The sequence below is a fragment of the Xenopus laevis genome, chromosome 1S, assembly GCF_017654675.1.
Source record: "Xenopus laevis strain J_2021 chromosome 1S, Xenopus_laevis_v10.1, whole genome shotgun sequence".
NCBI classification, from domain to species: domain Eukaryota; kingdom Metazoa; phylum Chordata; class Amphibia; order Anura; family Pipidae; genus Xenopus; species Xenopus laevis.
Window position 1 is genome coordinate 106,373,706 of NC_054372.1, and position 144,179 is coordinate 106,517,884.

Below are 144,179 nucleotides of genomic sequence, written 5' to 3' on the forward strand. Positions count from 1 at the left end.
AAAGTCAATAAGATTCTATCATTCAAAAACCTGAAAACCCTAAACATCTTATATTTTAAGCTGACAATAACACAGAGTTTCAAGCTTCATTGACCTCCAAGTAGTTTAAATTGATATCTGATTGCTTTTGTGCCCTCTTACCAGACAGGCAATAAATCAGATGCATGATTCAGCCTTCATTAAATCTGGCAGGGTGACCAAGAAATCTGTTAAACATTTAAACAGTGTGCAGAAAATATTACACCTTTAATGTTCCAAACTACTGGTAGAAAGTGATTTGCCATCATGAACAATATGTAGTAAAAACAGTTAGCATAAATGGACTGATTAAAGAGCATGTTTCTTTCAAATTTTTACTATGCTGCAGATTCAATGTTTGTAAACAACTTTTCAGTCACATTTTTACATTAATTTTTCCTTTTTATTCTACTTCTCTCCAAGATGTGGAATTAGATGTGGTTGCCACCTTTCAGCTCACACCTTCACTTTTGTATTCTATCATTCAAACTATTGCATCATCATGTTTGCTCTTTAAAGTGATGAAAAAAGTATAATAGTTGTTGCCCACCATGACCTGACCTCTGGAATAGTTGCCTTGATTCCATGGGCTCTTGGTCAGTTGAATGCAATGTCTGAAGTGTCAGCTAAATATTTGCAAATACTTTGGGGCAGATTTATCAAGGGTCGAATTGAAAATATTGAATTTTGAGTTTATTTTAGTGTAATTCGACTAGGGAATAGTCCAAATTTGATTCGAGTATTAAAAAAAATGTAAATTTTCAAAATTTTCTTGCACTGTCCCTCCAAGAATTTGAATTTTTGAAAAAACTGTTATCGAATTTGATCGAATTTGATTTAAATTCGATATGAGTTTGCGGGTCGATCCTATTCAACCGAATTTAAAAAAATTAGATTTTCTTTTTGTAATAGATTTTGATTGCTTGTTTTTTTCCGAGTTTATGGGAGTTTTTCGAAACTCCCATAAACTCGAAATTTGACCCTTGCAAAACCTGTCCATAGAGTCTGGTCAGTTGCTGCCAATAATCTTGGGGTGTCTTCCCTGACAACCTGACCTGATGACTATTGTGAACCACAGACCTGTTTATTGAAAATATATTGTCCAGGCCTTGCACAGAACCTTACTTTATCTGAAGATCACTTTATCTAGATGAGTTGCAGAAGATTTTGTAAGTCCATGTCAGGTTTTTCAGAAACAATGGTATTGATGTGGTTGCAAACCCAAAATTAGGAAAACTGAAGTGGCCACAATCTAATTAACAAATTAATTTGGATCATGTGCTGGGCAGGTAATTCAAATGGCTGTCAAAATCTGCCACCCGGTCCCCAGTGTTGATGCCTCCAGCAGGTGGCATCGTCCCCACGTTTTTGTTAAGCCCGATCCTTTGTGGCCTACACACAATCTGGGCATGAATATTCTAAATGGTGATACTTGACTGTTTGCAATTATTATGTAAGACCTCAGTGAGACATGGTCAAAAGCTCCACAGTAACATGTTTACCTCCAATGCAGAAATGTAATCATAATTGTTGTTTGTTAATTTGGAGAAGAAAGACATATTTACCCATACTGGATTCAGAAGAATGAATTCTTGTCAAAAATATATTGGTTTCTATGGTAAACATATTTTTGTGGCTTTAACCCAATTCATAAAATACAGTAAATGTGTTGCAGATTTGTTTCATCGTGATATCTAATAAAATGCAGGCAGTAAGAAGCTACAAAGAGGAAGCTTTGGGGTGAAATGTTTGTAACAATCGACAATGTAACAAAAGGACCGCATATTGATAGCAGACAAACATATACTGTATACCCATTTGAGATTTGTTATTGTGTTTTCTTTCAAAAAAATGTATGGTTTCCTGGGGTAATCCTACTGTTGACACATTAACATGTTCGGGAGATATCGGAGATATTGGATTCTCCATATCTTTGCAATATGTGTCAATATTATGTAAAATATTCTTGGGAAGCCTATCTTTAGGCAGAATTCAAATTACACTGAAATTACAGCATATTTAAAAAGTTTAGGTTGTCCGTTAAAAAAAAAATTGTTTTCCTTTGTAAACTAAATGGGCTACCCAGAAAATGCAGCTAAAGTGGAAAAGCACTAAATATTCAACAATTGTATTGGCAGTACATGTGCCAAAGATTTCAAATTCTTCTAGCAGTGAAAGGGTTAAATTGTGGTAAAAATTAAACGTCTGAAACATTGCCATGTCATGCTTGTAAAATATAATATTGTTTTTAACATTTTCTATATCTATACAAAGTAGGAAAACAAAAGAGACAAGGGCTTTTTTTTTGTCTACAGTCTAACCTGGTTGTTTTCTGGTCTGTGAAAACTATTAATTGAGTATTAAGGATCGGATGGAAAGAATATAGAACTTCCGAAATAAAGCTTTTAGAATTTATTGTCAACTTAAAGTATTCTTTTTCAGTTTTAGATTCTACTTGGCAGAAAACATTTTTCTTTTTTTTGGACTGCTTTTCTTAATAATAAAACACAAAAGTGTATAATAAATGTCAGAATCTATTACCTGGTTGTTCCGCCAGATTTTTTGTGGTAATTGCAAGATGTAAACTTTAAAATAATTAAATAAAGTAGATTGCTAAAACAGATTTACAAGCACGATGCGCAAACTATATGATAATTATGCAGCTGAATTGCGTTAAACTTTTCACCCCTGACTTTCATAATATGACACAGAAATTAGTGTATTGCAATAATTGTGCTACCATAGCTATTCTTCTGTTATGTTAAACACAATTGGGGCATCAACTAAATCTTATAAATGCAAAAATATGAAAATGAAAAAAGCGACATAAAAAATGAAAAGTGACTTTAAAAAAAAAACGTTTAGCTAAATCAAGGTCACGCTCATTAGCATTAGAATATTAGTGAACCAGTGCTTTATAACATAACTAGCTTGGCGTGTGTTAGTACACACCTAAAAGTAACCTATGGCATTTGATGGTGATAGGTAAGCCATAGATGCATCACCTGGCCATAAGAAAGTATCCAACAGCTTTAAATCAACTGTAATAGGCTATACATTTGAGATAAAGGGTTACATGATTACATGTTTGAAGTGTTGCAAGCAATATGTAGGCTGCACAAGCAGGAGATTGAAAGAAAGGATAACAAAACATTTGAGTCAAATTAAAAATTCACGAGCAGCTGAGGGGAGCAATGTTACTAGACATTTTGCAAAGTGTAATGGTGGGGACACCTCCTTTTTTTCAGTTCAAGGGATAGAAAGAGTGCCTCCTGGCAAGGAGGGAAGTATTCTGGATTTTTCATTTACAAACTTGCCTGCCTTTGGGGTTAAATTGTGAGTTTGACGTTACCTAAATGCTATGTAGTCCAGTCCCGGTCGGGTCATTTATATCTATGTTTATGTTAATATCTATGCTGTTCAGTTTTGTGACAGATGAGACATTTAGAATGGAAATAGGAATTATATGGGTGAAAGACTGATTTTATAAAGATTAGAATGGGGTGAGATTTTAACATTTTTTATTGTACTGCACAATATTGTACTGACTGTACTAATTGTATTATTGACTAATTTATTACAAGTTGTACAGGTAAAGGATCCCGAAAACCGAAAACTCGATATCCAGAAAGCTCTGAATTACGGAATGGCTGTCTCCCATAGACTCCATGTTATCCAAATAATCCAAATTTTTAAAAATGATTTCCTTTTTCTCTGAAAGAATAAAACAGTAGCTTGTACTTGATCCCAACTAAGATATAATTAATCCTTATTGGAAGCAAAACCAGCCTATTGGGTTTATTTAATGTTTACATGAATTTCTAGAAGACCTAAGGCATGAAGACCCAAATTACAGAAAGATCCCTTATCCGGAAAACCCCAGGTCCTGAGCATTCTGGATAACAGGTCCCATACCTGTACATAAAATATTACAATGGGTCGTTTTCCACATGTTACTATAGACGTGTTACAGTAGTTATTAATGTCTGTACATGTTATAGGGAGTAATACTAGTTCACTGGAAAAAAGTATGACCAAAATAAAAAGGATTAACCTCTGATTGGTAATGGTATCTACTACTAAACTATGTTGCTGTTTAACCAAAAAGTACCATCTTTACTTATTACTTACTTATTACTTATATATTACTACTACTAGCTTACTAACACAGGCACACCTAATAATTATTCTGGGTGTTTTTTATCCCATGTTAAAATGAATAAACCATATAGTTATGTGTAACTGTAAGGAATCAGAAACACTAAGTAATGTAACGTTACATGACTGAGATTGAGTCATAGTTGTGTTATAGATTCCAAACAACTTCCGAACTATCTGAGTAGTAGTTAAATGAAAAATAAACTCCAAATATGGAGTTGAACAATTTTTTTTACTATAAAATAAATTATAGCACAACGGTGCCCAACAATTTAAAATGCTGCTGAAGGAGGAGGAGGGTTTCCCTCAAATTTTGAACAAGGTCCTTGATCTCCTGCAGCTCCCTCATTATGTGATGCAGCAGGTTGTCCTCTGTTTGGGTTGCTGCATCTGCTACCTGTGGTATCTGGCGACCCTCTTTGGGAGAAGGAGGCAGAGGTGCTGGAAGGCCTGCAGGTTCTGCTGCCCCTTCCTTTGCAAATTCTTCTGCTGCCTCATCCTCTGCCACTTCTGCTGCACCATCTGCAGCCGGATCATCTTGGAATCATTCAGCTGAAAATATAAGAAATTCAGTTTGAGTAATACAGTACTTGCATTTGTACAGTAAAAATTATGCCGGACGAGGTGTGTCATGTAACTACAAGAAAACCTTCATCTATAAGGATGGCAGGTATGGGGTGGGCAATCTCCATTTAACAGCTCATTTACTTGTTCTTAGGGATGGGCGAATTTGACCCGTTTCGCCGAAATGTTGCCGAAGTCCATTAAAGTCTATGGGAGTCAAAAAAATTTTTTGACGCACAACACCATACAAGTCTACAGGCGCCATTTTTTCAGCGAAACAAGGCAAAAAAATTTGCCCATCCCTACTTGTTCTCTGCAATATATGACAGTCAACTGTTCCTTACGTTAAAGTATTCACTTAAATACACTTTTGCTCTGTTGAAATACATCTGTTTAAATAAATCTACCTTCTACTTCAGCCCGAAGTTGTTGAACCAAACCTGGGTGCCACATCTTCAGGTCACTACTGATGCGCTGGACCTCATGCAAGCCTCAGATGCACATTGAAGTGCCACCTCAGCCTATGACACATTATGATCCTTTCAGGGACTGAATGCGGGGGTCCAAAGAGGGATATTGTCATACCACTCCCGGTGCAGATACCGGATGAAAACGTGAATCTGCTGCTCACTCAGTATGCCAGGACCTGCCATCTTGCCACATGCACTCATATAAGTGTAAGGGAAGGGCATTGGTTATTTATACTGATGACGCACAATTCTGACGCACGTACAACATGACGTGTGAGTTCCGAATTTGACGCGCACGTGTCCAGTTTGACACGCGAATGCCTACTTTGACGCGGATGTGCCTAATTTGACACAGAAGCTCCCAGTTTGACAGGCAAGCTCCTAATTTGGCATGCAGTCGCTTAATTTGACAAATCTGCTATTGAACTGATTGGCCCTAAAATCTATTATACTTTTTTTTTGGTTGCACCTTTCACATGCAAACCTTCATGACAAGTATAACCCAACACAAGTATCACACCTTGCCTACAGCCTACAGCCCACATCTACAGCAATACAGTGGATGCATTGTAACTAACCCCATGGCAATATTTGTTGCAGTAATCATGTTTATGGGTTTTATGGGTTATTTTCTATATCAGTAGCCATTATCAATGACAAATTGATACATTCTAATGTAACAGTTGCTGTTGTAATTATCAGTAAGGCTGTAGAAGATGCAGAATAAAATTATGTTGTGTTTTTTTAAAGAAATCACCCACTATCTACAGTTTACTATATGTTATGTTTACTTTTTGAGTGGGATCTACTATATCATTTGACTAATCTATAGCAAAGGTTTCCATGAGATAACATGTCATTGTTTGTGTCTCTATGACGATGATCAGCTTGGGCTATTTGGTGACAATGGCAATGATGTTATTCTTTTGCAAGGCATTCGTCTCCATTAAACACATCTGTTGTCATAGTAATTACATCCATATTGAAAGTTGTTATTGTAAATCTTTATTGCAGTATTGTTCAAGGTCATTATAACAACATGTTACTAATGGCCATATTTTTCATTGGAATGGTACAGGCTTTACATTTTGTGCTTCTAATCAAAATGCATGCACTCCTAATTATACATTTTCATCAGCACTCCACTTTCTTAATAAAATTAGTTCAAAGGATGATCAGCTCAACATTTCCTGCTAGTGCTGTATATCTACAGTACATATAACTGATATTTTTCCATATCACACTTACACTAAAATGATTATTTTTTATAAGGCAGCTACAATAATTAATATTCACTTTAAGAAGCCAAAGAGATAAATATTATGCTTACAAAGACAAAATTGGCAGAGAGTTTATTTTGAAACTGGCAGTGTCCTTTTTTGTCTAATGCCTTTATGCTTTTAGCTATTGAATCTAAATGTATTTGTTTTCCAATAAGTTATGCTTATTAGGTGTGAGGGTAAAATAAAGTGCCTGTCCATTAAAATCAAGCATAAAAGACTAAAAACTGCTAACAATACAACCTGCAAAACATCTTTATTATGTGGATCACAAAATGTTTCAGGATATCTCCCTTTATCAAATGAACAACAAACAAAATGGTGCTTGGCCTTAAATACCCACAAACCCCTTTAAGCTCATCCCAGTGTGTGTTTGGTATACAAGCACATGTATACTTTATCGCATGTGAAAAAAACAGAGCTATAAATGTCCATAAATAGTCCATACGCAATCCCCTTCAAGCTCCTGCCTTCAGTGTGTGCTGGGTATACAAGCATATATAACCTGAAACTGCAATAACCAAATTGAACTACTTACTTTTCTCCTGTAACACATATACCTGTATTCTAACAGCAGGAGATCCTTCTTTACTGTTTTCTATGGTACAGTACTTAAGGGGTTAAATAATTCCCACTCTTCTCTTACAAAAAAGTGTGTCATATATATATATATATATATATATATTAAAGGGTAAGGCATTTTTTAGTAGCAGTATGCACAAAATGTCTCTGTCTTAAATATATTGATAATGGGTTGAGTGCAGAGGACCTCTTGTAGTTGACTATATGTATTTTGTGGTCACACCCTCATTGCACCCCCGCCTAATGATTTTAAAAAATAGTGGTGAGCACAACTTTTCCTTGTTTGTTATAGTTATACAGGAGCAGTGACCAGCTCCATGTTGTAGCTCCCACCCCTCCCAGCTATAGTCAGGTGATCCCACTGGTGTCTAATAAAAGGGCAGCCAAGTATGGAGGTTTACTTTGAAAGCAGCTAGTAAGTTGCAGGTAAAACTTAGTCCCTTTGTAAAATGTATAATGAAGCAATAGAATTCTTAATGAATCAGATGAAAATTAAGCGTAGGACTGGCCAGATATGGGATGACTTTGACGTAGTTGGCCAGCTTAAATATATTGCAATATATGGACAAACAATCCCTGTTTTGTTTAAAGGAGAAGGAAAGCTACAGAGGCATTTTATTGCCAATAGATTAGCTGCAATAGTGCAAGCTGGAATGCTATATTTATTCTGTAGAATGTTTTACCATATCTGAGAAAAACGCTCTAGAAACTTACTGTTTGTTTAGGATAGGAGCTGCAGTATTGACATGGTGTGACATCACTTCCTGCCTGAGTCTCTCCTTGCTCTAGGCTCAGATTACAGTAGAGAAGGGAGGGGGGTAGGAAGAGGAGCAAACTGAGCATGCTCTTGCCCAGGGCAATGAGGTTTAAGCTGAAGGCAGGAAGTCTGATACAGAAGTCCATGTGTACACAATAGAAGGAAAGAAATGCAGTGTTTCTTTTCACAGGGGACTCAGAGCAGCATTACTTTGGGGGTTTACTGGTAAATTTAGATGGACCTTTCTGATAAGGCTAACTTAGTTTTAACCTTTCCTTCTCCTTTAAAGGGTAAGGCATTTTTTAGTAGCAGTATGCACAAAATGTCTCTGTCTTAAATATATTGATAATGGGTTGAGTGCAGAGGACCTCTTGTAGTTGACTATATATATATATATATATATATATATATATATATATATATATATATATATATATATATATATATATATATATATATATATATATATATATATATATATATATATATATATGTGTGTGTGTTGAAGTGTTCATGTGGACTAGCATATATAGGGCAAACAACTAAGGCAGTAGAGATCCACATTGGAGAACATTGTGCGTAACATTTTGACCCTAACAAACCCAATGAGTCCCTATTAGCAAAACACTTCCATGAGGTGAAACATATTATTTCCCAACTAAAATACATTTCAACAACATCCCAGAGAAGAGACCAAGTCCAGATACTATTATAAACAGAGAATAAATGGATTAGAATGCTTGACACAACGGGGCATACTGTATTTATCAAAAAATTAGGTTAGAGATCACCGGAGTATGCTAGAGTGAAATTCTGCCACTCTGAATTAATTTCTATGGCATTTTGGAAGGCATATTTATGAAAGGGTGAGATTTTACTTTCACCCATATAAAATAGAAGAATTTCATGGCAGACTCTGGTGATCTCTAACTGAATTTTAAGGGGTTATTTATCAAAATTCCAAATTTTCTCACTCTGACCAAATCTGCACGGATCCCTCCCCCCATTGATCAATAAAATTTCATGAAAAAAAAATAAAATTAAAGCATACACATTTTTTGGATTTGTAACTGAAAACCGCCTCAGATTTGACACCCAAAACCTGAGACTTTTTTGGATTATCACTCGAAAACCACAAAATCTTCGCATTATTTAACGAAACTCAGCGCAGACCAGGATATCTCCCAGTTGTAATGGGACATCTGCCATTGACTTCTACATGAACTAGGCAGGTCTGAGTTGGAGTACTTTTTTTATTTGGACTATTAACACCTTAAGGGTTTAATAAATCAAGAAAAATGAAAAAAAATTTTTTTTCCCCTTTAAAAGTCCGACCAGAAAAAAATTAGACTTTAGTACATAACCCCCTAAATGTTTTCTGCAATATGCCAACAGCCCTATGTAAAGAGGGACCTCCTGCTGATAGAATAGAGGTATATGTGTTACAGGAGAAAAGTAAGTAGTTCACAGCTTGAGTTTTGTAATATTTTCCTCTGAAAGGCATTTTATTGCGTTTCACGTTCAGTGTGGATAGACCATTAGCATTTTCCAATACATTTTGAAGGAATATGTTAATTTAAACTGACGGACTAATTATGGATACTGGGGTAGAGACTTTGGCTTGGCTTACTGTGTATGGACTATTTATGGACATTTATATGTTTTTTTGCATATGCGATAAACTATATACAGTATGTGCTTGTATACCAAACATACACTGAAGGGAGGAGCTTGAAGGGGGTTGAGGTTATTTAAGGCCATTTTGTTTGTTGTTCACTTGATAAAGGGAGGTATGCTAAAACATGTTGTGATCCACACAATAAAGGCAATTTTGCAGGTTGATGACTGCATATTTTCAGCAGTTTTTCATCTTTAATACTTGAATATGAAAGCATACTGATGGGAAGTGCAAGGAAAATTGTGACAAACAAGACCTGTCCATTAAAACGATCAAACGTTACAGATAACATGCTTAATGCAATATACTTTCTTTTTTCAAAATGTTTTATGTTTAAATGTAATGCTGAAAGATTTGGGGGATTGATTGATGATTATGATGTGAGTCATAAGGTAAGTTTGCAAAATTTGGATTAAAATAGTTAATAATTAAAAGGGGATGATCATAACAATCCATGATTCAAAAGTAACCTACTGCATATTGTTGAAATCAATTGTTCAATATCTGCAACATGAGGATAGCCATATAATGCTTTTCCCTACAATATACAATACAAGCAAGTCCCAAATATCTGCAACATGAGTGTAGCCATAGAATGCTTTTAATAGAGGTACACAATACAAGCAAATATGTTTTGGGTTCTCCCACAATTCCCTTCTAAGCAATTCTGTAATAAGACTCCAGTGCTTCAAGTGGAGAAAGAGTAATAATGATACATATAGATCCATATTTTAAATCTTTTCACACAACTGCTTAAACAGAGAGTATTGTTAGTCGACATTCTTCTTTCCCAAAAGGCCTTTCCCTGGTGTCCAGTGACTTTGTGACTCAGACTAAATCAGAGGGATCATTTCCCCCCTTTGTTCATGAATGTTATCACATGCTATCTGTATACTCTACACTACTTATGTTGGAACTGAAATTTGGCACAGAAGGTGTGTGAAAAGAGTTAACAATACTGAACTACCTTATTTCACTCTTTCAATTTGTAATTACATGAACAGATACTGTAATTCAAATACCATTTAAACATATGCCTTGTTTTTACTTTGTATTCCTAGAATATTACTAATTTCTTTTTTAACCAGAGGTACAAACTGCTATTTAATAACAAATACATTAATGAGTAAACAAGTAAAAACAAAACAATTATAGAAACTGTTCAAGTACTGTAAGTTAAAACATTTCCAACTACCTGAAAAACAATTCATACATTGTTAAATACATGACATTTACAAATGAATATAACTACAGATTTTAATTAGAGGCGAGTAATTGCCATATTATAGTTCTTGACTTGTTCTTGTTGCAATGTGAGTTTTGTCAATAGCTTGTGATTATATTTTGCCTTTTAAACAACAATACATTGGATTTTTTTCAGAAAGAATTTACTAAAACTCTTCAACAAAATAAATATTATCTGAGCAAAATCATGACTATTTTATGTATACATTTATAGCCTGCAAACTAAATCACTACAAACTCTATTAATATAACTTATGAAACATGATCAAGAAAAGCCTGTTTATTAGGAAGAACCAAAACACATACAAATACATACAATATATTATCTATAAAAGAGAATATAGAAAAGAAAAAGAATTGACCCATTGCTTTGCACCTTCCCATCCCTCTTAGTCCAAAAACACAGTCATATGTCTACCCCACAACAAGTGTTAAAACATAACTTTTAATAAATATCATTAAGAAAGAGAAAGAAGTCCAGATTAACACCATTAAAATACGTTAGGTACAAGGAGGCAGAATGCCACAGGATAGTGGGTTTAAAACAAATCTCTGCGGCAATATATATGCCAAACGATCCCACAAAATAATATGGTGGCGTGTTGTTGTGTACTGGTATCATCCTTATATACATAGACAATGGTAATCCACCATGCATAGCATCTTATACATTTAATTTGATATCACCGCAGCATATATTGTCTAAAATATTAATATTGTTAAGCATACAGTGCCACACAAAAGGTTACTGGTTAAATTAGGGAAAGTTGGCCTGGAACATAGTATTTGTACCTGGATAGAGAACTGGCTAAAAGATAGACTACAAAGAGTGGTGGTGAATGGAACATTTTCTAATTGGACCAGTGTTGTTAGTGGAGTACCGCAGGGCTCTGTACTAGGTCCCTTGCTTTTCAACTTGTTTGTTAATGACCTGGAGTGGGCATTGAAAGTACTGTTTCTATTTTTGCAGATGATACTAAATTGTGCAGAACTATAGGTTCCATGCAGGATGCTGCCACTTTGCAGAGTGATTTGTCTAAACTGGAAAACTGGGCAGCAAACTGGAAAATGAGGTTCAATGTTGATAAATGCAAGGTTATGCACTTTGGCAAAAATAATATAAATGCAAGTTATACACTAAATGGCAGTGTGTTGGGAGTTTCCTTAAATGAGAAGGATCTAGGGGTCTTTGTAGATAACACGTTGTCTTATTCTGGGCAGTGTCATTCTGTGGCTACTAAAGCAAATAAAGTTCTGTCTTGCATAAAAAAAGGGCATTAACTCAAGGGATGAAAACATAATTATGCCTCTTTATAGGTCCCTGGTAAGGCCTCATCTGGAGTATGCAGTGCAGTTTTGGACTCCAGTCCTTAAGAGGGATATAAATGAGCTGGAGAGAGCGCAGAGACGTGCAACTAAATTGGTTAGAGGGATGGAAGACTTAAATTATGAGGGTAGACTGTCATGGTTGGGGTTGTTTTCTCTGGAAAAGAGGCGCTTGCGAGGGCACATGATTACACTTTACAAGTACATTAGAGGACATTATAGACAAATAGCAGGGGACCTTTTTACCCATAAAGTGGATCACCGTACCAGAGGTCACCCCTTTAGACTAGAAGAAAAGAACTTTCATTTGAAGCAACGTAGGGGGTTCTTCACAGTCAGGACAGTGAGGTTGTGGAATGCACTGCCGGGTGATGTTGTGATGGCTGATTCAGTTAATGCCTTTAAGAATGGCTTGGATGATTTTTTGGACAGACATAATATCAAAGGCTATTGTGATACTAAACTCTATAGTTAGTATAGGTATGGGTATATAGAATTTAATTAAAAGTAGGGAGGGGTGTATGTATGGATGCTGGGTTTTCATTTGGAGGGGTTGAACTTGATGGACTTTGTCTTTTTCAACCCAAGTTAAGGTGGCCATACACGGATAGATCCGCTCGTTTGGCGATGTCGCCAAATGAGCGGATCTCCCTCCGATATGCCCACCTTGAGGTGGGCAATATCGGGCTGATCCGATCGTGGGCCCTAGGACCCAACGATCGGATCCTTCACGTTCGCAAACGGGCGGTCGGATCGCGGGACCGCATCAACGAACAGATGCGGCCGCGATCCGACGGGATTTTTAACCCCATCCGATCGAGATCTGGCCGACTGTCGGCCAGATCACGATCGGGGAAGCCCGTCGGGGGCCCCCATACACGGGCCAATAAGCTGCCGACTCGGTCTGTCGGCAGCTTTTATCGGCCCGTGTATGGCCACCTTTAACTATGTAACTATGTAGCAGACTGCTGCGTTTAGACTGAAAGAGGCACTATCTAGGTGCGACTCTTAGATTTATTGTGGCAGTAGCAAAAGTAGGCTCCGTTTCCCAAAGTAGGCTCCATTCCAAACCAACCCCTTCACCCACAGTATAAACCCTCCCAGGTACTGAAAGAGGTAATAAGTGAGTGCAGCTCTAAGTTTGCTGCGGTGATGAACTTATGATTCCATTTACCCACTGTTGCCAAGCCAACCCCTTCTCCCGCAGTGAACACCATCCCAGTCGTGAAATAGGAGCAAAAAATGTACTCGATGGTAAAAACATTAAGGGGCCCATTTACTTAGCTCGAGTGAAGGAATAGAATAAAAAATACTTTGAATTTCAAATGATTTTTTTGGCTACTTCGACCATCGAATTGGCTACTTCGACCTTCGACTACGACTTCGACTTTGAATCGACCGATTCAAACTAAAAATTGTTTGACTATTCCACCATTTAAAAAGTCGAAGTACTGTCTCTTTAAAAAAAACTTCTGTTAACGTGGAGCGCTCACCTTACTGATACACACTTCTTGTAGTGTCAGGTGCTGGACTGGAGGACCCACTCCTGTCACTGGGTCATAACAATATGTAAAAAGGAACCAGCCACACACTGTGTTTAAGTTGCAAAAGTGCACCAAAAATTTATTAAGCCCACATCATACAATTAGGCAACGTTTCGGGCCCACCTGGCCCTTTCTCAAGCCGAGAGAGAGGGCCTTTCTCAAGCTTGAGAAAGGGCCAGGTGGGCTGGTTCCTTTTTACATATTTTTAAAAAAAACTTCGACCCCCTACTTCGCCACCTAAAACCTACCGAAGTGCAATGTTAGCCTATGGGGAAGGTCCCCATAGGCTTTCTAATGTTATTTAGGTCGAAGAAAAATCGTTCGATTGGTGGATTAAAATCCATTGAATCGAACGATTCAAAGGATTTAATCGTTCCATCGAACTATTTGCAACTTCAACTTCGATGGTTGAATATCGAGGGTTTTAACCCTCGCTATTGGACCCTTGGGTGGGGCCGGAGGCAAATGGAGCAGAATCCCTCTACCCTAAATATTGTATTAAAGTGGCCACATTCATGCATCCTGCATCGTATTTAGAGCGGAGCCCCTCTACCTTAAATATTGTAATAGAGTGGCCACATTTGTGCATCATGTTTCAGGGCAAAAGGATTATAGACACAAAGTTGCGGATTATTTGAAACAATTGCATAAAGTAATGTACTAATGAGGCTTCATACAGTGAAAATCATGTTGTGGCCAGGATTATATTGTTTAGATCTTCATTGTAGTTATTATTATGTTTCCTCATTAACATTCTGTCATTATTATTATGCTTACATGTTAACATCACTGGAATATACCACGTTCTCATCATGATTGCTTTTATCTATAAAAGCAATTACATTTTCTAGAGGTTGCAAAAATAATCAGTATACCTTCCTATGAATAATATGTTATGTGGTATTGGTAAATGCTATAAAAAAAACTAAAATGAAAAGAAAAGCTCACTTATAGTGTATAAAACTGTATAGTAAACAATTTATTTATTAAAATTAGAAACTACCTCATTGAGTGTGGCTTGTATCTAATTTTAGTAAAGAAATTATTTATTATACAGTTTAAAACTTTCTATTTCTTCTACAAATTTCCAAAAATTTGTGGTTTATCTATATTTCTTAAAATCTCAAAAACTGAGATTTGTTAAGTCACAACAACTTCTTGAGAAAACGTCCAACAATTATATGAACGAGGTTACATATCTTAACTAGATCATTTTGAAAAACTGTAAAGGTTTTAGAGTTATACATATTTTTTAGGGCATCATTCAGCACTTTTTTTTTTGGATAAGACATTTGTGATTTAAAAAAAAAAGTGAGTTTAGGGGACCCATTTACTTAGCTCGAGTGAAGGAATAGAAGAAAAAAACTTTGAATTTCGAATGTTTTTTTTGGCTACTTCGACCATCGAATTGGTTACTTCGATCTTCGATTACGACTTCAACTTCGAATCGAACGATTCGAACTAAAAATCGTTCGACTATTCGACCATTCGATAGTCGAAGTACTGTCTCTTTAAAAAAACTTTGACCCAATACTTTGCCACCTAAAACCTACCGGGGTGCCATGTTAGCCTATGGAGAAGGTCCCCATAGGCTTTCTAACAATTTTTAGGTCAAAGAAAAATCGTTCGATCGATTGATTAAAATCCTTCAAATCGAACGATTTTTTGTTTGATCGTTTGATCAAACTAATTGCGGTAAATCCTTCGACTTCGATATTCAAAGTCGAAGGATTTACATTCGGCAGTTGAATATTGAGGGTTAATTAACCCTTGATATTCAACCCTATGTAAATCTGCCCCTAGTAGTGGTTTCAAAACCCTCTAAAAAACACTAAAATGAGAATGTTGATAAATGAGCCTGCAAGCGTGTGCTCTTCTTTTCATTTTATGTTTAATGGACTTCACCCTGTCTTCTAGACACTAAGTTGTATTAACAACTGGTGGTATTTAATTAACGGTTTTCATGGTAATAATTCATTGTATTATTGTGAGTTAATGGTGACACATTACTCTTAGCGGTTTATGTACTGTTGGTAAGAGCTATGATAGACTAATCATAGTTCCATAGTTCATAGCTCAAACATTTTGCATAATCCCTTCACAAAAGGCTCTCATGGAAGACCCTGACTGTAGTCATGTAAAGAATTATCTCCCCCAAATATATATAAATGTAAAGCTTTAACATGCATATAACAGTTGTAATTAATATGAGTAATAGCTATAGAAAAAAGAAAAGGAAACAAGCAGAATAACATATTCCATAAGTCATTTTATAAACTCCCTTTCCAGCAAATTACATTACAATAATTAAGTAGAATATAATGATGCAGTAATAAATGATCAAGAAAGGGGCACATTAATTAGTCTATAAAAAAACCTGCCGACAAAAATCAAGATAACATATAATTTAAAGCAAACTTATGTCTCTTCCTGTAATATGACTATGAGCACATTTTATTCTTTCCATCAATTATTTGTAATATTTGCTTTAAATAGATAAATGACTGTATTTATCATTATTAATCATAATTAAAGTGCTTTAATGTTTAAAAGTATGATGAAGTGCATGGTAATAGTATTGCTTTATCTTTTTGACACATATAGGAAATATCAGAGGATGATATATTCACAAATTCCATTATTAAAGTAATTTAAAAACATCCATTTAGAATACTTGCCAGCTATACATGTACAGAAAAATTTAGTTTTTAAAACAGAAAAAGCAAAAAATTGTACAATGCGGACTGTATTTGCAGACAGTAACTCATTAATCGTGTTAGTTTCCCCATTTGCTCAGAAGTTTTGCAATACCTACTATTTGGATCAAGGTGATCATCTTCTTCTGCTGGGTTGGATGGTCTTTTTTAAGCCATGTGTACATCAAATGCACGATGAGTCACATGCATGATGACATTTTCAAGGTAGAAATGAGCAAATTAGTAGTAATGCATTAGTCTATATGTCATAATTAAGGATGCATGAATATTTTCTCCCTGGTATAGATCTGTACTACTTTTAAAGATTTGCTTTCTTGCAACATCCCTGCAGCAAGATTGACTAACCCTGCTTGCCATACCTGTGTATATAGACTCGTCTGACATTCCTAAATCAAATCAGCACATCTAACACATTCATTTTGTTGCCATCTGCCAAATATAATTCGGAGAGCATTAAGCCTTAGCTAAACCTGATCCACCATCTAGACCAGTCAACAAAAAACAACTTAACATAATGTAATTTTACTTTCTCATTGACTCCAATGAATTTTGGTGAAATTTGATGGATTTTTCTGCAGTAACACAAATTGTTTCCTAAGCAAATAAGACACTTTTGCTCATGACTAGTTAAGGATCAAATTTATAATAAAAAAGGGACAGAAGAAAACTCTGTTAATAAACAGGTATGGGAGTATGTAGTGCAACTATATCAAAACAAAATAGATGACAACCCTCTTAAGAAAATGCATGTGCTTACAGCTGATAAATAAAGTGAGCAGTGCTCTGTGGTATGCCAGTGCTATCAGTGGTGACAGTCCTCTGCTTTCAGTTTTGTATATTTTGTTTCCCTTTTTCTTCTTTCACCTTATTAAAACTCATTTTTTTCTAGTTGATGTTTAAGTGAAAAAACCTGGTTAAAGGAACAGCTGCCATTGACATTTACATGAATTTGACAGGTTTTAAATATTTTAAATATTATTAAGTATTTTTGGATTCAGACTTTTAGCAACTTTGGGGCATATTACATTTTGAAAAATTTGAGGTTTTTCACTAAAACAACTCAACTTTTTTCCCTTTTTCTTCTTTTACCTTATTAAAACCATTTTTTTCTAGTTATGATGTTTTTTACCAGCTAAGAAAATTCATATCCCTACAGACCACATATACTTTGGTAGATCTATGCATATTTAACATCAAACTGTTCAGCAGATGGAATTAACAAAATGTAAGTAGCAAAATGACTCTGCTTTAAAGTGGGTGAAATAACAAATTGTTGGGGTGAGGTTTATTATAATAACTTATTACTGTGGCAGTGGCTTATTTCTGGAACATAGTATCCCTCCACTTTTGTTCCCTAATTATAAAAATTGCCAGTACCTTAGCATCAGACATTTAACATATGTTTAAATATTTTTATATGTATTTTATATTAATTTATAAATATATTATATCAGTTTACATATTATATGATTCTATATAATATGTATATAAACTTTTTTTTTTAATATTATATATTTTTGTGGTAAGAAAGCCTTCGAACCATAATAGGATAAGTTATTGGAATATATTTGAAATCCCAACACTATCCATACAGTAAGTGTCAGCATGGCTTAATGTGCAATAAATCTGTCAAATGCAATTGCCTTCTGTGAAAAGATAGGCGGAAAATAAACCCTGGGGTTGTAGGGGATGTAATTTAGCTTTAGAATTGTAAGTAATGTTTGCTGATGATTCTAAGCAAACAAATAGTATCAAGCAGGATGCTGAAATATGTGATTTAAATTTATAAATGCAATGCAGCAATAAAGGGCTAGTTAACCTTCAAAATGTTTTAGTATGTTATAGAATGAACAATTCTTAGCACCTTTTCAACTGGTCTTCAGTTTTTATATTTAATAATTGTATTAGTTATCTTTCTAGTCAGAGCTCTCCTGTTCATATTGCAATGTCTCACTCACTATCAAGCTTGATAAAGGGCAGAGAATTGGCCTGAAACGTTGCTCTGTAACAGGTCGTGAGCCATATGTTCCAATAAAGGCTTTTATATTGGAGTATCGTAATCTAGATGGGAAGTGGACCATAATACATGTGTATCTGCGACCACTGATTTGATACGTTGGTGAGTGCTGACTGAACTACAAATTAAGAGGAAAGGAAACATTTTCTGTTAAAGCCTCTATAGAATATGCACCTCTTGGTGTTAATAAAGTATGTACTGAAGTAAGAACTTTATGTTTCCACCATTCAAACTGGGATCAGGAGATACCTGGAGCGAATTTAGGTTTCCCCAATATAGGGGCTGCTGGTCTATAGTGATGGGCGAATCTGTGGCGTTTCGCCAAATAATTCGCAAATTTCCAGGGAAATTCTCGAAATGGTGAAAAATTTGCGAAATGGTCCCGGCATTTAGTTTTGGACGCCGGCGTCCGTTTTTGACACCGGCGTCTGTTTTTTTTTATGCCGGTGCACATTAGCTGGCACAAATGCGCCGCCATCCAAAAAAACTAATTTTTGGGCTGGTTTCACGAATTTATTCGCCGGCGGCGAATCGTGGGAATTTGCACCTGGCGAATATATTCGCCCATCACTACTGGTTCATGAGCCTATGAGCCATGAGCAGATGGTACCTAGATGCCAAATGTGTAGGGAATTTGTTAGACAATCACTGCCATTTATGTTCCTCATTGCTTTAGTAACGGCAGTTGTGCTAATTGTGCAGCCCTGTAATAATTCTAGCAATTGGAAACACCCAACCCTCCCTGTAAAGTAGAATAGTATAAGACAGAACTTGGGGGATACCTTTATTCCATACAAACCATATCATACAAGCCTTGACTTAGTTAGCTATTTTATTACTGTAAGGAAGGTTAGTTGCAACATGTGCCGAAAGTGCCTGTTTATAACAGTAATTGTCTAAAGCCACATTAGAATCACCGCATACCACTTGACGTCCTTGTCCTTTATCTGCTAAAACAGCTGATAACCCTTCAACAAATGGATGTTGGTTAACATTGAGAGCATAATACAAAAGTACAGACAGTTTGATTCCCTCAATTAGAACTGTAACTAATACAAATCTCCCCTCTGCATCGGAATACATATTAAGAACTTGCAATGGTAGATCTGCTCTAAAGCAGATATCTACCCCTTTGGTTTTATACTCTATGGCTAGATATAGAGTCACATATGTGACAATATTGTATTAACGTAATGGTTTGAAACTATTTTTCTGTAGGTAATAGCTATAGGCTCACATGTATATCAGTGTTTACCATTCTGAGGATATCTATATTTTGTGATCTCGATGGATGGGCACATTTTTTCGCCTTTTTTTTGCAACGGAAATGACATCCATAGACTTGTATGGCACCGTGCGTCAAAAAAAAAAAAAAAAAACGTGTGTCAAAAAAATGTTGCCCGTCCCTAGTGATCTCTCTTATGGGTCTACCCTCAAAAAGAACAACACTGTATAGCAAATAATTATTTTTTTGCCAATGAACTTTTTAAATGAAACTACACAGTTGGTCAGTTTAAAATTGGCTTTGTAATTTCAAAAACCGAGAATGCAATTAATCATAATTGTTTCAGTACTGAAGCAAATATGTTTTATACATTTTACAAAGTATATTACATTACTATGGATATTTTCTTATTACAATAAAGTGTATTGACATGAAAAGGAGTTAGAAATCAGTGACCAGATAATTAACTAAATATAACTTGACTCTGTTGTTGTCTACATTTTCTGAATATCTAAAACAAAATTGTTAAAAAACAGAAGCTCTGAAGCACTAAATAAAATTGTAGGGGATAATTGATTTCAAAAATGTTATTAAACATCCATAGTAAACTTTCCACATCTTGGATCTTAGTAGGAGGAACCCTTTTGTTCTGTAATGTTTTCCAGAAAAAAAAATGTTTGCAGAAAATTGAAGGGTTAATGTATACAGTACTTGCATACATTCAACTTAAACACAACATTAGGGCCAATAATTACATAATCATTCATCAATATCCTTCATTTATATATCACTGACAAGTAACACAGTACTCTACAATAGTCTTATAATAAGCTTTAATATAATAAAGAAACAAGGTGCTATAAAGCTCTGTACTTACCCACTGTGGATTTAGTGCAAGATGTAGAGAGCAGGTGGCACTAAAATAACCTGCTAGACCAGGCCAGAAAGTATCTTAGGCACTATAATTTGGGATAGCCATGTGGAGCAGAGTTTGCAGCTTTACAGCTTATTAAATAAATTCTAAAAACAAGTGTGGTGTAACCGAGCTCTAAGGAATATAATATTCTTTATTTTCTAGTATTGGTGTCAGAGGCATTGATAACCTACCTCTATAGGATTCGGCTTAATCATGTAAAAAGTGCTAATATTTGGCTGAATCTCAAACTAGATCCTGGAATCAGTGCATACATAATATTTACTTCTTTAATTTAAAGTGCAATTTAAAGATGAGCAGCTTGGTCTTTATGGAGCATTTGATGGTTTAGAGGAAGTCTAATTGTGTCTGTATGTTACCCTCCCATTTAGACTGTAAGCCCTACGGGGTAGGGTCCTCTAGCCTTTTGTTTCCTTGACACTGAGCACTTAATCTGCATTGTAATTATATTTTATATTTTTGTGAATTGTATTCTAATAATGCACTTATTGTTACTTTTTATTCCAATGACCCCTTGTTTGTTACTACTAATTTATTGTTTTGTTGTACAGTGCTTTGCCCTCAAGGAGCGCTTTACAAATAAAAATATACATACATACATATACATACATCCAAGTCTACTGATGACATTGACAGGGAGTTTGGCTGTTTTAAGAACTCATTATGGTACATTGTTCTAACAGTCAAGAAAGTGTCAATAACTTTAGGAACGATTAAATCCTTCGAATCGAAGGATTCGAAGGATTTTAATCCAACGATCGAAGGAATATCCTTCGATCAAAAAAACGCAGGCAAGCCTATGGGGACCTTCCCCATAGGCTAACATTGAGTTCGGTAGCTTTTAGCTGCTGAACTAGGGGGTCGAAGTTTTTCTTAAAGAGACAGTACTTCGATTATCGAATGGTCGAATAGTCGAACGATTTTTAGTTCGAATCGTTCGATTCGTAGTCGAAGTCGTAGTCGAAGGTCGAAGTAGCCCATTCGATGGTCGAAGTAGCCAAAAAAACACTTAGAAATTCGAAGTTTTTTTACTTCGAATCCTTCACTCGAGCTTTGTAAATGTGCCCCTAAATCTGCTCCAAATATGAGATAATTTCTTTAAATCCAAGAACATGGGTCAGATTAATTGGCACACAGTATGCACACAGCCAGGTAACTGCACAACAATCCCTTTTCGTAAAGAACAAAATTGGCACCTCAGATAGCATTCTTACATTACTATCACAAACTCTTTATGAATCAGCGCCAACCTTCCAGTTTAGGGACCACACAAAATGCATAAAAAATAACTTACCAGTAAATATTCTTATAGCAGTCTATTTCAGCATCCAGTCAGTTAAGCAAAAGGATTACTTGTCTGGACGTAGTAGACAGTAGGGTAGCAGCATTTAACATATTTGTTGCTGTCTCATTGTATTTAATTCACCATATACCTGTATTAACCATCTATGCTGTTACTTGATTTTTGGACACAGTGATAAAAATAATTTTTTATATAAAACATTACAAGCCTGATGATCATTTTCATACTCCTAGACACACAAGTGTGTTAGCACTTGTATTAGAAGTTGACTTATCCTGCTCAGTCTGTAAGCAGTAGCTAGCTATTTCGACATAAAGTTTGAATAATTGAATTGTAATTATATCCATAGCATTAACTATGATACAGACCCAAAATGATCTATGCAAATAATGCAGAATTGAATATATAAAAATATCTAGAAGGAAGAGATGCTAAAACTTGCTCCACTTTACTAGCAGGAAGTCTCTCAGGCAGACACACCCACTTCTGCTTGATCACTAAGGGGCAGATTTACATAGGGTCGAATATCGAGGGTTAATTAACCCCCGATATTCGAATGCTGAATGTAAATCCTTCGACTTCGAATATCGCAGTCGAACGATTTACTGCAAATAGTGCGATCGAACGAAAAAACATGTCGTGTGGATGCACAATAAACACTAATTAGCAGGTATTCTGCTTTTTACCTCTTGATTCATATACCTTTCAATTGAATTTAACCCAGTGGTTGCCAGTGATGGAGCACCAGTGTGAATCAAGGCTACTAGGGATGTAGCGAACGTCGGAAAAAAAGTTCGCGAACATATTCGCGAACTTGCGTCAAAAATGCGAACGGTTCGCGAACGTCGCAAACCCCATAGACTTCAATGGGAAGGCGAATTTTAAAAGCTAGAAAAGACATTTCTGGCCAGAAAAATGATTTTAAAGTTGTTTAAAGGGTGCAACGACCTGGACAGTGGCATGCCAGAGGGGGATCAAGGGCAAAAATGTATCGGAAAAATATATTGTTGACACAGCGCTGCGTTTTGTGCTGTAAAGGGCAGAAATCACACTACATTTCTAAACCTGTGTAATAAAATGCTTTAAAACGTCCGGCGTCTACATGTAAAGGTTACAGCCTGTTCACACGCAAAGACGAAACGCGGCGCTTACTGCAACGCAAAAAAACGCAAAGAGCTTTAATGAATGATACCGTCAAGTGAGCAAATGATAGTTGTTAATTACTAGTTGAGCTTGTCACCTCCAGGATGTTCGTCCTGTTGGTGGCAATATTTCTGTAGTGGTGTGTTTAGCAGTCACCGTGCTTGTGCGCACGTGCACGGTCAGGCAGAGGTAATTCAATGTACAGTGAAGTGAACCAAAAAACACTGATTCTGCAGTGTGGGTCCAGTTTTGGTCTACTTTATTGATCACCTGCGGTGACCATAAAAGATGCGATTTTGCCACTGTTGCAGAACCCTGAAAAATTAGGCATGTGTACTTTCCTGAAAAATTATGTTTTTTTTTGTCGCAGCCACTGAACCAGAAGGCCAGAAACAATATGCCATATAAATGCTGAAAATATTCTTTTTTTTTTGTCGCAGCCACTGCAGCACAGAGGCCAGGAAAAATATGCCATATAAATGCAAACAATATTAATTTTTTTTGTCGCAGCCACTGCAGCACAGAGGCCAGAAAAAATATGCCATATAAATGCAAACAATATAAATTTTTTTTGGTCGCAGCCACTGCAGCACAGAGGCCAGAAAAAATATGCCATATAAATGCTGAAAATATTAATTTATTTTTGTCGCAGCCACTGCAGCACAGAGGCCAGGAAAAATATGCCATATAAATGCTGAAAATATTCATTTATTTTTGTCGCAGCCACTGAAGCACAGAGGCCAGAAACAATATGCCATATAAATGCTGAAAATATTCATTTTTTTTTGTCGCAGCCACTGAAGCACAGAGGCCAGAAAAACTCAGGATTTACCTGGATTCAAATTAAACCAGTAGGGTTTGCACCCTAGTTTGTAACGGTGGTGGAGGGAGGAGGACGCTAAAGGACAGCTGTGTGTGGAGTCATGAGGCGTGCAGAGAAGGACAGCTGCATGGGGAGTCAGAAACTCAGAACAAGTCTTCCGGCGTGCAGTAACCCTCCGAGATCCACCCCTCATTCATTTTAAGAAAGGTCAGGTAATCCACACTTTTGTGACCTAGGCGAGTTCTCTTCTCAGTTACAATCCCTCCTGCTGCACTGAAGGTCCTTTCTGAGAGGACACTTGAGGCGGGGCAAGACAAGAGGTTCATGGCAAATTGTGACAGCTCTGGCCACAGATCAAGCCTGCGCACCCAGTAGTCCAGGGGTTCATCGCTCCTCAGAGTGTCGATATCTGCAGTTAATGCCAGGTAGTCCGCTACCTGCCGGTTGAGGCGTTCTTTGAGGGTGGATCCAGAAGGGTTCTGGCGCTGCCTTGGACAAAAAACATTTGCATGTCTGACGTTACAGAGTGGCCAAAGTGCTTTGTCCTTGCAGGTGCGCTCGTGGCAGGATTACTGGCACCTCTGCCCCTGGAATGTTGATGAGTTCCTGAAGTGACATCACCCTTAAAAGCATTGTACAACATGTTTTGCAGGCTGGTTTGTAAATGCAGCATCCTTTCAGACTTGTGGTATGTTGGTAACATTTCTGCCACTTTATGCTTGTACCGAGGGTCTAGTAGAGTCGCGACCCAGTACAGGTCCTTCTCCTTAAGCCTCTTGATACGGGGGTCCTTCAACAGGCATGACAGCATGAAAGACCCCATTCTCACAAGGTTGGATGCAGAGGTATCCATCTCCGCTTCCTCGTTATCAAGGACTGCATCATCCACGGTCTCCTCCCCCCAGCCACGTACAAGACCAGGGGTCCCCAAAAGGTCACCACTAGCCCCCTGTGAAGCCTGCTCCTGTTGGTCCTCCTCCTCCACAAAGCCACCTTCCTCCTCTGACTCCACTTCTGACACCTCTCCCTGCGTTGCAGCAGGTGCCTGGGTTCGTTCTGGTGATTCCGACCAGAAATCGTGCGCTTCCTGCTCCTCGTCACGCTGGTCTACAGCCTCATCTGTCACTCGTCGCACGGCACGCTCCAGGAAGAAAGCAAAGGGTATTAGGTCGCTGATGGTGCCTTCGGTGCGACTGACCATGTTTGTAACCTCTTCAAAAGGGCGCATGAGCCTGCAGGCATCGCGCATAAGCACCCAGTAACGGGGGAAAAAAATCCCCAGCTCTGCAGATCCAGTCCTACCAACCAGTTCAAACAGGTATTCGTTGACGGCTCTTTGTTGTTGCAGCAGACGTTCCAACATGAGGAGCGTTGAATTCCAGCGAGTCTGGCTGTCGCAAATCAAACGCCTGACTGGCATGTTGTACCGCTGCTGAATGTCAGCAAGGCGTGCCATGGCTGTGTAGGAACGTCTGAAATGGGCGGACACCTTCCTGGACTGCCTGAGAACGTCCTGGAATCCTGGGTACTTTGAGACAAAACGTTGGACTATTAAATTCAGAACATGTGCCATGCAGGGCACATGTGTTAAATTGCCCAGTCTCAGTGCTGCCAACAGATTGCTTCCATTGTCACACACCACTTTTCCGATCTTCAGTTGGTGTGGGGTCAGCCACCGATCGGCCTGTGACTGCAGAGATGACAGGAGTACAGATCCGGTATGGTTTCTGCTTTCCAGGCACGTCATCCCCAAGACAGCATGACAACGGCGAACCTGGCACGTCGAATAGCCTAGAGGAGCTGGGGGTGCACAGGTGTGGAGGAGGACCCAGCAGCAGAGGAGGAAGAAGAGGAAGAAGACGAGGTAGAGAGCGAAGGAGGAGTAGAGGTGGTGGCAGAACCGCGTGCAATCCGTGGCGGTGACACCAACTCCACTGTCGTTGTTGAGCCACACATTCCCTGCTTCCCAGCCATTACCAAGTTCACCCAGTGGGCAGTGTAGGTGACATACCTGCCCTGACCATGCTTGGAGTACCATGCGTCAGTAGTCATATGGACCTTTGGCCCAACACTAAGTGACAGAGATGCGGTGACTTGGCTCTGCACATGGTGGTACAGGTGTGGCATTCCCTTTTTTGAAAAAAAATTGCGGCTGGGTACCTTCCACTGCGGTGTCCCAATTGCTACAAATTTGCGGAAGGCCTCAGAGTCCACCAGCTGGTATGGTAAAAGCTGGCGGGCTAAGAGTGCAGACAAGCCAGCTGTCAGACGCCGGGCAAGGGGGTGACTCGCAGACATTGGCTTCTTACGCTCAAACATGGCCCTCACAGAAACTTGGCTGGGGGCAGATGACTGGGAATGGGAACTGGTGGTCAAGGTGGAAGGCGGAGTGGAGGGTGGTTCAGACGGGTCAAGGACAGCAGAGGTAGAGCAGTAAGATGCTGGACCAGAAGGAGGGTGGCTTTTAGTTTGCCTGTTGCCTTTGAGGTGTTGCTCCCAAAGTGCTTTGTGCTTGCCGTTCATGTGCCTTCGCATAGAAGTTGTACCTATGTGGCTGTTGGGCTTCCCAAGACTCAGTTTCTGACTGCACTCATTGCAAATTACAACGCTTTTGTCAGAGGCACACACATTAAAAAATCCCACACTGCTGACCTTTTTGAAGCTGGCAATCTGGCGGTAACAGTAGAAGTTGGCGGCGTTGGCGGCAATGGCGGGTGCGTTGGCCCGGCTGACCACAGGTGCCGATACATGTTGTTGCCCTACTGTTCCCTGCGAGCTGTCCTCCCTGCTTCTTCCAAGTCTTATTCTCCTCCTGCCTCTCTGACTCTCCGTCTCTCCATCTGAACTATCCTCCTCTTGCTCTCTTCTACTGGGCACCCACAAAACATCAATCTCCTCATCATCATTCTCCTCAGATGCATCAATTTCTTCTGACAGCTCACAGAAGGAAGCAGCAGCGGGGACCTCCTCATCACTCATTATGTCCATCTCTGTTGTGTTCTCTGCCAGAATTAAATCTGGTGTAACGTCCTCATCTCCTTCATCTTCTTCTGCCAATAATGGTTGCGCATCACTCAGTTCAAGAAACTCATGTGAAAATAACTCCTCTGACTCCAGTGAAGAAGGGGCGCCGGTGGTGGAGGAAGTGTTACGTGGGGTGGCCATAGCAGTGGAGGATGAGGATGTTGTGGTAAAGTTAGAAACGGTAGAGGATGGGGTGTGCTGTGTAAGCCAGTCAACTACCTCTTCAGCATTTTGGGAGTTCAGGGTCATTGCCTTTTTAAAACTGGGCAATTTCCTAGGGCCACAGGATAGCATAGCAGCACGGCCCCTAGTGCCTCTGCGTGGCGGCCTGCCTTTGCCTGGCATTATTTTTAAAACAAAAACAACAACAACAACTCAGGTGCTGTTTCTGGAGACGGTATTATTATTGATATTTAGACAGAATGTGAACAAGCTCACACAGCTAAGTGGCAGTGGTTTGAAGAACACACGGGCAAATAATGCCTGCAAGGTCAACGTATACACTACAGCAGTGGTGGATACGGAATATATTATTGCTGCTTGAAAAACGTCACTCAGGTGCTGTTTCTGGAGACGGTATTATTATTGATATTTAGACAGAATTTGAACAAGCTCACACAGCTAAGTGGCAGTGGTTTGAAGAACACACTGGGCAAATAATGCCTGCAAGGTCAACGTATACACTATAGCAGTGGTGGATACGGAATATATTATTGCTGCTTGAAAAACGTCACTCAGGTGGTGTTTCTGGAGACGGTATTATTATTGATATTTAGACAGAATGTGAACAAGCTCACACAGCTAAGTGGCAGTGGTTTGAAGAACACACTGGGCAAATAATGCCTGCAAGGTCAACGTATACACTACAGCAGTGGTGGATACGGAATATATTATTGCTGCTTGAAAAACGTCACTCAGGTGGTGTTTCTGGAGACGGTATTATTATTGATATTTAGACAGAATGTGAACAAGCTCACACAGCTAAGTGGCAGTGGTTTGAAGAACACACTGGGCAAATAATGCCTGCAAGGTCAACGTATACACTACAGCAGTGGTGGTTACGGAATATATTATTGCTGCTTGAAAAACGTCACTCAGGTGGTGTTTCTGGAGACGGTATTATTATTGATATTTAGACAGAATGTGAACAAGCTCACACAGCTAAGTGGCAGTGGTTTGAAGAACACACTGGGCAAATAATGCCTGCAAGGTCAACGTATACACTACAGCAGTGGTGGATACGGAATATATTATTGCTGCTTGAAAAACGTCACTCAGGTGGTGTTTCTGGAGACGGTATTATTATTGATATTTAGACAGAATGTGAACAAGCTCACACAGCTAAGTGGCAGGGGTTTGAAGAACACACTGGGCAAATAATGCCTGCAAGGTCAACGTATACACTACAGCAGTGGTGGATACGGAATATATTATTGCTGCTTGAAAAACGTCACTCAGGTGGTGTTTCTGGAGACGGTATTATTATTGATATTTAGACAGAATGTGAACAAGCTCACACAGCTAAGTGGCAGTGGTTTGAAGAACACACTGGGCAAATAATGCCTGCAAGGTCAACGTATACACTACAGCAGTGGTGGATACGGAATATATTATTGCTGCTTGAAAAACGTCACTCAGGTGGTGTTTCTGGAGACGGTATTATTATTGATATTTAGACAGAATGTGAACAAGCTCACACAGCTAAGTGGCAGTGGTTTGAAGAACACACTGGGCAAATAATGCCTGCAAGGTCAACGTATACACTACAGCAGTGGTGGATACGGAATATATTATTGCTGCTTGAAAAACGTCACTCAGGTGGTGTTTCTGGAGACGGTATTATTATTGATATTTAGACAGAATGTGAACAAGCTTACACAGCTAGATGGCAGTTGTTTGAAAATGAAGAACACACTGGGCAAATAATGCCTACAAGTGCACTACTATTGGTGCACTACTATGAAGAACAGCAAACAGCACTGTACACGTTAAAGAACAGTAAGATAAGTAAAATAAAAAAAAATTATATGTATATTAAAAAAAAAAAAATTCTCGGGTTGGTGCTGCTGAACTACTAGGAGCAGCACAGTAGCACACCAGTCCCACTCCCCAACACTGCTAGACTAATAGAACTGGGCTCTTATAGTAGCAACTAGCAAAGTAAAAAAAACAAAAAAGAAAATAAAAGCAGTCCTTACAAGGACTATTGGGTTATTACAGCAGTCAGCAGATGAGATCAGAAGAGATCAGTGCCCACAGCAGGCAGCTACAGTACATACAGAGCACTGCAGTAGAAGGTAGATTACTAACCAGCAAAGCTACCTAACCTAAAATGTCCCTCAAATCCCTGCAGACTTCTGTCCCTCCAATACAGAGCAGTATCAAGTAGATTACTAGCCAGCAAACTTACTATCAACTGTCCCTCAAATCAGTGAAATCACTAACAGCTCTCTCCCTACACTAGCTCTTCCAAGCACACACAGGCAGAATGAAAAAACGCTGCAGGGCTTCAGTTTATATATGGAAGGGGAGTGGTCCAGGGGGTGTGGGGGTGGTCCAGGAGGGAGAGCTTCCTGATTGGCTGCCATGTATCTGCTGGTCTAGGGTGAGAGGGCAAAAAAAAGCGCCAGGTAAGGCGAACCCAAAATGGTGAACGTCGCGCGACGTTCGCGAACATTCGGCGAGCGCGAACAGTCGATGTTCGCGCGAACAAGTTCGCCAGCGAACAGTCCGCGACATCCCTAAAGGCTACTCAATAATGCTCGGCTTTTGTGTGTGCCCTTCTAAATGTGAGCTATATATATACTAACTTCAGCCAAACGAAATGCAGGTGCACACCTGGTCCCTCTTTCAACGTTCACGGTGCATGGATCATAGGAGGACGGCACCCCCAACACAAGGTACGTAATAAATTAATCCAGCACACACGAAATTTGCTCAAGGGTTATTACCCGTGTTTAATGTCAAGCCAAACAGGTTACAAAACCTGTAACCTGTTTGGCTTGACATTAAACACGGGTAATAACCCTTGAGCAAATTTCGTGTGCTGGATTAATTTATTACGTACTATATATATACTATACATGCTACTCATCTGCACATGCACTTTTTGGGGTAATTAGCATTTGGTAGGCAGGTTAGCGTAGAATTTGAAGCTTAGGGACAGGGACACCACGGTTTCAGACAAAACACAGGTTTATTAGGCATTCCCAACAAAAAGGCAACAGAAAAATACAGGTCAGCAACTTCAACGCAAAGCATTCAGGGTACAATTCAGCAACTTCAAAACGAAATATTCGGGTTTTCACCATCCAGGGAAATTCTCACCATCTGGAACTTCAGAGCATCCTGCATTCTCGCTCAGCCCTGCTGGCTTCCCCTCCTAGGACTCAGGCTTACTAGCCTCTGCCAGTCCCTTCTCCTCTTCAGGGATTAAGGCTCACCAGCCTCTGCAACACTCTTGCTGGCAGCAAGACCCCTTCTGCCAGACACTGTCTCTCCCAGCAGCAACACACTTCCCTCCTGTCTGGAGATCCCCAAGATGTTTAAACACAGCCATTTAACATGCCTAGGTAGCTCCTCACAGCCTCATTGCACCCCGCCTAATGGTTTTAAAATTAGTGGTGAGCATAACTTTCCCTTGTTTGCTATAGTTATACAGGAGCAGTGACCAGCTCCATGTTGTAGTTCCACCCCTCCCAGCTATAGTCGGTGATCCCACTTTTGTCTAATAAAAGGGCAGCCAAGTTTGGGAGTTTTACTTTGAAAGCAGCTAGTAAGTTGCAAGTAAAACTTAGTCCCTTTGTAAAATGTATAATGAAGCAATAGAATTCTTAATGAATCAGATGAAAATTGAGCATAGGACTGGCCAGATATGGGATGACTTTGACGTAGTTGGCCAGCTTAAATATATTGCAATATATGGACAAACAATCCCTGTTTTGTTTAAAGGGTAAGGCATTTTTCTTAAATATATTGATAATGGGTTGAGTGCAGAGGACTCTTGTATTTGTCTATATGTATTTTGTGGTCACAGCCTCATTGCACCCCCACCTAATGGTTTTAAAAATTAGTGGTGAGCACAACTTTCCCTTGTTTGCTATAGGTAGCTCCTCTCTCAGCTGCCACTTAATTACTCGGCTGAGAGGGAATATTAATCCTACATGTGCTGTAACTAAATATATATATATAAATTAAAATCTATTATGTCTATTTATTGAGATAATATTGCCCCTTCACAAAGCACTTGTGCCTAGAAAACTCTGTAATACAGGAATGACATTTTTCTGAAAGCTCTATTAGCAAACAATTCTTATTTATTTTACAAATGACTTTTGTCTCTATAACTGTACCTGATACAGTACATGATGGTAACTAAGCTGCATAAATCAGTAGCATAATAATCCTGTTATTTTTTTAAATGTTACAATGTCCTTTAGTAGTCTTAAGGAATGTTGCTCCAAATTATAAAAATACCTCTTATTTGGAAAACCCTGGTCCCAAGTATGCTATACTATAGGACCCATATGTGAACTAAGCACAACATAATAAGAACATGTAATAGTACATCAATAAAATAATTTTTTTCTTGAAAACACTTTCTTACAAAAAGTCAAATTTTAAGATTTGTTTTAATTGCCACTTAGGAAGCAGTTAAAAATAAAATATGCATATTATTTATGAATAAAAAATGCAAATAATTATTTAATCTCTTTGTAAACATTCAGAATTAGTTGGAAGCTTAACAAAATGCCTACAAGATTTTGATTAATGATGAGCAGAACTAGAACTAGCTTTTAGTTAAAAATATCTTGTTTATTTGTAGGGATGTCGCGGACTGTTCGCCCGCGAACTAATTCGCGCGAACATCGACTGTTCGCGTCCGCCGAATGTTCGCGAACGTCGCGCGACGTTCGCCAATTTGGGTTTGCCTTAGCTGGCACTTATTTTTGACCTCTCACCCCAGACCAGCAGATACATGGCAGCCAATCAGGAAGCTCTCCCTCCTGGACCACCCCCACACCCCCTGGACCACTCCCCTTCCATACATAAACTGAAGCCCTGCAGCGTTTTTTCATTCTGCCTGTGTGTGCTTGGAAGAGCTAGTGTAGGGAGAGAGCTGTTAGTGATTTGAGGGACAGTTGATAGTAACTTTGCTGGCTAGTAATCTACTTGATACTGCTCTGTATTGTAGGGACAGAACTCTGCAGGGATTTGAGGGACATTTTAGGTTAGGTAGCTTTGCTGGCTAGTAATCTACCTTCTACTGCAGTGCTCTGTATGTAGCTGCTGTGGGCACTGCTGCTGATCTCTCATCTGCTGACTGCTGCCTGTAACCCAATAGTCCTTGTAAGGACTGCTTTTATTTTCTTTTTTGTTTTTTTACTTTGCTACTATAAGAGCCCAGTGCTATTAGTCTAGTTGTGTTGGGGAGTGGGACTGGTGTGCTGCTCCTAGTAGTTCAGCACCAACCAGAGTAATTTTTTTTTTTTAATATACATATTTTTTTATTTTACTTATCTTACTGTTCTTTAACGTGTCCAGTGCTGTTTGTTGTTCTTCATAGTAGTGCACCAATAGTAGTGCACTTGCAGGCATTATTTGCCCAGTGTGTTCTTCAAACAACTGCCACCTAGCTGTGTGAGCTTGTTCACATTCTGTCTAAATATCAATAATAATACCGTCTCCAGAAACACCACCTGAGTGACGTTTTTCAAGCAGCAATAATATATTCCGTATCCACTACTGTATACGTTGCCCTTGCAGGCATTGTTTGCCCAGTCTTTAACCAAGTGCCACCTAGCTGTGTGAGCTTTTTCACATTCCGTGTCCAGAAACATCACCTGAGTGACGTAGTGTGATTTCTGCCCTTTACAGCACAAAACGCAGCGCTGTGTCAACAATGTATTTTTCAGAAACATTTTTGCCCTTGATCCCCCTCTGGCATGCCACTGTCCAGGTCGTTGCACCCTTTAAACAACTTTAAAATCATTTTTCTGGCCAGAAATGTCTTTTCTAGCTTTTAAAATTCGCCTTCCCATTGAAGTCTATGGGGTTCGCGACGTTCGCGAACCGTTCGCATTTTTGACGCAAGTTCGCGAATATGTTCACGAACATTTTTTCCGACGTTCGCTACATCCCTATTTATTTGCATATCTAACTAATGCACCTTTGGGCATATTTTGACGGGTTAATGAGTTTCCTTTTTGTACCTATCTATAATATTTTTCAAAATGTTAAAGAGAATAAGTGTAATTTGTTAATAATAATTTGAATATATTTAAATTTAATTTCATGAAATGCTTTCTGTGGTGAGTATGAAACAGAAACTGTTCTGCAGTGTAGATTTTCTTTAATAGCTTGAGAGGACAATATATTGTGTGCTGTATTATTCTTGTCACATAGTCTTAGTTGATAAATGATTACATGCATATTTAATTGTACCCATTGTTTTCAACTCTATCTAGTTTAAAGGAGAACTGATTTCATTCTGGTTGCTCACACTTTGGTGCAGATTTATCAAGGGTCGAAATTCGAAGTAATGGGAGTTTTTTTGAACTCCCATAACTTCGAAATTCGAATAAAATGTGAATTTTTTATTTTAAATTGTTTATTTATAATTTTCCAGAGTACAGAAAAAGAAAAACAGGGACAGAGTCTAGGTAAAAGTAAGTTACATGGCATATTTTAACATGCAACCTTCAGGAGCTTATTATTGGTTAGCTAGCATATTATTACCTTAATATTTTATATCGTTTTTTGCACTTTTACCATAAGGTAAGTCCAACCCATTACACAATATATTTGGGAAAAGAGGAACAAACAAAAAAATAAATAAAAATAAATTAATTAAAAAAACAAAAAAATAAAAAAAACAAAGAAAGTGGATAGGGATACCTATCTGTACATACGTATGTATACCCCTACATATATACGAGTATACAAGTATACAAGAGGACCATGGACTGAGATATTTAGGACTACTATTACCTTTGGGTACACTGCCATATGGATTTCATATTACAATTCTAGGTAATTAATTCTTGATATTCTCTAGTTTCTACAAAAAGAAGCCAGTGAGTCCATTTGCGTATAAACTGTACTTGATGAGTTTTTTCCATTTTGTTATTTTTAAATTTTTCAAACTGATAAATTTCCTGAACTTTTCCTAGCCATTCTTTTATCGTTGGTACTATATGCGATTTCCAGTACTTCGGTATAAGAGACTTGGCCACATTTATTAAAGTAGATATCAAAGATTTTTTGTATTTAGCTGTGGACAATTTATTTTTATGCTGGAGGAAAAAAGCAGCTGAATCTTCTATATTTATATCCGTAAATTTATTTAGTAGTAGTTGTATTTCGAGCCAATAAGGACGTATCTTAATGCAGTCCCAAAGGATATGACTTAGGTTATCTTTCGGCTGATTGCATCTCCAGCAATTATCTGTTATATCCCCCTTCATTCTTACCAGAACCGTAGGGACCTTGTACCAATATGAGAGTATCTTGTAGTTATTTTCCTGTAATTTACAGCAGGGGTGATCTTAAAAGTGCGCTCATTTATTTGGGTTCCACTCTATTTCCGTAAATGTTTCTCCTAGTTCATGTTCCCATTTTTGACGAAATTTGCTTGTGGGGTAGTCTCCGGATTCCAAAATTATTTTGTATAATATTGATATTTCTCGTGTTGGTCTGTTTCGACCCATAAACAGTAATTTGAACGCTGTATCAGGTGGGCCCTTTTTATCCATAACACTGGACTTACACAGAAAATCTTGCACCTGCATCAAACGTATTCTATCCAATCCAGTCCTTGGCTCTGTCATTAATATACTTTGTGGTGTATTAAGTTTTCTACCAGTCATCAATTGGTATGCAAATAAGGAGTTCTTATTGGTCCAATTCCAAAAATTTTTAGGGCTTTGGCCCGGTATAAAATCCGGGTTATAAAAAATAGGGAGAAATCTTGATTTTTGGCTCAATAGATGCTTCTTATATTTTGTGGCGTCCCAGATTTTAATTATCCCAGACATCACCAGGCCTATTTCAACTTCCCGTGGATGGTTGTGTTTTGTCTGAAACAAATACAAGAACCGAGGGAGGATATCCATTTTTATTATGTTGATCCTAGTGATGGGCGAATTTATTCGCCAGGCACGAATTCACGGCAAATTTGCACGATTTGCCGCCAGCGAATAAATTTGCGAAATGCCCGCAAAAATTTGCATCAAAAATTCGCCGGCGTCAAAATTTTTTTCCGAAAAAACGGACGTCAAAAATGGACGCTGGCATCAAAAACGACCGCCGACGTCAAAAACAAGACGCTGGCGCCGTTTCGTGAATCTTTCGCTGTTTCACGAATTTCGTGTGAAATTCGCGAATTTTTCAGCGAAGCAAAACGGCACAAATTCACCCATCACTAGTTGATCCTTCTGAAGAGAATCCCTGTTTATCCCAATTTTTCAGTTCCTTCTGCACTTCCTTCAAGAAAGGGTTTCAATTATTTGTTAAGCAGTCACCAATTTTAGCCGACACTTTGATCCCCAGATATGTAAAAGATTTGTTCTCTATAGCAAAAGCAAATGAGTTTCTAATTTGTGTCATCTGTCTCCCTAATAATGAAATATTAAGTATACTGGATTTTTGATAGTTAATATTCAGATTACTAATTTGATGAAAGACTTCTAATTCTTTCATTAGATTAATACGTGTAGAGATGGGGTTTGTTATGAAGAAAAGCATATCATCAGTGTATGCTGCCACTTTATGTTTGTGATACTTGACCGGTGAGACCGGTGATATTACTGTTATTTCTCACTTTTTGAAGAATCGGTTCCAAGGTTATTCTAAACAAGAGTGGCGAGAGTGGGCAGCCCTGTCTTGTACCATTTCTGATGTTAAAAGAATCTGAGAGTGTCCCATTAATCCGAAGCCGTGCTTGTGGATCAATAAACAGATTTTTAATGTATTGAATGTAATTAGGGCCCAATCCACAATAAGCTATAGAAAATGAGATTCCAGTCTACTCTATCAAATGCGTTCTCGGCATCAGTAGTTAATAGTGCCAAAGGTACTCTATTCAGCATGTATCACTTGTGATATAATTGGTTTAAGACGGTTTGCCAATACTTTCGCAAACAGTTTTGTATCCACATTTAGTAGTGAAATTGGTCTGTATCCCTTCACATCCAAGGGGTCTTTTCCTTTTTTGTGTATAAGGGCAATATGTGCCATAGTCGCTTCTTTTGGTAGGTTTTCGCCACTTAACAAGCTGTTCAGCACTTTTACATAATATGGAAGCAGATTTGGAGCAAACTTTTTATAATAAAAGCCCGTAAATCCATCCGGTCCTGGGGCTTTATTAATTGAGATATTTTTCAATGCTAACCCAATTTCTTGGATGGTAATATGGGTTTCTAGAATATCCGTGTATTCTTCCAAGACTTCCGGTTTTACTAAGTTAGAGAAATACTGCTTCAAGGCCTTTAATTGTTCCTCTTCTGATGAGGTATTTCTCTTCAGGTTGTATAATGCCTGATAGTACTCTCTAAATGCCGCAGCTATTGTTTTGGTGCTTGATAGTGTGTTCCCTTTATTATCTCTTATTTTAGCGATGACATTTCTCCTTTTCTTACGCCTAAGAGAGGCTGCCAACAAGCGTCCGCACTTATTGCAGTGTTCATAATACATTTGTTGCTGATACCAAATCGCTTTTTCTGTATATACATTTAATAGGTCTTTGATAATATTCTGGATTAATGAAATTTGTTGTAGGATTGTGTTTGTTAAAGAAGATTTATGCGCCTTCTCAAGATCTATTAGCTCAGCGTATAACTTGTCATTCCATTGCTTTCTTTCCTTTTTCTTCTGCGTTGCAATTTTTATAATGTCTCCCCTCACCACACACTTGTGCACTTCCCACACAATTAGATCGTTGGAACCCCTATCTATATTTTCACTAAAGTAGAGGTCTATGGCATGCTGGATCTTAATCTCGATTTCTGGATCTTCTAATAAAGACTCGTTCAGCTTCCACTGCCATGATCTACTTTGTATGCTTGATATATCCACTGAGCATAAATTGGGAGTGTGGTCTGACCATGTTATGGGACCAATGTGCGCTTTCTTAACCATTGGTATTTAGTCTTGTGAAATCAAAAAATAATCAATACGTGAGTATAGATGGTGTACCATTGAGTAATAAGAGTAATCTCTTGAATTTAGATTGAGCGAACACCACACATCTGTCATTCTATGAGTATGCAACAATTTTTTAGCCGCCACCAAATATGAATATGGAATGCTAGTTTTCTGTAGAGAGCAATCGATTATCGGTTCCAATGCCAGGTTTAAGTCTCCTCCTATAATTAAAATTCCCTCTGCGAAGCCTTCCAAGATATGTAGTATAGATTTTAGCGTACGCAGTTGACCAGAATTCGGTAAATACACGGAGGAGAATGTATACATCTTATTACCGATTGACTTGACCTTGACTGCTGCGCAATAACCCAGTTTTTCTGAGATATGATCTCTATAAGTCCACTGTATTGTATCAGAAATCAGGATTGCTGCTAACCTTCTTTTCTTGTGGTTTGCTGACGTATACTGTGTTATACTCCCTAAAATTTAATGTAGGCATTGAGTTGATTTCAAAATGAGTTTCCTGGAGGAAGGCAATTCTAATTGTATCATTTTTCATTTCCAATTTTAAGTTATTGCATTTTACATATGTGTTCATCCCTCTCACATTTAGAGATAATAAGTTTACTAATTTATCCATCATAGTATCGTAATAGGCATGAATTGCATATTTAGTGTATGGTTCATTTCCCTCTCAGTCCGTCCATGGTCCTCTCGTATTTCCCCTAATACCCCATATACAAACATTCTCTTAATTGCTGTTTGATCCTGAAAATACATTAAAAAAAAGAAAGAAAGAAAAAGGAGAAAAAAGAGAAATACAAAGTAAGGAACGATCTCTTGTTAAGATGCTAAATCACAACTTCCCTTAATATTTCTGAGATAGTTCCTGTGTACCTCCGCCACTATTCAGCCTACCACGTTTCAGGCCGAAATCCCTTCAAAACCCAGGAGGGAAGGAAGGAGAGAGTGTTAAATAGTTATGCGTTTGATGGTCTTGGTCTTGGTCTTGGGGGGATACACCACCACTATGTTAATGTATTGCTAATAGGACGAGATTGAGTCCCATCTCTATACTTTCCTATACCCTTGCCAGACAACACAAAGAGGGAGGAAGAGAAAAAAAAAAGAAGGGAAGGGAAGGGGGGAGGGTTTAAGTACCCGAAATAAAAAAAATAAAAATAAATAAAAATATATATATCAGATAAACTTCCACTAAGTCTTATTATTGTTCAGCGAAGTGCATATGATCTATACATTTTTATAAAAGTGCAATATATGTGCATATGTATAGGGAAGAGGAAGAGCAATAAAAAAAAAAAAAAAAAACCAGAAGGGGGGGGGGGAACCAGGGGAAGAAAGGGGGGGTAAGACGAGAACAGCAGCAGTGGGAGAGGGAAGCATTGAAAATATAACTTTATATACTTTTTTCATCTTCCCTTCCCCCACTCTGACATCGCCTCTCACACCCACCCCAACTGGTTTAATTCCTAAGTGGACAAATCTAACCTATGATAGTCAGTGTATAACAGCATGTAATGAATCCAGGCTATGAAATTATAATGTGGCACACAGCATATTATGATAAACTTTATAAGTAATATACAACCAATATGTCTAGTGCTCTTATAAATAATCTACTTGAAATAATATACGTGAAAACATAAAAAAAATGTGAAATTTATCAAAAAATAGAAGTTTTTTTTTTTGGGTGAATAGGTCCGTCTTCGATCGGATTAGAATCATACGAATCGAAGTAACAGCGCATTCGATTCTAAGTTTTTCCAAAAAAAACCTTTGATTTTTCGAAGTCCACCAATTGACTCCAAATAGATTCTAGGAGGTCCACTATAGACTAAAACAGCAATTCGGCAGGTTTGAGATGGGGAATGAAGCAGGCACTGAAAGTGGGAAGGAGGGTGGCGTCCGGAAGGTCATCAAAAGCGGTGGAGCCAGAAGTTAAGTTAAAACAAATGAACTTTAATGAAATCCTTAAAATCGACAGTACAAGCAGGCAGGGTGAGTGTAGCTTAAATGGGGATGGGGATGGGGAATGGTCGAAGTCAAATTTTTAAAGAGACACTACATGATAAATTTCGATATTCGAATTTTCTAATTTTTTTAAAATTCCAACCAAATTTGGACACAAAAACATTTTAATTAGAATTTTCACTTTGACCATTGGTAAATCTGCCCCTAAGTATGGGCAGATGGAGGTCCAGAGCAGCTTTAACGCTGCATGCTCAATGTAAGTTATTACTTCAGATGGAAGATTAGGTGCCATGAGATTGCATCCTCCTACCCACTAAACTACTCTGCAGGTAGGGAAAATAGAGCTGCATAGGGGGATATGTTGGTGCAGTTTAGGGAGGGAGAGGGTTCTCCAGGGCTACTACATTTTATACTTGGGTATTGTTCTCTTTTAATAAACAAGTGGAGAGCAGGGGTGGAACTACGGGGGGTGCGGTGGGTACAAATCCTTAGGGAGGCCGACGATCCAATCCATCATAAAAATTGCTACTGGAAGGGGGGGTGGGGGGACCCAGATGCACACCTTGTGCTGGGGCCCAGGAACTACTAGTTATGTTACTGATGGAGAGGGTGTTCATAGCTATGGTTGCAGTATATTTATATTACTTTTCCACCCAATTAACGGCCATATTCAATTCAATGAGAAAAAGGTTAATCATGTGAAAACTCTATTTGAGATGCAATGCAATTTAAAAAAAAATGATCTCACTTAACTCTACTGAAATCTATTGAACTAAATTTAGAAGAAAGTTTTTTCTCTTCTAATTGAATCCTGTTCATACATTTTCACACGAGGAACCATGAGATAACTTTTTCTCACTTAATTGAATCTGGCCCAATGTCTTAATTCAGGCTTAGTATTAATAGATAACATATATAATTTTCAACATGTGTGGTGCTACTGTTCATACTGGAAGCACTCCCTTGAGTACTTGAGATAAAGCTCCTGCACACAATCTTTAATAACTAAGGAATAGCAAACTTTTTCAGCTGCCACAATCTCATTGCGAAAGACACAGGTGAAGATTACCAAGAATCGGTTGTATAATTCTGCCACAAATTTAGTTTTAATGAAATGAATTGGATTTTTTGTGTGGGGAAAAAAAAACGTGAGCACCATTATTAGAATTTCTCCATGCTTTTTGTTTCAATTAATAACCCTGAGCTTTTTTGCATGGGAAAAAACACAGAAAAGCACATTATTCAAATTTCTCCATCCATTTTCTTTTGACAGGAAAACACTATTCTGCTGTAAATGATGTTAAAAAAACTATTGACATTTTACCTTGACTCCAATGTATTTATAGAATTTTCAGCAACACATTTTTCAGCAAAAGTTAAACACCCAGTTTGCACATCACTTTTAATAACAACAAGCACTCACTTCTTACTTTAATCTTTTCTACTGAGCTATTGTGTCATGTCAGATCCAATTTATATATATATGCAGACATGGAGGAACGGTCACTTAACAAAAAATTCAGCCTGCCTGAGTGCTGGTAAACTTATCCATAAAATTAATGAGAGTACCACACTTAACAGGATCATTACAAAAGAAATCACAGCCTGTTAGCTCCTTTTGTTTGCAACTAAAGCTGGCCATAGACTCAAAGATCCGCTCGTTTGGCGACATCTCCAAACGAGCGGATCTTTCCCCGATATGCCACTAATGGCATGGCTTCATTGGGGGTAATTCGAACGTTCGCCCGTATGGCCGTATGATCGAATTATGATACGCCAAGAGGCTCCGACGGGTCGGTTGGTTAAAAATCAAACCTTCCCGATCGATATCGTGGCTAGATATCGATCGGGAAGACCTGTCGGAAGCCCCCATACACGGGCAGATAAGCTGTCAAATTGGTCCAAACGACTGATATCGGCAGCTTTATCTGCCCGTGTATGGCCTTTAGGATGCTGCAAGTTGTGCCCACTCTTCCTTGCATATCATTTCTGATTCAGATATCTTCCTGGGCTGTCTTTTATTTTCTACCCACAGATTTTCAGTAGGCTTTGTCTCAGAAGACAAAGTTACCCCCCTCTAATTTCCACTGAAAAATTTAACAGAAAGTGCGCAGCAGCAACAGATTGTTATTTTATATATAGGCACCTGAGGCCAACAACTAAAACTGCCATCCTAAGTACATATAAATATCTTGTATGTAATTTGAGACTAACACATGATGAACAAAAAACAAGTGCATACAAAATTAAAATATAATTTCTATAAACTATTCAAAGTTTTGTTTTTTATAATTTAAATATTTGCTATGGTTAAATGGGAAATTGCTATGGATATGTTTTTTTATTCAACACCCTAGTTCAGTGATTTCACAGACTTACTTGAATGCGGCAATTTCAGAACACACTAGTACAGACCCACAAGGCTTGTTATTTTCTAATCAATAATGAACTATGTTGTCATAAAACTCAAATCATTTATAAGCATCAATGCAAAAATAGTCAGAAATATTTTATATACGGCATGTCAATTGATAATAAAAATGCAGTTTAGTGAGCCCAAAGGCATACTATTTATGAATCCTTCATATTACTTTATTTCTATTTGACTGCTTTGCTTAGTCCATAAAAATTTCCTCCTAACTCTTTAATAAACTGCTAACTTCAGTTTCAATCAATATTTTACAAGAGAAACATAAATTTAAAAAAAAAATGATTTAGCCTTAAAAAATATATAGTTGCTCATTTTAAAATGTATCTATCTATCTATCTATCTATCTATCTATCTATCTATCTGTCATGAACTGTGTTATACAGGTATACAGGTATGGAATCTATATCTGGAATGCTTGAAACCTGGAAATAAGGGTAGCCATAGATGTTAAGGGGGAATGTAATATTGGTTGCTAACCAGGCCCAGATTTGTGGAAAGGCCACCAAGGCCCGGGCCTAGGGCAGCTGGATTTTAGGGAGGCGGCATGCTGCCCAACTGCATCCACATTGGTTCAGAAACACTGGGGATGAACAGGACATATAATTGTTTTTAAAATGTCCTGTGTGCCAATCCACAGTGCTCCAGACCTGATGATGAAAATTTTCATATGTGAACAAATAAAGGGGAGGGGAAAGGGTGGAGAATGGGAAAAAATTTTTCCCAATGAAAATAAATGTTAGCAAAATGAGAATGTTTGCATTTGCGAACAATTTGCCACTCACGCAACAGTAAGATAGCGGTTGTGAATAGTGATGGGCGAATTTATTCGCCAGGCGCGAATTCGCAGTGAATTTGCGCGATTCGCTGCCAGGGAATAAATTTGCGAAACGCCTGCGAAAATTCGCCCGAAAATATTCGCCAGCGTCAAAAAAAATTTTCGCCGGTGTGGAGAAAAAATGCCCGCCGGGGTCAAAAACGGCCGCCGGCGTCAAAAAACGGGCACCGGCGTCAAAAAACGCCCATCACTAGTTGTGAATTTTATAGTTTGCAAAAGTATGCAGAATATGTAAAAAAACGTCTTAATGAAAAAGTTGTTACGTTTGCTCCAAATGTTTATGCCACCTTCAAGCAGGTGTAAAAGATCTTTTCGTTATCGTAGGACCAAACTTTTCTTGTAATGATTATTTAAATGTACCATTTAAAAAAATCTCATGCATAAATTTTTTACAAAACTGAGCCAAAAATCTTTAGCAAAACATATTGCAGCATCAAAAAAAGTTGCCAATATTGTTGTCAAAATGGTCATTGACATTAATGCATTTCGACAAAAAAAATAAACGTTGAGACAAAAAAGAAAAACACCCACTGACTTTAAAGCATTTGGTGTGAGAATAAATGCTCGAGTAAAACATTGTCGTGCGTGAAAAAATTTTGACGCCTATTGACTTTAATGCATTTCGCCAATTTTTCCACCGTTTTGCAAATGTTTTCGGATAAATGGGACAGATAACTATCCATCAACTAAAATTTCCATTGCAAGCTATTGAGTATAGTTGAAAACTGTGGGGAGCTGCATGCAAACAATTGGACAATGGATAAATTTCACTCTCCGCGCTCTGTTGCATAGGCTCCTGTCTGACAAAGTCAGATATGATATATTAGTTGGCATTGACTCATTGCAGCTTGCCTTCAACTGAACAACTGCCCTAACCCTGTAAATTCCAGGTAGAATGCAAGGGATAGGTAAATTGGGGTTATTGATGCATTCAGCATAGCGTTGACGGAAGTTCACAACATGGTTTATTCTTGGTGCTCCTTCTGCCACACAATGGTTTGTCTCAAGAGTTGCTCAGGCGCACTACATACCACTGTTCCCTCTAGTCTTTCATTATCAGCAAGTAATACAAAACTCATAAATCATAACAGCCCAAAGTGATATGGATTGCATCTGAGCTAAGCCAATAGCGGCAAACTAGCTATCAAATCCACCCATTCACATTCAACAGAAATAATCAAAGAATCACTCCCAATTTCATTGTGTACAAATCCTGAGCAAGATTGAGTTGACATGATGGGACCTCATCTCTAACTGTCTCAAAGTACTCTGGATAGGTGTTAGTGAAGGTGTCCAAAGATAAAGTTTTTTCAAGTTTCTCATTATTCATTGCTAGGCATACTTAATTCCTGTGACTTCTTGTTGGGCCAGTAAATTAGAATGTATTCAATCAGCAAGATGCAGGTTGAAAAAGAAAACATTCATTTGCATGGTTTGAAATTGTGTTGATATGAGATCCTATTGACCAAATGCGATGTGAACCCTAGTAGAAGTTGCTTTAAAGAAGATTGTCTGTAAGTCAGAAACTTACTGTATTAGAAATGCTTGAGAATTAAAAATGTTTCCCTTTAAGAATGTATTCCTACCTAAGGTTGTTCTGTTACATATGAGAACTGATTTAAATTTGATATCCCACAAAAGAACAGAGCAGTGCTTTAAGATATTACGAATAGCCAAACATATCTCTTTTTATTCATGAGTAAAGTAAAAGTATTACGGAGAAGCAAAGCCAAGTCACTGTTCATGGAATACTATGGCCTACAGGCGAATGCTCACCTATCATGTTTGAACCACAGCCAGGCAATTTATGCTGCTGCTCAGATACAAACTACAGACCCGTTTTGTCTTTACTGGGTTTTACCAGTGTAGTACATTTTCTGATCTGAATATGCAGATTTAGTACTGTATTTGTATCAACATAAAAAGTGTTTCACAAGAGAAGACCCTCTCTGTATTTGTATGCAGAGTGGAAAGAATCTCAGTAAAGAAACTAATTTTGTTCCTACAATTTCTACATACATACACAAATGTAAATATATACGTGTAGGTATATAAGAAGAACTAAATAAATGTCCTCTTGTTTGGTGCTTGATCAATTAGTAATCTAATTTTGAAATATGACATGGGGCTAGACATATTGTCAGTTTCCCAGCTGCCCCAGTCATGTGACTTGTGCTCTGATAAACTTCAGTCACTCTTTACTGCTGTTCTGCAAGTTGGAGGAATATCACCCCCCCCCCCAGCAGCCTAACAACAGGTCAATGGGAAGGAAATTAGCTAGAAGCACTCTAACACAAGATGACAGAATTCCTTTAAGACATGTTTAGGGGACAGCATTTGCTGGGGTGAACATTTGCAAATGTGATTAATGTGGTGATCTGGATGAGTTTAAAAAGGAGTTCAACAAGGAGAGCTAAAGAGAGAGAGCTAGCACAGATGACCACTTATTACAATAAACAACTGAGGACATATCACTACAATTTCCCAGATAGCAACAGCAATGGCAAAGTGAATCACAATTACTATTTTCGAATGCACAGTGCTCCCTAAAGTAGTTACTTCCTTTTACCCTCCTATTCTTTGTCAGTTTCCTATTCACATATCTTCCTCTCTGCTCCCATCCACATACTCCAGCTCTTATACACTCTACCACTACTTACAACACCTTTGTCCTCCAGTTACTAACAATACACTGATGCGCAATCACTTGAAATCCTCTTGCCACATCTTGTAGCTCTTTTTCCTATGTTTTCTTGCTGCAGGGGATGTCTCTCCAAACCTCAGGCCCTGCTCCATACCAACTTGCATTCATTCTAATTTTCCTGCCCCCTTGCGTAAATCTTCTCTTTTCTCTATTCTCTGTAACCTTATTCAGATTCCAACTCTTCCTTTTCCTGTCTTACATTTTCTTGTGCCCTTCTCAACATCTGCTCTTTAACCAACAAATCCACATTTATATAGTTAGCCAATAAAAGTATCACTTTTATACCACTTTGTTATTTTTTATTTCAAAAGGGTTGCCCAGTAACATTTTTACTGGCTAACATGGTACAACAACTTTTCCAGCACTTAATCACATCTTCAATTTTTCTCTTGCTTCTGAACCTTCCTGCTCCTTTCAAACAGGCCTGTGTAAAGCCTATTTATGACCCATCCTGTCTGTCGAATTATTGTGCTGTCTCACTTCTACCACTTGTCTCTAAACTCCAATGTATAATGTTCTCCTGTATAACTAACTTTCCCACACCCATAACCTGATGGTCTGCAATCTGGTTTCTACTGAGACTGCAGTGTGCAGAGTTACAAAAGATCTTCATGTTGCCAAATCCAAAGGTCACTTCTCTATCCTTATCCTCCCTGACTTATTATCTGCATTTGATACAGTTGAACACTCTCTCCTGATGCAACTTCACTATTCACTATTCAAGTTCTGTAAAATTCATACTTTAGTTTGTTCGACTGATTGCAAATTAGCCTGGTGATTGGGCGCAAAACTGTGCTAGTGACGGTCTCTTTCGCTGGTGAATTGTCGTCTATGCCTGTTAGTAAATTGGAGATGTCCCTGCAGATTGGATTTCTGGTGAATTTTCGCTAGCAACAGCCACTTCACCCATCAGTAAATCTGCCTCAAAGACTACCTATGGGAGAACTTGCATAACACCTGAACTGGGAACTGACACTTATATGTGTCACCCACTGTAACCTACAGCACTTAATATACTTAACCCTCCCATTTAGACTGTAAGCTCTGTGGTGCAGGGATCTCCATCCTTTTGTCTCCTTGATAATAAGCACTTAATATGTTTTGTAACTATACTTTATAATTAGGTATATTACATTTTTATACTTATTATTGTAATGACACCCTGTTTGTTACTACTAATTTATCGTTTTGCTGTACAGTGCTTTGCCCTCAAGGAGTGCTATGCAAATAACAATACACATACATACATTTGATCCACTTTTCTGTCTTCAGTAGATTTCCTTAGGCGAGGCAGAATTTTGCCTTTACAAATTTGCCTAAACTCAAAGCTCCAACCTACCCTCCCCTATATCTCCCAACTCAAAAATGATTAGAAAGATCTCTGTCTGAACTTTTCTTTGTAGCATAATCTAAAATGATTTCAATAATAAAGTAATATTTTCCAAGTTTGTTTACACCCTTGAGAGAACACAAGCAAACAATTATATAATGGAATGCATTATAAACAATGAGCATAATAGCAGATGATAGTCTTCTAATTTTGCATAGATAATAGGAACAGTTTATTCACAGCCAAATAGGGTTATATGCATATACACACAACCCACTTCATGTGATCTTGTTAGCAGAGTAACTGGGTAATCTGGAGTTGCAGTGACAGTCAGGACTCCATACCTCCCAACATTTTGGAAGTAAAAAGAGGGACATTTTTTTTCGCACGTAGAACAGCGAAATGTTTTGACCGTGCCTCTTTCTGTGGCCACACCCCCTAATTACCATGTTAATTTTACAAAATTTGGCAGGTTATGAAAGTTTGAAAATATTTCTCCTTATCTAAATTTTTTTTTGTGTCTAAAATCTTATTTGCACCTGTTAGCTGTTCTGTGCTCTCTGCTACTCTTTGTTTCTTTTTCTGGCTGTTCAGCGCAGAGAAAATAGGGTCTTTCCAGTACAAATGAGGGACTGCAGGTTGAGCTGTCAAAAGAGGGACTGTCCCTCCGAAAAAGGGAGAGTTGGTAGGTATGGGACTCTTACCAGTATGATGCTACAAGCATGGTTGATACATTATTCTCCTCACAAAATGCAGAAAAAAATGCAGATGCAGAAGGATATAACATCACTTCATGGAGATTATTCCCAGAATGCAAATTTTTCAATAAAACTTTAGGAACACACAACATGAACACGTGACATGACACCTACTGGCAGAAGTAAACAACAGTATAACACAGTATATGAGTAAGGTTTTTGTTGCTAACAGATGTGTACACATAAGCTAGTCTAACAGATCTAAAAGCCCTTTTTGTTCCTTTCAAATAACTTGATATCTGTGATATAAACATTTAATTAGAATATGGTCACAAAACAAAATAAAGCCTTATTTATTACAGTAAGTTAGCATGCTAAAATTGACACCATTTAGCATGTGTATTGATACTATTCATTAAAGGTACGTGTGCCCAAGTATGTTGATACTATTTGATTATTACTATGTTGATTATTTACTTTGAATATAGAAAAGTCCCACTTGTATAACATTCCTCCTAACATTTTGGAATTTGTTTGACCACAACAATTTGTGTGGCCACACCCCCTAATTACCATGTTAATTTTACGAAATTTGGCAGGTTATAAAAGTTTGCACATATTTCTATGTTTATTTTTCAGTTTTCACTTTTTTTCATTATTCAGTAATGAAGGTGAATTGCCCTTTAAGCTGTGTGCCTAACTTTTCCCAAGGGACCTTGATATCTAAATTGTTACAATTACTTATTTGCTTATCTCCAAATTATTACAAAGTATCTTAGTTGCACCTGGTATATGTTCTGGACTCCCTGCCAAAAGCCAATTAAGTTAGAAACTTTGTTTCTTTTTCTGGCTGTTCGGTGCAGAGAAAGTCGGGACTTTTCAGTACAAATGCGGGACTGCAGGACTGCAGGTTGAGCTGTCAAAAGCGGGACTGTCCCGCTGAAAGTGGGACAGTTGGGAGGTATTGTATTACTGTAATTACCAGCAGTATCACTCTCCTTCATCCACAGATTCCTAACTTGCTTCCTTTACTCTCATTTGGCATTCCTCCCGGTGTCTGCAGAGTCCTAGTGCTCTCTTCTAGACTCTCCACTCTCAACACTCCAAGCAGCACAAGAGTCAATATGCACTGACACAAGATTAAAAATACATTAACTAGATAACTATTCATTCTCAATTTACTTTTCTTTAAAACAATTGTATAAATCGCATGAAAGAGGAAAATTAGGCTATAATTAGAAAACTAATGCAAAGCTACTTCTGCAGTACAATATACACCATTCTTTAGCAAAGCTGTTGGAGATTACAACATAATACAACATAATTACAAGATAATAATTAGAAACATTTTTTATTTTGCACAGCCTATCTATTTACACAGTTTTTATTTTCACACTGAACTGTTCCTTAAAGATGCAAAAAATCTTAAGACCTGTGAGTGCTTGCCTTTTTCCAGGATATCTTACTCACTTTGCTGATAGCACCCAGGCACCAAACACTTTTCTTAAGAGTAGTGCCGGCCCAACATTGTTGCTATATATATATATATATATATATATATATATATATATATATATATATATATATATATATATATATATATATATATATATATATATATATATATATATATATATATATATATATATATATAAATAATGCATAGTATACATACATACATACACAGATTTTTTGAAGTCCAACAACAACCAATAAACAAAGTTGATTCATAGACTTTGCATTACTGTAATAATATTTTTATAAGGTTATCTTCACATATACATAAACTTTCGAGTTTGAGGGTTGATTTAAGGAATGTTGAAACCTTCGGGCTTGATAATTTGGCTACTAAAACCACTCAAGAGTTCCTGAACTTTTTTCAAAAAGTAATCTTGAATTTGAGTTTCTTAAATGCATAAAACATGAAAACAAAAATTTGGCATCTAAAAGCTGGTGAATTTATTTAGAAGTCAATGAGAGTTGACGTAACAAAAATCTAGCTATTTTCAGCTCAGTTTTCGAGATTAAAATTAGGGAGATTTATCAAAGAATGAATTTTCATATTTTTGAGAGTTTATCTAATTTCAAAAACTTGTGATGTACTAACTCAAACACAGTCAAAACGAATTCTACACATGATTTTAAATTAGTTTGTGAAATATTCAAATTAATCTCTAAAACTGGAATTGAAAAATAGCATGAATGTTGCTACTACAACTCCCACTGACTTTTAAATGGAATCTCCAGCTATTAGATGATGGTAAATTTTTATTTTTGAGTTTTTTTTGCACTCAATATAGTTAAAAAAGGATGAGGATTGAAAAGGATTGGAAACTTGTATTTACGATTTTTGTGGAAAAAAACCCCCAAAAACTCAAATATTAATACATTTATTAGGCCTATTTATCAATCTTTGAATTTGTGTAGATTTAGAGGTTTTGTCAGCCTCAACTAAATTTTAGTTTTTCATGGTTTTTACTCCTTGGGACACATTTATTAAAGTTCGAATAGTAAATTCTAATTCAAATTTTTTTGAGTCAAAACTACAAATTTAAATTAAAAAGCACCAATTCGAACATAAATTCAAATGTAAGATTTATCACACCTCAACCCTGGAAACAGTTCGAATTCCAATATTCGCCACTTAAAACCTGCCAAGTTCATTTACAAATCAATGGCAGAGGTCATTTGAGTTGAACCATTTGAATATGTTAATTGCCTTCCTGACATTGATTCATATCGAACTCTAGGGTCGTTCCTATTCGTTTAAGTATTAGACGTTTGAGTTGTTTCATAAAAAACCTCCCATTCGAATTGTGAGTAATTTCAAATTTATATAAAAAAATAAAAAAATTCACATAACTTCAAAATTCGACCTTTGATAAAGCTGCCCCTTAATAAATATATTTTTTTAATCATACAAACAATATAATACTGCTATGCATAAGTGAGATGACAGCAGCTGACATTTATGTTCATTGGAAATGGGGAATACTGGACATTGGATATTTCAGAATAGAGGTGCATATGAAAGACATTGTATTGCTCACAAGGAAAACTTTGCATAGGTGAAATTCCTTGCTATATATATTGTCTTGCTTTATTAAAGCGAGTATAGCTTTTGTTCATATTTTCAGTATAATAAAGTGGTTGTGCACGAGGGCCCTTTCATATTGCTTTGATCAGAAAAAAGTTGCTTTTATTTTTTCGTGTTGCTTGGGTTTTTGGTTGTGTACATGTGAAAGGGAAGTAGAGTTCTTAAAAGTGTAGTTTGTAAATAATAGAACTAATATGCTTTTATATTGAATCTAGAAGTAAGCAATAGGATGTATTTTTATTATTGATCGGATGCTGGTTTGTACATGATCTGGCTATGTTTCTAACTGCTCAATTAATAATGAATGGAGGGCACACCAGAAAAGTTCAAAGATTAGTTAGAGGTGCAGAAACAAGTGTTACCCCTACCTCAGGTAACCCACATTACTGATTCATCTGCATGTTTGCACACTCAAAACAAAAACAATTTGGCAAAGAAGGTGGTTTAAAAAGTCAATTTTTACTATTTGTTCAGAAAAACATTTTATACAGACAATGCCTTACAAAATCTGGCATGATTTAGACAATATTAAAAAGTAGCAAAGAGTATTAACCACCCATTAGTTATATGCAGCAAAAAAGAAATCAGCAAGGGAGCGGATACACCTACCAGAAAAATGAGAATGACCCCAACGTTTCGGCACCAAGGCTTGGTGCCGAAACGTTGGGGTCATTCTCATTTTTCTGGTAGGTGTATCCGCTCCCTTGCTGATTTCTTTTTTGCTGCATATAACTAATGGGTGGTTAATACTCTTTGCTACTTTTTAATATTGTCTAAATCATGCCAGATTTTGTAAGGCATTGTCTGTATAAAATGTTTTTCTGAACAAATAGTAAAAATTGACTTTTTAAACCACCTTCTTTGCCAAATTGTTTTTGTTTTGAGTGTGCAAACATGCATATGTTTCTAACTGCTGCCAACTCTCACTGTAATAGAAATGAGAGAATGCAATACAAAGCACAATATCTGAACCAAAGGCAATGCTTCATGATATCCTGCAGTCCTACTGTCCAGTAAAACCCTATGTAATTTATAATTATTTTACAGATACAAGAACTGCATATTTTTATATGGTACAGCATTCCAAGTCTTTTTCTATATTAGGATTTAGCTCACCTTTAAGATTGATACCTTTAAACATAATCCATTATCCATTATAAACCCATGTATTGCTAATAATGTTTGCATCTTTTGCAAAGATCATTTCTCAGAGAAATATAATTTGTCATGTCAATAGATAAAGGAGCAAGGGCAATTATTAAAGCTGTATTTCTATTTTTTCCTTTTTATTGTATACAAAACACAAAGATGTAATAGTGGTCTGTTCCTCTGGTTGAATTGTTTACTGTCCCCTACCATGAGAATACAAAGGCAATAAATGGATTATAGCTGCTCAAGCAAGTTGTTTTGGGGGAGATTTACAAGAGGTGTCCATATTCATGGAGCTGACTTTACAGCTACCATTTGGTGAAATAGATGCGCAAATAAAGGTCCATTGAAGAGAAAAATGGTATGACCAAGAACAAAAGAGATAATCATGATAAGAGAGAAACTGTGTTATTAATGTATAATATAATGCATGATATTTCTACTGATTATCACCAGAAGGTGTTTGCTGCACTTTTAAATACTTTGTCAATACATTACACTCAAAAATATTGTTGTTTAGAGCATATTTTTTATAGCTGAAAGAAAAAGTATAATGCCTTAAACAATTATTAAAAGAAGTCAAGAAGAGAGAATTAGATATAACCATATAAAACAAAATTCTCACTGGAAGATCATCCTGCATTAATTGGGTCAATGAAGGAGCAAGGAAGGGCGGTAAGTGGTGGGTGGCCCCCGAAGATTATTTGTGGGGCGGGTTGTTAAGCCACTGCTTAGAACAATTGAGAGTAGCCACTTTGCTACAGTATGCGTTCTTCTGGAGAATCAGCAACACATTGTTTGTTAATGTACAAGTCTTTAGAACCCTTTCTAGACATAGTTTACCTGCTAGTGATCAAACAAATCTGAGAACCCTTTGCTGACTTGTAGAATGACTGGGAAACTTAATTGCACAGTATCTGCCCCTCAGGGTATTCCACTAAAAATAAAATATGTGATTTCTTTACTTACTTTGTGATACTGTGTGAATAATAAGTATAATAATAATATAAGTACCGTATATAATCGAGTATTGTGCTTAAAAAGTCTCTCTCGTCTTATATTCGAGTCACCTAAAAAGTTGCTGCTTACTCACTGATTGAAGCGTGCAGTGACTCCTCCGTGCTGCCCATACTCCCTCCTCGTGGCTTGATTCTGCTTCCTTATCCCTCAGCCCCTCCCCTCTCGTCACTCAGTACTCGCAGGGTCGGATTACCCACAACCGCCGGTTTTAGGGGCCCGGTTTCCACTCTTCATATACGTGAGATCTGACTCCCATTGATGAACCAACAGGTGCTGCATGGCCACGGGTCACAGTCTTCCAGTGCTGCTACATCCTCACAAGCTGCCCTAAACATATACCAAATGGCCAGTGTGGCGCATTCCAGAAACTATGCGTGCTCCTCCCACAAGTAAGAGAACCATGGCAAATGTGGGTGGGAAGTGAGGTGTAGGCTGGCGTTGAGTTTCTTAAACGTAATGTGTTTAAGACTAGGACAGGCAGGGCCAGAACGAGTGGATGACTGGGGGATGTAGCCTTGCAAATGAGTAATGTGGTAAGTCTTTTCCCTTCCGTTTGCCTTCTTTTTCAAACAAATCACTTCAGTGCAATCATTTTGGCTTGTAACCCTCTACTGAACTCTGGCCGCAGTCGGACACTGTTGGAGTCACGGAGCAGATCGGTACGGAGTTTCTGCTGTTGCGCAGTGACTGATCAGTGTCAGAGCCAGAGTTCAGCTAGAAGCAACCAATCCACGTAGCTCAGTGATTGAAATAATTTGGCTGGGGCCAGAGTTTATCTCTTTTGTACAATGTGCTCCTCCAGGTTTGTTGTACTACATAGGTCACACCATGACTGCAAATTACAAGCATGTCAAGTCTGAAGAAGGGCACAGTGGAAAAAGTACTAGACTCTAGACACAAGCTATTTGTGGATGGTGGCGAGGGGGCAAAGGTACAGGGAAAGCAGATATATATGGCATTTTAGGCATAAAAGGAAATAGAAGCAGGGGGTTTAGATAATATTAAAATAAAAAAGTGGGTGAAGGTGGAAGAATTGTACATTTGACTTAATGAGGGAGAACTGTTCATGTACTGTGTAGAAGAGAATGACACATGGAAATACAAAGAGGGCAAATTGCATAGAAAATGAAGGCAGAGAAATAATGTTAAAAATAATTAAAAAGGATCAGTGGAGAAAAAAATATAGTAAGAAAAAAATTTAAATTGGCCATGTCCTAAAATTAATTTCTCACCCCTAGGCTTATACTCGAGTCAATAAATTTTTCCAGTTTTCTTAGGTAAATTAGATACCTCCGCTTATACTCGGGTCGACTTATAGTCAAGTATATACGGTAATATACTTTATGTAAAAAAGAGGAAATGCAGCAAACATCTTATACAGAAGAACACACCTGCAAAGGGGACATGTGAGTCTGACTGACTAGCAAAATACAGGCTGACTACTTAGCTCAATATTCTAAGGTTACAGTCCCACAGTTTAATTCATGAATGTATGGGAATCATGAAAGCACAGGTCAGTTCCTTATAGCTTCTGGTGGTACTTCCCATTTGGAAGCTCGCTGTTGCTGACATCCCCTGTGGCTCCAGGCATGGTTCAAGCTGATTCCCCAGCCAGTAGCCAATCAAATCATTCCTCTGCCAGTAACTTAACTGAGTATTGTCAATGGTGGGTGGAAGCAAGGCACAGGATTCAGGCTGCCCAAGTGCAGGTAGAAAGCAGGTAATGTGAGAAAGGATTATCTGGCTCCCTACCTATATTTACATTCATTAAGGATGTCAGTTTCAGGTTTTTTTCTCCTTGTAACCATTAAAAATGTATAATAAAGAAATATAGTCACAAGTCAAAATCAGTTGTACATTGAATTTAATTTCAGTTGCTATTCCTAAATGACTGTTGTGTTAAACTTTACATCTTTTGATCAAGGCACCAAGCTTGAATCTATCCTAAGAGAGACTATTTTCAATTGTCAATAAAGAGCTTGCTTTCCAACCCTAAATTTAATTTTGCTACTTTTAAGTGATGACCTGTTTGTTTTGCAAACCTAATGGTTCATTAAATCCTCAGAGGATCATTAGAGCGAAAAACTTTTTTGTTTATGGCAGACTGAGAAGCAATTCATATGCAAACAAGAAACCTATGGAGACCATTGCCAGAAGGTTGTTCATTATAAATGCAACTATCTTGTCCACATTTGTAAAAAGAATGTGTCTTGCTTGTATCAATCAGTCATAAAGAAAATGTAAATTTGTAAAACAGAACATTTGTAAAATAAATGGCTGCCTCTTTTTGTTTCTGTTGTCTTTTACTCATCTATGAAGTGATAGTTATCAACAGTAATTGGTTTATTATAATAACTAAAGTCTTTGTAAACAACATACACCCAGTTACAGACAAAATGTGAAACTTTAACCCAGTACTTCTAATATAAAATCATGGTTATGAAGAGAGATTACTGAAATATAAGAATACAATAACTAGTTAGGTAGCAGACTACTTACCATCTGCCCAGGGCTCAGAAAGATCTAGGGCAAAAGTGCTTTTGCAATTCTATCAGGGGTCATAATAAATAGTCCCTAATTTAAACTTCCTTACACATGTAAGAATCTTATAGATTCAGATAAGGGCAGATACAGTGGGGTTCAAGTGTTAAAAGAAACAGAAAATAGTATAAATGCCTCCATTGTGGCAGGAAAACCGCATGAATACAGCACCGACAGTATTCAATATTTCTAGCCCCTGTATGGGAGCAAGCAGGGTCAGTATCAGAGTTGTGACTTTGGTGATAAAAGCTGTTGGATGTTGAATTATTCTGCTATTTTAGGCTATTGTTTTGTTTTTTAGGGTTTCATTTTTTTTCGTTAATGTTACTTTCTTATTTCCCCTTTTCAAGTATTGCAGATTTCATGACATGAAGTTCATCGTTGCCTTCAGAAACGGCTTTACTTTAAAGACAGCATAGGCCAGAGCCAGCCGAGTTTATGGTACTTCAGCTTTTCTGCCATTCTGTGTCATTCCTTTCTATGTAGCCAGGTACACTGAATGGTAAAGACCACTCAGTATCTCTACAGAGCCTTTATTTTCTGTATTAGGAACGCTTAGTTCCAGCATGGAAAATAATTGTCTAATTCCATTCTCCCTGGGGAGTCAATATTCCGATGAGAGATACAGTAGTTGTCCTCATATAACATAATATGATAAATTGAAACATGCAAAGGAATACAAATCTCCATATAACCCAAGCAAGGTGCATACAATTAGTAGCAGCCAATTGTGGCCCGCATTAAAGAGGTGTCCACATTTACTTTATATTGACATATTTACCCACAACCGTATGGGACTTAACCTCTAAATGCGAATAACAATATTAGATAGCCAGGACCATGCAGATTACGTTAAAAAGCAATATTTATTATCACCATGCCAAAATAACTAAAACCATTTAAAATAAGCATTGCTGCTTGGGGGGTGGGGATCCCATTATTCCTATTTTGCATATATTATACAATACAATATAGGAGGCTGCGTGCACGCTGTAAGTCAAAGCCTCCAATATATGTAGATTGCAACCAACTGGATAAATCCGTAGTTAAGTGTTCATGAAATGAGGATTGTTATTCGCATTTAGAGGTTAAGTCCCATACGGTTGTGGGTAAATATGCAAAGGAATACTTTATCTCTGTATGGCTTATAGCAGCTACTGTATGAGGTAAACTCCAATCAAATCCGCTCAGGGATTTTTACGCTTATATATTATTAAATTTTCCCTAAAATTTGCTTTGCATGAAAAATCATATTTTCACAACTTTTTCGGACCTTTTCATCCGATTTATACGTTTTTTTCATAATTTTCACCCGAAAATTCGAAAACTTTGGGTACTGCCCAAAACCCAGCGCACATCAAAAAATCTTCGGGACTTCTCCCATTGACTTATATGCAACCTCGACAGATCTGAGATGCCGGATTTTCAGATTCAGACTTTTCCATCCTCGGGGTTTAATAAATTCCAAAAAATTCGTGATTTTTTAAAAGTCAGATTTTGTTTACAAAATCATGAATTGTTCATGATTTTTGCATTCGGAGTTTAGTAAATACCCCCATAGTCTACTTGAAAATTGTATAAATATTAAATAAACCCAATTTGCTGGTTTTGCTTCCAATAAGGATTCATTATTTTGTTTGGCTCAAATATGTTTGGATCAAGTACAAGCGACTGTTTTATTATTAAAGAGAAAAAGGAAATAATTTCTAAAAATTTGGATTATTTGGATAAAATGAAGTCTGTAGGAGACAGCCATTCCATAATTCAAAGCTTTCTGGATAACGGATCCCATACCTGTATTTTACTCCCGCCTGTGTGTAGGACAAAGAGCATGGCTGCTGCAATAAAGCTGCAGTGCCCCAGCAGACTACCAGAGGTGGCAAATAGCTATCTTTGGTAACTTGTGCCAGTTTTTAAACTGGAAGTTCAGCTCTTCTAGTACTGAGAGCACAATTGCTCCCCCTACACTACTGATGAACTCTGGAATATGGTATTTGTACTTGGATAGATTACAGAGTGGTGTTAAATGGAACATATTCTAATTGGTCCTGTGTTGTTAGTGGAGTACTGCAGGGCTCTGTACTTGGTACCTGCACCAGAGGAAGGACCCTAGAGGTCCGAAACATGTAGTGCTTTAATAAAATCCTTTCACATTTGAAAACTCTCTGGTTTCTGTTATACTCTCTATACTTGGTCCTTTGCTTTTTAACTTGTTTATTAATGTCTGTTTCTATTTTTGCAGATGATACTAAATTGTGCAGAACTATAGGTTCCATGCAGGATGCTGCCACTTTACAGATTGATTTCACAAAATTAGTAAACTGGGCAGCAAACTGGAAAATGAGGTTCAATGTTGATAAATGCAAGGTTATGTATTTTGGCAGAAATAATATAAATGCAAGTTATACATTAAAGGGGTTATTTATCAAAATTCCATTTTTTAGTCAAGTTTTTATAGTAAAAAAAACAAACATTTTTAAGATTTATTATGCCCTGAAAATGCTAAGTATAAATCTGAAATGTTATGTTAACGCCTGAGAAAGAACTATTGGACAGCTAAAATGGTTGTAGGGTTAAATAGCCTGATGGTGAAAAGAAATGCTGTGCGGAGGAAATTATATAAGAGTCATAACTCTGAGCCAATGTGACCATCCACTTTGCAAGCAAATCAATGCATTGGGCACACACTAGGGATGGGCGAATGTTTTCATCTTGTTTTGCCGCTGAAATGACACCCAAAGACTTGTATCCCCCCCATCACTTGACTTCGACGCCCATTGACTCAACATTTCACCAGCAGAAAATTTTTGGTGAAAATTGGTCAAATTCGCCCAAGCCTGTCACACACATATTAGCAGGTGGGTCAGTGCATCAGATGCAATGGTCAGTAACAGTAGTTTTTCTTACTTGCATCGACTCACAAACTTGCACTTACAGTCTCAGACTAGTGAGAAACAGCCAATCTGCTGGAATCAACTCAATTTTGCCTCTTCATTGACAGGCACAGTGTAGGACTGGGTACATACACACAGAGCAGATTTTGGAGTGAAAACATGCATTTGTGCTGAAAGCCATTATGTGTTTATTTACCTAGGCTGACATAGTTCACTCTCATTGCAGAGGCATAAGAAAGTGGGTTGAATCCATTAAACATCACGTATGGCATTTGCCTGAGATGGACACACATCTGCATGTGGAAGAAAAAACCTGCATTGTTAGGAGGAGACACTCTCTATATAATAGGCCCTCACAGTGTAAACATGGTCTCAATTTAATATAGAATCACCCTGAACACAGGGGATAATACACAGTAGAAAACACACCAGAATTGATATAAAATGTAACAAGCACACTTACACAAGTAGAGAAATTGTGACAATACTTAGCAAACACACACAATAATACACAATTCATTAGGCATCAGCACAAAGATATCTGGGTCAGGTCCAAACACACAAATATAGAATCAGATATACTAAGTAAAACACACACATGTACATGGCAGACACACACACACAAAACATTAGAAGATCTGGAGCTTTCACTGATGATAAACTTTAATGCTAAACTTTATTCCAAGCCCGCTGCTGCCTGCAGAAACTGCTCATCTTCCTCTCAGTCTAAGTCCCGGTACAGCTGCACAGGGATTGGCTAGACTGCTGGGTCAATACCTCTACCCTATTCAATCAGTGTTCAGCTGTACCGGGACTTTGACACTGACTATTCTACAGGCAGCAGCTCAGGGTTGCTAGGTTGGTGGGTTTCCAGCCAAACTGGGCTACTAATTTAAAGCCCAGGCAGGGTTTGAAAGTACAAACTAGCCAAGGTACAGATTTGGGCTACTATTTGGGCTTTTGGCTGCTTTGTACTTTGGAAACCAGCCAAAGTTTTTTCTTGCCATAAGAAAGCCTGTGTCTCCCAATACATGTTGGGCAATGCAGTTTTTGTTTAACAATTTGCCAACTGTCAAGTTTAATGTAAGACTACAATACCCAACATGCAATGGGACTGCCTTGTGTAGAAGTCGGGAGTTACCAGATTTTGGGCTTTGTACCCCAGTCTCCAGTCACTTTTCAGATTTTCCAGTGACTTTCCTCAATTTCAAACAAGTTTGGGGCAAACACCTGCTGGCCACCAAAATGTCTAGAGGTTGACCAGTTTTACCAATATTTATTGAAATTGTATATGTATTAGGCCTTATTGGGCCCCTATACTTCCTGGGCCCCCCTCTGTAGTTACACCCCTGGTGACGGGCAAATCTGTCCCATTTTGCTTCATGGAAAAATTTTCGAAACAATTTGAAAAAGGCATATTTTCACATATATTCGTTTATTTTTTAGACTTTTTTTCACTGCGCATATTGCGCTATTATTGGGCTACTTTAGAAGTGACTCTTGGCGAGTTTTCGGATGGTTTTGTAGCTGACTCTGGTTAAAAAAAATTTGAGCTGGCAACCCTGCAGCAGCTTGAAACAGTATGCAGTGCAGTTTTGGGTTCCAGTCCTTAAGCAGATTAGCAGTGAGCTGGAGAGAGTACAAAGAATATATTTTTCCATAGAATGGATCATCGCACCAGAGGCCACACCTTTAGATTATAGGATGAGAACTTCCATGGGGGCAGTGTCAGTGTGTGTATGTATGTGCACTGGATTTTAGTTGGAGCGGTTGGAATTGATGGACTTTTTTCCTAAGACAAATTAACAATGTATAACTATGCAAGCCACTTCTCAGTGGGGGTTTGCATTGGGAAGGCAACCACAGGGCAGCATGGGGGGTAAAATTACCCCTGTCTAAGAGGGTATGGGCAGCAAATGCTGCCTCATATAGAGGGGTCTGCATGGTGATCACAGAAAATGATGTACACTAAGTACCAAATTTTGTATCCAGCTTTATATATGTAGAGTATACAGTAAATATAGTAGGTATAATGATTCAGATGGCATATAAATGTGAATAAAGAAACCACTGGGAATGTTAGTATTTGAAGTTTCTTTGTTCCTAAATAAAACTCATGTCAAACCATCCTATAGGGATAAATGTTTATCTGTAGCTAATTTTAGTTTGTTTAACACCTGATGTTTTCCCTTTATTTTCGTGAAACAAACATATCTATCTTTTCGTACAATGGAACCTTCTACAAATGAGGAATGATGTGTTCTTAAAAGTCTAGCTGTGAGCAAGTCATTGTCAACATTAAATTGTCTGTATAGGCTTTTATTTTCACAGAATAGATGCACAGAATGTCTTATTTACTTGCATGCAAAGCAGACGAGTCTGTCAGTTCAGGGTTACAAAGTGACACGGATACAAATGAAGGACGACAGCTAACATCCCACTAAGGGTAACATAATCCATAGCAAGCAAATTTTTACTTTCTGTAGTCAACAACAGATTTCTCACCTATGTAGCATTCAGTAGGAAACACAATGAAACAAGACATAAGGAAGGCAATTTTATATTTTGAGTGATGGTTCTGTTAAACGCTAAGATTGCCTTCTTTAATAATTTAAATCATGTCTCAACTGATTGAGAGGTAATTCCAGTGCCACATATACTTTCTTCTAATGTATGGTGTCCCTACTGTGTTTCTCAATGAAAATCACTTATTCATTTCACAGAGGGGTAGCAAAGACGTGATGCACGTAAGAGTTTTTATTCTTTAATTGATTCTAAATGTTGCAAGATGGTTAATACAATTATATAAAACATACATGCATAAAAAGGAGGAATGGAGGAAACAACTGGAGTAAATTTAAAGGGGCAGCATTGTTCTACATGAGTTCAACGTATAGAACTTGTGCTGAACATAGTTTTGGTGCATTGTTTTAATTAAGAGCAATCTATAGTTTGTGTTATTTCATTCACTAAACAGAAAAACTACAACTATTTTACATTTTTACAAAAAAGATTTCCCTGAATAATGGTTTATGCATACTTGTCAGATCAGACACTACAAGTGAATTGTTTATACACACCTATTTTTTATTTAAATTAGCTGATTAGTCATAGGGGATGGAACAAGTACATTATAAGAACAAACCAGTGATCTGATTTATAGTGATTTATAAAGAAGAACAATAAAATAATTAACAGCAATATGTTTTCAGTTTCTCACATTTTAGTGGATGCATGTGTAAGTACACATTAGAGAAGGAGATTATATGGGATGCCGTGTTAAATGTCATTTTAAGCATGATGCAGATGAAGTATTCTAAATCTCCAATTTTATTTATACTAAGTGGGTGATTTATCAAAATTGAGGGTTTTTTTTCCCACTTTTAGAAAAAAAAAGTTACCAGAAAAAAAACTTAGCAAGTAAAAGCTGGCGAGGCTCAATATAAGTCAAAGGTTAGTCTCTCTAACAAGTTTATTTATTTTCTCATTTCATTAAAAGTTTAAATTTTTTTAGCTTCATTAAAAATGAAAAAACTTAGCATGTAAAAACTGGCGAGGCTCACTATAAGTCAAAGGTTAGGAGGCTTGAGAAAGGGTCCTGCGAGGCCCGAAACGTTGCCACATGTCTGCTCATAATTGAGCCAAATAAAGTACACCTTTATATTTACACAAGTTATAGTGTGCTGCAGTATATTGGATTTCTATAAGTCAAAGGTTAGACTCTCTCACAACTTTATTTATTTTCCCTTTTCATTAAAAAATTTAATAAATTTTTTTAGCTTCATTGAAAATGAATGGAACAATGTGATTCTCCCTGGCAGGTGACTTTTTTTCTGTGAAAAAAACATGCTCAGGAATATTCCCTCATGGTTTCTTTTTCTATAATATAATGTTCAAGAAAAAAAGATTGCACACATTTTATTGCAGTTTTTTTTGGCATGCATGTTGTTTTTTCTTGGCCTCAAAAATAGGTCTCTTATTATTCTGTTATCTGGTTGCTATGCTATAGCCTAGCTTATCACCCAACAACTGCATTAATGAAAGATGGGGCAAAGTATAAAAGCAGCTTCAAGCACCTTCTTTTACTGATTTTCAGAAGATGCATTCACTCTTCCAGGAAAACGGAAAAACATTTTTTATAAATGTCCAACCTACATAGGATTCAATGTACCAAAATTAACTATACCCCTCGGGGTAAAAAAATGAATATGGATAATAACGCCATATTTAATAAACTAAACAAATTACAACAGCCTAAAGTGTCAGCTTCTCAATAACAGCAATGATCCAGGACTTCAAACTTGTCACAGGGGGTCACCATCTTGGAAAATATCTGCGACACTCACATGGTCAGTGGGCTCTGAGCAGCTGTTGAGAAGCTAAGCTTAGGGGTTGTTGCAAATGATCAAGTAGAAAATCAGGTTTGCCTGTAATATAAAGCTGTTGCTACAAGGCTGATTATTTAATTAGGATGTTAGTTGCACTGTGCAGCCTTGTAGCAATTATCTGTATTAATTACCAATCAGCCTTATATTGTGACGTTTATATTTTATGTGTACTGTATATTTTGAGTCGGTCCCTAAGCTCAGTGACAGCAGCACAGAGCATGTGCAGTGAATCAGCAAAAAAGAAGATGGGGAGCTACTGGGGCATTTTTGGATGGACAGATCTTCCCTGCTAAAGGGCTGTGGTTGCCTTTGGCTGGTACAGAAGCCCAAAACATAATGTAACACTTCTATCATGCTATTTATGTTAAGCTTAAGTTCTCCTTTAAAATTCTGAACAGGCATCCAGACCCCTTATAACGAAAAGTATGATGCAGGGCCGGTCCTAGCCGGCCAGCCACCTTGCCCCCCTGAATGCACACATGCAACTGTGCTGCATGAAGAGCTACAGGAGGAGCAGGCAGTGAGAGGATAAGGGTCAGGATTAGAGGTAAATGATGGAAAAGGTACATGCCAAGCACCCCCCCCCCTCTTTGCACCCTAGGCACATGACTCTTCTGTCTACCCCTAGTTCCAGCCCTGGCAGGGTTGGACTGGGCCAGCGGGACACCGAAAAAAAACCCAGTGGGTTTGAATGGTTCAAGACACAGCGATAAAACAGTATGTGCGCATATGCAATCACGGCAAAAACCCAGTACACGCACATGCAAAATTGCAGACAATGAAAGCCCCAGTACGTACGCACATGCGCAATTATGGTGCAATGCGATGGGGCAAGGGGCCCGGAGATAGCAGCCCCAGTTGGCCTGGGACCCCAATCCGACCCTGAGCCCTGGTATGATGGAACAAAAGCATTTCGCACAAAGTAAGGTACAGATTGTTGGAAAATTTGCAAAAGTATTCATGCTGAAACTTTGTGTGTTATACTAAACGATCACAAGGTGGCCCTGTGAATATTGGTAATATGTTTATTCAGTTATATGTGCTGTTGTGTTACTGCACTCTGTTGTTTCTGTTTCCTTCCACCATATTTTTCTTGGTTTTTCCATAATTTTAAATGTGCTCTGTGTAATCCCTGTGTGATTCACAAGTAAATCTTCTCACAATTTGCTGTGGTGAGTGCTCCCTGAGTGATCATCATAAAGACCACCTCTGCCAACAGGTTATGGGCCCAGGCACAATTAACAAACAGACTGACACAAAGAATCTTCCAGAGGTACTGTGAACTACAAAGCACAAGTAAGAATTACAGCTTTGTACAGTCAAGGCAGTGAGGCAGACATGGCTAACAACTCAAAACTTAAACTAGCAGTGGCTGAATAATGAGAAATATCAACTGTGAAAGTTTAAAGTAGAAATTATGCTCTCCAGAGGTGACTTGTGAGAAGTTATAAATACAGATAGACCTAATATTAATCACCAGGAATTGGATAAGAAAAACAGACAGGTATGGAAAACAATAATGGGGGAATGTAATAAAAATCGCTAACGGAAAAACTTTTCGCAATGCGAAAAGTTATGCCTTTGCGCGAACAAATTTTGCTTTGTGCGAATTTAATATAACTTTTGCAAGCCCGGAAACTGTTTAGCGACCACTTCCGACAGTGAAAGACCGTTTGTGAATTTTATAGTTTGCGCCAATGCGCAGTCAATGTAATAAAACTTCTTACTGAAAAAGTCGTTATGTTTGCTCCAAAAGATTACGACACCTTCAAGCACTTCTTATGAGTGCGCAATTAAAATTCGCAATGCGCAATTAAAATTTGCAATGCGCAATTAAAATTTGCAATGCGCAATTAAAATTCGCAATGCAATAACAGTTTAAGGAACAATATTACATTGCGAGATGTGGATTTTTAGTCTTATTGGTGCAAATTGTTTTGCTCTTTGCGACTTTTATTACATTCCCCTGTAAGTCTGTAAGTGGAAGATGAGCAGTTTATGCAAATTTTTGCAAATGTATTATGAAAGATCTAACCTGAAAAGCAAACTTTTCGTGCTAAGGAAACGACACCAGCTAAGACTAGTCAAAGGAAAGGCCATGCAGGAGCATATATATGTGATGTTGGAGTTTGGAGAGGATATGAAAGACAGCCATGTATCAGCCATACTTCTGCACAGTTTATCTGAATCATACAGTGCACTGATAAATGCCCTGGAGACAAGTCCTGAAGCTGAACTAAGACTGGGATTAGTGATGGGCGAATTTATTCGGCAGGCGCGAATTCGCTGCGAATTTGCGCGATTCCCTGCCAGCGAATAAATTCGTGAAACGCCTGCCCGTGAACGGCGAAAAATTCGCGAAACGGCGCCGGCGTCTCGTTTTTGACGCCGGCGCCCGTTTTTTGGACGCTGGCGCCCATTTTTGACGCCGATTTTTCCCGTGAATTTTCGCGGGTGTTTCGCGAATTTATTCACTGTGCACTGTACAGTGCACTGTATGATTCAGATAAACTGTGCAGAAGTATGGCTGATACATGGCTGTCTTTCATATCCTCTCCAAACTCCAACATCACATATATATGCTCCTGCATGGCCTTTCCTTTGACTAGTCCACATTTCCAAGAAGTTCTAAACAAACAGTCAGAACTTCAGTAAATGACAATGACAGAGATCAGTGGCATGATACTTTTAATGTAACAAACACTCTTCCAAACCAGAACAGGTATATAGATTGGAATCACTACTGCTGAAGGAATTGGGCATGGCATTCTCATTTTTCACAATGCTGATGGACACAGATTGCCTATACCAATAGAGATGTGCTGTATATTCCAAAACTAAAAGGTGGCCTCTGTAAAGCAGTTGGGATTCAAAGGAATCATCACAAAATTCCATTTGACTTGACTCAGTAAAGGAACAGGCAAGACTCTGCACACAGGGGCAACATAACTGCATTCATATGTGGCACAGGCATCTAGGCCACAGAAATTCCTGATAGCATACAGGTGGAACCTGACAAAATATCTTGTATAGTCAGTCTGTCCAACTAACGTGACATGTGAGTGTTGTGTCAGAGCCAAAGCAAAGCAACAAGAGCAACCGCTTCCAAGGTAAGCCAGAACAGTAACCATTCAAGATACACATTCATATACCTAACGGAAAAAAAAAATAGATAAAGCACTTTTATGTCAAATCAGCTTTCTTACACAGCGAGCTAACTGAAGACATCTACAGTGAACAGCCACAAGGATTTGAGAATCCACAAAGGCCAGACCTTGACTCTAGAAAGGGCCTCAAACAGGCAGTTAGAGCATGGAACATGAACATTCATGATGTGCTCACAACAAAGGAGCAAAGCAGACCCTGTTTTATACTAAGAAACGTTGTGCTCATATATGAGCACAATCTCTAAGGACTGGACTGGAATGCGGGAAAAAGGGTCATACATTTCCTAAAGGGAACAATACATTTTAACCATGACATGTAATTGGTAATGATAGATAGACAGGCAGACAACCAGATAGATATATAGCATGTTCTATGAACCCAGTGAAAGGCATGCATCACAACATATCACAACATTTCTAATGATGCCAATGCAATGATGACAAGGTTATGCATCATACCTACAGCAGGTAATTAAATACTCCTGATAAATGTATCTAAAAGCATCAGACCCATCAGAATTGTCAAGGTTCAAGTAGATAATCATTTAAAGATTCCTATTTTCAGACTTCTATAACTCCTATTTTAAGTTCCAAGGAATGTTAAGTATTCACAAAAGCAATTTCACCTTTAAATACCAATACGGCTTAAAAACTTACTCTGCAAGAGCACAATGTCCTATAAACATTAGAAATTGAATATAAGAATTGTAACAGTTAAAGGAAAAACAGAGGATAATAGTTTTTCCATGATGCTCCTTGATTTAGCAGTCACATAGTGAACAAAGCTTAATGAAACAATATTATGTTTTAAAGTATTCAAAATCTTTGCTCTTCCTATTAGCTGCTTTATTACTTACAGTACATATATAGTTGTGTTTTAATTTCCAGTAAGGTTAAATATACTATCTGGTGAAAATAAATTAATTTCACACACACACACAAACACACACACTTAAACAGATACAGAAAAAGAGAACAGCACACTGATGCATTCAAATTACAATATAGTGGCATGGTGTAGCCCACCCTTGGGTGTGCTATAGAAGTGTAGTGTGTAGTACTGTGACCTGCAACCACTGTACCTGGGCACCCTATGGCTGTGGGAAATTCCTGGTGAGGTGCAAATGTTACCTTGCTGCTTTTCAGTCCAGCAGATCACTAATTGTTTCTAAACCTGGGTCAACCAGGCTGAAAGGAATTAAAGTCGGATTGCTTCTTCAAACAGAAAACTGATTTATCTAACAATGGCAGTAGATATGCTCACAGCTATCAGGCAGTATACTGTAAGTCTTCAGGTACATTCAATGTAAACAGTGTAAATCCTTCACACTTTGGCATCAACTCAGATCAGTCCCACTTGGGGGAGGGCAGCCTGTTTGTTTGATTTTCCCCAGCACTATGGTCCCATGGGGTATCTTGCTCCCTGGCACTTTCCCTTCTCCTGAGCTCACCCACTCGTATCCCTGTCTGACAGATTGATTGCCCCAAGGGTGGTAACACCAACTTCTGTCCTTGTTGGAGTCAGAAAGCTGCTCACTAGCTGAACGGCCCTATCTTTGCTCCTAGACTGACTATAACACAAATTCCTATCACTAAATAGAACTGTCCCTATCCGCAGTCTGTAACCTGCTCAGGCCCAGTCCTATACCCATCTCCCCATCAGGTGGGATCCAGAAAAAGAGCCCTGAGCCCATGTATGCTCTCCTTTTTATACAGAATTACACTGACACCTACTGGGCAAACCTTGAACTAGATTACAGTTAACCCCAGGAAAGGGAAATAGATGCCTGGGTGAATCAGAGGACCACTTAGGTATCCACATATGGGGGAAACTGCCTGAGTAAAAGATATCTAAACCTTAGGGTCTCTACAGTGGGAACACTGACATATCAAATGTATTTGATAATCCTATTCTTAAAATAACAATCTTGAAAAAAATAAATATCTTATTGCATTACAGTTGATAATGTTTGTACTGTTGTAACTGATAAAGCTATATCCAGAATCATTCCAATTAATGATATGTAACTCATTTTAATTGGTACTCAGTGAGTATGTGTTGGGTGATGCCTGGGTCATGAAAAAATCCCTAGACCTTGCTAAAGGCTCTGGCACACCAGGTGACTTAATAGGGTTGTTCACCTTTAGATTAAAAGGATACTGTCATGGGAAAAAATATTTTTTTCAAAATGAATCCGTTAATAGTGCTGCTCCAGCAGAATTCTGCACTGAAATCCATTTCTCAAAAGAGCAAACAGATTTTTTTATATTCAATTTTGAAATCTGACATGGGGCTAGACATTTTGTCAATTTCCCAGATTCCCCTGGTCATGTGACTTGTGCCTGCACTTTAGGAGAGAAATGCTTTCTGGCAGGCTGGTGTTTTTCCATCTCAATGTAACTGAATGTGTCTCAGTGGGACATGGGTTTTTACTATTGAGTGCTGTTCTTAGATCTACCAGGCAGCTGTTATCTTGTGTTAGGGAGCTGTTATCTGGTTACCTTCCCATTGTTCTTTTGTTTGGCTGCTGGGGGGGGGGGAAAGGGAGGGGGTGATATCACTCCAACTTGCAGTACAGCAGGAAAGAGTGATTGAAGTTTATCAGAGCACAAGTCAAATGACTTGGGGCAGCTGGGAAATTTTCCCATGACAGTATCCCTTTAACTTAATATGATGCCAAGAGTGACATCATATTAAAATTAATATGATGTCATGAGTGATATTCTTAATTACTTAATATGATGCCAAAAGTGATATTCTGAGACAATTTGCAATTGTATAATTATTTGTAGTGTTGAAGTTACTTTTTATTCAGCAGCTCTCCACTTTGCAACGACAGTAATCTGATTGATAGGGTCCAAATTGCCCTAGCAACCATGTATTGATTTGAGACTGGAATATGAAGAGGAGAGGGCATGGATTGAAGTATAAGTAATAAAAAGTAGCAATAACAATACATTTGTAGCTTGATAGAGCATCTGTTTTTTTAGATGGGGTCAGTGACCCCCATGTGAAGAAAAAGGCATATAATTCAAAAACGATAAAAAAGAAAAGGACAATTTCATGTTTCTTAGAATAAGACATTCCATATAAATGAACTTAAAAATAAACCACACCTTTAATTCTGTAATAAATCATACACCTTTACAGGTATTCTTATGTTCATCAGTATAAAAAAAACTAGTTTGCATTTATGAAAAACTCATTTCTTAAAACACCATTTGAGGCAAATGTATTGACTGGCTGAGGATAGGCACAACATTTAAGTAGATGTTAATAGCTGAGCTGTTGGGATGGGATGTATAGCTAGTACATAAATGTTAGTGTTAAATGCAGTGGATTTATTGATGCAAACAAATACTATTTCAGGGACAATGTGGACAATCATAACACATATACATGCATACATTTATCCTATCCACGGTTACTGTATATGCTTGGGTCCAAGACTTCATTTGTATGGCATGTCTTCTGAAGTGTAGACACATTTTTGTATCCTTATGGCATTTAAGCAAAGTTATTCTCACAAATAATATCACAACTCACCATTTTGACCATCAGATGCGTGAAACATATTACATTATTTACAGGAGGTATTTCCACTTTCATTATAACCATTTGCATATATTCTCATGTAAGTTCTTTCATTATTAGAACCTATTTTGGGGTAAATAATGTTATATTATTGTTTGTTTGTACTGAAGACTCTAAAAATCCTGTGCGGCAGTTTCATTATTTTCTAGTTTATTCATTTTACTTTTTTTATATGTTATTATTCTGTTAACAAACTTCTTTTGAGACTATTGTGACCTTGTGGATGCCCTCCTATAGTTTATTACAACACTGTAAGCAAGCATATTACTACTATGTGCAGATGTTTGTTTTTAGAACATTATAGAATAGATGTATTACTACCTAATCAATAATATTAAAATACTGCAGCAGAAAGTTGGCTTTTATACGCAATAATTAATTCCAATTATTTTGGAACTGCAGAAGAGCTGTTGTATTCCTTAGAATAGCATACAGTAGATGTCTGTCATTTTTGCTTACTTGGCAAGAATAACACCAATGATGGCAAAGTAATTAATTGCATTTCTTTATTCCTTGATGGCACTTTAAAAGAAGGATTTAACAAAATCTTGTTAATGAAAATGTTGTTATAAATCTGTTGCAGCGCATGCAGATTTATTATATCTATCTGTTGTGATTCCCACAAGGGATTCTGCAATGTCTATGCTACTGGCATTTAATTAGATGGCAAGTATTCCTTATGAATAAAACACATTTTCTTCATAGATAACAAGACTAGGTTCTTGGATAGCTATTCCTTATGGAACACATTTCAGTGACAATTTACACATGATTTAAGGGCCTCTTAATAAGGTTCTTTTGGTCTTAACAAAATATTAAGTGAAGCATACATTTTTCTTCACATGCACTATACAGTGCTTTCTTAATTCGTATTTAATGGCATGAGAAAAATGTAATACGAAAAGTGATTATTACATTTCTTGTTGCTCTGCATGTTTTGCATCTCCTGCTTTTCATTGCAAATGAGTTTTTGCAGTAAATAAAATATTTACATTGAAGCTTAGTTATTTGAATATAATTACGTTTAGAGGAAACAACTGATTCCAATGATACAAAGGATTATTCATGAGTATTATCATCATCACCATATTTTGCTGGAAAATATTTTTTAGCATATCCCTTAAAGTCTTGCTTAAAACTGTCTAATCTGTGTGTTCCCCTCCATTTAATTAAAAAAATCTAAATAAAGGATAGCAATAATATTTACATAAACATGAATTCTTATTGATGATTAGGATTTCCAGTAATTAAAGGTTACAGGTAAGAAAAGTTTCAACTATTACATTGCATTATACAGGTATGGGACCTGTTATCCAGAATGCTCGGGACCTGGGGTTTTCCGGATAACGGATCTTTCCATAATTTGGGTCTTCATGCCTTAAGTCTACTAGAAATTCATTTCAACATTAAACAAACCCAATAGGCTGATTTTGCTCTCAATAAGGATTAATTATATCTTAGTTGGGATCAAGTACAAGGTATTGTTTTATTATTACAGAGAAAAAGGAAATCATTTTTAAAAATTTGGATTATTTGGATAAAATGGAGTCTATGGGAGCTTTCTGGATATCGGGTTTCCAGATAAGGGATCCTATACCTGTATACCATTTGCCTAATTCTTTAGCCTTTTTTTTTCTCAAAACAATGTGTCCTTCTTTGAAGTTAATCAACCCCAAATCCTCTGTACTATAAATCCTAAAAGACTACCTGCTTGCCAAGGAAGTAACATTTATGAGAAGATAAATGGCAATTATAACCTTTTTGCATCCCTTTTTCGTGCTTGCCTTTGTGCAGTATTTCAACTAAAAACCAAAGTAGGGAACTGCAAATGACTACAAGTAAGAAAATGTGCTACTTAAGTCTACAAATGAGTATACTGTATGTGTGAATGTACATGAGACAAATGAAGAGGAAACTGTTCATAAAAATAAAATGAAAATAAGCCTTGTTTTTAGGTCAGTGGAGATTTCGATTAGAGATGCCTAATTTACAGTATGAAACATAGCACTTATTTACATGTACTAGTAGTTTATTCATTGAGGGGCTGTATCACTATGGGTCGAATATCGAGGGTTAATTAACCCTCGATATTCGACTAGGAATTGAAATCCTTCGACTTCGAATATCGAGGATTCGAAGGATTTAAATCCAATGATCGAAGGAATATCCTTTGATCAAAAAAACTTAGGCAAGCCTATGGGGACCTTTCCCATAGGCTAACATTGACTTCGGAAGTTTTTAGCTGCCGAAGTAGGGGGTCGAAGTTTTTTTTAAAGAGACAGTACTTCGACTATCGAATGGTCGAATAGTTGAACGATTTTTAGTTCGAATCCTTCGATTCGTAGTCGTAGTCGAAGGTCGAAGTAGCCCATTCGATGGTCGAAGTAGCCCAAAAAATACTTCGAAATTCAAAGTTTTTTTTACTTCGAATCCTTCACTCGAATTTAGTGAATCGGCCCCTAAGTCATTGTCACCCAATGTGTTTGCTCTAATCTGATAACAATAATTTATAGAACACTTGCACCCAGGGTCTAGCTGTGCTCTGGACCTCATACTAAGTGGCAAATTTACTAACAATCATATTTCCTTTTTTTGGAATCTCTAAATATTTTCTATATTTTTTTAAAAAAAAATTGATTTGATTTATTTAATGTAAAACCTGTAATGCAAAACATTACCAAGTAAAAGTTGTCTAGATGATATAGAAATCTATGCGCTGCGCTGATCCTATTGGACTGCTTTAAATCAATTTCTGGATTTTTTACTGCTTCATTCATTGCCTTTTTTTTCATTGTTTTTTATTTTGAACTTTTAATAAAGTCAATGACAGTCGTGGTTTTAGAACTTGTGAGTTTAAAGAGATACTGACACCAGAAAATAACCTTTTTTTGTATTTGTCAAGACATTGTTTTTGAATGCTATTTATAATTTTGCCATAAAAGTATTTGTGTGATGCTTTTACATTACCTTTGTTACCCCTGTGCCATATTTGTGTAGCAATAGTCTGTTAGCATTAGAAACTCTAAGGGGCATATTTATCAAGGGTCGAATTTAGAATTTAAAAAACTTTGATATTCGAATTAAAAAAGACCAACCAAAATGAAGTCAAAGGTTTTTTTTGACCGTATAGGTCAGCTTCTCGATCGAATAGGTCTGTATTCGGCCAAATTCGAATCGTACGAATTGAAGGAATAGCGCATTTGATCGAATTTGCTCAAAGTTTTCCCCAAAAAAAACTTTGATTGACTCCAAACAGGTTCTAGGAGGTCCCCCATAGGCTAAAACAGCAATCAGAAGGTTTTAGATGGCGAATGGTCGAAATCAATTTTTTAAAGAGACAGTACATGATAAATTTTGATATTAGAATTTTTAAAACATTTTGAAATTCGAATCGAATTTGGACTATTTCCTAGTCGAAGTACACAAAAAATAGCTCAAAATTCAAATCTTTTGAATTCGAAAATTCACCTCCACCTTTGATAAATCTGCCCCTACCTGACAGGCTGAGAAGAGACAGTGAGGTTGGCAAAACAGTCAGGTTTAGGTTCAAGTAGCAATTACTTACAAAATCAGAACTAGCAAAAAACAATCAACATGACCCATAGGCAACTTTTAATGTAGATTAATATTTTTAAAAGAAAATTTTAATGTCAGTATCACTTTAAGGGGCCAATTCACTAAAGGTCAAAAAAGTGAGTGTTATTTATAGCATGCCTTAAAATGATATCACTTCTTATATATTTAGAATTAACTATCGATTCACTTAATATAATTCCATGACACAGAACATAGTGCATTCTGGACCTGACTGACACATAAATGTGTTAGTGGCTGTAGGTAAGTCTCCAGTTCCTCATAAAGGTCTTTAATTGCTGCCCTACAGCTCCTCACTACATTTTCCTCTATTATTCTATCTGATGTTGTTTAGTAATTCCTACTCCTGGGAGGTGTTAAATTTCACAGTAATTATCGCAACAATTTCATGCTTTTATTGCTTAAAAGATGTTATTGAAAAATGCTTTAGGATTATTTATATTCTATAAGTATCGCAATGTGATTAGAATACCGCTGTGCAGAAATGTTGAATTAACACTTGCGATATGTCTATTAGCAAATGAAAATACTTTGATAAATCGTTCCTTAAATAAATAACACACAAAACTGAGCATAAAGGAATGAAGACATTTTGTGAATCAGCCTATTTATTAAATAAAAAAAAACTTGAATGTTTTGAGATTTATTATGCTTAAAAGCTGCCAACAATCTGAATTTTAAAATACTCCAGATAAAACCTGTCAAAATCAAGTCAATGGCAGATTAATCCCTTTAACAATTTGAAGCTGTTTCTTGCTTTCATGATCTTCAAGGGTTTTGGGCTGATTTTCTTTCAATAATCCAAAATAGTGATGATTTTCCGTCGTCAAATTGAAAAAATATAGTTTTTCAAGGGTCAAATAGAAAAAGTCTCACAATTTGATTTGACGCAAGATTTTATCACAACCAGAATGTGATTTATGCATTGTGAATTTATTGGTAAATTAAGGGCATTCGGGTTTGGGAGTTTGGTCCAAAGTTTTTTTTTATATACAGAGATTGTTATAATCTCATTGCTTGCCCTAGGGCCAAATGATCAGATTAGCCCAATATTGCCCTGCCTTTGGTAGGCATATTTGGAGAAAGATTGCTCGTTTGGCCACCTTTTTTGTACAATTTGTTGGAGATTTACTGCACTGATTGAGTTGAGCCCCACATTTCAAACAAAATAAAGCTGTACTCTACAAATTTTTAAATACATTAAGCGGGGGTGCAGTGAGGCTGAGACCACAAAATTCATACAGACAAATATAAGAAGTCCTCTGCACTCAATCCATTAACAATATATTTAAGACATTGAGACATTTTGTGCTACCAAAAAATGCCTTTAAACAGGATTGTTTGCCCATATATTGCAATATATTTAAGATGGCATATTACAGTATGTCAAAGTTATCCCTGGTATGGCCAATCATACACTCAACTGTTATCTGATTTAAGAGTTCTATTTCTGTATTATACATTTTACACAGGGAGTTTTACTTGCAACTTAATTGGTGCTTTCTTGGTTGCCCCTTTTAATAGCCAACAGTGGGAACAAAGTGCTCACCACTATTTTTTTTTAACTTAAAAAAATTAAAGTTGAGTGTAGGACTGGCCATACCAGAGATAACTTTGACATACCTCATCTTAAGATTGCAATATCAGAACAGCAGAGATTGAAATGTTATTGGGGAAGATTTGGATTCCCCATATTTCGGCTCGTGCTTCCAAAACACATTTGAAGTGCCTGATCTAAAAATTGCTTTTGGCCTATGGGAATGGGTTGCTATACACTCAATGGTCAGAAGAGAGGCAAGGTTTCTTGGAAATAAAGCTACTGTGACTGTCATTAGGGGAGAATGGAAGTGTCATGCCCGAAGGCTCAGTTTGAAGTGTCGGACCAAGGAGGAAGCTGGCAGGTTACACACCAAAGTTCGCGGTACAGGAATGGATCAAGAGAAAGAGTAGTCAGCCAGGCAGGAGATCAGTTCAGGCAGCAGGTAGTCGTAAACAGGAACAGGCAGAGGTCAAATAACAAGAATCCAAACACGATAATAGCACCCAGGAACACAATGAAGTAGAACCTATTCACGGGCAAAGGCAGAGAGTCACAAATGGCCTTTTAAACAATTCTTTGGCGCCAAAACATGTGCAGTGACGTCATGCGTTGCGTGCTGACGCTGTGTGTTGGCGCTGGCGTCTTCGCGCTGGCGTCTTGGCGCAGGCGCAAATCCGCCGCGTCCAGGCGAGGCGCCGAAGAGGAAGATCCACGTGGCCCGCCCTGGGCGCCGCCATCTTGGACTGGACGCCGGCGAGGGAGGACGCGCTGGACCACGCTCCTCACAGGAAGTCAAATATTAGAATAAATTTGTTGGGATGAGCAGCACCCAAAATAAATTGGAAAGTTGTTTTAATTTAAATGTTTTTTTATTTGACATTTGTATATATTTATATAACTTTTACCTATGAAATAAATATCTGCACCCCTTCATTTGACTATTCCAGTTATCCAGTGTATCATAAGCTACCACTATTGTCTTGTAGTTATGGTTGCAATAGTTTGGAGAAACACGGTGCTCCAGGATAAATTGTAAATGACTCACCAAATAGTAAATGTGGTCCGGGTGCTCCAGCCCCAGACCCCCAGCTTTAGGGAGCAGTACAGCAAAGGATATGTAGAAGAGACAGGGCCGAACAGCACTCAGACGGATCCACAGGACCAGAGAAAATCGTTTCAATTTTTTTTTATTTGTACAAAGTTTAAAAAATGTATATTTGCATCTCCGTCCACCTTACATGTTTCACACCCACTCAGGGCACTTAGTCCTGTGAATCCGTGCTGGTCGGCCCTGTCTCTTCTACATATCCGTTGTAGTTATGGTTGCCACCTTTTGCAGGGGTGGGGCAAGTGTGACTGGGGAGGAGCAGGTGATACTGTATTTCAGTGTGGGTAAATGACATCAGGGGGCAGGGTAATAATGTGTGCACTCAGCGATTGGCTGGTTGCCACACAATTGACTTCAAAGTCCTATCTGTATTTCGTCATTTGGAAATCTGGACAGACAGTTTTCACCAAGACTCCCCTTCTGAAAAACTGGGCTGTCCAGGAAAACCAGGGAGGTAGCAACTCTACTTGTATTGCTGGTGTCACAAATAGGATTAGCAGGTTGCAGCCTATGTGCTTTGTAACATGGTGTTCCCATATACTGGGTGTTAGAAGCACCAAGAATACTTAAACTTAGAACTAGATTTAATGTGAAACCAAAGTGACAATGATGAAATCTTGAAAAGAAAAAGGGTACAACATGAAGACAAGTCCATATATACAGTACAGGCCAGGGGTCAAACCAAAAGATCAGAAAAGGAAGATTGGTTGCAGGACTGGGTAAAAAGGAGGAATCAGGATCAAGGCAATCGGGAAGCAGGATCAAGGCAATCAGGAACCAGGATCATTGGCAAGAACACTAACATGAGTCAATGATCCAGTTATAGCTAGCAGAAAGGCATTGGTTTTTATAGGGGCTTGAATACTAAATTGTCTGTACCTGACCTTAACGAGACTAGCGGTGGAGACAGAGAATATATTGGTTAGTGGAGAATTGGCTACAGTCCCTTCCAAAAACACCTGGTGGCTTAATGGGAAGGTGCACCAACCAGACAACTCACAGACCAGGGTTAGAAACTTGGCATTTCCTGACAACTGGGGTCTTAACACATATTCATTTAAGCCTAATATACAGTATATCCATTTATACCCTAAAAAATGTCTATTCTTATTTTACCCAATTAAAACTTATTTTTTTGTACCATATGATTGTTAATTACCTTCATTTACCAGCCATTTAACAATTGCTAAAACGGTAAGATTCCAACTACTTAAAATTAGTTTTTGCATAACCATTTGCAATGGCAAGGGGATTTTTCCATATTCTTCTTCATCACTAAGCTTCATCAATGTCTTTAACCCTCTGCTGATTCATCTCAACTGGAGCCACAAGTTACCAGATAACATTTATTCTAAGGCACTGACTGTGTTAAGAGCCAGCATTGTAGGTTTAAAGATTTACTGCAGACAAGATGTTAGAAAACCAGTAAAGCTGCAAAATAAAAAGTAATGTGTGCTGTCAAACTAGATATTCTTTTCCAGTAATTGTAAAAATGTTTTCTGTTAAGTCACGGTTCCTGTTATAACTGCTTTATGTTTGCAATATGATCCCTAAGGGCAAATATTCGAATATGTTACATAAACATGCATGCATAATATAATTCATAATGTTAACAGTAAAGATATTAATACTATGGTTTTCAAAACCCTTTGGCCATTTTATTTCTGTACATGTATTATTTTATTTACTTAATAAGATAGATATGACAGGAATATTGCATTTCATAAAATATACATTATTTCTTATGAGGGCATGGACAGCTTGTATTCATTTCCTTGATTATTCATTTTAACACACATATATATATCTTTGTTTAATGGAATAGAAAATGAAAAGAAGCTGGAGGTCATGCAATCATGTGCTCATAAAGATGTTCATAGATGATTCTCCTGCAACAATGCTATATTTATGAGGCATCAGAAAAGCAATGAAAATGAAAAGTAAAGCACTAAACAAATTTATGATTAAAAAAATGACATTGCATTAAAGTTATATGTCTGCAGCATGCAGCATCCTATTGATCTGCAACTGTCCCATTCACTATAAAACCCAAGGAGATTGTATTATGAAGGCATATTTTATAAAATACAATTAGAAATTTCAAGATGTTTGCTGTAAATTGGAAATGATATATATTATACAATCCCTGGCAAAGTTATTCAGACCTTTGACTAATCCATAATTCTGCCCTTTTACTGCATAACATTTCCTACACTGAAATGTTGTTCTCTGTAATATTTTTATTTCAAAGGACTGAAAATCAAAACTAGCTTTTTAATGTGACATTGTTTTATATTAGAAACAAAAGTTAGGAAGAAAAAACTTTAGTATGCCCTTTGTAAAAGTATTTACTCCCCATACAGTGCTTTTTAAAACTGGGTATTTCCTGTTTAACAATTTGGTTTCCATACTGAAATAAGAGTTGTCCAGCAGTTCTATGAAAAAAAAAGTTTCATAACTTTACAGACCTTCGCGGCTATATGGCAGTGGTAGTCTTGTGTGTGCAGAAGCCAAAAACTGACTATATAGCATTTCTAGCCTAATTATTTGTTGGGCCATAGTCGTCAGTTTACTAAACATTTATACATTAAATAAACATAACAGAATTTCCACCAATATAGATATATGGATATATATTATAGAATTGCTGAACAACTCTTATTTCAGTATGGAAATCAAATAGTTCCATCAAGTACAAGGTAATGCTTTATTATTACGAAGCCATTTAAAATTTTTAATTATTTGCTTGAGATGGACTCTATGAGAGATGACCTCCCTATAATTTGGTTTTTTTGAATTTTAGGTTTCTGAATAAGAGATCCCATAGCTGTATTTGTTTGTATATGTAAAGCTAGATAGATTACACGTTGTTGTGCAAGTACAAGAGTATTTTTTTGGATATGATAAAACAAAAAGGCCCATATTAATATTAGTATTCATATGAAGAGACAAGGTCTAATGTTAAAAAAAACTTGAACAATGCCAAAGATTTTTTTTTTTATAATGATCCCACGTGTTGTAAATGGTAATTGCAACCTCAGTCTAATAAGTAGCAAATGCAAAAAATATCAAGGTTAAAAATACATTAAATATTGTCATAACACTTACCAATTACCCCCCCCCCCCGCTGCTTTCATTTACAGGGACCGGAGATATTGTTAAAGGTGTCTTCCACCCAAACAATATTTTTCACATTATAAAATCTTTTTATTAGCAACTTTCCAGTGTATATTATTTTTAAAAAAATCTATTTTTGCTTCTGAGAATACATGATAGAATATTGTATTGTGCAGTTACTGCTGAACTGAATAAATTAGAGCATATGTTGCCTTATAATTTTACAAAATATAAACACGATGTGGGAAGTGGGAATGACTAATTAGCCCTTTCAAATAAGATGAGATTGATGCATTATTTTATGTATTAGTTGCATGTAAGTGTGTCCCTCATATATGGTGATTAAAAGTTTCAAATAAGGTAATGTAGGCGTTCGGTCAAAATGCTTATATCAGTTTTGATTTACCATATGTTCACTCTCCAGTTGTTTAATTATACAGTGATCTGCATAATTAAAATGAAAGCATTAGTGATGGGTGAATTTATTCGCCTGGCGCGAATTCGCAGCAAATTCCTGTGTTTCGCCGCCAGTGAATAAACTCACGAAACTGCCGCGGAAATTCTCTGGCATCCGTTTTTTGTACGCTGGCGCATTTTTGCCGGCGAATGTGCGCCGGTGTCTTAAAATGGACACTGGTGCCCAAAAACTTATGCTGGCGTCCAAAATGAGACGCCGCTGGCATTTTGTGAATTTTTCGCCGTTTCTCGACCTTCACGGGACACATTCACCCATCAGTAGAAAGCATCACATACTGACTTAAATAATAGTTTCACTTGTTAGTTCTAAAGTTCGTTATATACTGTATACCATATACAGGGTTCAAAGAAAACAATGCTATATCACTTCCTATGATGGACTTTAAAAAGCTGCACAGACTTGGACTGATTTGGAACCATCATTCACATGGTTTGAGAAAGTGTAATGTGCACATGCATGGTGATGTAACTTTTTTACTTTTTAATATAATCTCTGAGCAATTAAATTATTATTTTTACTACATATTATGGAGGACGGACCAGAGACCTCAGGGGACGTGCACTGCGGAAACTGTGCGTGAGTGCTGTTGCTATTGTTTGTAGATTGTAGGTTAATTGCCTTATTGTTACTTTGTTTCTCTTCCCAGTTGAATGGCAGATAACACAAGATTGTGATATACTGTACAAGCGCTGATGATTAACCGGCTTATATTTGCCGTATAAAGGAATGCCAAAATAACCCAAGCCATTATACCTCTCAGTCCTTTCAAATAATTTATTTTGCTTCTAATTGCTGCTAGAAATTACACAATCAAATCAATATTTATACATGAATTGTTAAGATGAATTTCATGCTGTAAATTAATCGCCTTACATGAAATTTGAGTAATGAATAGTGATGGGCGAATTTATTCACCAGGCGCGAATTCGCGGCGAATTTGCGTGATTCGCCGCCAGCGAATAAATTCGCGAAACTCCCGCGAAAATTCGCGGCAAAAATTCGCCGGCGTCAAAAAAATTTTTCCCGAAAAAATGGACGCCGGCGTCAAAGACGAGACGCCGGCGCCGTTTCGCGAATTCTTCGCCGTTTCGCGAATTTCGCGCAAAATTCGCAAATTTTTCGGCGAAGCGAAACGGCGCAAATTCGCCCATCACTAGTAATGAATTTTGTACATTTTTTAATATTTTATGTGATCAAATAAAAAACCTCAATTAATTCAAATTAATGAACTCCAAAAACTCTTTAATAAATTATAAATTTTATTTCAATAAAAAGTCATTTACAGAGTGCAACAAAAGGGACCATTCATTGTTTCAACATATTATTCTATTCTGTCCCACGCACCGTCTTAAAAGGCAAAGTAATCTTCAACAAATACTTAGTCGAGTGCGCTGCCATTCTTTCATGAGATAGATAGATAGATAGACAGACAGACAGACAGACAGACAGACAGACAGACAGACAGACAGACAGACAGACAGATAGATAGATAGATAGATAGATAGACAGACAGACAGACAGACAGACAGACAGCAGATGATAGATAGATAGATAGATAGATAGATAGATAGATAGATAGATAGATAGATAGATATAGATGCTATATATTAAATTTGAATAGATTTTTTGCATCTATAACACTGCAGGTATTCTGTGAAGTTCCCTCTAAAGTTCTCTTAATAAAATGAGCTTAAGAAATCAATGAGCAAAGAATTATCGCTCTTGTCATGAGTCTTGGGAGATTATTGATTTGCTTTTACTGTACTGTATTAAGAAATAAAGTCATATAGCTGGGGAGGAATTCTTTTCTATTTTTTTGCCATGGAGAAATTAAATACAGTTACACAAACACCAAAATATACACTTATCAATACAGGGTCAGAACTGCAAAATACAGACACAAATTCAAATGCTTACAGTACAGAGAGAGAAGAGGAAGCACATGGACTGGATACCAGTGGCATAAGTTGCTTTGAGGCTAAAGCATCCCTTGTGTCTTTGGGGCAAATTCACTAAACGACGAAGCACCTAACGCTATTGTGAATGTCCCAGCGTAGCGCATTTTCATTAATTCGCAGATTCACTGACAGACGCTGGTGTAAATTCGCTAGTGTTACTTCTCACCCTTACGCCTGGCGAATTTGCGCAACGGACGTAACTATGCAAATTAACTGACGCGCAAATTATTCTGAACGCTACCTTTTATGTCAGACTTCCTTCGCCACCTCAGACCAGGCGTAGTGCAATAAAGTAGATAGGGATTGCTTCAAAAAAAGTTAAAAATGTTTCTAAGTCACAAAAAACACTAGTGTTTTTTTATTTTTTATGGGTGATAGGCTGAAAAAGATCGAAAAATGTTTTGGGGCTACCCTCCTTCCCCCCTACATTTCCTAACTCATGGCACCTTAACTAAACAGGTGTGTAGTGCTGCTACATAGACCTCCATTGTAACTTGAATTTGGCGCCGTATGCAAATTAACCATCGCTAGCGTAACTTTGCTTTGCTTGGCGAATTAACCCTAGTGCAACCTTTCGCTTCCCCTGAGTGCAACTTCGGATTTTAGTGAATTTAGCACTGGCGAAAATACGCCTGGCGAAGTGTGGTAAAGCGTGGCGAAGCGGACGCTGGCGCAACAACGAATCTTAGTGAATGTCCCACTTTGTGTTTCCTTTAGGTCTTGTATTTGCATCTTACACCAGAGTGTCATTAAAGAAAAACTAAACCCTAAAAATTAATATGGCTAGAAATGCCATATTGTATATACTAAACATATTGAACCAACCTTAAGGCATCTCTATAGTTGAAATGATCCAGGCCTTCAAAGTTGTCACAAGAGTTTTCCATCTTGAATTTTGTTAGGAGTGTCTGTGACATGCACATGCTCAGTGTGCCTTAAACAGTTGTCAAGAAGCTACAGTAAAGGTGGCCATACACGGGCAGATAAAGCTGCCGATATTAGTCATTTAGACCAATGTGACAGCCCGTGTATGGGGGCTTCTGACGGGTCTTCCCAATTGATATCTGGCCACGATATCGATCGGGAAGGTTTGATTTGTACCCAACCGACCCGTCGGAGCAGGGGTGCTTCGCCAATGAGGTGGGTTGAGGCTGTCGCCTCAGGCAGCAGCACCCCACTAGGTACCAGGGGCAGCAAAAATGCTGCTCCTGGTACTTTAAGAGTGAATTTCCGGGGGGGCAGCAGCAAATGCTGCTGCCTCAGGCAGTGGAGGAGCCAGGATCACCCCTGCGTCGGAGCCCCTTGGCGTATCGTAATTCGATCATTCGACCATATGGGCGAACGTTCGAATTACCCCCGATATAGCCATGCCGTTAATGGCATGTCGGGGAAAGATCTGCTCGTTTGGCGATGTCGCCAAACGAGTGGATCTTTGAGTCTATGGCCAGCTTTAGTTTAGGGGTCATTACAAATCATCAAGCAGAAAATGTGGTTCAGCTTCATATAAGCTCATGCTACAGGGCTGATTGTTACATTCTGATGCAGACTTTGCTTGTTTCTAAGTTGCCATGTACCAATAACCAGAATTATTTAATAATTATCTTTACATAGTTGTGACATTTATATGATATACATTCAGTATATTGTGTGATTGTCCCTAAGCTCAGTAAATGACAGCAGCACACAGCATGTGCAGTGAATCAGCAGAAAAAAAGATGGGGAGCTACTGGGGCATCTTTAGAGGCACAGATCTTCCTTGCTAAAGGGCTGTGGTTGCCTTAGGCTGGTATAGAAGCCCAAAACATAAAGTACAACATCTCTACCTTACTTCTTTAGTTAAGCTTCTGGCATAAAGGTGCAGGCCCAGCTGCTTTATACCAGGTCTAGTACATTATCTCTTTATGTAATAGGTGATTATGTTATTCTTCTTGGTACTTGGATTTATATTTTGTGTTGTTATTTTACACAGAGAAGGACAGGAGACAAGGAAAATACATTATCTAGCTAATTTACCAAAAGGGGGGCAAGGTGCAAAGTAAAAAAAAAAAAAAAAAAGACACCTGTATGCTACTGTATTTAAGAAATAAAAGAAGGCCAGTAGATAAAACCCTCTGGAATTACTTGGATGCCAGATATAATGCTAACATATATTCTCATATCCCTAGCTACACCAAGATGGGTAAAGGGCTTCCTTTTGCCAGGGTGAGCTATGTTATACTCCTTGCACAACTTGAACTGTGTAAAAACACAACCAAATGCTTATAGACCTCTGTGTCTTTTGCTCAATAAAAGTGTCCCTGCAAAAAAAATGTAGATACACGCCAATGTATTCTGCATTGAAAAGTTGCTGCAAAAAAAAGTAAAAATGGGGTCCATCTAAACAACAAAGTTGACAAAAAAATTACTTTGAATTTAATCCGTTATGCAAATTTTGCCAGATTTGCTGTTGAGCAAGATGTGCTTAAATGAATAGCTGAACATTTTAAAGATAAAGGGAAGCTATTTTATCATAAACATTTAGATATTATGTAAGGACTGTATTAATCTTTGTCTCCTTGCAGAGATGTTTTGGATGACTAATTCTTCTAATTAATAATTTGTGCCTTCTAGTATGTGCTCTATATATTTTAATTAGAACTAAGGCAAATGTGTTTGCTATGTGATACATTGTTACCATGTGTTAAGTACATGTACTGGGTAATCGATGCATGCATTGTCAAAGATGAATATATAGGGCAAAAAAATCATACTTTAAGCTATGCTAATTAACTATAATTAAGGTTTTCATTAGGACTTTCTTTTCTGCATTCAAGAAAGTAGAAAGAAAGTAGTTAAGAAAGAAAAAAGTGATGTCAAATGTAAACTCAACATTCTGAGATATATTGATAAGAAAACATTTGAATGAGAAAATCTGGCGAATTAATGTAATAAGTAAAAGTAAATTTTTATTTTATTCTAAATATTGTAGCAACTTAACGTAAAACATTTTGCCATTAACATTAATGTAGGCAGGATTAGTTTCAAGGCATTTTGATATTATTGGAGATATACAAGCAAAAAAATTAATAAAAATAAAATCAGACAATATTCTAGTTTGGATCTTTACATTGTGTCTGTGGAACAAAATAACAAAGAAAGCACATGGGATTACTGTAGCTACATGAGTGAAAACGGACTACAAACCTGGAAATACAATTTTTTCAACCCAGCTTATTTTTATTGTATTTCAATATTATTCATGGGGCTAGTAAAGCTAGATTGTTATTTTTATATTGTACAAGCATGGGATTGATTATTATTATCGTATTAGCCATTTCTCATTGTATCCAATTTGAATATATGAATTCTTTGTTCGTTACTGATTTTAATAATAATAACACAGTACATTGTGTTACAGTTGTTCTAAATTCATAACAATGGCAAATCAGTCTGTTTCCTCAGCCCTATAATTTCTCAGTTTCCTATCATCTTTAACATTTTTTTTAGTGTTACTATCCAGTGCCCCATATACTGTATGTTATGCCTAAACTTTTGGCAGGACCAGATTTTCTCCTGCTTTTATTGCCACCAAAGTATGTGGAAGATTTAAAAGGTAGAAGTCCCGATTTAAAAAGTTTAACATTGGAAGACAGTCCAAAATGTCCAGTCCAAATAAATGTGGTATTCAAAGGGATATAAAATCTATTGGTCAATTTCAGACAATTGTCAGGGCTAGAAGCAATCACTATTGTCAGAGACAGGCCAGAAAATCAAGAAATAGTGAATCAGTAATAGCAAACAATAATAGCATGCACAGAAATTTAGAAAACAAACACATAATTTTGCATTGAACCCAGGACTTCAACATCTTTTTATTTTGAATTTGGCAATACTCTGGTGAGGTGATGTCACTAACCAGTGTGTTTTTACACCATCACTAGTAACTGAGGGCCGGCAGGCACTCCTTACACTCATTAGTAGTGATGGGCGAATTTGAGTCAAATTTGCCCGTTTCACCAACGGGGAATAAATTAGCAAAATTGTCGATGGCGTCAAAATCGATGTTTTGCAATTTTTTCGCCAGTTTCACAAATTTTGCGGGAAAATCGCGGTAAACAAAAAGGGGCAAATTCGTCCATCACTACTCATTGGCTGTGATGGTAGAACTATACAGTTCAGGATATCAAGAACAACTTCTCCTATGTAGGCACCCCGAGCTTCAAGGGTGTCAGGAGTGCTCTGTTATGGAGTGTGCACTTGCAAAGAGGTGGGTTGAGATATCACTTTGACGCCAAGCACTGTAAATGATAACATCCCAATATCAGATTTTAAGCACAATTATGTCATATTCACATGTTTACACATTGCCAATGCTTCAGGCATGAACATGTGGTCCGCAACTCCCCCTTGTATGGCCCCCCATCTACCTGATGTGTTTGTTTACCATGAGTAAGCTTTAAATGGTATCACTACAGAGATTAACTGGCCCCTGCATTGTTTAGGGTTCAAGCACATGGGCAGATTCGGGGAGATTTAGTCACCTGGTGACTAATCGCCTCTTCTGCGGAGCAACAATCTCCCCGAACTGCCTTCTCACTGCCTGCCACCTGCTGTAATGACAAAACACCAATGCCAATGCATTTGCGGCCTTTTTGATTTCTGAAGTCACCCAAAGTTTCCTTGTGAGGCAACTTTGGAAATCGAAGTGCCACGAGTGCATTGGCACTAGTGTTTTGTCATTATAGCCCTTGTGCTTAAACCCTTAAACCTCAAATTCAGTCTAACCCCTGTATTGTTCACACCTGTGATCCCCCTCTATTGTTCACACCCCTAAAGCCATGTACACCTGAGACCCAGACTGAAACTGCCCACATTGTTCACCTGTTCACACTTTATACCAAATGCTAATGGGGCACCAGCACTATGTCACTGTATGTAGTCGATCTTAGAGTGGTCCCGATAGGTTTCCTTGTCTCTTGCTCTTTTCTGCCTTCCCTATGCTGTTTATTACACACTTTGTTGGACGGAAGCGTTTGTGATTGAACTGACTTGTTGAATCCTCCTATCTCCTGTATTGAAACCTATTTGGTTTTTTGGTGTGCTACCACAATCAATGTGGACATGATCTTGTGGCAACATGGGTGTGGTTTAAAGTGTGTGTGGTTTAAAAACAGGGAGTGGTCAACACTGGCTTCCATTATCGGCTCTCCACTATGTAAGATGGAATTTCAGCCCTCTGTTCCACAGGCGTTGGACAGCACTGCTTCAGCCCATTTTCATGTCCCAGCAGCAACTAGGCTGAAATTGTGGTGGAAAATGTTGCACTGTGACTTATCTTATTATGTTTTAAAAAATATTTTAAAATTTAATAGTTACATTTTTGTTCTGCAGTTGTCAGGATTAGAGTTTGTGCTACATAGGTGTTAGAGTTTACCTCAAAATCCAGGCAGAAACTATACAAATTTTGAAAGTCAGATTGGAAGATTGAAAGGAAAGGAAAAGTAGAATGCAACATTTTTTTGTTTAAATAATAAACTGGATACTTTTTATACAGTGATCCCAACAATCAAAAAACATTTTAACTGCAAATTTTAAACTTGAATAATTTAAGAAAATAAATAATGAAAATTTGCTTAGAATATCGCCATAGCATAAATTTATTTTATGGTGAACTTGCCTTTTAACAAGTTGACTTGTAACTCCTCTACAATTTTTATTTATCCCCAGTAACATATTGCTGAAAATATCCTGGGGCGAGGATACGTTTACTGATGCATCTAGCACTTACTGCGTTTCTGTACATGGGTAAAATGGGTAAAAGATGCCTCTGTATAGTGTGAAACTAACCAACTTCTAGTTCCTTTTAACTAAAACATTAACTTTGAAAATGAAAAAAATATGTTTTGTCAAAGCTTTAAAATTTACTGTTACACTTTTATTAAACCTTTAATATAATAAAGGCCTTTATTACCTGTCATTCTTTAAACAAAAAAACGCAGTCACTAACTTTTTTTAATTTATGAAAAAAAGGAACAGAACTATATTAGCACCAATACCACTGACAAACCTTGAAAAACAGAATAAACAGAGATTGTAAATCAGTTGAGTAATTTAATTCCCAGTGTTTAGCCAATTAATTATGAATGAATGTAGGAAATTAATTAAAACTAAAAACAGAAAAGATTAAAGATTAAAGTTAATATGATACCTACTATAATTTCCAATGCTTCTTAAATAATCAATATATTTTGTGAATAAAAATGAATGCATGTATTATGTTATGCATGTATTACTTATTAATGAGTAATACAATGATAAATCAATCTGATTCGTATGTGAAAATTATTTAGGGAAAAAATGTGATAAAGTGCCATTTAACTGAAAAAAAAGGTGAAATAAGAAGTATTAGTAATAGATGTGGAAGGACCCAAAATAAAATCCAATTCTCCTAACTGGCCTCTAGGTTAACACAAAATGGAACAGGTTGGCAATTCTCTAAGGTGCAGCAAAATCAATTTCATACCTCTAAGCGCATAGAAGCTGACCAAGCTAAAATGACTGCAAACAAGGGGGTGTCTAAATAAAATTAGAAAGAGAAGATTGATAAAAGAACAGAATTCAAAACAATAAAAAAATAAAAGTAAATAGTAATTTGATTTCTGTTATAATACAGTTACAAAATTACAAAAATAAATAGGTAATAAATAAGTTGTATACGTATGTGTGTATGTATATATATATATATATATATATATATATATATATATATATATATATATATATATATATATATGCATTTTTCATTTTTATAATTTTTCACTGTTTAATAAAACTCAACTCAAAAATAAAATAACATGAATGTTGAAAATACATCTTCCATTGACTTCTATAAAAGCTCACCAGTTTTAAGATTTATTTTAAGTTTTGTAGACTGTATTTTGATCACAATATTTACATCTTTCTTCATTAATTCAAAGAGTTTGTTATTAATGATTTATTTTTGACATTACTTGTCAAAGGCCCAGTTTCTCTAAAAATGTATTTTTTTAATAAAAGCCATGGTTATATTTGTGACATTGTAAAGGGCATTATGTTGTAGGACAATACAGATTGAGAGCAGCTCTCTTAAATAAAAATGCACAGCAGCTTCACAAGCAAAGTACCTCATCAATCAAACTTCATTCCAGAATGATTCACATGTAGGAAGTTAGGCTTGTAATTGATTCTAATCTGCTGAATAATTAGAGGCAGTGTGCAAGATGATACGATCTGCAAGAAGATGAGAACATGAGGATGCTTAAATTCTGAAAGAGCCAATATGATTCAGGCAGACTATTTACAATTAGTCTTTACAATTAAGCGCCTCAATAAGCCAAACTATTTACGGCATTAGCTCTTGTATCAAGTCATTGAATGATAGATTACCATTTGAAATGTGATAAAGCTTTGGCAAGCTGAAGAAATGTCTGATGGCAAAATAAAGTCAGGAACATCTTAGGTGCAGATTTATTAAGGGCCGAATTTAAAATTCAAATTTGAATTGTCACATTTTTTTATGGTCAAAACTTTCAAATTGGACTAGGGAATTATCCAAGCTGGATTATAGTTTTTTTAAAAAAAAAAAAAAAAAAGAATTTGATTTTTGAGATTTGTCATACTCTGGCCCTTTAAGAATTTGAATTAGACTATTCACCACCTTAAAACTGCCAAATTACTGTTTACGTCAATAAGAGAGGTCCAGGGATCAATTTGGAGATGTTTGCAGCCTTCTTGACAATCAGGTTTTTTTCAGAGGAAAATTTGATTCAAATTTTGTTTGTATTCGACTCAAATATGAATCAAATTTTCAGGTCGTTCCCATTCGATCGAATCTTAGACTATTAAATGTTTTCAAAAATAACCTCCCAGTCGAATTGTGAGCACTTTCATGCATTTATTAGAGTAAAAAAAATTCACATTCGACCTTGATAAATAACCCCCTTAGTGTTAATTATAATAGATTCACAGTAACCCCTTATAATTTTATAAAATCCAAGTCTCACACCAAACCTGTGAATTTACAGGTTACAAGTGAGCTACTTGTGGCAATGCACTGTTCCTGCAAGAAATTGCTTCACCAGCCAACATATTTGCAGCATGTATTATCATGGCCACAAGTGAAACTTATACCCTTAAGATATAGTAAATGGCATGAAGACAAAGCATTACATGAACTGCTTGAAAACAGTTCAAGAAAGGATTCCCTCTTGCAATGAACTCAATCTCACTAATACAGTGCTGGGAAGTTTACCAAAACACAGACGAAGTAAGATTTTAAAATTTTTGTTTAACTTGTTATTTTGCTCATAAAATTGCAACTGTTGTATGATCTGACATTTCAGATATAGACAGGATATGTTATTGGCTTTTATAACCAGTGGGTAATTTTAGAAAATAATTTATCACAATTCCCAAGAAGATGAACTACCAATTTAATTGAGCGTTGCTGCGCTGAACATTAGGTCCATAGATAATATATTAACATTGGTTTCCCCCTGACTAGCATTGTAACAAGCCTTTAGGGGAAGCATGTTTCATTTCTGAATATATATATAAATATGAATATATATATATATATATATATATATATATATATATATATATATATATATATATATATATATATATATATATATATATATATATATATATATATATATATATACATACACACAATCAATAAAGAAAAGAGTCCGCACTCATGGGTATTTGTGATACAAAAAAACTATTTAGTGTTTATTCGACGTTTCAGCTCGTGTTTAGGAGCCGAAATGTTGAATAAACACTAAATAGTTTTTTTGTATCACAAAGACCCATGAGTGCGGACTCTTTTCTTTATTGATTGTACAATTTTTGTTTTCCAGCACCTGGGCAGTGACCTAGTGTTCTGGGTGCACCAGGCCCATTCTTTGTATATATATATATATATATATATATATATATACAGCGCCAATCCGCGCCTTTATGCCGCCTAAGGCAGCCTTCCGTTGCCGCCCCGACCCCTCCTTAACGGCACTCACATTTTCTGCGCAGGAGGGGGTCGGGGCGCTGCACGACGCTAGTGCAGAGAGCGCAATTGCGCTCTCTGCACTAGAAGAGCCGAATTTCCGGGTTGAAAACCGGAAATTAGGCTCTTAGTTACCAGGAGCGGCATTTTTGCCGCCCCTGGTAACCAGGGGGGAGCTGCCGCCTGAGGCGAGTGTCTCAACTCGCCTCATTGGTGGAGCGCCCCTGTATATATATAAAGCATGGTCTTGTTTTTTCTACCTGTAAAAGCAAAATATCTGGTAATCTACTCTTCTTATTTTTAGTGCTGACCTTTAATAAAATCATCTTTTCTTAATTATGCTACAAAAGATAAAAAACTTTGAAGAAACTTTAAAATCAACATTTTCAAATGATGACACGATATATATTTATTCCAGACGTTTTGCTTGTCCCATTGAGATAGGTTTGCTAAAGTTGACTTAAGTCTTATTTTCAATATAGGAGCTAAAATACATTTAATAAAACATTTTAGCATTTATAATCATCATAAGCACTGATTTACCAATGAGTAAATATCATCTCTATACAGGGCCAGTGTAACATGCCTCTCCATTTTGTGCTGGATTAAAAATCTGGTGCAAGACAATGATTCTCTTACGGCCCTCCTGGACCTGGTCAACCGGTTTGGCTCATTCTCCGGATTACGAGTTAACTGGGAAAAATCAGTCTTATTCCCCATTGACCCTGGCCAACCTCGATCTCTACCAAAAGAGACCCCTCTCGAATGGGCCACCCAATTCAAGTACCTAGGAGTGATAGTCCATGCAGATCTCACAAAATACACTACCTTGAACCTCGACCCAATTTTAGTTAATCTGACCAATACCTTAAATCGATGGACTAAACTCCCTCTGTCTCTCTGGGGTAGAGTAAATGTCATTAAAATGATTTACCTCCCCAAAATTCTCTACCTACTCCATAATGCGCCAATATATATCCCCAAAAAATACTTTAAAAGTATAAACCAAATCGTGATCCCCTTCCTCTGGAACAATAAAACACCCAGAATCGCTTGGTCAAAGCTGTGTGCACCATGCGACGTGGGAGGACTGGCCCTCCCCAACTTCCATTGGTATTTCATAACTTCACAAGTATATTACCGCCACTGGTGCTTTAACCCTGACCCATATAACCCAAACTCGCAGTTACAAGTTCTTTTACTATCCTCGTTTGAGGGTCTCCGCAACTTTCCCTATCGGAGTCCCAGGGATTCTGGCCCATTACCGATGACACTGACTACCCCACAGTAGGCCTGCCTGATAGCTCTCAAACTTTTGGGCCATTCACCACCCCTCATGTCCCCTCACCTCCAACTCTGGGGAAATTCCTATCTAAATCACTTTAGATCCTTGCAACACTCTGTTTTCTGGCCAAGGCAAGGCATTAAATGCTTGAAGGACCTCCTTGAGAATCATACCTTTGCCACACTTTGCACACTACAACAAAAGTGCCAGCCAACAGAAATTCCATTATTTAAGTACCTACAATTATGACATGCCTTCCACTCCCAATTTAACAGCCTTACTCCCCAGCAATCCTGCCTAGTCATAGAAGAAATTCTTCATGATCCCAACCCAGCAAAGCTGGTGTCCCGGCTCTACCAGCAATTCCTTTTATCCGGCCCCAAACCTTTTCAATCGGCACAAGACTGGTGGAATACCAAAATTGTAGGCCTTGAGCAGGATAACTGGGACGAAGCAACAGTTCACATATACACTGGCCTGATATCGTTGAAAGACAAACTAATACAATATAAAATTATGCATCATATTTACATAACTCCCACATGACTCAAAATGATGGGCCGGATCCCCTGCGACTCCTGTCCCAGGTGTCACCAACAAGCTGCGGATTTCTTCCATTTAATCTGGGAATGCCACTACATATTGAGCTTTTGGACAATCTTGACTTTCCGAGAATAATTTCACCTACAGTTTGCCTTTTGGGGGTCCTAGAAGAGAAAATCCCAGCTAAGTATACTTGAATCTCTTTTCGTATCCTACTCTTTTATGCGAAAAAAAACTGTAGCCCTTCACTGGATGGTAACCTCTCACCCTCTTGGATACAACTGGTTAACAAAGCAGTACCCCTATATAAGCTCACCTACGAAGTTAGGGGAACACCAACAAAATTTGATAAAATTTGGGGATTGTGGAATGACATTGACCTGACCCCTCTATAGCAAGTCTTAACCAAGTCCATCTCCTATTATGAAATCCTTCATGGTTAGCTATCCTACATATCCTCGAAGGTCCCAACCTAGCCTTCAGATGTAAAGTTCACCTGAGTTTGATAGTGTCCATCTCAACTGCTCGATCACTGTATTGTGTTATGCTTGGTGATAGCCTGTGCCATGTTTTCATCCTGCCAAACTTGTACAGTTTAGTCTGTGAGTGTTCCTATTTGTTGTATGTATGATTGCTGTGTGTTTAAAAAAGAAATAAAACTTACCTTTAAAAAAAAAAAATCTGGTGCAAGACACAGAGTGCAAGAGAAGTATAGTAGATGGTACATGGGGGAAGGTTTCGGCATCAGCTTATTACTTGGATGGCAGCCCATGGTGGGCCCTGGACACTCCAATCAAATGCAGAGCAGGCAGTAAGTACAAAGCTTAATATAATGCTCTAGCCAATGCACACATCTGCCCTAAGAGCATATAACACTACTAAGTAATAATATTTAAAAATAAACCCCCACAGACATTTTGATTCATTGAATGAATCAAAAACTATCTTGGAGAATGTATATGCAACTACATAAAGTTATAGCTTATTTGGCTTTAAGGCTTGGTGGCCCTTCCATTGCTATGTAAATAGAAAGTAGCAATAGTGGCACTGAAACTAAAATAGAAGTACAGTATATAAAACTATAAAATGTTCGGAAATAGTTAAATGCATTGAAAGCAATTTACTTTTGAGACTGTAACATTTGTTCACAGTATTGTTTAGTATGCACCCCTCGTTAGTATTTTTAATAATTGAGGAAGAATCCATCAACCAGAAAAGGATAATGCAATAATAATATTTTTTTGTTAGGGCATAGACATACATTAAATTAACAGAGAATACATTCTTTATTCAAGCATCTTGGTTAGGAAAATGTTGTATTTTGGCTTAAGAGATCCCTTTAATAATTGAAATTTTTATAAAATATGTATTGTGGGAAATTAGATGGGATAAGTTTTACAGCTCAATGAGTAACTTTTTATGTAAAACCATAAAACTGTTGAAACCTAAAATATCTTATATGCAGTTTTTAAGAGAAAATATTTAATATTTAAAAATGTGCCATTTTTTGTACTTGTAAAATAAGAGCACAGAAAAAAGAAGAATGCATACATATTTTTTATCATGTAATAATAATGTTTGTAACCCAATTGAGTTATTATTTCTCCCTATTTGACAGAATTTTGAAGACACAGGGGGTCAACTAGTTAAAGAGATATTAAACCTCATGTTGAATGCACAATTTGGATGCAAATTGCCATCATTTATACCAAAAATGCAGCATTTGCTTGCCCTAGAATTGCAGCATAAGTGTGGACATACACTAAGGGGGTTATTTATATCAATATTTTCTGCTACAAACTCCCATCTGCTCGGGTTTTTTACACTTATTTATTATTACATTTCCCCCAAAAAACTGATTTTCACGATTTTTTCATGAATTTCACGTTTTGTTTTGGAATTTTCACTCGGGTATTGCATGAAACTCAGCACACATCAAAAATATTATTGGGACTTTTCCCATTGAATTATATGCAACCTCGACAGGTCTGAGATGCCAGATTTTCAGATTCGGACTTTTCCATCCTCATCGTTTAATAAATTCTGAAAAATGTGTGATTATGTGTTTTGATTATTTATGTTTTGATGCTCATCTCCCCTTGTTAGTCATATATACAAGCACATGCTGTAGAAAAAAAAGTTCCAAAAAAGAAAATATTTTGCCATTGATAATAATATTGTAAATTTTAACTTTAACGAGCTCTGCTTTTATCTTTTTGACAAAATATTGACCATATTTATATGTGACAAACTCTCAGCCAATAAAAATTACCATATAGGGAAAAAGTACAGCTAAGACTTAGGTTTATAAAGACTTAGAAATATAATTTCTGTGCACTGTTATTTCACGCACATTCATCAGAGTGTCTTAAAAATCCCATATTTTGATAAATGGGTCACAGAGAAAAAGACAGCATGGAGTTTCCTCATCTGAGAATCATAAAGAGCATTAAGAAATACTTTTTTAGCACCTGAGAGATTATTTATTACATATTTCAAAATTAAAAACAGTTGTTTAAAGGACAACAAAAGCTCAAGTGGGTGAAAATGCCTCTAGTTGCATGACTTAGTTGTCACATACTGTATATATGGGCACTCTATGATAAGGATATAAACTCAATGATTTGAACTAGGGAACCCTGAATAATTCACATAATTTTGAAATTATCCCATTTTGCTACACATTAGTAAAATCAGATGAATGTACCAGTTCACGATAATTTATTTGGCCGCTTTAAGTAGTCAAAAACCATTCTGTTCAATGATGTGTTAATACTCATTGGCAGTGCTGAGCTAACACCCCTTTGAAAAATTATTCCCACCTGAATATTAATGTGGGAGTTAGCAATGAGAAAATGCAAATGATTTGTATTGGTTAAACAATGTCATGCAATTGGCACATTTTGCCAAATAAGAAAGTGTGGCATGAAGGTGGGACTATTGAACTAGTGAAACCAGACTCCCTGTGCCTGTACTTACCACCTAGTAAAAGCAAATACTATATATATATATATATATATATATATATATATATATATACACCAAATGAGGTGTATGATGCCAATATAAGTGAGGCATGTAAGTGAAAATACAATGAGGATGGCTTATTAATTGGTTCAATTCTGCCCTATTTTATTTGTATTTTATTTATGTAAATACACCAAATGCATTCACTAACACAAAGAAACTTTTCTGGTACAGTATATTTATTAATCAAACTTTTTGAAATTCTAAATTTGTTAAAAAGAAAAGTTTGCAAAAAATAAATCATTTTTACTTTAACTTATTATACCATCTGCTGTTGGAGTTTGCCTAATAAAAATAAGCTTGGTTAGAGTTATGTATTGGGTGGACTGTATCAGACTGAAAGTGAAAGCTTTGATCATGATAGGAGAGAATATTTGTGCCAGGTGTCTCTTGGGTATAAATACAAAAAAATGGATAAAAAGTATTTTCTGTTATATGCAATGACTTATTTTTGTTAAAGGACAAAATGATGAAAGTGAGCAGAGATGTTCTGTAAAATTGCATAGAAGCCTCAAAGGAAACTTTTGTGAAGTAAAAAAAATGAATCATTGACTTTTTTCAATGAGCAATAATAAAAGTGAGAAATAGTAACAGCATAATATTAGTGTTATTAAGATTAACAGGTCAGCCTAAAGCTGTAAATGACAGATACTGTATGTAAATCAAGGGTATTTGGATTTACTTTTTAAAGAAACCGTTACACCAAAAAATTAAAGTGTTTTTAAGTAATGAAAATATCATGTAGTGTTGTCCTGCACTGGTAAAACTGATCTGTTTGCGTCAGAAACACTACTATAGTTCATATAAACAAGCTGCTGAGTAGCAATGGTGTAAATTGAAAAAGGCTATATAGCACAGGTTAAATAGTGGATAACAGATAACATTATGTTCTACAGAGCTTATCTGCTATCTGCTGTGTAACCTGAGCCCTTTCTCCTTTGAATAGCTGCCCCCATGGCTACATATCAGCTTATTTATATAAACCAGGGGTCCCCAACCTTTTTTACCGGTGAGCAACATTCATGTCTAAAAAGAGTTGGGGAGCAACACAAGCATGAAGTTTTTTTTCTTGGTGGTGCAAAATAAGTGCTGGCGGACCATTTGGTAGTCCCTTTGTAGACTGGCAACCTACAGGAGGCTCTGTTTGGCAGTACATCTGTTTTTTTTTTGCAAACAAAATGTGTCTCTAAACCAGGAATTCAAAAATAAGAACCTGCTTTGAGGCCACTGGGAGCAACTTTCAAGGGGTTGGTGAGCAACATGTTACTCACGAGCCACTGGTTGGGGATCACTGATATTAACAATAGTAGCGTTTCTGATGCAAACACAGCAGTTTTAGTAGTGCAGGGCAACACTGCATTATATTTTTATTACATACATTTTTCTTTTATGTTTCTGGTCCTTTAATACTCACTCTGCCCAATGAAGGCAAAATATTTTGATCAGCAAAATTTAAGATCCCGTTTCCTTTATCTTTCTTCACCTTGAATTAACATTTGGGGATTTGCTATGCATATTTTTTTTCCGTATCTCTTTTTACCTGACTTTGGAACAATTCAGCTTCATAATAGGATTCATTTTAAAACTCAAACTTTCCTTCAAATCCCTTTCAAATTTAAAACAGAATTCATGTATTCCTTTCATATTCAATTCACTTTAATTACTGCAAATGGGGTGAAAACACACTGTCACCTTTATTGTATTATTATCATATAACCTTTGACATTTGTATTTTAAGCTTTATTTAAAGTGTGCTGCTATATAGGGTCAACAACTATATTGTATGGAAGAAAAATACAATAGGTTAAACATTACTATCTTGTTTTAGTTATGTACACGTCAGATGTTTACCTGTACAGTAGGTCTTGACACTCAGCATGGGTGACCAGGATTAGCATCTGCTGCTCCATATGTTACATCCTAGGAGGGGCCTGATTGCCTGCACAAAAACATAAAATGCTTAAAATGTATTAGTGTATCGTGCAGCCAGCAGTGGTGTTGTCTCGCAATTTTTTTGTTCAGCTACAAAGTTTATTAGGGGTTCCCTCTTCTTGAAGAGAAATGTCCTTGGTCTGTATCCAACTGTTTCCTCTAATGAAAATAAAATAGTCTGTTACATGTTATGTTATATGTTATGTTATAATCGATCATCACTTGGTAAAAACAAATGTGTGTATATGTACTGTACACACAAGTTTCATGCAGGATGCTGCAACTCCAACCTTGATAGTCTACTCTCATAGTTTAAATCCTCCATTCCTTTTACCAGTCTAGTTGCACATCCCGGAACTCAAAAGCTCATTAATATCTTATTAATATCCTACTTAAGAACTGGAGACCAATATTGCACTGCATGATGTCTTGAGTAACCTCTCTCCAAAACCTCTGGTAACAGCCCTGTGTCTTTTCATAAACTTTCATGAAGACATGAACTCAGAACAGCAAAAACAGAACAGCATCCACAATAAGACAGGAAACAACAAACCAGTAAGGTGATTATTTAAAAAAGGTCAAATTTTAGAGTTGTGTGAATTTCTTTAACTCTGATAAACTCGCATGTACTCACAACTTGAATGTGAGGTTATTTATGAACTAAGATAAATTCGAAGCAAAACCAGCCTAATGGGTTTATTTAGTGTTTGCATGATTTCCTAGTAGACTTAAGGTATGAAGATTCAAATTACTGAAAGATCTTAAAGCTCCCGTTTGTAAGTTCTTGCAGGTGTTATTGCATTGTTTAAGTCACACACTGCCTTTTTACTGAAGTGAGTGTATAATGGGAATCAACAGTTTCATATACAACAGTTTTACATAGTTCTGCATCAGAGTAAAAGATAACACAGCATGCTTGTTAATGTCAGAAGAGATTGGAGTTGCATCACATCAAATGGCTCACAATTTCAAAGAAGAGCTGTGTGATGAGTGTTTGAGAACAGTTGGGTGAATAGCTCCCACCGCACTCCTCTGTCCCTACAGCAGTAACTTCACTGGAATCAAGTCTTACCCACATGCTGTTTGGCTTAAATGAATTGTCTCTTGCCCTAAATTATTATCTACATTTGATTTTTTTCATAATGACACACGCATACTGACAGAAATCTTAATGTTATACTACAGAAAACAGAAAGGTCAACTAGACACTTGTAAAACATTATTGGTCTTCTCTTACATACACTACATAAAGGTACAAGCTTGGTTCATATGAGCTAGTTCATTTGAATTGTGCAATTAGGATCACATTTTTGTCCCTCTAGGCTATTGGAAACTGATATTCAATTAGCCCAATGTTATAGAGGTGCTCGGAGAGCTCTGTCTTAAGTACAGTAGCATATGGCAAGCTGGTCGTTGGAATTGACCAGTAATCTTATATCATATGTATAGAATGAACATTTATAAAATAACAATAATGAATGAAATGCACACAGTATCACACTATTTCTCTATTGTCCCATGAATTATACATAAATACCATGATATTTGAGTAGTTGCACTACTGAACTACAAACACACCTTAATTAAAATAGGTAGAACCATTCAAAAAATAAAGGCTACATAAACCATTTGAAACAAAGTGGTTTATGCTGAAAATATAACAGGTTCTTGTTTGTGACATAAATATACACAACAGTATTAAAGCACATGAGCATGAATTAAAGCTAAATATGGTGTCACTGCCATGTTGATAGACCATATTATTTCAGTCCAAATTTTTTTTTTAGCCATCAGACTAATTTATTTATTACTATTTTATCTAGTATTTATATCACGCTTACACACTTATAAAGATTATACATCAATGATCATTTTTATCAGAAGACATTTAACTGATCAGTATGTTTTTTGGGGAGAAACCCCTACACCAGGGGTCCCCAACCTTTTTAACCTGTGAGCAACATTCAGATGTAAAAAGAGTTGGGGAGCAACACAAGCATGACAATTGTTACTGGCTGGTTTAAAATTAGGACTGTGATTGACTAGTGGTAGCCCCTATGTGGTCTGGAAGCCTACAGGAGGCTCTGTTTGGCAATACACATGGATTTTATACAACTAAAACTTTCCTCCAAGCCTGGAATTCAAAAATAAGCATTGCTCTGAGGCCACTGAGAGCAACATCCAAGGGGTTGGGGAGCAACATGTTGCTCACGAGCTACTGGTTGAGGATCACTGCCCTACACAGACATTGGGATAACATACAAACCCTTAACAGATAGCACCCAGCAGGGACCAGAACTTAGGAAGGCAGAAGCACTACCAACTGAGCCAGAATGCTGTATCCAATAGACATAACATCCGATTCTACAATATCAATCCTAGTTTCTCCAACATAAAACATGATTCCAATATAATACTTAAAAATCAAGTTATTTATAAATATGATATATTTATGGTAGTCATATGGTTGCCATTTACATGTACAGGTATAGGACCTATTATCCAAAATGCTCTGGGTTTTCCGGATAATGGATCTTTCCATAATTTGGATCTTCATACCATAAGTCTACTAGAAAATCATTTAAACATTAAATAAACCCACTAGGCTGGTTTTGCTTCCAATATAGATTAATTTTATCTGAGTTGGGTTCAAGTACAAGCTACTGTTTTATTATAACAAAGAAAAAAGAAATCATTTTTAAAAATGTGGATTATTTGTATAAAATGGAGTCTATGGGAGACAAACTTTCCGTAATTCGGAACTTTCTGGATAACGAGTTTCTGTATAACAGATCCCATACCTGTATGACTAGATAACATTTCTAATACATCTCTATATAGATTTAGTAGTTTGTGATCAGTGATTACTACATATAGATATAGGTTCATGTACAGGTAATATTACACCTCTTATTTTTTGTTTATCATAACATTTACTAAACACCATGACATTTGAGGATCCTCAAAATGCTAAATTACCTGGATTAAATTACTAAAACTAAGTGCCTCAATAATTCCTTACCTGTAGTGTAATTCCTTACCTTAGTCTATACTTTTAAACACCATTGCGAATGTTATCGACCACAATTTTTATTGCGTACTTTATGACCATATTGAGACTTCAAAGACTTCTTCGCAAAGTCTGTGAAAAATGTTTAATGTGCAAACAGGTGCAGTGTGTGTAATAAAAGTTATTTTTTGGGGGGTGGGGTGCTTCTTAAAAAAAGTTATTCATCTATGAATTTCCATATCATCTTGTGAAAGTGTTATGCCACTGCATTATTACTTTTGTATAACACAGTAGTTTAATTCATTCATTGAGCAAAACATTATGTTGTTCCTTTCCATTAAAAGTACTATATAAATTGAAACTTGGCTGCATAATGTAGCACTGATTTACTATTCTAAAATGTAATTCTCAGTACATTAAATATTGTATTTTAAATTTGATCTGTAAGGTCTAATAGTATATAATAAAAGGAAGGTTGGAGGCATTTACTAAGGCCAGTGAATTCTACCTTGTTTGATATATTCTGACAATTCTGTTAATGCAATTAAAAGCCTAGTCATGTTTCTTTGGGAGTGTATTAATACAAATGGTTTAAATGACTACCCATATTAGTAATGGGACAAAATAATGCCCTTTTTAGCTGTCTTAGTCAGCATGTATTAATGAGCAAAATCAATAAATAAAAGCTATACAAACAAGTCCTAATAGTAGATGAAGAAAATTCTATTTGGTCATGTACTTGCATTTATGGAAAAAACATGATCCAATAACATATCTACATGTGGCAATAGTGAATTGTGGTGGGACCCACTTGTGCAGCAATAATTGCAACCAAACATTTGTGGTAACTGATGATCAGTCCTGTACATTGACTTGGAGGAATTTAAGCCCAATCCTCCATAAAGAACAGCTTCAGCGCTTGCATTATAGTGGGTTTCCTCACCTGAACTGCTCGCTTTAGGTCTTTCCTCAACATTTTAATCAGATTAAGTTCAGGACTTGATTTGTTCATTCCAGAACATTCACTTTATTCTTCTTTAACTATTCTTTGGTAGAATGATTGCTTAGGCCTTGTGCTTTTATATGGTCACGGAACTCCTCAATGACTTCATCATCATCATCATCATCATTTATTTATATAGCGCTGTCAAGATACGCAGTGCTTTACTGCAGTTATAGCAAACAGGGAATAAATGGTGGGTAACAGACAAGGATTACAGAGTACAATAGGGTTTACAAACTAAAAGGTTAGGGTACAATTGAGACATTAGGATTATATAAACACTTTGTCATTTTTGATACAGCAATGATTAATATGACTTATAATATCCTAATATTTTACAATAGGGGGTACTTTATTCACTATATAATCACTGACTATTTATGTTTACATCTGGGTCCCTTTTCTATTATCATGTGATTATTGGAGTTGTTAAGCATACTTCTTATTGCTTTCAGCTCTGTATGTGATTAAATTGTAATTTTGGTAAACAATATCTCTTACTGAAGAATATGCCTACCTCTGTAATTAAGTAAGAGAGAGCAAGAGGATCATACTTTATCCACACGACTTCTTGTTGTCCATACCTTTTCTACATGTTATGTGGTAAAGGCATTAAAACTTTTTAAAAATAAAGTTCTGTCTACTGAAAAGAACCCTTCATCTGTATAGCACAAACAGTCATAAATTGAGCAGTGTAATCTGCAAAAATAGGCATTCTATTAACAAATTACCTTTTTGCTGGGTCTTTGAACATATTACCAAATGAGAACTTGCAGTCCTTTAGAGTCATTAATCACCGTTATGGCCCACTGAAAGTTTTTAATGTTGTTGATTGCACCCACAGTACTATTATTTCTCTGCCCATGATGCTTAAAAATCACATAATCTAAGGACCGGTAAAAGTATTTTTGTTCAATCACTCAAACATTCATTTGTATTTCATGCTCTACGGTACAATTTCCAAACAGCTGGAGAATATTCTTCCATCCCGGAACAGATAAATACAGTTTTGCTCTTGAGGTTTCATGCAAGTTATTTTCTTCATATTCTGAACCACTTAGAAAGACTGTGCTTACAGTATCTGCTGTGTTAAATACATATGACAGTATGCAAACTTTGAAGAAAACAATCAGGCTCTCTTACTAACACAAGGCACATTTGCACCTAAGCAGTAACCATAGCAATCAGTCAATACAGTATATACAATACTGCTGTAAGAAAATTGACAGCAAAAATGTAATAGGTTACTGCCAAAGTGCCCACTCTTCGAAAATGAGCCACAAAGTTTAAAGCTGTCAAAATACAGACTGTTCCTCTAAAAACGGGACAGTTGGGACATTTGGTTATATTATTATTACTCTGTCATTTTTGACACCTCATAAGCATAACAATGAACATTATCTATCTATCTATCTATCTATCTATCATCTATCTATCTATCTATCTATCTATCTATTAATTATTTTTGATGACAGAATGCTCCTAGTCAAGCCCAAATAGCAGTTTTACAGAGTTCTGGACTGTGATGGGAATTTTAAATTGTGTTTACAAAGCTTGTTGTTAATAAAAGAGCATTTGCTCAGTAGGGTGTTTCAAACTGTGAGAAATGATTTGCGCTTTAGTCAGTGCTGTAATGTCAGTAGTTTACAGGGTATGAAGTTAAATGATGGTATAATATTAGAGGAGAGCAACATTATAATAAGTAACTAGCACTCAGAGACATCGGGGAGTTACATTATGGATTTGTTTGCAACATTCTGAAAGACATAATCTGCAGTGATAAATCCATCTCTAATTAAACTCGGGGATTCATTTACTTTGTCATATTTTTACAAGCAGTTTGTAAAAAGATAACAACACTTTGCTATTGACAAGTTTCTTTTCTGCTCGAGAATAATGATCTTTCAGCACAACAAGAATTGTCCTAATTGTTTAACTCATTGGAATTTGGATTGCACTGGCGATTAATGTTTCAGAAAGGTGCTAGTGCTCAGGTACTAAAATGTATACTCCAGACCCCCAAAAAACTATCCTAATCATTGAACCCTGATTGTAATTTCAATCGGGGGTTAATATTTCAGAAGAGTATTAGTGCAAAGGTTTTAAGAGATTTACAGGACTGAAACCAGAGCTAACGCAAAAGGGTTTCATGCTGTTGCAACAAAAACATACTAGTCTATGATTCTAGTCTCAATCAATAATCCCAAATAAATGGACTATTCTCTCACCTTGGCCATCTGAAGATAGACGTGCTGCTGCAGCATAACAGCACAAATATTGTTACTATCCATAAATGCTTTGAATGCATCAATGGTGTTGCATTATCTAACACAGATATCTGGGATTTGATGTACAGCATCACACAACCCTTGTATGATTGAAAAGGTGGATGTAGATGCAACTGGAACAACTGCCAAGAATTTAGAAAATGTGGACCTTGAAGCGACCCATAAAAATCTATGTCCAGTAGAGAACATGGGCTCTGTGTCACACAATGACAATGCTTGGCTGACTGACCAAGTGTGAGAACTTTGGTTTCACCAGCTTTGAGAATTACACTCTGTGTCCCCATAACATGCTACTTTTGTGTGTGGAGTGATCATGCTGACATTTCTGAAAAGGTGTGAAATCTCCTTTGAACTTTGCTTTTGGCCAACCCTACATAAACAGTTCAACATTCAAGACAATATAGGTTCATTAGCTGTCATGTCTAGTAGCTCCAGCGTTTCCCTTTTTCAGTAGGTGCAGCAGTGCTGGATCTGGAACAGGAGGCAGGCAGTGGCTGTAAGTGGAACAGCCACTGCCTTGGAGTATTTGCGATCCGGCAACCACTCAGTGGTCATAAATAGACCTATAGCTATAGGTATTTAGTAGTTAATACCAAAGCTGTAAGCATGGAGAAATATTGTGAAAACAAGATTATGAGCCTCCACAGAACATGTTTCAGACCTGAGGAAGCCCTGCTTACTAAATGAGTTTAATGCATGTGGGCTGTAGTTTAGGGGAAAAACCTACTTAGGCCATCACTAGAAGGAAAGTACAATCTCTGCCAGGATGCATATGAAGAAAAGTATTGTATCTCTTACTTTGTGCAGTTCTAACATGCTACCTAATAAGGTGCTTGTGAACAGGTGCTTGTGAGTAGGTGGGTAGGAGTACACCCCAATAAAAAACTACACAGATACCCACACTTGTAAATGTGCTTGTAAATAGGCACCATGGAAAACATAGGGGCTCATTCAGGGCCGGATTTACATAGTGGGCCCCCCTAGGCCCACTACCGTTCATCGCCCCTGTCCCCTCCCCTTTATTTGTGCAAATTTTCATCATCTGGACTGGAGCAATGGGGATTGGCGCACAGGAAATTTAAAAAATGATTCTATCTCCAGCGCATCCCCAGTGTCTTTGAACCAATGTGGGTGTGGTTGGGCAGCATGCCGCCCCCCTAAAGTCCTGCCACCCTAGGCCCGATCCTAGGTGGCCTTTCCACAAATCCAGGCCTGGGCTCATTTATCAACACTGGGCATTTTTGCCTATGGGAAGTAACCCATAGCAACCAACAGTGCGTTGCATTTCTTAGCCAGCTGCAGGTGCAACAATTAATGCCACAATTTGATTGGTTGGCATGGGTTACTGGCCATGGACAAATTTGCCCAGTGTTGGTAAATGACCCCCATAGACTCTGGATTTCAGCAAGGCCCGGTAGAAGTATACATTTGCTAGTGCACAAAATTCAAACACAACTTAAGTTTTTTCTTAAATATGAGAATTAACAATGTGATAGTGGAAAATTCTGAATTCTTCCCCCCCCTCAAACTTGGAAACTATGCATAAGTTTAGAATAATTGTTTTATTAAATGATGATTACTGGTGAAATATCTATGTTCTAAAGCTACCTACAGAGGATATCAAAATTATACATGGCATTATGGGCCAAAAATAATGAACTGCATAAGCTATGGATGGGATGCATTTTCCTAATACATATAATGCATCCTTTTTGTTTTTATACGCTCGACTCTTTTGTCCAAATGTATTAAAGTCAAAGGGCATCAAAATAGTTTTGATGTACGACAATTTTGATGTGTGAAAACATTTGCAGTTGGCGAAGTGTGGAAATTCGCCACAAATCCATGCCTTGCGAATACATTACGCCATCGCTATATTTTATGTTTTCAAATTGTAGCCTGTGTTTAGAAAGGATTCTCTAAGTCTATTACCTTTAATTCCTAGGGATATGGATATTTCCAGCAAACAAACCAATTTGATAAACATCAAATTCTGTACACCTTGCTTAAAAATCGTTAATACTAAAAACTGTTTAACATTCTGATTTGCTAATGTTTTCCCCGCAGGTCTTTCAATCAATCAAATTGTCTTTCTAGCTGAGTTTTATACTAAGCAAAATGCTTGCTGTGAGGTTAGCTGTATTTTTTCACTTGGAGAGAAGTGAGGTATACTTACTGTAATTTATTTCTGATATAAAATGAAAAAAAATGTAATGATTTTAAAACAACATAACTATATTTCATATTTTCATCACCTTTTTCCAGTTATTACAGGCTCTGGATATAGCTTACAAAGAAAGATATTCAGACATAAATTGTTAAATTTTATTACATATCAAAGAGAAATTATTCTGCACTTCTGGGTTTTACGTGCCGGCATGATGACGTCATCGGCTTGGCGCGAAATTCAAAAGGTATTTAAAGGCATTTGGGATTGAAGTCGTTGCCCATTGTAGGTCTAACTTGTTTAGTTCCTGGGTGCTTATTCCTTGTGAATCCGGCTTGTTATAATGGTATTGACCCTTGCCTGCCTGACTATTCTAACTTTGCAATCCTGATCCTTGCCTGTCTGACCTTGTTTGAACTCAGACTGTACTGACGCGACCTGTCTGACCCTGCTTGAATTCAGTGTGTAAACACTTGTGCCCCTTTGCTCGTCCAGAACTCTTCCTAGGCTCCTCTCTTATTAAGACATGTCGGCATCTGATTAATGGAGAGCTCCTCACGAAGTGAAAGGCGGCTGCTACAGGCAAAAGTGGAGCCGAGACCAGGGAGCCTAGCACTTGTTCTGTTCTAGGGCGACTATTCCAGTACAGGAGTCAGCCTTGAAAGATTCCCTGGATAAAAGAGCAGAGTGTGCCCTGTGGAGATCTTACTGTATGTGGCAGGAGCTAATGTCTGTAAACCTTCCTTGGCGGCTATTCCAGTGTTGAGATCCCTAAAATATTGGTTAAATGCCTTAGAGGAAGACATTGATGCGGGTACTGCAAGGGATGGTCTATTGGACATGATGTATCCCATTAAGTTAGCCATGGATTTCCTATGTGATGTGGCAGTAAAGTCATAAAGCTGTGGGCCAGAACCATGTCACTTTCGACATCTGGAAGGAGAACGATATGGCTGCGGATTTAGCATCCAAGAATGAGCTTGTATCGATGAAGTTTGAACATGGCAAGCTGTTGACTGGGAAAGGGAAGTCACTTTCGCAATATAAACTATAGGTTCTTAGAAAACCTTTTTTTCATCCCTTTAAAACAGCGGTCCCCAACCTTTTTTACCCCAGGGACCAGTGTAAAGCCTGAATTTTTTGCAAGGACTTGGGGGGGGCGTCAACTGCGCGTGGTGCATAAATTTCACACACGCTGCATCAAATTCGTGCACGACTGCATCAAATTTTTTTGGGTGCATCCCAAGGTGCACACCACGTCACAAGCTTCAAGTTCAAGAAGCTCTTTCAGACACGGAAACAGAAGAGACTGTTTCCGTAACTGATGGTTCAATTCCAGATACACCTCCATAGAGGCAAATCAGAAGAAGGACTCCAATAAGAAAAAGTCTCCTGATTTTAGACGCCAGAAGTCAGGAGGAAGTCGAAGGAAGACTGACTTTCTTGTAGCAAATTTGGCAGAGAACAACCTCAGATTCATGGTTGTTGAATGTGATATGAGAGGGTTACTTTATAATCTTTCAGAGAAACCCAGTTCAGAGGTTTTGTGTGAAAAAGATTTATTCAGACAGAACAAAGCAAAAAGCACTCATATCAGTAGTGAAACAGTTTCTGGCTGGCAATAAAGGTGTTGGAACCAGTACCTCAGAAAAAGAGGGGTATCTATTCGACAATATTCTTAATTCCCAAGCCAAATGACTAGTGATGGGCGAATTTATTCGGCAGGCGCGAATTCGTGGCGAATTTGCGCAATACGCCGCCGGCGAATACATTTGCGAAACAGCCACAAAAATTCGCTGGTGAAAGTTCGCCGGTGTTAAAAACAGCGTCGGCGTCAAAAACGGCGTCGGCGTCAAAAACGGGCATCATAAAATGGGTCAATTATGGGAGTAGGAGGATATAATCACAGTTCGCCTCAGTCTAAAGGCGCATGTGCAAGAATCAATGGGCAATAATTTAAAAAGTACAAAAAAGTTTATTAGGACATGTTGGGACAAGGCATAACGTGTTTCGTGCCTATTCGGGTGCTTACTAATAGGCTAAATGGCACACCCCTGTACAATGCTTAAATAGGGGTTGTAACCAATCAAGTTTTCCACTGGCTATTTGTCTATAGATACAACCGCTAGTTTAGTAACATCCCCACCATTACATTCCTGAAAATGTTTAGCTATATAGGAATCTTGACTTCCTTTTTTATGTCTAAAATATGCTCTCTGATATGATTTTTAAGAGGTCGAGAAGTTTGACCCACATACTGAATATGTGAAACACTGCACTCCAATACATAAATTATATATGCATTATTGCAATTTATGTATGACTTGATGGTATATTCACGTTTGGTAACACTGGACATAAACACTTTTGTTTTCTTGATGTGTGCACAGATGAGGCATTTGACTGTGCCACACCTGTACATACCTTTAGTATTTAGCCAGCTTGGCTTAGTAACAGGTGTTTGAACTAAACTGGGGGCTAACTGGTTACCTATTGTTCGTGTGCGACGAGTCACTGTTTTATAGCCTTTATCTAGCACTTCATCCAAAACTGAATCAGTTCTAAGTATATTGAGGTTTTTTTTCCAAAATCTTTCTTATACTGTTAAATTGTGGGCTGTACTCTGTGATGAAATAAATAGGATTATCCACTTTATCCTGATGTGTAGTGAAACTGACTGTTAAAATATTCCTTACAGACAGTTGTTGTCTCACTTTATCCTGGTGTGTAGTAACCAGTTGAAATATTTCCAACAAGGAATTGGCTTTTCTCTGTTTTATGTGGGTTAAAGTTTAGAGCTTTATTAAAAGCAAAATATAAATGGGTTTCTGAATAACCCTTATCACAAAATCTCTGTCATAACAAGTTGGATTGAAAAATTAACTCCTGTGTATAGGTACATAATCTCCGTAGCCTCATAAATTGTCCTGTTGGTACTGCTTTTATGACATGTTTTGGGTGACAGGAAGATGCCTGGAGTAAAGAGTTGCCAGAGCTTCCTGTAGATAGTGGAAACCACCTGTCCGTTGTTTGGATAAGGAGTTAAGTCAAGAAAATGAATCGATTCCTGAGCAAAAAAATTGTGAATTTTAGTCCTATTGTGTTACTATTGGCTTTAGTCCACATAATCTTTGAAATTCAGCATACGGGCTTTGCCAAATGATAATAAGGTTGTCAATATAGAGGCCAAAATAGGCTATACATTCCTTAAATGTGTTATCCAAGCTGTAAATGTATTTTTCTTCCCACCAACCCATAGTGAGTTTGGCATATGAGGGGACAAATTTTGCCCCCATTTCTATACCTCATAACTGTAAGTAATATTTATTGTTCTACATAAATAATTATGTGTAAGGAGAAATTCTATTACCTCTAATAAGAAGGACTGTAGACTTAGAGGATAGGTGCTGTAATTTGGGAAATGCAAGTATTTAGAGATGCGACATCTAAGGAGCTCCAGGTAAAACAGCTCTTCCATGTAAGTGTGGACAATAATTCCATCATGTGTTGATTATCTCTAATATAGCTATGCAGTCGTAAAACCAGTGGCTGCAGGTATGTGTCAACTAATTATGCCAGTGGTTCCCTCAGGGATTCTATTCCCAATATAATGTGTCTACCCACTGGAAGGCGTATTTCCTTATGGACTTGGAAGTGGTAAAATATCGGCATTACTGGATATTTTACCTTTAGAAAATCCACCTGGCTTTCACTTAGTAAGTTTTTGTTTTGCTCTATCTACCAGAACAAAAAGAATATTTTAGAATTGTGAAGTGGAATTGGACTGGAGGGGAGCATAAGACTCAATGTCAGACAGTTGTCGTATTGCCTCTTGATCATAATCCTTATAGTCGAGAACCACTACCATTCCATCAGCAGAATGGATGACAATAGATGTATCTTTTTCCAGGGATTTTAGTGCCTCTTTCTCACCATAGGTCAGATTTGAGTGGTGTATTTCCCGTGGGAGTTCAGATCTCTCTCCATCTTTTTTGGAAAAGATCAACTGTGATAGTTGGTTTTGGTTTAAATAAATTTAGTTGAGAAGGAAAGGTTGGAATACCAGTCCTACCCACTTCATTGTCACACTCCCGGTTGGAGAGATTCTAAGTCATATAGACTACATACATCTGGGAATTCTACCACTTTGTCATAGGATCTGCTGATCTGCACTGTAAGCAATTCATTAACAATTGTACTGTTAAGAAAATGCTTATTGAGTAACAATTTATGAACAAATGAGTTAGTGTCAATGATGGTCTGAAAAAGATCAAAACTTCTTGTTTGGCAAAAGGACAAGCCTTTGGCCAATACCCTAAGTTCATTTTCTGTAAGAGTGCATGTAGACAAAATTATTTTCAGGTGTAACAGCGTTCCCCTTCCTCCTCCGAGTTCAGAAAGGAAGTTTGAGAATATCCTTTCCTTTTGTTGTAGGGTCTTTGTCGATTTTCTTGGCTGTCTGTGTAAGTCCCCATCTGGGTGGAGGATGGTGCTTCCCTGGAAAAAACCTCAGTGGCTTGAGATAAATGTCTGGCCTGAGGAGAAAAAGAAGCGGAGCAGTATTCTGGACTCACATTGGTCTCTACATCAAAAGAGTCTGCATCAGTACTTGAGAAACTAACTTTTTTCATTTTATATTTACCAGGAGTTTTTAAGATTGATTTGTGAGTACTAGTGTGCCTAAAATTACATTTCTTGTAATGTGAGTCTGGTGAATTGGGCCAAAAATAAAACCTATTGGTGTCATAATCAGTTTTGTCTCTAGTAAACTTCAGGTTCTTATAAGTCATGATTTCAGCTTCCAGAATGTGCAAACGTTTCTGTAAGTTAGCACCAAATTTTTCATAATCACTATGTGAATGGTGAACAGATAGGTCAGTTTGTAACTGTGTCAAATCCTGTTTAATTGTGCCATATGTGTTCTGTTTCTGTTCAAGTATAAGTGTCATTAAACAAATTGAGCAATCAGTGAGTATGTGATTCCATTTTGTTATAAATTCATCATTACCAATGAACGTAGGGAATTTTTTACACCCCATTGGCTACTTCACCATTCTGCTCACTGCCTAGGGCCATTCATAAAAAAATATAAAGTTTTTTCAAGATTAGTCACATCACTAAAATACTCTTATACTATTTCAATAATTTCACTTATGAAAGTGATTACTCTGTATGTACTTAATCCAGACTAGAACAGACTAAGACATGGTTAAGGTTTATATGATGTTGCCTTTCCTTTCACCTGTACCAGTATAAGCCAAGTTTTAAATTACAAAATAAAAGCCACAGGGTAGGAGTCTGTGTTTGTAAGTCACAGCTGAAGAGGGTAAGTACTGTATATATTAACTCTATGTGAACTGAACTATATGAGACTGTGTGATGCAATTTTTGCTGGACAAATGTTCAGATGTGTACATAATCAGCTTGGTTTAGTATGGAATTTTTATTTGGTATGTACTTGTACAGGACCTGGGGCTTTCCGGATAATGGGTATTTCCGTAATTTGGATCTGTATACCTGAAGTCTATTAGAAAAAAATTGTAAACATTAAATAAACCCAATAGGCTGGTTCTTCATTTTTATCTTAGTTCCGATTATGTACAAGTGTGTCAATAGATGTACTGACGTGCCAATACAGTAAAATACATGCCAGTATGTGTCATTTACTAACTCCTTCAGCACACAGGCAGCAATACAAACCAGACCAAGTGGCAGATCATTTCACTAATGTGCCCAAATTTTACTGCTACGGCTAGGCGATTCCTTGTTTAAATGAGTTAAATGATGTTAATGGTTCAAAGAATGCCAGGCTGAATGATCGGCCCCCACACATTTTCACCTCACCAAATCTGGCCCTCGTTGCAAAAAGTTTGGACACCCCTGATCTGGATAAAATGGAGCCTATGGGAGACAGCCTTTCTGTAATTTGGAGCATTCTAGAAAATGGATCCCATACCTGTATTTGCAAATTTAAAGTATAGATTTGCTGCTAGTTTTGCTTATTTTGCGTATTCTAAAGACAGTTTTTTTTTACAATTCTATTCAAGTTTTTTACATTCAGATTATTTCATAAATAAGCAAACATTCAAGTTTCTTTTAAATTGTGAGTTATTCGAAGTAGAAAAAACCTCCTAAACCTCAAAAATTTGATTTTTGACAAATAAGCCCATATATGTAGACCTTCAGTGTGTGAAAAATTAGGTTCTAGTTTCCTCTTAAGGCTATATTAGTGGAGTGTTAGGGCAATGTGTTTAGTGTGTGATACAAGCCACACCTACATGCACCCAGTGTCGGACTGGGATGCCAGGGGCCCACCAGAAAACCTGTGGGCCCACTTTCCAAACTATTATTCCGACTCTCCTCTCTCAGCCTCTTTATTCTTCCAGTACGATATTTTTCCATTATTAAGCATTTTTCCCCATAAAGGAAAAGGTAAGGATCATGAAATATGCTAAATGGTTAGAAGCAAGAGGGCCGACTGACACCTGGGCCCACCGGGAGTTTTCCTGGTATCCCTGTGGGCCAGTCCGACACTGCGTGCACCCAACTGGTTTAACTGAAATTTAGGGTTGAGCGGCATTATTTGTTTTGCACATGTTTGTGTAACAAATACTCACCCTGGTGGTCTAGTGGTGGTGTGGCGGGGACACCCACCGCGCCGTCCTGCTCCTTCCATACCGGCTTCCTAGTGCTGCGTGCGTACTTCCGTATTTTATAGGCGTATGCGCGCTGCGTGATTACGTCAGAGCGCAATGGCCGAAATTCAAATAGTATTTAAAGGGACATTTTTTCTTAAGTCATTGCCCGTGATTTTGTTCCTGGTGCCTTGTACCTTGTACTGAAAAACTTCTAGTCTGTTTGATTTCTGTGTTTGACCCTGCCTGGCTGTTTGACTACTCTGATCTCTGGAACCTGACCCTTGCCTGAAACCTTCCTTGATTCTGCTTAACACTCCTGATTGACGTTCTGGTTTGATCTCTGCCTGTTATTTGACTCAGATTCTGCCTCATCCCATCTAATTGATTACCCGGTTTTGACCCTTGCCTGCCTGACGATTCTATCTAGCTGCCTGCCTCGACCCGGCCAGCCTGACCACAAATCTGTCTTATCCTGTTGTACCGCGACCTTCGGCCTAACTGACAACCTGTCGTGCCCCTTTGCTTGCCAGAACTCTTCGCCTTGCTCCTCTCGTAAAGTCCAGGTGGCATCCGAGTACGCTGAGGGCTCCTCCCGAAGCCAAAGGCGGTCACACTACTGGTGAAGCCGAGCCGAGACCAGGGAGCTTGGCACTAGTTCTGGTTTAGGGTGCCGACCGTGACAGTTTGGTGAAGCTAATTTCTAAACTCTTAAGCATAGGTACACATGGGTGGTGGTGGCGGGGAACTTCTTTTTTCTTATTTCTTTATTTAATCCTGAGTTTTACATGTTCTGTAAATAATATAATCAGTACAAATATGTCTTCACTGAATCTTAATAGAATAGACTAAAGTTATTTTGTAACAAATCTTTTGATGAAAAGTACAGATCAATAGAATGTAATGGGCTCTGAACACAAGATTGAATTTCCTTTATTCATTCTTTGTAATGAAATTGCTTTTGGCCTTATTACTCGCATAGTTGCCCGTGTAAGACTCAATGCATTCTTCACACAGCTGGTGATATCCATAGCCACTTGCACAATACGCGCAGAATGCATAAACAATCCTATGACCTATATCTCGCTGTTTGTACTGCTTTTTTGTTCATAATTACATATATTTGTAATATGTCACAACCCAGTCTTTTGTAACAGAAAAATACTGATATTTTCCTGAATATTACAAAGCAAAGTATAATATGCTGATTTAGTTTCAGTTTCAAAATGTATGAGAAAGAACAAAAATGTACACAAATGTAAAACTTAGAAAAGGTTATTTGCTAACCAGTGAGGTAATAAATAAAAATCTCTTATCAAAACTAGAGACCTGTAAGTATGGAAAGTAAATCACTGCAGACCTTGTGTAACCATAAAGTGTTGCAGTAAGTGAGAAACAAGGTTCAGTTACTTTTATCATACTCTTTTGGGCTTCACATAGGGTAATGTACAGTATATGAACATTTACAAGAAGATATCAATGGACTTAATTAGTCAAGAACTGAGTATGTCTTTGCATTTATAAAGCCAGCAAAAGTCTGGCACAAGCTGTTACACTGGTTTTCATCATCAGCAATTCTAGGTAATAAGTATAAACATGGATGTCTATTAATGTCAGGTGCAATAACTACAATCATATTGAGGGCTTGGACATAATTCCAGAAGATTTACATTTTGACAAGAACATATTCCCACCTCAGTTGCCTGTAAGTTTATACTGTGCATCCCTTATCATTTAGTTTTAATAGAGTAGCCTATGAATTGATGCTAACTTCAAAAGTAATAAAAGGCACACGTTTTTTCCATTAACCCATAGAAACTAATAAGATGTTACCAGGTTAACAAAAGAAAACTTTTGATCAACAAAGAAAGGAACACAATATAGTGAAGTATATATTTAATGCTGAATAAAAAATCCCAAATGGGTGTACTCACAAGCATAAAAAAGCGTTATTTAATTAATCACTCAATTGAAATTGAGAATAACAGTAAATGATACCTGGCTGCTATTAGTGATTAGACTGGTAGCACCCCATAGTGTGGTACAGATATAGTTATAAACACATGGACCACCTTATCTGTAGGCTTCTGATAAATAATGGAACAAGTTTTTTCCTATTTAAATGAATGGTGTGGCATAGAAGCCATCAAAATAAAGGTAGAGTTACAAAACAGCAACATTTTATTTGATTATTTATAGTAATAATCATCTAAGCACCACCTGTAATTACCATTCCTTATCCAACAGGTGGGAGGTGTGGTTGGCATTAGTAGTTTCCTTGCATCATGTGGGTCAGATGCTGAAAATAATACATGTTCCATGTGTAGGTCTGCACATTTTACTAAAGTTCCTGAAACTTTTGAAGAAAGTATATGAAACACTAAGGGGCAGATTTACTAAGCTTGAGTGAATAGCTTGAATCCAAAAATATTCGAATTTCGAAGTAATTTTTTGGGTACATCGACCATCGAATTGGTCAAATTCGAATATCGAAGTAAAAATCATTCGACCATTCGATAATCTAAGTACTGTCTCTTTAAAAAATCCTTCGACTCAATCCTTCGCCAAATAAAAACTACCAAATTGAATGTTAGCCTATGGGCACTTTTTATGATCAAATAAAAATCATTTGAACGATCGCTAAAAATCGTTCGATTCGAAGCTTTTGCGCTAAAATCCTTCGAATTCGATATTCGAATTCGAAGGATTTTACTTCGAGGGCCGAATTTGAGGGTTTTTTAACCCTGGAAATTCGACCCTTGATAAATCTGCCCCTAAGGATCAGACTGCACAAACCCACCAGTCATCACAACAATCCAAGGACTCCCTCTGTGATTCACTATCCCATGCTCAAGTCAGGATAAAGGGGTAGTCTTAAAGGGTGTCTAAACACATATTTAACATATTATCAACGTTTAAAGGATGACGGGATCTGTAGTCAGCACATTTGTGGGCCTTTTATTAAACCTCAAAATTTCTCATTGATTTGCTTGTATTGTTGTTCCTTAAGTATTTTTTAGCATCATTTGCACTTAAATCATTGGGAGTACAAATACAGTTTTGCAATTTTGGATTCGTCAGAATGCGTAATTTACAAAAATGTGTCTTTGTACAGTTACGGGGTCTTGCAGCACATAATACGGTGCATTTTTTAGCCAGAAAGTAGTACCTATGTGCTTGGCAGTTAAAAGGGTTAAAGAAGTTCAACAACAGGGCATGAAATGCATTAGTAGCATATATATATATATATATATAAATATATATATATATATATATATATATATATATATATATATATATATATATATATTTGCTGTAAAGACCCACACTCCAATCTGTTGTTTAATTCAAAAAATCTTATTCGGTACATCAATCTGACGTTTCGGCCCCCATTAGGGCTTTTTTATTTTTTTAAAAAGCCCAAATGGGGGCTGAAACGTCGGATTGATGTACTGAATAAAGATTTTTTGAATTAAACAACAGATTGGAGTGCGGGTCTTTACAGCAAATATATATATGAAATATATGCACCCGCAAAACATTGATGGAAGTCCGGTTTCCGAGTGCGGATGCTTACTATTAACTACACACATATATATATATATATATATATATATATATATATATATAAGTGTACTGTTCCATTTACCGAACATCTTGGAACTGTCCAAGTTGATTAATGCTATAAAATACTTGATATAAAATATAATATATAATTATATTCAAGCATTTGTGTGTTTTTTTTTTACAGTATACTGTATATATTTAGAAAATATTTGGTGTTTTACTTTTATTTTTATTAGACCCTTAATATTTATCGCTCAAGCCAAAACTTACAGGCGACTTTTATTTCAGAATAAGCTCCTTTCCTCCATTAATGTTATATTATACAAGCTACAGTAGCATAGCTAATTCATTACTAAGCAATTCCACCATGAAATTATTGCAACAGCTAAGCTTTTAACTTAATTTACACTTTTTATAATGACACTACACTTTAACACTTTTTAATTCTACAAAATATTAAGTATTTTAGTCCAATGAAATCAATGTTATACCTTTTAGATTTTGTTTTTAATTTACACAAGGCAGATGTATAAAAGAATTCCCAATAGTGTGACCTATTTAGCAATTTAACTTGTATTTTTAGTGCCAGAGACAGTATTTGGCACATTGATACATTTATCAAAGCTGATGAAAACAATTTTTTTGTAATAAAAAAAAAACTATTTTTTTTGTGATTCATTAAAACTGAGGCTGCTAAAAGTCTGAATAAAAAAGTACTCCATCTCACTCCATCTCAGAAGTCAAGGCAGATGTCCCATTTACAATTGGAAGATATCTGTGTTTGGTTTCGTATAATAATCCAAATAACTTGTGGTTTTCAGGCTTCAAATATGAAAAAAATTGCACAATTTGGATTTTCTAAATGATTTTATCGAGTCTTTTCCAGCACCAGATTTTTTTAGAACAAATTTATTGATAAATACAGTAAAAATATGCACAGGAGTCAGATCCAAGTGGTTTTAAGAAAATCTTGACAATCGTCAGATTTTAGTACATAACCCCCTAAATAATCAAGACCTAATCTGTTAGCATTAGCCTACTAAACCATTTTTTTAGCAAACATTTAACACATTTTTAGTACAAAGGGAATTACCACTTTGGCTGTAAACTTTACAGGGAAGAGACCTGCTTCCTATGTATCTTATACAACATGGCACTTGTATTTTTACTTACAGTATTTATAATACTCTTTGCTGTGTGTACTTTTGTTTATTGTAATATTGTGCTGTGTAAACTTCTAGCACTTTATAAATACAGTTATACATACTTAAAATTATTTATGGTAAGCTTTAAGTTTATTAATACAAAAATCACATAGATTTGCCTTGGAACGCATCCTCATAGGCATTGATCCAGAGGAGGGTGAAAAATCCCATCTGAAGCCTTTCCGATTTGCGTCAGAGGGGGAAAATTCCTTTCTGGCTCCAAGATGGCAGCTATATCAGTTCCTGTATTGACTTTGTACTAAGCTATTTTCAATAACCCTGTACAGTATTTCCTCACTTGCTAAACATCCGAAAATCGTTCGATTCGAACGATCGAAGGATTTTAATGGAACGATCGAAGCTATTCGATCGAATGATTTCATTCAATCCAATGGCTTCGATCGTTTGATTCGAACGAAAATCCTTCGATTTAGCGATCGAATGGTCGAATGGTCGAACGATTTTTGACGCAAACGCCTATTGGCGAACGTCGCGCGACGTTCGCGAACATTCGGCGGACGCGAACAGTCGAAGTTTGCTTGAACTAGTTCGCCGGCGAACAGTTCGCTACATCCCTAATCACAATATCTGGAATTTTTAAATGGATAGGTTTAAGGGAATCGCTCATCTTCTCACTTTTATAAAAAACAAAAAACAGCAGGTCATGCACTGTTTTATAGTAGGTAGAATACATTTTTTAATTAATAAATCTTCGATCATCAAATATACATAGCTGGAAGTAAATGTGAAATGCTACAGCTCAGTGACCAAATTAATGTTTTAGAATAAATATTCTCTGGCTTCAGGCAAATTGTTCTGGCATCAGAATTAATTTCCATTATTCTTGGTTTTCTGTTTTAGAAATGTGTTTTACTGTGTATATCCTTGCTAATAAGTTTAGCTAAAATAACATTACATTTACATTGATAACCAAAATGTGTTTATGTGAAGGTATTTTGAAAAAAAAATTAGCAAACGCGATCAGAATGTTTATTTGAAAAATATAAAAAATGGGAAATTTAAACAGCAGAAAAAAGCCTAATAAACTGAACTGCTGAAAATGTGTTTTGGTGCATATATTGATAAACTAAACTATACATACTTGACTTCTATATGTACTTACAGCTACCAATGAGATACATCAGAAAAGGCAAGTGTTTGCTATGTATTTTCATTTGGTAACGGCATACAAATAGTGATGGGCGAATTTGCGCCGTTTCGCTTCGCCGAAAAATTCGCAAAACAGTGAAAAATTTGCGAAATGGCAAATTTTCGCAGGCATTTCGCAAATTTATTCGCTGGCGGCGAATCGCGCAAATCCGCTGCGAATTTGTGCCTGGCGAATAAATTCGCCCATCACTACATACAAATATAAATCACACCTTATTGAATTCTTATGGTTGGCAAAGTTACATGGCACACCAACATTCAAGCTGTGAATAAATTTCTGCTTCTGATAGATAGAGAGAGAGGAGATAGATGGATAGATAGATGGATAGATAGATAGATAGATAGATAGATAGATAGATAGATAGATAGATAGATAGATAGATTCCTTTATTTGTCACATAAAAAGTTATACAAGTACAATCTTTAATGAAACATACATTCCAAAACAGTGTAATTCTTTTTTTAAATAACAATATACTAGTGCATATGAAAAAAAAATAATAGTGGAATAGTGCTTATATACTAAAACAATGACAGTACAATGCATTAAACAATACATACGAAATATAGAATAAATAAAATGTAGTGCCATCATTTTCAAAAACACAGCTGCATTGTTCTTATATGAAAATACATACTAAATTTGCTACTGTGAAACACTAACAATATCAATAAATTTGAGTGCATTGTGCATATATTATAAACAAACGTACTTAAGTGCCATATTGTTAACAAAACACCGCAACCAGAGGTTACCATCTAAAATATCCAAAATATTTATATATATTCCTAAATTCATCAATATCAAAATAATTAAAAAACTAAAAAAAAACTGTGGTGACCTATCATGATAGCCTGAGGATAAAAACTTTTTCTTCAACCTCTCTGTTCTGACCTTAAGACTCCTAATATTTTTTCCTGATTTAAATAAGTCAAACAGATAATTACCAGGATGAGTTCTATCTTTAATAATTCTGAATGCTCTAACTCTACATCTCCAGCAGCTGTAAATCATTACGATCTTGTACAGCACAATTCCCAAACCATGAGATGATATTCTGTGTCAGAACACTCTCCACAGCACCAATAGAAAAAGACAATTCTCTTGACACCATTAGATTCTCCACCTGGGAGATACATGGATTTGACTGGTAACCAATTACATGATTCTGGCTCTTGGATGCTAGAATTATTGAAGAATGTCCGATTGCCATCTTGGAGTCAGGAAGGAATTTGTCCCCCTCTGAGGCAAATTGGAGAGGCTTCAAATGGGGTTTTTGCCTTCTTCTGGATCAACTAGCAGTTAGGTTTGGTTATAATTATAAATAGACTGTGGACAGGTGTCCACTTCCGACAGTGGAAGAAAGATTGCAAGTTTTATAGTTTGTGCCAGTGCACAATGTTTATAATAAAAACTTCCTTACTGAAAAAGTTATGTTTGCTCCAAAAGATTGTGTCACCTTCAAGCACTTCTTAAAAGTTCACAGTGCGCAATTAAAATTGACAATGCAATAACAGTTTAAGGAAAAATATTACATTGCGAAATGTGAATTTTTATTCCCATTTGTGCAAATTGTTTTTCTTTGTGACTTTTATTACATCCCCCCTTAGCAAACTTGCTGTTTTCAGAAGGGATAATGACAGATAAGGCAGGCTATGGTATGTGATAAAAAGTCTTGGAGGCCTATTTATCTACAGTGGTGTTCATTTTAGTGTTAGAGGTTTTTGAAAGAACAAATAAACTCACTTTCTTATAAACCATGAATGAAAATTATAAGATCCAAACTAAAAAAGCATGAGGGAAACTTTGCAGAAAAGTTGCAAAAGCCTCAACTTTTTAGACACAGAATAACTATGAATTTTCATATGTCACACAAAAGCCAGTTAGTGATGGGCTCATTTATTCACCAGGCGCAAATTTGCAGCGAAATTGTGCGCTTTGCCGCGGGCGAATAAATTCACGAATTTGCTGTGAAAAATTGCTGGCAAAAATTCGCCGGCCACGGTTCCGACGGCAGTTTTGATTAATGGACGCCCATTGACTTTGAAGCCGGTGCCCATTTTGACGCCGGCGTCAAAATCGTCATTTGGATAATATTTCGACAGTTTCACGAATTTCACAGGAAATTCATGAAATTCGTGGAAACCAAAACAGAACAAATTCGCCCATCACTAAAGCCAACCTTAAAAACACAGAAAAACCTCCAAAACCACGAATCAAAAAAAAAAAATCTTCCAATTGTAAAAGGGAAATTTACCATTGACTACTACATGATTTTGAAAGGTTTTAGCTGAAGTATTTTCAGATTTGTCTCAGTTTTGTTGCATAATAAATCTATAATAAAGTTGAGATTTTTTATCTGCAACTTTTTCGGATTTTTGGCATCATAAGGCTCTACCTAAAAGCGGTAGAAAATTTGTTTTTCGGTCCCTTAGGCAGTGATATTTCCAGACACTTTGCAACTGATCTTCATTTGTATTTTTTTTATATTTTTTCAGTTTTTCATCTTTTTTTGCAGTTCTTCTGGTACATAAATCTGGTTGGTAGGTTGTCTAGGTTGGTAGGTTATTTCTTTTTTTAAAAAAAGACTTTTACATGGGTAAAAAACTATGTGCTGAAAATTAATAAACTGCTTGTATTAATGGCTGTTGACTAGTGATGGCCGAATTTGTGGAGTTTTGCTATGCCGAAAATTTCCAGCGAAATTCGTGAAACATTGAAAAATTCACGAAATGGCACCGGCGTCTCGTTTTTGATGCCGGTGTTTTTTGGACTCTGCCGCACATTCGCCAGCAAAAATGCCATTTTTTTGGACGCCAGTGAATTTTCGCTGCGGTTTTGCAAATTTCTTCGCTGGCGCCAAATCACTGGAATTTGCAGCGAATTCGCACCTGGCAAATAAATTTGCCAATCACTACTGTTGACTGGCAGTGACAGTGATGTGTGGTGTATTTGATCACAATTTTTGTTTTTATTACTTATTTCTCTGTTCAGGTCCCCCGCTTATTCATATTCCAGTCTCTCAATATTCTAGTCCTATTCATATTCAAGTCTCTCAATTCAAACCACTGCCTGGTTGCTAGGGTAGCTTGGACCATAGAAACCAAATAAACTGCTGGAATTCCAAATTGGAGAGATGCTGAACAAAAATATAAATAACTAATTTTTTTTTTTAAAAGAAAATTAAAAAATGAAGGCTATTTCAAATTAAAAAATGAAGGCTATTTCAAATTAAAAAATGAAGGCTATTTCAAATTAGAATATCATTGCATATATCACAGTAAATTTTGATTTAAAGGTGAACTGCCCATCAGATTCTTTGGGGTCCATACAAGTTATATGGGCTCCATTGGGTGTCAGTGTTGTTGCCCCTGCTGGTCTTATCAATTGTCATTGCTTCCTACATAACTTATGCAAGCTTCTAGGTAAGTTACATTGAGTTTCTAGGCAGTTTAGGCAGTTTTTGCAAAAGGTACATAAATTGTTTACGGTTTAACGTAACTTTATACAATCTCTGTAACTTTTTTGATGCACCCAGGCCTTCAGATGAGAACTTCATTGGGCCCAGCACAACTGTACACCCCTTCTCCCCCTAATGGCGGTTCTGATAACAAATGTGGGTTCTACAACAGTAAAAAATATATCATACACGTTTTAAAATAGTTATTCGGGTCAGTAAAACTTACAATTATTTTACAAAATGGAGTGAACAGACCTTTCACTTCATCTAAGAACCATCTTAACTTGGCTTGGACTTTAACTTCTGTTGAAGTGAATTTTTGAAACTCCTCAGTATAGAGACACACTTATTAAGGTAAAATAAATAAAGATCTGGTTACTAGGGAATGTGAAACTATAGCATCCAGAAAATAGTTTGCATTTTCACGCTGGAGACCATATGGAGACCATATGCAGACCGTGTATATCATACTGAACATTTATTTATTGTTAAACTTTAGAAAAATAAGTCCATTTTACAACATTTTAATGGAAAATTATTGTATAACAATTTTATGGTGTTTAAGGTAGGGATGCACCGAATCCAGGATTCATTCGGGATTCAGCCAGGATTCAACCTTTTTCAGCAGGATTCGGATTCGGCAGAATCCTTCTTCCTGGCCGAACCGAATCCTAATTTGCATATGCAAATTAGGGGCAGGGAGGGAAATTACGTGACTTTTTGTCACAAAACAAGGAAGTAAATATTTTCCCTTTCCACTACTAATTTGCATATGCAAATTAGGATTCGGATTTGGATCGGTATTTGGCCGAATATTTCGTGACGGATTCGGGGTTTCGGCTGAATCCAAAATAGTGGATTCGGTGCATCCCTAGTTTAAGGACATGTAAACCCTATAAACCCTTACCATGTCTTTAGGTTGGGCACATATTCCCCATCATTGTGTGTTTTTTACTGCTCCATTAGCATGCACCGTAGTGTTTTCCTGAATGCAAGATCTGCTTAAACCAGGCAGCCATTTTCATTGCACATAAATCAGTTCAGTCATGCATCTAAATGAATTGCTAATTAGTCTTGCAAGCTCTGGATTCCATATGTGTTAATTTGGAAGGGGGTACAAATCCTACTTTCAGCATATAGTCTCTTGGAATGGATTTTCCGTTTCTCTCTCTGGCCACTTGGTGCTAACAATTACTGTAGCTTAGCATGGGAACACAGCCTCCTTCCCAGCTATTCATACACACCTCCAGCACAATGAAGTCTCCAGGGCCTCACACCCTCCTCCAGCACAAGGAGGTCTTCACAGGGCCTCAAACCCTCCTCCAATATAAGGAGGTCTCCAGGGGGCACTGAAGTGTAATCCAACACCTTTTTTATTTGCTGTTCACCTGCCGCCTAATCAGGCAGATACCTATAGCTAGGCAGCTGCAAAACACTAAATGGAGTATCTCCGATAATTGGGGTTGATAAAATGTAATAGGATATTACTAGATCAAATACAGGTATGGGATCCGTTATACGGAAACCCATTATCCAGAAGGTTCAAAATTATGGAAAGGCCATCTCCCATAGACTCCATTATAAACAAATAAGCCATATCTTAAAAAACTATTTTCTTTTTCTGTAATAATGAAACAGTAGCTTATACTTGATCCCAACTAAGATATGATTATTCCTTATTGGAAGCAGAACCAGCCTATTGGGTTTATTTCATGTTTACATGATTTTCTAGAAGACTAAAGGTATGAAGATATAAATTATGGAAAGTTACATTATCTGGAAACCCCCAGGTCCCAAGCATTCTGGATAACAGGTCCCATACCTGTACTTAAATATGTATTAATTCACAATATATACAACATAATGCCATTTCTTTAAGAATGTTGTATTCAATAAAAACAACTTGTTTTTTTCCTTTTTGTTGTTAAAATACTGCAAAAACTTTTTACAATAAATCACCTGTACTTTTGAAAAATGGCATATCTTTGTCAACTAAATAAATGACTGAGATACTGAAAAGGTAGCATAAAGAAGTTATTGTACCTTTTGTCAGAATACTACTAATAAAATGGAGAATTAATGACCCAGCATGCCTCTTCATTTTTCCTTTCAGATAAAACTGTCAGTTGACCTTAATATATCTTACAGGCACACTTGAACAGGAAAGTACTTATGCCATTGCCCTACTACAGCAAAATTTAAATTGCCGTAAACAAGAAACAGCATGTTTTTTTTTCTATAAAGCATTTGCACACCTTTCAAACAGCCCCAAGTAGTTTCTTATGAAGTAATTAATTTTTGGTGTTGTCCTATTATATTATGAAATGTACTCAATACAAATGACTAAATAGGTTAAAATAGTAATCGTTCCCATGTTGAATATAGGGGGGGTAGAGCTACATGGGGGTGCTTATCTGAAATATTGCAGGAATTATGGAATTGTAATAGCAATAACAAGACACACACTTAGGGGGTCTATTCATTAAAGGTCGAGTTTCTCTGGTTGAGTTTTAAATAGCAAAAAATCTGAATTTTTAGAGGGGAAAAAAACCTCACATTTTTCAAGATTTATTATGCTCTGAAGCTCAGGGCCAGAACTAATTAAAAATGAATTTATAATTTATTAATTTATACTTTGCACTATACATGTCGGCCTGCCATTTTGCCTTATTTCTTTATTATGTTATATTTTGTAATTGTATTCATATTATATTATTATATTAGTATTTGGTATTATATATATATATATATATATATATATATATATATAATGTTCAAAGTGGACCAGCACACCGAAGTTTTTTCAATCAAAAGAGTTTTATTTTAACATCACTCATGTGTCCAACGTTTCGGCCCACATTAGGGCCTTTATCAAGGAAATCAAGGAAAAACTTCGAAATTCTACCATCGAATTAAAAAACTTCAAATTCGAATAACGAATCGAAGATTTTTCAACAAATTTGGCAATCCTGCGGTTGAATAAAAATTGTTCGATCGACGACCGATTTTTAGCGATCAATCGAAGGATTTCTATTCGACCAAAAAAAAAACTTAGAAAAGTGCTCTGGAAGGTCCCTGTAGGCTAACATTGCACTTCGGTAGCTTTAATTTGGCGAAGTATGAAGTCGAAGTTTTTCTTAAAGAGACAGTACTTCGATTATTGAATGGTTGAATAGCCAATGATTTTTACTTTGAATCATTCAAATCGAAGTTGAATGGTCGAATATAGCCTATTCGATGGTCAAAGTACCCAAAAATTTACTTCAAAATTCGAACTTTTTGAAATTCTAATCATTCACTCGAGCTTAGTAAATCTGCCCCTTAATGTGCTTATATTTCATGAATTGATTGATGTTACTTTGACTGTGATTCTTTTAATTAATTGATATCACTTTTTGCTTTTAATGTTCATATAAGTATGCTGCCAGCAGGGGGCGCGCTGGCTTCTGATGAAGTGACTAGCTCAGTCACGAAACACGTTGAACCTTGCACTCCCCTGCCCCATTTTTTACTTTTGAAATGTTACATGCTTTTAACAAGACCCAGTAAACGTGGATTTTAACTATACATCCTTGTGAAACATACCCTGTGACTGATCTGGTGATCCTTAAGTGCGTTTCCAATTGTTTCTTATAAGGCTGTCCATGTGACCAAAGTGGAATGGTTCTGCCGGACAGCGGGAATGATCTTCACTTCCTCCTACATTTGGTGCTCCAATGCATGTTTTTTCTCTTAGTGACCCCCTCCATGACAAGTTTGATGTCCTGGATCACTACTGCAATTAACAAGCTAAAACTTTAGGCTGGTGCAATAAGTTCATTACATAAAATATGGCATTTTTAGCCATATTCATTTTTAGGATTTAGTTCTCCTTTAAAAACGTTCTATACTTTTTAGTTGTAGTTCTTCCCCATATCAATGAATCAAGAAGGATCTACTTTGATAGCTAGATGGTCGATTAGATTAAACTTGCACTCGAGGAGTGGCGACATTTTCTAGAAGGAGCATCCCACCCCATTAACATTTATACTGATCACCACTTGGAATTTGACCAGACTCTGAATCCTTGTCAAGCATGATGGGTTTCATGATGGGTTTCCTTGTCAAGCATGATGGGTGATGATTCAATTTCATTCTCACATATTGTATCACCCTGATTCCAGAAATCAGAAGGCAGATGCCCTATCCAGAAGCATTATTCTTGAGGGTCGCCTCAGTAAAGATCAAGAGCCAATTGTTCCTTCCACTAAAATCATTGCTTCCTTGTTTTCACAATTGGCCAGCCAGATCCTATTGGTCTGGTCCTCTTCTCCTGCTGATACACCCATCGGAATGGTATATGTGCCACCCAAGTTTCGTCTTCCCATCCTCCAGCAAAGTCACTGTTCCAAGCAGGCCGGGCATTCTGGTACCAAGAAAACTTTGGAATTTATAAGTCGACTCGTCTGGGTGGCCAAACCTTTGGAAGAATGTCAGACTTTGTGGCGGCCTGTGCTATCTCTGCCTCTTCGAAACCTAGTCATTCACATCCATGCTGTCTATTGCAACCACTACCCATTCCTTTCCGTCCTTGGACTCATTTAGCTATGGACATTATTGTCGAACACCATTATATGCGTAGTTATTGACCGCTTCAGTAAGATGGCACACTTCATCCCTTTTAGAAAACTTTTCTCTGCAGTAGAGATCGCTCAGTTGTTTCTTCAACTAATCTTCTGACTTCATGTTTTATTGTGGAGATTGTGCCAGACAGAGGTTCCCAGTTTGTGTCCAAGTTCTGGCGCTTCTTGTGTAAAGATCTGGGTATTGCTCTCCAATTCTCCTCTGCCTATCACCCTCAAACCAACAGGGTAGCTGAGAGAGTAAACCAACCACTGGAACAGTTCCTGAGAAGTCACGTATCTCTCTCTCAGGATAATTGGTCTGGTCTGCTCCCCTGGGTGAACAATGCTTGTCATGCCTCCACTGGTAGACCGCCCTTCTTGACCATGTACGGGCAACATCCGAAAGATGACCTCGTGCTTTGACCCTGACATTGATCCTTTGCTGCCTGCCCATTGAACTTTTACCTGAATCCTGCCATGCTTAATCTTTATCCTTTGACTACAGCGAATTGGATTTTAACCCTTGAGCTTCTTCCTTGGTCCAGACTCCTCTGCTACTGCAGTAACAAGGCCCCTGACAGTAGGTTACATAAGGGAGTGTATATTGAGATGAGACACTTCAAAATATACCCATGAGGTGGCTTATTTGTTATTTAGACAGGTATTGGCAATTCTGAAGAAAAATTAATACTTGAAGGGCCAGCTGACCTAATATTGTGTGGAAGGCTAGAGAACAAACTAATATCTTAAGGCAGATATTTGGAAAAGTATTTGGACCATAAATCCATAAACCTTCCCTAAAAACTGAATTATTTTTTGCCCCCAGCTCTTCCAAACTTAATTACAAATTCCTGTAAAAATGACACTTTAACAGTCATCTTGTTTCAATCCAACATCAGAAAGGATGCACACAGTGCTGTTTAGTCATTCAGACCTATACAAAATGTGTAATCATTGCTTTCTTCAAGGACTGCATGAACACCGAAGAAAGAGTCAAGTATCCTGAGCAGGCATCACTTGAGGCACTGGCACCGGGATTTGGAAAAACCTTTATAGTACAGCATTGAAAGATGCTGACTTTCCAAAATGATTGATTGGGGATCAGCCACGCAATGCACCACTGTTTACTCCAACCCCCATCCTTCCTCTACGACTGTCTTTGAAGTTAGCTCTGGCGCCGTAGCTGTGCACCAGTTGATGCAACAAGATGCCTTACAGCCATGTCTCTTGGTGGTATGGCATAGCATGATAGTAGCTGAAAAGAACAGACTGCACTAGCAGCTTTTGTTTATCTTTGGCTGTGGATAAGGCTAAGGGCACACTAGGCGATAGCGCCGCGATTTGACTCGCGGCGACTTTTCGCCGCGACTTTTAATCCGCAATCGCTGGGGAAACTTTGGCGCTGGCGTCTATGGGGAATCGCGACAAATCGCCAGCGTAAAAACACACGCGGCGATCTTTTTTATATTGTCGCTCGAAATCGCCTAGCGAGCGAGACACGATTGTGCCTCTTATGTTACACTAAACTGTGCATACCGAATGGCTCCGATGCTTTTTTTTTTAGCAATTCAAAAATCTCATTGCACATGCATACAAAATCTCTAAGGATTTTTTGGCAGGGAGAAATTGTAAACAATTGGGGAAATAGCATTATAGTGATTGTAGTGGGGGAGGAGGAGAGCCAAAAATAGGGGGTGTTGATAGGAATGCAGCATTGCTTTAAGAATCCATGTCAATGATTTGATTGGTTATAACGCCTATCATGCTTTAATCACTCTTGTGGAAGGTTTATTTCTGTTTTAACCAGAACAGACGCTGTTATATGTTGCAAAATATCAGTTTCACCTGCAAACCACAAGCAAATGATTTCACTGTTGTGGCTTGACAGATATTTGTACTTGATGTAATAGAAAAAAATCCCCCCCCAGTCCAAAAGCGGTGGGTGTGTTGCTCATCTAAAACACTGCATGGATAAATTCATCTTGTACACTCTTCTTGAAATAAACCACTATTAAAAAGTTTGAGTTAATGGGATGTGACGAATGAAAACTAAAATACAATAGTTTTTAAATATATTTAGAGGACAACAATAAGAAAAGATTAAAACAGAGCAACTACTGCATTTACATATATATTGTTTCATTACTGCAGAGAAGATGGATGTTGTTAATACAATAAACAATTCAATAAAACAAATGATTCTGTTGAAAAGGCAAAAAGTTGGTTTTGCATTTCTGGTTTTATAGTTTATGATAAAACTGACACCCTCGGCTCCAGCCATTAGGTACTGTGCCTTCATTTGTGCATTCTTGGGCTTCAGCAGATTCAGAAGCATCACCAACAGGGAAATAGTCACTTAAATTGTTAAACTGCTATTGCTATCAAACAGTTATGTGAATTAAATCAGGCTCTAATAAATGTAGAGTAAAACCGAAGCAATGACTACGATAAGCTTACATGATGAGGTTGCAAAACAGAAGCTGACATTCTATATAACTCTCATAATTACATTTCTACTGTTCTGCTTGGCTTAGGAACATTGCTGTCTGAGGTTTTGATTGCAAAGCATTCTTCTCTGACTGGGAAAAAAAATAACTGTTAATTGTCACAATGGGAAAACCATCTCTTTTAATTTGTAAGGCTTTTCTCTTTAAGTATGCTAATATGCATTCAATTCAACATGCACTGTAGAAATGAAAATGCATTTTATAATTCATGATCACAATGATGCACCTAGCTAAATCTGTTTATGCAAATCTTTCAGGTACTTATTTTGCAATAAGAACAGAAAAGCACATTTCCAAATGTTGTATAGTGGTTTTAATCAAAAGGAAAAAGTGTATATTAGGCTTTTTATCTAAAGGAGGCTCATCTACTAAAGATGCGGCCAGGTTTATGTTTTTTGCACCTTTCTCCCACATTTCGAGAACCAGTACTGTCAGGTAGTAATCTATAGACTTGATTCCAAGGGAACAATGATTTGTGTCTGTCAAAATAAATGCTATACAAGTGGTGCAACTTGGGTATGCCATGTGAGTGGTGGCACAGGGCAGGTCATGGGTATCCACCCATAGTAACCTTCTATTCCAAATAACCAACAAGGAACAACTATGGCATCAGGAGCATTAGGAGTCTTGTACATCCCCTGTAAGGAACTTTCTTGCAATTCATAATGCTTTGCTCTCCAAATGGAACAAGGGGCAGAGGGCTGTTGCATTGCACCAGGGTTGGTGCAAGGGCAAGTGTACAGCACACTATGGGGAGCAATATTTATTATGTTTTGTTTTCTGAACAAAATTATTAAAAACAGGGCCAATCAACTGTGCCCAAGACTTACTATTCTTTATAAGAGGAACTTAGCAAAATGTGGGTAAGTTATACCATACGACTTTGTTTAAAGGGATCCTGTCATCGGAAAACATGTTTTTTTTCAAAACGCACCAGTTAATAGTGCTACTCCAGCAGAATTCTACACTGAAATCCATTTCTCAAAAGAGAAAACAGATTTTTTTTATATTCATTTTTGAAATCTGACATGGGGCTAGACATATTGTCAATTTCAAAGCTGCCCCTGGTCATGTGACTTGTGCCTGCACGTTAGGAGAGAAATGCTTTCTGGCAGGCTGCTGTTTTTCCTTCTCAATGTAACTGAATGTGTCTCAGTGAGACATGGGTTTTTACTGTTGAGTGTTGTTCTTAGATCTAGTAAAGAGTGATTGAAGTTTATCAGAGCACAAGTCACATGACTTGGGGCAGCTGGGAAATTGACAATATGTCTAGCCCCATGTCAGATTTCAAAATTGAATATAAAAAAATCTGTTTGCTCTTTTGAGAAATGGATTTCAGTGCAGAATTCTGGTGGAGCAGCACTATTAACTGATTCATTTTGAAAAAAAATAAAATTTTCCCATGACAGTATCCCTTTAACATGTTGAAGGAGCTATGCATAGTCTCCATTAAAAAAAAAATATCTGGTCTTATAGGGTATGAAGGGTTATTTTGCTTTATAAAAATATATATCACAACCCAACCCACACTATCACACAGAATAGGTCAATGTTACTTTAATAATTATAAGCAAAACGTTTCATCAAAATCAATAAGAGTGGTTTATTAAATTAATTAGTACACAAAGTAAAAGGCATTACAACTGTTTAAGTATATTATAATAAAAGAGTAAACATCAATACATCACCGGATATTCTAACATCACTCCACGGCTGGGGATTCTGCACAGGAGGAGAATTCCGGGAATCTCACAACGAGACGTTGATCAGGCGTCTACCAACAAATTATCCCATTCTCCTCCTGTGCAGAATCCCCAGCCGTGGAGTGATGTTAGAATATCCGGTGAGGTACTGATGTTAACTCTTTTATTATAATATACTTAAACAGTTTTAATGCCTTGTACTATGTGTACTAATTAATTTAATAAACCACTCTTATTGATTTTGATGAAATGTTTTGCATATAATTATTAAAGTAACATTGACCTATTCTGTGTGATAGTGTGGGTTGGGTAGTGATATATTTTTATAAAGCAAAACATTTTGGCGACGAGGATGGGATTTCTCCTTTAAAAAACATACATTTTCTTAAAGTATAAATATAAATTTTGTTGGCATTTTGCCAAAAGTACTTGGAACTTTGCCAAGAGGCATAAAATTTGTTGGCACTGTGCCAAAAATATTTGGTGTTTTGCCAAATTTCTTGGCAGTTTGCCAAATAACAGAAAAAGAGAATAATAATGTTTAGAAAAAGGGAGAAATCCAAAATTGTGAAAAAGAACCCCAAGATATACCCGGCTGGACTGAGTCACCTTATTGTATAGTGGCACAAGAATTATGTACACATGGGTTAGCAGAACAATGGGATGAGAAAGTAAAAGAGATAAACCCTCTAGATGTTGTAAATACTCTAGAGAAGATTCCCTGTAAATCAGGTGATGTAGTAGAAGAGATAAACCCTCTAGATGTTGCAAATACTCTAGAGAAGATTCCCTGTAAATCAGGTGATGTAGTAGAAGAGATAAACTCTCTAGATGTTGTAAATATTCTAGAGAAGATTCCCTGTAAATCAGGTGATGTAGTAGAAGAGATAAACCCTCTCGATGTTGTAAATACTCTAGAGAAGATTCTCTGTAAATCAGGTGATGTAGTAGCACTAGGAAAAAGAGTTCAATTAGGATTTTGGAATAGAAAATTACCTGATGTAGGTGAAAAATATATGCCTTTTGAAAAACAGCTATTGGCATGTTATTGGGCATTGGTTGATATTGAACAATTAACCTTAGGACATGAAGTACTTTTAAGACCACAAATACCAATTATGCAGTGGATAATGTCTAATCCTAAATCAAATAGGATAGGACATGCTCAGGAACAGAGTATAATAAAATGGAAATGGTACATTTACATGAAAAGAAAACAGAAATGCCTGTTTGGGAACAGGTTCAACAGATTTACCCCTGGGAGGAGATAGCGGCCATGGTTGCCACTAAAATAGGGAAGTCTCCTAAACCAACAGCTCTTCCTCCGGAAAGTGAGGAGGACTCAGAATAGGGAGTTAGCCAAGCCCACATATGGGTGAAACATGATTTTTGTCCATACGTCGATTTATCCATACATTGGAAAGGGGGGAAATGTTCAAAAAGACATGTGTACCTTTTTGCAAAATACTGTTGTAACTGTATTTCATGTGGATGCTCATGTTCATCAGGAAAGGATAACGTATTTGGTCAATGGAGAGATAATTTATCCGAAGCCTTACAAATTATCAATAATAGGCCTATAACTGATTCCACTACTCCATTGATGAGAATGTTAACTCCTAATTTAGTAGTATCAGCTGCAAAAATTGATAGTATCATCTATTGGAAATTACATAAGGATGCCCAAGCACCTTATCGAGGAACAACAGCATCGGCTGGACTAGATTTATGTTCTGTTGATACTATAATAATTGCACCAGGACAAGTAAAAATGATTCCTACTGGTCTGAGATGCAAAATTCCTGATGGTCATTATGGCCAAATAACAACCAGATCCAGTTTTCCGCTAAAAAGAACCATAGTAGTAGGAGGACTGATTGATTCAGATTATCAGGGAGAAATAAAGATACTAATGATGAATCTAGGATCAGATTCAGTAATTGTGTCCAAAGGAGAAAGAACCGCTCAACTTTTACTGATACCTATTTATTTATCAGAAATAAAGGAAGGTGAGCCACCAACAGAATTAACAGTACGGGGAGATAAAGGGTTTGGGTCCACTAATTCTGTAAATGTAGGAGCTAAAATATGGGTGCAAAATATACAAGGACCGCCCTCTCCCGCCAAAGTTATAGCTGTTGGAAAGGATAGAACATTGTTAATCATGAAGCCTGGACAAGAAAGATGGGAATGTGTCCCACAGGAAAAATGTTATCTACGAGAATGATTGATATTTGTTTATAATTACAGATAAAGAACCATTGGTGTTTCCTTGGAATCCTTGGAATCTGCTGTTTGGCATCAAACGGAAGTGTGACTAATACCCACAATTACGCTCGCAATTGGGGATGGAAAAATGATACTTCTAATCGAACAGAATATATGGACCAGTTAAGAAAAATGGGTATACAAAACGTAACTGGACAATATAGTTGGACTTTTACTGCCAATAGTAAATGGATAAATCTAATATGGTTTCTCAAGCTATACAGTCGCTTAATCAGAGCCTTGCGAGTCACATGATTAGTACAACTATCATGAGTAATAAATTAAAATAGGATCTGCCATAGCAGATGCTACATCCCATCATTGGTGGGACATGTTCACTGGATACTCTCCCTCTGCTAAACAAATGTTAAATTGGATAATACATCAAGTATTAATTTTATGCGCAGTGATAATTCTATTATCACTGTGGAATTGTTTTATCGCTTATAAATTGTTTTGTAAGCCACCAAGAGCTTTACCAGTCACATACAACACAGGTCATTAAGGACCGATTGTGATACGAGTCTGATGTACTTGATGATGAATGAGTGATAAGTAGGGATGTTGCGGACTGTTCGCCGGCGAACTTGTTCGCGCGAACATCGACCGTTCGCGTCCGCCGAATGTTCGCGAACGTAACGCAACGTTCGCCAATTTGGGTTCGCCTTAGCTGGCGCTTTTTTTTGCCATTTCTCCCCCAGACCAGCAGATACATGGCAGCCAATCAGGAAGCTCTCCCTCCTGGACCACCCCCACACCCCCTGGACCACTCCCCTTCCATATATAAACTGAAGCCCTGCAGCGTTTTTTCATTCTGCCTGTGTGTGCTTGGAAGAGCTAGTGTAGGGAGAGAGCTGTTAGTGATTTGAGGGACAGTTGATAGTAAGTTTGCTGGCTAGTAATCTACTTGATACTGCTCTGTATTGTAGGGACAGAAGTCTGCAGGGATTTGAGGGACATTTTAGGTTAGGTAGCTTTGCTGCTGGCTAGTAATCTACCTTCTACTGCAGTGCTCTGTATGTAGCTGCTGTGGGCAGCTGTCTGTCCTGCTGCTGATCTCTGATCTGCATCTGTTCTTCAAAACACTGCCACCTAGCTGTGTGAGCTTTTTCACATTCTGTCTAAATATCAATAATAATACCTTCTCCAGAAACACCACCTGAGTGACGTAGTGTGATTTCTGCCCTTTACAGCACAAAATGCAGCGCTGTGTCAACAATGGATTTTTTAGAAACATATTTGCCCTTGATCCCCCTCTGGCATGCCACTGTCCAGGTCGTTGCACCCTTTAAACAACTTTAAAATAATTTTTCTGGCCAGAAATGTCTTTTCTAGCTTTTAAAATTCGCCTTCCCATTGAAGTCTATGGGGTTCGCAACGTTCGCGAACCGTTCGCATTTTTGTCCGGACGTTCGCGAACATGTCCGCGAACATTTTTTCCGACGTTCGCTACATCCCTAGTGATAAGTAATAGAAAGATAGAATAACATCAGATAGTATAGATAGTAATGGCCTGTGCTGCAGTTACTGTTAATAAAGAATAAAGGTTATTAGAGTACAAACTTGTTGTTGAGCAGAGGGATGGATGATTCACTGACCCTGAAATACTATAATATTATGATTGGACACAGAGTGGCGGACATGCGCCACACCTCTTCAAAATAACATACTACGCATGTCTGACTCGTGATTTTTATATAACTATTGCGCATAACCGTAAGCTAGTAACTAGATAGCACAATATAATGAAGCTCGTGCATGATGCACGAGCCAATGTAATATGTTGTAACAACTGCGCATGAATAATCACGTGTATTGAAACTAAGATAATAAAAGAAGGGGATTTCCAGGAGGAGAACGGGATAATTTGTTGGTAGACGCCTGATCAACGTCTCGTTGTGAGATTCCCGGAATTCTCCTCCTGTGCAGAATCCCCAGCCGTGGAGTGATGTTAGAATATCCGGTGATGTATTGATATTAACTCTTTTATTATAATATACTTAAACAGTTGTAATGCCTTAATACTATGTGTACTAATTAATTTAATAAACCACTCTTATTGATTTTGATGAAACGTTTTGCATATAATTATTAAAGTAACATTGACCTATTCTGTGTGATAGTGTGGGTTGGGTAGTGATATATTTTTATAAAGCAAAACAAGGGTACAATAATAAAGCAACATTGTGAGTGAACACAACATTGTGAACTCAGTATAACACACTGGATACTGGCCTAGGTACAATTCCCATGTATAGTTAGAGGTATATAGTATATCGTATCCAGTGTGTACAGCAAGGAGGGTATAATATGTTAATTCGCATAAACACACACAGTTCTCAATGTGGTGTGGCCTTTATTATTGTACCCTACATACCCTATAAGACCAGACATTTTTTTAATGGAGACTAGGCATAGCTTCTACAACAGGTATTAAACTAAGTATTTTACCACAACTGACACGGAGGTCTCTGATAACAGCCTACCTGCTCCCTCCTATATATACATGCCTTTCCTCCCTCTACTTCTCCTACACCCTACATATGCATAGATACCTAGTGACATAGTGGTGAATACGTTGTTTGAATATACTTTGGTTCGTATTTAGCACTATGTCACTAGGTATCTATGCATATTACGATCGTTCTGGGTTAGCACCAATTGTTTTTCACTACATGTTTACACCTAATGATGACATCACTACTAGGTTTGGCACCACTTTTTGATTTTAAATAGGCATGTTTTTGCGTGCAGGGTTCACTTCCTGAAGACAACTTGAGTTTTGAAGCCAAAACATTGTAATAAGCTACCTTTTGTTATTTCACTTAAGTCCTGAGAGTGCGGTTTCTTTTTTGTTTCATATATATATATATATATATATATATATATATATATATATATATATATATATATATATATATATATATATATATATATATATATATATATATATATATATATATATATATATATATATAGCACTCCAGCCTTCATCTAAAAAAAAAAAGTTTTTTGATAAAGGCTAGAGTGCTAGCCAAAACCTCAGTTTGTTTCAATAAATAACATTTTCACTTTTAAGACCTGAGAGTGCGGACATTGTTGTTGTCTACGTGTATATATAGCATTGATGCAGTATAGCATCCTTTTTAATAAGACAAAACCTCACTTTTTGCAAATGTTTTTATGAATTAAGGTAACCCCTGTCCTTACTTTCTCAACAAAGTCCCCAAGCACACTGATCATGAACCTGACACTTAAAATGGCTCAACAAGATCAGAAGATGGGGGCTGCTGTAGAGACATCTGAAAGCATGGCACATTACTGATATACAACTGTAGAGCCTCTGGGAAGGTACAGCAAGTTCACTATATAAGTTCATTTTTAGCCTTATTTTCTTTAGTGAGGTGATAACAATAAATAAATTGGGCAATATCTTTATCTTTTCATGTCAGAATATTTTTTAGACATGAGAAAGATAAATAAAACTAATGCCAACCAGACAGTTAGACTACTTCCTTGTTATCAGGCAGGTGAAAGTATGCAGTCACCAAGGGCAATAGATGGATTTTGTCTACTTTAAAGCAATACTGAGAAGTTCCTATAAAAATAGGAATGTATCGGCATCAGTGAAAAGAAGCTGCACGAGAAATATAAGCAGCTAAAAGCCCCCCAAAGCTGACCCCAACCCAGCGAACCTTAGTAAAGGCAACCTTGCGACACCGTTAAATCATCTTTCTGAGTTGCTTCCATCACGCTGGGCTGTGAAGTATGCTAATATGCATTCAATTCGACATACACTGTAGAAATTAAAATGTATTTTATAATTCCTGATCACAATGATACACCCAGCTAAATTTTTTATACAGGTGACAACTAAATGTGTCCTGCTGATTGGTTGCAATAAGTGACTAGAACATTTTTTCATATAAATGGAAACAATAATGAAAATGAAAATATATATATACTCCAAAATCTAACATCCTGTGGCTTTCTAGCTTTTTGTTGAGCTACAGCTCCCCAAATCATTCCCCAAACTTCTTCCAACAGCGAAAGGATTTACATAAAAATATGGGTCCACAGGATTTTGTATTCTTATGATAAACAATGCAAAGTCCTACAGCTCTCCAGCTAAACAGCTCTACAATCTGGGTTATGGCATGGGTCAAGAGAAGAGGGCCAACACCATGGCAAGATTCTTGTTTGAAAAAAAATTATAATGGAAAAAATCACAAAGAAAAAGGTACCTATCTCACTTTTACAAATATTGCTAGATTTCTAGGGGCAGATGTATGAAGGGTCGAATATCGAGGGTTAATTAACCCTCGATATTCGACTAGGAACTAAAATCGTTCGACATCGAAGTCGAACGATTTAGCGCAAATCCTGCGATCGAACGATCGAACGATTATTCCTTCGATCGAACGATTAAATCCTTCGAATCGAACGATTCGAAGGATTTTAATCCAACGATCGAAGGAATATCCTTCAATCAAAAAATCTCAGGCAAGCCTATGGGGACCTTCCCCATAGGCTAACATTGACTTCGGTAGCTTTTAGCTGCCGAAGTAGGGGGTCGAAGTTTTTCTTAAAGAGACAGTACTTCGATTATCGAATGGTCGAATAGTCGAACGATTTTTAGTTCGAATCGTTTCGATTCGTAGTGGTAGTCGTAGTCGAAGGTCGAAGTAGCCCATTCGAGGGTCGAAGTAGCCCAAAAAACACTTCGAAATTCGAAGTTTTTTTAATTTGAATCCTTCACTCGAGCTTTGTAAATGTGCCCCCTAGTGTTCTAATAAAAAAAAAGTACTTCAATCACATTGCTTCCAAGCTCCATATTTTATCTGCCGGAAGTCTGGTGGTAACTGTGTGCTGAAGAATATAGACTATTATTTCATATATATTACTGCGTTCGCTGTATTTATACAAAGTTTTATGATTCAATACCATACTTTTTTTCAGTGAACATTTTATATTCTTAATTACATCTGTGGAATTTAGTTCAACTATATGAAGAAAGAAACATATTCACATTCTGTTTACTAACCTAACTTTTATAAGTTGTTAAAAAAAAGTGTCCAGAAAACTTTTTCTAAGATAAACAGTGAGTCAAATTATTCTTGCTAAACCCACATGGTATTACAAGTTCATTTCAGGACTTCAGCTCAAAGATTTATGGCTAGCAGTTGAGATCTGTGAGGTGGAAACAATATAAAAGCCATATTTTATAGAATGTTAATCATCACTTCTTTCAAAATAGAATTCTATTTGTTCATTCACATTTTCCCTTTTGCATCATTGCATGTTTAATGCAATATTGGGATTATTTTATTTTACTAAACTTAATCCCATCAAATAAAATATTATTACGTATATTACGTATTATGATAACAGTAATTAATATGTATCCTACCTGTGTTTGTATGTGTATGAAGGAGGTAAATGAAAGATTGCAAAATATTTTGTATTTATATTTTATCTGGATTTTTAAAAATATGTTAGCAATTACTTTTACACTGTGTCCTTGAGTGCTGATTTGTTTTCATGCATGAATATATGTGCTGTATATAAGTGCCAGAATTTCCAATATTTACCCTTTAGTTGTATTAAAAAACCAAATATATATACTTAGCGGTCATACTTCCCTAGGTCTTTTTTTTTCTTTCAAATAGTTAACTTATGATTTGGAATGATTTAAAATTTCAGTTTTTACTAAATTATTAAATGACAGCAAGTTTTCTATAATAATATATCCTGAAGATGTATGCATTAGAAATGAAGCAATCTAGGCTTGCCATTCTGAAATAATTATGTTATTTCTATCCTTGCAAAAGAAAACCACCTAATATCCCTTAGGCTTCACCCTGCTGCATAACACAAATTATCAATTAGAATTTAAATGCAGTAAATAAACTTAGGGTAGCTGAGGAGTGAAATTAATATAGTCACTGGATATGACTGATTCTGTATATAGTGAAGTGAATACATAGTGAATTGCTGTCATAAAATATTAAATTGGATTCAAATAGTTGAATGGAAGGATTCTATATAGCATCTTCAGTTGCGTAGTAGCTTGATGTTTAGACCATAATATAGTAATCCCTATTGTTTCTTAACACTGGTATAGGATCTGTTATCTGGAAACCTTTTATACAGCATGTCAGCATCAGGACCACCAGCCATAAAGTCCACTCTGATACTGACAAAAAAGCATGTTATATATAGGAAAAGCTTTGAAAAACACTGCATTCCTTTCCAGACGTACCTTCCCTTGTCCTGTCACTCTTCTTGACATTATATTCTTATTCCTATCTTTTTGTATTTTGCAAGTGGATTGAGGACACAATATTAGAGGCTAGCAAAAGCAAAGTGCAAAATATGACATCCTAACCTACAGACATTAACTGATAGGATAGGAAACCTAAGTTCTACAGAACAAAACCCTGGTCAATGCTACATTACCGTCACACATGCAAGTGATGGGCGAATGGGCGCAAATTTTCGCGATTCGCCGCCAGTGAATAAATTAGCGAAATGGCCACGAAAATTCACCGGCGTCCAAAAAACGAGATTCCGGCGCCGTTTCGCAAATTTTGCCCATCACTAAAAGTAACCCATATTAAACCATATAATGTTATTCCATGGGATGCAAGTGCAAAAGCACTGAGGGGAGCAAGAATGCACCTCTTAGTGCCCACTGAAAAAGCACTTGAACCCAAGGAGAAACTTAGACCTGCACCTCATGTCCTGTGCAAAAGGTGTAAAAAAAAAATGGCTGATTCAGGCACTCATTTTTAAGTTTAGCACTAAACTAGTTATTACAAAGTAATAACACATGAAGTAAGACAGCTTATTTGTATTACCACACAAGGTATTACAATAGCGAGAAATGAGAAGAGGACCAAATCATCATAGCACAATTGTAGTGTCATAGGAAAGAGATGGACAGTATTGGGATTCTTTGGCATGTATATACTGTATGATAAGAATGAAAAGTCAATAACAAGAGCAAGAAGGCAGAGGTACAAACATTATTCATACATAAGAAAAAAATATTTTTGGCGTTTATGCCCCTTTAAAGCTCTAGAAATGTAAACTTAACAAATACTTCTTCATACATGTGGCAATTTCTTTTTTTCTCTTTTTTTCCCTTTAATTAAAATCTGTCTGTTTGGTTTGGACTTTGGTTCTTCTGAGTAAAATTCAGCATTATACCTGATCCAAAAATGATGGATCTAGTGCATCCCTAATTGTTAGAAAAATATGCGTGAATTTTTCACTTAATAAAAACAGAACTGTAGTATCGATGAAATTATTAATGTGGTGCTTACAATGCATTTCACTTCATATGAACAGAGTAAGCTGTAGAGAATTATTGATTAGGTGGCCATGGTCAAGGTAGACAGATCTATAGTCAATTGGAAGGCAGCAATATTGTTTTGGGAACAAATTGACTGAATGGCCACTTTGTTCATTATTTTCATCATACCAGTATAAGATGTATTATCTGAAATTCCTCAATACCTAAAGCTAATGTAAGGAATCATCCCTCTGCTGGGTTTGAACCAGGGACCTTGTGAATTACAGCCTGTTGCCTCACCGCTCTACTATTAAGGCAGATTAGAGGTATAGGCTTACCCTGTATTGAGGTCCCTATGGTTAGCCCTGGCGCGGCTAATTATTTCAACTTCTCTACATTAACTGGCAGGTGCAGCCTATGCCTAATTAGCTCCAAGCAGTGGGCCCTTATTTAAAGTATGAGCTGACTTCCCCCCTGCCAGTTCATAGTTATGATAACTGCTGGACACCCAGTCCTTGTTCTTATGTTCCAAAATTCCTGATTCCTAGCTCCAGTCTGACCCTGTTCCAGGACTCTCTCCTATGCTGATGTTCCTGATTCTTGTTTTCCTATTTGGCTAAAGTGTGCCTTTTCATCGACTTTTGTTTTACTTTGAACTTTGAAGTTGCTATTTTACTTTATGTTGGCTATTAAACCTTTCTGTCTGCAAGCATCCATTCCGGTCTACTCCCTCCTATTTATACTTTAAATATCAACCCAATGGCCCTTCTAGTCATCCCTAGGTGGGGTTTGGGCCTCTGGTCATGACAACCAATATAGCCAAAGCCATTGCCCTACAATGATGGAGAATGCTTATAAAACAAATACCTAAGAAAATATTTTTGTTTACCAGGGACATTTGTACTCAATATACTAGGTAATACATCTTGATCATTAGCTGATAATATGATATTGATGATGTATTTAATTGCAGCTAATTCACTTCTGATGATATCCTCTCACAGTTTACTTCATTAAAGGGTTTCTCTCCACAGAGTAATGGCACCACTAAAACCATCCAATTTCAAAAGTCAGCATAAGGAGAAAAAGGAGAACCACAAAAAATTCAGTGTTGTTTATTTTTTTCTACACAACATGTTTCGGATCCAATGATCCATCAGGTATTTAATTTTAGCATCTATTAAAAATAGGCCAACAATACCGACACAATCCGAAGACCAGAATTTACTTATCGAGAGTATACATGAAATGACATCTGTATTTTACCAGCATATATAAAAATATCTAATTGTTTTATCAATGAAGTCTTTTTTATTGTAAATGACTTGTCAAGGTAAGAACATAATATATCTGCAAAAGCAAGTTGTTAAAGAAAATAATGGATATTGCTTAGTAAATTATAGAGCAAAAATAATGATACGGAATATTAAAATTATACTTAAATTACTTCAAGCATACAAGACTTTTATGTAATAACTTGGTCCCGTACCTTAAGTGAAGAGACAGTAGTGAACATGCCTAAAGAATGGTTTCTAATGAAGAGGCTAATGATGTACAGTACATGACTAGTTACCTCAAGTGAAGAGAGGAGAAATATGATTAAGATCGTAATTTATAGGGATAGTAAAAAATAAAATTAGCACTTTTATAATCTAAGCTTTTCAAGGAATAAAAACGCACGCTGCTTTGATTTTATTAACTGCTAGTAACAAAACTTGTTAGTAAATGACTAGATTCTAGAAATGCGGCAGTTAAAAATGACTTTTGAGATTTTGCTAATAAATTTAACAAAATCTCTAAAATACTGAATTTAAGCTTTTACCAGATTTAATAAGATTTTAGTGCATGAACTTAAACTGAATTAGAGCATTTTTGCATAGTAAAACAACCGCTGAATATTACATCCATATAAAACAGGTATAGGATCTTTTATCTGCAAACCCATTATCCAGAAAGCTCTGAATTACAGAAAGACGGTCTCCCATGGACTCCATTTTATCCAAAAAAATCAAATTTTTTAAAAATGATTTCCTTTTTCTCTGTAATTATAAAACAGTACCTTGTACTTGATCCACGCTAATAATGAATCAGTATTGCAGCCAAAACCAGCCTATTGGGTTTATTTAATGTTTACATGATTTTCTATTAAACTTAAGGTATGAAAATTCCTTATCCAAATTATGGAAAGATCTGTTATTCAGAAAGCCAGAGGTCTAGAGCATTCTATATAACAGGTCCCATTCCTGTACATGCCAAAAGGTCCACAATAAGAACAGAGAAATAACTATAATAATTAGTGATGGGCGAATTTATTAGACAGGCGCGAATTCACGGTGAACTCCTGCAATTTGCCGACGGCAAATACATTTGCGAAACTGCAGCGAAAATTCACCAGCGTCAAAAAAAAAAAAGGACCCCGGCGTCCATTTTTTTGACCGCCGGTGCAATTTCACCAAAAACGGATGCCAGCGTCCAAAAAAACAGATGCCGGTGTCAAAACCATTCCCTAATAATAATAGCGGAATACAGCTTAACTAAAGAAGTAGGGCAGAGGTATGGGGCCTGTTATCCAAAATGCTCAGGACCTGGGTTTTTCTGGATAACAGATCTTTCAGTAATTTGGATCTGCATACCTTTAAGTAAGTAAAAAAACCATGTAAACATTAAATAAACTCAATAGAATGGTTTTACCTACCATAAGGATTAATTATATCTTAGTTTGGAGTACAGGGTACTGTTTTGATATTAGAGAGAAAAAGGAAATCATTTTTTAAAACTTGGATTACTTAGATAAAATTGAGTCATTCAGTAATTCAGAACCTTCTGGGTAATGGGTTTCCTGATATCGGATCCCATACCTGTACACTGTGTTTTGTACCAGCCCAAGGCAACCACAGCCGTTTGGCAGAGAAGATATATACCTTTGAATATACCCCCCCCCAGGTCATGATTATGGTGAAATTAGTGTGGCAGCAATTGCTGTTGCGCTTAATGTTGTATATAATTAAGTATATGAAAAATGGTTTATTTGAAAGAAAAAAGAATCTAATTTGTAACACTTGTTCTATAATTATTTGTTTCAATTACCTCTCTTTTTATTTCCTATTGCATTACAGATCACATTAACAATCTAGAATAACTCCTTGCAGTGTAATTCTGACAACACAAAAGTACAAAATAGCCAACAAAATATTTTTCCTATCTGCCACCCAGGGAGATGTTATTTAAACAATTAGAACAAGATAGCAAACTAACACTACATAGAGGAAAATATAAATTAATTATTATGTAAGCAGCCATCTGAGAAAAATGTTGATTTACAATGGCTTATAATGTATTTGAGAAACAGAAGTTACTTTAATTACTTTAAATCATACTTCTAACTATAAACAATTGCAATTAAATGTGACCACATCCATGCAGTCATGATTGGTCAAAAAATAATACTGATTGATGAATTATGCAAATAGATTCAGTTTGGATGAAAAGGAAAATTCTATATTGCTATTTATACACAGCACTGTACAGCAGAACAACCAATTAATAGTACAAACAGGGGTCAATACAACATATATACAATAATAAATACACAGTATAGTCACATTTAAGATTATGTGCAAAGTGTTAAAGAGACAAGAGAAAGAAGGTCCCTCCCCTCTAATTTACAGAGGCAAATAGGAGAACTATAATGCTACAATTTGTGTTGTGCCTGTACTGTTTCAGATGCCAGTTCTCCATTAGTGAGTCTTTGGGTAAAATAAAACAAAATTTGCAAAGAGTTTTAGGGAAGGGATTCCAAACGTAAGGACCAGCATGGGAAAAAGGTTTAAGATGGGAAATAGCAGTATTTGTGGGGGTGCTAGCATCTGGTGGCCAGAATTTATGGAGACACAAAAGAGGAGATATATATTAAAGTGCATAAGACTGAAAGGTTTTCAAAGTTATGAGAAAGATTGTATAAGCTATTTTTTGCTTTATGGGAAGACATTTCAGCAGTGGAGGAACCTAAAGGCTCTTAGATGATAGACAGAGAAATTAAATAGCAGAAGGATAGTATCAGTGTGTTTGCTAAAAGGATATATTTTGTTATAGTTATAAAGGAGTCAAAAATTACGGTAAGACAAAATGGACTAGTTGTAGTTGATCAGCTCAATTTTTTTAACGTTCAGTCATCCAAGGGGAGATTTCTTGGAGACAAGTAGCAGGGCCGGAACTAGGGGTAGGCAGAGTAGGCACGTGCCTAGGGCGCAAAGCTGGTGGGGCGCCAGGCACTTACCTCCTCTGTCGCCTACCCCAAGTCCGGTTCCCTTCTCTGCCCGACTCTCTGTGCTTTCTCTAGCTTTTTTGCGCTTCTGTGCATGTGCGTGTCACTCCAATTCGTGCATGCGCACGCAAGCGTCAATTTGCGAATGCACACGCTAAGCCGGCGCCTTGACTGGCCAGCTTGCCTAGGGCGCTTGCCGGCTCTGACAAGTAGAGATTTGCATCTCAGTTCTAACTGTTAATGAAGGGGTTAATAACAGGGGCATTCCTGGACCCCTGAACAAACGGATTTTCTGATTTGCCTCCTCTGGTAACTTGCATCTGCTGAGGCTAGTTTTTAATCTCATCTGATGAGAATCTTTTTATTCTAGTAGAGGCACATAATTTATCATAATATATTTGAGGGGTCATTTGTAGGGATATCACCATACACCTGCCAAGGCCACAGGTAAATTTCTAAAACCTTTTTGTTGCAACCATGGTGCACTCATTTAAGCCCTAATTCACATTCGGAGCACAAGGACCTGCAGTTACCCACCTGAATAATGCATAATCTGCCCTCCAACCAACACCTAACTTGTGAATAATTCAGATGTGCAAGTTAAGGAGCACTAGAGGAGGCTGGTTGCAAT